A 144,179-nucleotide genomic window follows, 5' to 3' on the forward strand; every position below is an offset into this window, starting at 1 on the left:
TCATACACAGTATGGTAGCCCATAGCACCCCATGCACAGTATGGAAGCCCATATCTCCCCATGCACAGTATGGTAGCCCATATCTCCCCATGCACAGTATGGAAGCCCAAATCTGCACTTGCGCAGTATGGTAGCCCATATCTCCTCATACACAGGATGGTAGCCCATAGCTCCCCATGCACAGTATGGAAGCCCATTGCTCCTCATACACAGTATGGTAGCCCATAGCTCCCCATGCACAGTATGGAAGCCCATTGCTCCCCATACACAGTATGGTAGCCCATATCTCCCCATACACAATATAGTAGCCTATATATCCATATACACAGTATGGTAGCCTATAAGTCCCCATACACGGTATGGCAGCCCACAGCTCCACATACACAGTATGGTAGCCTATTTAAAAAAAAAAAAAAAAAAAAATCCGGCCTCCTCCACCCCTAAATAGCCGGCCATCACTCACCTATTTCCCCAAAACTATGATGCATTTTCATAGTGTTGGGGAAATTCAATTACCGGTATTTCTTATGTTTTATATACAGAGTGTAAATCTATATATAGTACCGTAAAGATGGAATTATTGTAGACATGTGCTAATGTAAAAAAAAAAAATCCAGCCTCCTCCACCCCTTAATAGCTGGCCATCACTCACCTATTTATTTCCCTCTTACCCAACACAGCACTGGGTGTTAGTGCTGTCATGGATGAGATGAAATGTAATCACCGGTAAAAAAATGTGAAGATTATCACACATGTCTATAACTGAGAAGCAGAGCCCTGATACCCCATATCTCCCCATACACAGTATGGTAGCCCACATCTCCCCATACACAGTTCGGTAGCCCATAGCTTCCCATTCACAGTATGGTAGCCCATATCTCCCCATACACAGTATAGTAGCCCATAACTCCGCATGCACAGTATGGTAGCCCATATCTCCCCATACACAGTATGGTAGCCTATAGCTCCCCATGCACAGTATGGAAACCCAATGCTCCTCATATACAGTATGGTAGACCATAACTCCCCATACACAATATGGTAGCCCATATCTCCCCATACACAGTATGGCAGACCAGATCTCCCCATACACAGTATGGTAGCCTATATCTCCCCATACACAGTATGGTAGCCCATATCTCCCCATACACAGTATGGTAGCCCATGTATCCCTAATCGTAGTATTATAGCCCATATCTCCCCATACACAGTATGGTAGCCTATATCTCCCCATACACAGTATGGTAGCCCATATCTCCCCATACACAGTATGGTAGCCCATGTATCCCTATTCGCAGTATTATAGCCCATATCTCCCCATACACAGTATGGTAGCCCATATCTCCCCATACACAGTATGGTAGCCTATATCTCCCCATACACAGTATGGTAGCCCATATCTCCCCATGCACAGTATGGTAGCCCACATCTCCCCATACACAGTTCGGTATCCCATAGCTTCCCATACACAGTATGGTAGACCATATCTCCCCATACACAGTATAGTAGCCTATACCTCCACATACACAGTATGGCAGCCCATATATCCCCATACACAGTATGGTAGCCCATATCTCCCAATACACAATATGGTAGGCCATAGCTCCTCATATACAGTATGGTAGCCCATATCTCCCCATACACAGTATGGTAGCCTATATCTCCCCATACACAGTATGGTAGCCCATATCTCCCCATACACAGTATGGTAGCCCATGTATCCCTATTCACAGTACTATAGCCCATATCTCCCCATACACAGTATGGTAGCCCATATCTCCCCATACACAGTATGGTAGCCCATGGCTCCCCATACACAGTATGGTAGCCCATATCTCCCTATACACAGTATGGTAGCCCATATCTCCCCATACACAGTATGGTAGCCTATGTCTCCACATGCACATTATGGTAGCCCATATCTCCCCATATACAGTATGGTATCCTATGTCTCCACCTGCACATTATGGTAGCCCATATCTCCCCATACACAGGATGGTAGCCCATAGCTCCCCATGCACAGTATGGAAGCCCATTGCTCCCCATACACAGTATGGTAGCCCATAGCTCCCCATACACAGTATGGTAGCCCATGTCTCCATACACAGTATGGTAGCCCATAGCTCCCCATGCACAGTATGGAAACCCAATGCTCCTCAAATACAGTATGGTAGACCATATCTCCCCATACACAGTATGGTAGCCCATATCTCCCCATACACAGTATGGTAGCCTATATCTCCCCATACACAGTATGGTAGCCCATATCTCCCCATACACAGTATGGTAGCCCATGTATCCCTATTCGCAGTATTATAGCCCATATCTCCCCATACACAGTATGGTAGCCCATATCTCCCCATACACAGTATGGTAGCCTATATCTCCCCATACACAGTATGGTAGCCCATATCTCCCCATGCACAGTATGGTAGCCCACATCTCCCCATACACAGTTCGGTAGCCCATAGCTTCCCATACACAGTATGGTAGACCATATCTCCCCATACACAGTATAGTAGCCTATACCTCCACATACACAGTATGGCAGCCCATATCTCCCCATACACAGTATGGTAGCCCATATCTCCCCATACACAATATGGTAGGCCATAGCTCCTCATATACAGTATGGTAGCCCATATCTCCCCATACACAGTATGGTAGCCTATATCTCCCCATACACAGTATGGTAGCCTATATCTCCCCATACACAGTATGGTAGCCCATATCTCCCCATACACAGTATGGTAGCCCATGGCTCCCCATACACAGTATGGTAGCCCATATCTCCCCATACACAGTATGGTAGCCCATATCTCCCCATACACAGTATGGTAGCCTATGTCTCCACATGCACATTATGGCAGCCCATATCTCCCCATACACAGTATGGTAGCCCATATCTCCCCATACACAGTATGGTAGCCCATATCTCCCCATACACAGTATGGTAGCCCATATCTCCCCATATACAGTATGGTAGCCTATGTCTCCATACACAGTATGGTAGCCCATAGCTCCCCATGCACAGTATGGAAACCCAATGCTACCCATACACAGTATGGAAGCTCATATCTCCCCATACACAGTATGGTAGCCCATATCTCCCCATACACAGTATGGTAGCCCATATCTCCCCATACACAGTATGGTAGCCCATAGCTCCCCATACACAGTATGGTAGCCCATGTCTCCATACACAGTATGGTAGCCCATAGCTCCCCATACACAGTATGGAAACCCAATGCTACCCATACACAGTATGGAAGCTCATATCTCCCCATACACAGTATGGTAGCCCATATCTCCCCATACATAGTATGGTAGCCTATAGCTCCCCATGCGCAGTATGGAAACCCAATGCTCCTCAAATACAGTATGGTAGACCATATCTCCCCATACACAGTGTGGTAGCCCATATCTCCGCATACTCAGTATGGTAGCATATATGTCTCCTTACACAGTATGGTAGCCCATACCTCCCCATACACAGTATGGTAGCCCATACCTCCCCATACACAGTTCGGTAGCCCATAGCTTCCCATACACAGTATGGAAGCCCATATCTCCCCATACTCTGTATGGTAGCCCATATCTCCCCATACACAGTATAGTAGCCTATATCTCCACAGGCACAGTATGGTAGCCCATAACTCCGCATACACAGTGTGGTAGCCTATATCTCCCCATGCGCGGTATGATAGCCCATAGCTCCCCATGCACAGGATGAAATCCCATTGCTCCTCATACACAGTATGGTAGCCCATAGCACCCCATGCACAGTATGGAAGCCCATATCTCCCCATGCACAGTATGGTAGCCCATATCTCCCCATGCACAGTATGGAAGCCCAAATCTGCACTTGCGCAGTATGGTAGCCCATATCTCCTCATACACAGGATGGTAGCCCATAGCTCCCCATGCACAGTATGGAAGCCCATTGCTCCTCATACACAGTATGGTAGCCCATAGCTCCCCATGCACAGTATGGAAGCCCATTGCTCCCCATACACAGTATGGTAGCCCATATCTCCCCATACACAATATAGTAGCCTATATATCCATATACACAGTATGGTAGCCTATAAGTCCCCATACACGGTATGGCAGCCCACAGCTCCACATACACAGTATGGTAGCCTATTTAAAAAAAAAAAAAAAAAAAAAATCCGGCCTCCTCCACCCCTAAATAGCCGGCCATCACTCACCTATTTCCCCAAAACTATGATGCATTTTCATAGTGTTGGGGAAATTCAATTACCGGTATTTCTTATGTTTTATATACAGAGTGTAAATCTATATATAGTACCGTAAAGATGGAATTATTGTAGACATGTGCTAATGTAAAAAAAAAAAATCCAGCCTCCTCCACCCCTTAATAGCTGGCCATCACTCACCTATTTATTTCCCTCTTACCCAACACAGCACTGGGTGTTAGTGCTGTCATGGATGAGATGAAATGTAATCACCGGTAAAAAAATGTGAAGATTATCACACATGTCTATAACTGAGAAGCAGAGCCCTGATACCCCATATCTCCCCATACACAGTATGGTAGCCCACATCTCCCCATACACAGTTCGGTAGCCCATAGCTTCCCATTCACAGTATGGTAGCCCATATCTCCCCATACACAGTATAGTAGCCCATAACTCCGCATGCACAGTATGGTAGCCCATATCTCCCCATACACAGTATGGTAGCCTATAGCTCCCCATGCACAGTATGGAAACCCAATGCTCCTCATATACAGTATGGTAGACCATAACTCCCCATACACAATATGGTAGCCCATGTCTCCCCATACACAGTATGGTAGCCCATATCTCCCCATACACAGTATGGAAACCCAATGCTCCTCATATACAGTATGGCAGACCAGATCTCCCCATACACAGTATGGTAGCCTATATCTCCCCATACACAGTATGGTAGCCCATATCTCCCCATACACAGTATGGTAGCCCATGTATCCCTATTCGCAGTATTATAGCCCATATCTCCCCATACACAGTATGGTAGCCTATATCTCCCCATACACAGTATGGTAGCCCATATCTCCCCATACACAGTATGGTAGCCCATGTATCCCTATTCGCAGTATTATAGCCCATATCTCCCCATACACAGTATGGTAGCCCATATCTCCCCATACACAGTATGGTAGCCTATATCTCCCCATACACAGTATGGTAGCCCATATCTCCCCATGCACAGTATGGTAGCCCACATCTCCCCATACACAGTTCGGTAGCCCATAGCTTCCCATACACAGTATGGTAGACCATATCTCCCCATACACAGTATAGTAGCCTATACCTCCACATACACAGTATGGCAGCCCATATCTCCCCATACACAGTATGGTAGCCCATATCTCCCAATACACAATATGGTAGGCCATAGCTCCTCATATACAGTATGGTAGCCCATATCTCCCCATACACAGTATGGTAGCCTATATCTCCCCATACACAGTATGGTAGCCCATATCTCCCCATACACAGTATGGTAGCCCATGTATCCCTATTCACAGTACTATAGCCCATATCTCCCCATACACAGTATGGTAGCCCATATCTCCCCATACACAGTATGGTAGCCCATGGCTCCCCATACACAGTATGGTAGCCCATATCTCCCCATACACAGTATGGTAGCCCATATCTCCCCATACACAGTATGGTAGCCTATGTCTCCACATGCACATTATGGTAGCCCATATCTCCCCATATACAGTATGGTAGCCTATGTCTCCACCTGCACATTATGGTAGCCCATATCTCCCCATACACAGGATGGTAGCCCATAGCTCCCCATGCACAGTATGGAAGCCCATTGCTCCCCATACACAGTATGGTAGCCCATAGCTCCCCATACACAGTATGGTAGCCCATGTCTCCATACACAGTATGGTAGCCCATAGCTCCCCATGCACAGTATGGAAACCCAATGCTACCCATACACAGTATGGAAGATCATATCTCCCCATACACAGTATGGTAGCCTATAGCTCCCCATGCACAGTATGGAAACACAATGCTCCTCAAATACAGTATGGTAGACCATATCTCCCCATACACAGTATGGTAGCCCATATCTCCCCATACACAGTATGGTAGCCTATATCTCCCCATACACAGTATGGTAGCCCATATCTCCCCATACACAGTATGGTAGCCCATGTATCCCTATTCGCAGTATTATAGCCCATATCTCCCCATACACAGTATGGTAGCCCATATCTCCCCATACACAGTATGGTAGCCTATATCTCCCCATACACAGTATGGTAGCCCATATCTCCCCATGCACAGTATGGTAGCCCACATCTCCCCATACACAGTTCGGTAGCCCATAGCTTCCCATACACAGTATGGTAGACCATATCTCCCCATACACAGTATAGTAGCCTATACCTCCACATATACAGTATGGCAGCCCATATCTCCCCATACACAGTATGGTAGCCCATATCTCCCCATACACAATATGGTAGGCCATAGCTCCTCATATACAGTATGGTAGCCCATATCTCCCCATACACAGTATGGTAGCCTATATCTCCCCATACACAGTATGGTAGCCTATATCTCCCCATACACAGTATGGTAGCCCATATCTCCCCATACACAGTATGGTAGCCCATGGCTCCCCATACACAGTATGGTAGCCCATATCTCCCCATACACAGTATGGTAGCCCATATCTCCCCATACACAGTATGGTAGCCTATGTCTCCACATGCACATTATGGTAGCCTATATCTCCCCATATACAGTATGGTAGCCTATGTCTCCACCTGCACATTATGGCAGCCCATATCTCCCCATACACAGTATGGTAGCCCATATCTCCCCATACACAGTATGGTAGCCCATATCTCCCCATACACAGTATGGTAGCCCATATCTCCCCATACACAGTACGTTAACCCATAACTCCCCATACACAGTGTGGTAGCCCATATCTCCGCATACTCAGTATGGAAGCATATATCTCTCCTTACACAGTATGGTAGCCCATAGCTCCCCATACACAGTATGGTAGCCCATGTCTCCATACACAGTATGGTAGCCCATAGCTCCCCATGCACAGTATGGAAACCCAATGCTACCCATACACAGTATGGAAGCTCATATCTCCCCATACACAGTATGGTAGCCCATATCTCCCCATACATAGTATGGTAGCCTATAGCTCCCCATGCACAGTATGGAAACCCAATGCTCCTCAAATACAGTATGGTGGACCATATCTCCCCATACACAGTGTGGTAGCCCATATCTCCGCATACTCAGTATGGTAGCATATATGTCTCCTTACACAGTATGGTAGCCCATACCTCCCCATACACAGTATGGTAGCCCATACCTCCCCATACACAGTTCGGTAGCCCATAGCTTCCCATACACAGTATGGAAGCCCATATCTCCCCATACTCTGTATGGTAGCCCATATCTCCCCATACACAGTATAGTAGCCTATATCTCCACAGGCACAGTATGGTAGCCCATAACTCCGCATACACAGTGTGGTAGCCTATATCTCCCCATGCGCGGTATGGTAGCCCATAGCTCCCCATGCACAGGATGAAATCCCATTGCTCCTCATACACAGTATGGTAGCCCATAGCACCCCATGCACAGTATGGAAGCCCATATCTCCCCATGCACAGTATGGTAGCCCATATCTCCCCATGCACAGTATGGAAGCCCATATCTCCTCTTGCGCAGTATGGTAGCCCATATCTCCTCATACACAGGATGGTAGCCCATAGCTCCCCATGCACAGTATGGAAGCCCATTGCTCCTCATACACAGTATGGTAGCCCATAGCTCCCCATGCACAGTATGGAAGCCCATTGCTCCCCATACACAGTATGGTAGCCCATATTTCCCCATACACAATATAGTAGCCTATATATCCATATACACAGTATGGTAGCCTATAAGTCCCCATACACGGTATGGCAGCCCACAGCTCCACATACACAGTATGGTAGCCTATTTAAAAAAAAAAAAAAAATCCGGCCTCCTCCACCCCTAAATAGCCGGCCATCACTCACCTATTTCCCCAAAACTATGATGCATTTTCATAGTGTTGGGGAAATTCAATTACCGGTATTTCTTATGTTTTATATACAGAGTGTAAATCTATATATAGTACCGTAAAGATGGAATTATTGTAGACATGTGCTAATGTAAAAAAAAAAAATCCAGCCTCCTCCACCCCTTAATAGCTGGCCATCACTCACCTATTTATTTCCCTCTTACCCAACACAGCACTGGGTGTTAGTGCTGTCATGGATGAGATGAAATGTAATCACCGGTAAAAAAATGTGAAGATTATCACACATGTCTATAACTGAGAAGCAGAGCCCTGATACCCCATATCTCCCCATACACAGTATGGTAGCCCACATCTCCCCATACACAGTTCGGTAGCCCATAGCTTCCCATTCACAGTATGGTAGCCCATATCTCCCCATACACAGTATAGTAGCCCATAACTCCGCATGCACAGTATGGTAGCCCATATCTCCCCATACACAGTATGGTAGCCTATAGCTCCCCATGCACAGTATGGAAACCCAATGCTCCTCATATACAGTATGGTAGACCATAACTCCCCATACACAATATGGTAGCCCATATCTCCCCATACACAGTATGGCAGACCAGATCTCCCCATACACAGTATGGTAGCCCATATCTCCCCATACACAGTATGGTAGCCCATGTATCCCTATTCGCAGTATTATAGCCCATATCTCCCCATACACAGTATGGTAGCCTATATCTCCCCATACACAGTATGGTAGCCCATATCTCCCCATACACAGTATGGTAGCCCATGTATCCCTATTCGCAGTATTATAGCCCATATCTCCCCATACACAGTATGGTAGCCCATATCTCCCCATACACAGTATGGTAGCCTATATCTCCCCATACACAGTATGGTAGCCCATATCTCCCCATGCACAGTATGGTAGCCCACATCTCCCCATACACAGTTCGGTAGCCCATAGCTTCCCATACACAGTATGGTAGACCATATCTCCCCATACACAGTATAGTAGCCTATACCTCCACATACACAGTATGGCAGCCCATATCTCCCCATACACAGTATGGTAGCCCATATCTCCCAATACACAATATGGTAGGCCATAGCTCCTCATATACAGTATGGTAGCCCATATCTCCCCATACACAGTATGGTAGCCTATATCTCCCCATACACAGTATGGTAGCCCATATCTCCCCATACACAGTATGGTAGCCCATGTATCCCTATTCACAGTACTATAGCCCATATCTCCCCATACACAGTATGGTAGCCCATATCTCCCCATACACAGTATGGTAGCCCATGGCTCCCCATACACAGTATGGTAGCCCATATCTCCCCATACACAGTATGGTAGCCCTTATCTCCCCATACACAGTATGGTAGCCTATGTCTCCACATGCACATTATGGTAGCCCATATCTCCCCATATACAGTATGGTAGCCTATGTCTCCACCTGCACATTATGGTAGCCCATATCTCCCCATACACAGGATGGTAGCCCATAGCTCCCCATGCACAGTATGGAAGCCCATTGCTCCCCATACACAGTATGGTAGCCCATAGCTCCCCATACACAGTATGGTAGCCCATGTCTCCATACACAGTATGGTAGCCCATAGCTCCCCATGCACAGTATGGAAACCCAATGCTACCCATACACAGTATGGAAGATCATATCTCCCCATACACAGTATGGTAGCCCATATCTCCCCATACATAGTATGGTAGCCTATAGCTCCCCATGCACAGTATGGAAACCCAATGCTCCTCAAATACAGTATGGTAGACCATATCTCCCCATACACAGTATGGTAGCCCATATCTCCCCATACACATTATGGTAGCCTATATCTCCCCATACACAGTATGGTAGCCCATATCTCCCCATGCACAATATGGTAGCCCATGTATCCCTATTCGCAGTATTATAGCCCATATCTCCCCATACACAGTATGGTAGCCCATATCTCCCCATACACAGTATGGTAGCCTATATCTCCCCATACACAGTATGGTAGCCCATATCTCCCCATGCACAGTATGGTAGCCCACATCTCCCCATACACAGTTCGGTAGCCCATAGCTTCCCATACACAGTATGGTAGACCATATCTCCCCATACACAGTATAGTAGCCTATACCTCCACATACACAGTATGGCAGCCCATATCTCCCCATACACAGTATGGTAGCCCATATCTCCCCATACACAATATGGTAGGCCATAGCTCCTCATATACAGTATGGTAGCCCATATCTCCCCATACACAGTATGGTAGCCTATATCTCCCCATACACAGTATGGTAGCCTATATCTCCCCATACACAGTATGGTAGCCCATATCTCCCCATACACAGTATGGTAGCCCATGGCTCCCCATACACAGTATGGTAGCCCATATCTCCCCATACACAGTATGGTAGCCCATATCTCCCCATACACAGTATGGTAGCCTATGTCTCCACATGCACATTATGGTAGCCCATATCTCCCCATATACAGTATGGTAGCCTATGTCTCCACCTGCACATTATGGCAGCCCATATCTCCCCATACACAATATAGTAGCCTATATATCCATATACACAGTATGGTAGCCTATAAGTCCCCATACACGGTATGACAGCCCACAGCTCCACATACACAGTATGGTAGCCTATTTAAAAAAAAAAAAAAAAAAAAAATCCGGCCTCCTCCACCCCTAAGTAGCCGGCCATCACTCACCTACTTCCCCAAAACTATGATGCATTTTCATAGTGTTGGGGAAATTCAATTACCGGTATTTCTTATGTTTTATATACAGAGTGTAAATCTATATATAGTACCGTAAAGATGGAATTATTGTAGACATGTGCTAATGTAAAAAAAAAAAATCCAGCCTCCTCCACCCCTTAATAGCTGGCCATCACTCACCTATTTATTTCCCTCTTACCCAACACAGCACTGGGTGTTAGTGCTGTCATGGATGAGATGAAATGTAATCACCGGTAAAAAAATGTGAAGATTATCACACATGTCTATAACTGAGAAGCAGAGCCCTGATACCCCATATCTCCCCATACACAGTATGGTAGCCCACATCTCCCCATACACAGTTCGGTAGCCCATAGCTTCCCATTCACAGTATGGTAGCCCATATCTCCCCATACACAGTATAGTAGCCCATAACTCCGCATGCACAGTATGGTAGCCCATATCTCCCCATACACAATATGGTAGCCTATAGCTCCCCATGCACAGTATGGAAACCCAATGCTCCTCATATATAGTATGGTAGACCATAACTCCCCATACACAATATGGTAGCCCATATCTCCCCATACACAGTATGGTAGCCTATATCTCCCCATACACAGTATGGTAGCCCATATCTCCCCATACACAGTATGGTAGCCCATGTATCCCTATTCGCAGTATTATAGCCCATATCTCCCCATACACAGTATGGTAGCCCATATCTCCCCATACACAGTATGGTAGCCTATATCTCCCCATACACAGTATGGTAGCCCATATCTCCCCATGCACAGTATGGTAGCCCACATCTCCCCATACACAGTTCGGTAGCCCATAGCTTCCCATACACAGTATGGTAGACCATATCTCCCCATACACAGTATAGTAGCCTATACCTCCACATACACAGTATGGCAGCCCATATCTCCCCATACACAGTATGGTAGCCCATATCTCCCCATACACAATATGGTAGGCCATAGCTCCTCATATACAGTATGGTAGCCCATATCTCCCCATACACAGTATGGTAGCCTATATCTCCCCATACACAGTATGGTAGCCTATATCTCCCCATACACAGTATGGTAGCCCATATCTCCCCATACACAGTATGGTAGCCCATGGCTCCCCATACACAGTATGGTAGCCCATATCTCCCCATACACAGTATGGTAGCCCATATCTCCCCATACACAGTATGGTAGCCTATGTCTCCACATGCACATTATGGTAGCCCATATCTCCCCATATACAGTATGGTAGCCTATGTCTCCACCTGCACATTATGGCAGCCCATATCTCCCCATACACAGTATGGTAGCCCATATCTCCCCATACACAGTATGGTAGCCCATATCTCCCCATACACAGTATGGTAGCCCATATCTCCCCATACACAGTACGTTAACCCATAACTCCCCATACACAGTGTGGTAGCCCATATCTCCGCATATTCAGTATGGAAGCATATATCTCTCCTTACACAGTATGGTAGCCCATAGCTCCCCATACACAGTATGGTAGCCCATGTCTCCATACACAGTATGGTAGCCCATAGCTCCCCATGCACAGTATGGAAACCCAATGCTACCCATACACAGTATGGAAGCTCATATCTCCCCATACACAGTATGGTAGCCCATATCTCCCCATACATAGTATGGTAGCCTATAGCTCCCCATGCACAGTATGGAAACCCAATGCTCCTCAAATACAGTATGGTAGACTATATCTCCCCATACACAGTGTGGTAGCCCATATCTCCGCATACTCAGTATGGTAGCATATATGTCTCCTTACACAGTATGGTAGCCCATACCTCCCCATACACAGTATGGTAGCCCATACCTCCCCATACACAGTTCGGTAGCCCATAGCTTCCCATACACAGTATGGAAGCCCATATCTCCCCATACTCTGTATGGTAGCCCATATCTCCCCATACACAGTATAGTAGCCTATATCTCCACAGGCACAGTATGGTAGCCCATAACTCCGCATACACAGTGTGGTAGCCTATATCTCCCCATGCGCGGAATGGTAGCCCATAGCTCCCCATGCACAGGATGAAATCCCATTGCTCCTCATACACAGTATGGTAGCCCATAGCACCCCATGCACAGTATGGAAGCCCATATCTCCCCATGCACAGTATGGTAGCCCATATCTCCCCATGCACAGTATGGAAGCCCATATCTCCTCTTGCGCAGTATGGTAGCCCATATCTCCTCATACACAGGATGGTAGCCCATAGCTCCCCATGCACAGTATGGAAGCCCATTGCTCCTCATACACAGTATGGTAGCCCATAGCTCCCCATGCACAGTATGGAAGCCCATTGCTCCCCATACACAGTATGGTAGCCCATATCTCCCCATACACAATATAGTAGCCTATATATCCATATACACAGTATGGTAGCCTATAAGTCCCCATACACGGTATGGCAGCCCACAGCTCCACATACACAGTATGGTAGCCTATTTAAAAAAAAAATAAAAAAATCCGGCCTCCTCCACCCCTAAATAGCCGGCCATCACTCACCTATTTCCCCAAAACTATGATGCATTTTCATAGTGTTGGGGAAATTCAATTACCGGTATTTCTTATGTTTTATATACAGAGTGTAAATCTATATATAGTACCGTAAAGATGGAATTATTGTAGACATGTGCTAATGTAAAAAAAAAAAATCCAGCCTCCTCCACCCCTTAATAGCTGGCCATCACTCACCTATTTATTTCCCTCTTACCCAACACAGCACTGGGTGTTAGTGCTGTCATGGATGAGATGAAATGTAATCACCGGTAAAAAAATGTGAAGATTATCACACATGTCTATAACTGAGAAGCAGAGCCCTGATACCCCATATCTCCCCATACACAGTATGGTAGCCCACATCTCCCCATACACAGTTCGGTAGCCCATAGCTTCCCATTCACAGTATGGTAGCCCATATCTCCCCATACACAGTATAGTAGCCCATAACTCCGCATGCACAGTATGGTAGCCCATATCTCCCCATACACAGTATGGTAGCCTATAGCTCCCCATGCACAGTATGGAAATCCAATGCTCCTCATATACAGTATGGTAGACCATAACTCCCCATACACAATATGGTAGCCCATATCTCCCCATACACAGTATGGCAGACCAGATCTCCCCATACACAGTATGGTAGCCTATATCTCCCCATACACAGTATGGTAGCCCATATCTCCCCATACACAGTATGGTAGCCCATGTATCCCTATTCGCAGTATTATAGCCCATATCTCCCCATACACAGTATGGTAGCCCATATCTCCCCATACACAGTATGGTAGCCCATATCTCCCCATGCACAGTATGGTAGCCCACATCTCCCCATACACAGTTCGGTAGCCCATAGCTTCCCATACACAGTGTGGAAGCCCATATCTCCCCATACACAGTATAGTAGCCTATACCTCCACATACACAGTATGGTAGCCCATATCTCCCCATGCACAGTATGGTAGCCCACATCTCCCCATACACAGTTCGGTAGCCCATAGCTTCCCATACACAGTATGGTAGACCATATCTCCCCATACACAGTATAGTAGCCTATACCTCCACATACACAGTATGGCAGCCCATATCTCCCCATACACAGTATGGTAGCCCATATCTCCCCATACACAATATGGTAGGCCATAGCTCCTCATATACAGTATGGTAGCCCATATCTCCCCATACACAGTATGGTAGCCTATATCTCCCCATACACAGTATGGTAGCCTATATCTCCCCATACACAGTATGGTAGCCCATATCTCCCCATACACAGTATGGTAGCCCATGGCTCCCCATACACAGTATGGTAGCCCATATCTCCCCATACACAGTATGGTAGCCTATGTCTCCACATGCACATTATGGTAGCCCATATCTCCCCATATACAGTATGGTAGCCTATGTCTCCACCTGCACATTATGGCAGCCCATATCTCCCCATACACAGTATGGTAGCCCATATCTCCCCATACACAGTATGGTAGCCCATATCTCCCCATACACAGTATGGTAGCCCATATCTCCCCATACACAGTACGTTAACCCATAACTCCCCATACACAGTGTGGTAGCCCATATCTCCGCATACTCAGTATGGAAGCATATATCTCTCCTTACACAGTATGGTAGCCCATAGCTCCCCATACACAGTATGAGCCCATGTCTCCATACACAGTATGGTAGCCCATAGCTCCCCTTGCACAGTATGGAAACCCAATGCTACCCATACACAGTATGGAAGCTCATATCTCCCCATACACAGTATGGTAGCCCATATCTCCCCATACATAGTATGGTAGCCTATAGCTCCCCATGCACAGTATGGAAACCCAATGCTCCTCAAATACAGTATGGTAGACTATATCTCCCCATACACAGTGTGGTAGCCCATATCTCCGCATACTCAGTATGGTAGCATATATGTCTCCTTACACAGTATGGTAGCCCATACCTCCCCATACACAGTATGGTAGCCCATACCTCCCCATACACAGTTCGGTAGCCCATAGCTTCCCATACACAGTATGGAAGCCCATATCTCCCCATACTCTGTATGGTAGCCCATATCTCCCCATACACAGTATAGTAGCCTATATCTCCACAGGCACAGTATGGTAGCCCATAACTCCGCATACACAGTGTGGTAGCCTATATCTCCCCATGCGCGGTATGGTAGCCCATAGCTCCCCATGCACAGGATGAAATCCCATTGCTCCTCATACACAGTATGGTAGCCCATAGCACCCCATGCACAGTATGGAAGCCCATATCTCCCCATGCACAGTATGGTAGCCCATATCTCCCCATGCACAGTATGGAAGCCCATATCTCCTCTTGCGCAGTATGGTAGCCCATATCTCCTCATACACAGGATGGTAGCCCATAGCTCCCCATGCACAGTATGGAAGCCCATTGCTCCTCATACACAGTATGGTAGCCCATAGCTCCCCATGCACAGTATGGAAGCCCATTGCTCCCCATACACAGTATGGTAGCCCATATCTCCCCATACACAATATAGTAGCCTATATATCCATACACACAGTATGGTAGCCTATAAGTCCCCATACACGGTATGGCAGCCCACAGCTCCACATACACAGTATGGTAGCCTATTTAAAAAAAAAAAAAAAATCCGGCCTCCTCCACCCCTAAATAGCCGGCCATCACTCACCTATTTCCCCAAAACTATGATGCATTTTCATAGTGTTGGGGAAATTCAATTACCGGTATTTCTTATGTTTTATATACAGAGTGTAAATCTATATATAGTACCGTAAAGATGGAATTATTGTAGACATGTGCTAATGTAAAAAAAAAAAATCCAGCCTCCTCCACCCCTTAATAGCTGGCCATCACTCACCTATTTATTTCCCTCTTACCCAACACAGCACTGGGTGTTAGTGCTGTCATGGATGAGATGAAATGTAATCACCGGTAAAAAAATGTGAAGATTATCACACATGTCTATAACTGAGAAGCAGAGCCCTGATACCCCATATCTCCCCATACACAGTATGGTAGCCCACATCTCCCCATACACAGTTCGGTAGCCCATAGCTTCCCATTCACAGTATGGTAGCCCATATCTCCCCATACACAGTATAGTAGCCCATAACTCCGCATGCACAGTATGGTAGCCCATATCTCCCCATACACAGTATGGTAGCCTATAGCTCCCCATGCACAGTATGGAAACCCAATGCTCCTCATATACAGTATGGTAGACCATAACTCCCCATACACAATATGGTAGCCCATATCTCCCCATACACAGTATGGCAGACCAGATCTCCCCATACACAGTATGGCAGCCTATATCTCCCCATACACAGTATGGTAGCCCATATCTCCCCATACACAGTATGGTAGCCCATGTATCCCTATTCGCAGTATTATAGCCCATATCTCCCCATACACAGTATGGTAGCCTATATCTCCCCATACACAGTATGGTAGCCCATATCTCCCCATACACAGTATGGTAGCCCATGTATCCCTATTTGCAGTATTATAGCCCATATCTCCCCACACACAGTATGGTAGCCCATATCTCCCCATACACAGTATGGTAGCCTATATCTCCCCATACACAGTATGGTAGCCCATATCTCCCCATGCACAGTATGTTAGCCCACATCTCCCCATACACAGTTCGGTAGCCCATAGCTTCCCATACACAGTATGGTAGACCATATCTCCCCATACACAGTATAGTAGCCTATACCTCCACATACACAGTATGGCAGCCCATATCTCCCCATACACAGTATGGTAGCCCATATCTCCCAATACACAATATGGTAGGCCATAGCTCCTCATATACAGTATGGTAGCCCATATCTCCCCATACACAGTATGGTAGCCTATATCTCCCCATACACAGTATGGTAGCCCATATCTCCCCATACACAGTATGGTAGCCCATGTATCCCTATTCACAGTACTATAGCCCATATCTCCCCATACACAGTATGGTAGCCCATATCTCCCCATACACAGTATGGTAGCCCATGGCTCCCCATACACAGTATGGTAGCCCATATCTCCCCATACACAGTATGGTAGCCCATATCTCCCCATACACAGTATGGTAGCCTATGTCTCCACATGCACATTATGGTAGCCCATATCTCCCCATATACAGTATGGTAGCCTATGTCTCCACCTGCACATTATGGTAGCCCATATCTCCCCATACACAGGATGGTAGCCCATAGCTCCCCATGCACAGTATGGAAGCCCATTGCTCCCCATACACAGTATGGTAGCCCATAGCTCCCCATACACAGTATGGTAGCCCATGTCTCCATACACAGTATGGTAGCCCATAGCTTCCCATGCACATTATGGAAACCCAATGCTACCCATACACAGTATGGAAGATCATATCTCCCCATACACAGTATGGTAGCCCATATCTCCCCATACATAGTATGGTAGCCTATAGCTCCCCATGCACAGTATGGAAACCCAATGCTCCTCAAATACAGTATGGTAGACCATATCTCCCCATACACAGTATGGTAGCCCATATCTCCCCATACACAGTATGGTAGCCTATATCTCCCCATACACAGTATGGTAGCCCATATCTCCCCATACACAGTATGGTAGCCCATGTATCCCTATTCGCAGTATTATAGCCCATATCTCCCCATACACAGTATGGTAGCCCATATCTCCCCATACACAGTATGGTAGCCTATATCTCCCCATACACAGTATGGTAGCCCATATCTCCCCATGCACAGTATGGTAGCCCACATCTCCCCATACACAGTTCGGTAGCCCATAGCTTCCCATACACAGTATGGTAGACCATATCTCCCCATACACAGTATAGTAGCCTATACCTCCACATACACAGTATGGCAGCCCATATCTCCCCATACACAGTATGGTAGCCCATATCTCCCCATACACAATATGGTAGGCCATAGCTCCTCATATACAGTATGGTAGCCCATATCTCCCCATACACAGTATGGTAGCCTATATCTCCCCATACACAGTATGGTAGCCTATATCTCCCCATACACCGTATGGTAGCCCATATCTCCCCATACACAGTATGGTAGCCCATGGCTCCCCATACACAGTATGGTAGCCCATATCTCCCCATACACAGTATGGTAGCCCATATCTCCCCATACACAGTATGGTAGCCTATGTCTCCACATGCACATTATGGTAGCCCATATCTCCCCATATACAGTATGGTAGCCTATGTCTCCACCTGCACATTATGGCAGCCCATATCTCCCCATACACAGTATGGTAGCCCATATCTCCCCATACACAGTATGGTAGCCCATATCTCCCCATACACAGTATGGTAGCCCATATCTCCCCATACACAGTACGTTAACCCATAACTCCCCATACACAGTGTGGTAGCCCATATCTCCGCATACTCAGTATGGAAGCATATATCTCTCCTTACACAGTATGGTAGCCCATAGCTCCCCATACACAGTATGGTAGCCCATGTCTCCATACACAGTATGGTAGCCCATAGCTCCCCATGCACAGTATGGAAACCCAATGCTACCCATACACAGTATGGAAGCTCATATCTCCCCATACACAGTATGGTAGCCCATATCTCCCCATACATAGTATGGTAGCCTATAGCTCCCCATGCACAGTATGGAAACCCAATGCTCCTCAAATACAGTATGGTAGACCATATCTCCCCATACACAGTGTGGTAGCCCATATCTCCGCATACTCAGTATGGTAGCATATATGTCTCCTTACACAGTATGGTAGCCCATACCTGCCCATACACTGTATGGTAGCCCATACCTCCCCATACACAGTTCGGTAGCCCATAGCTTCCCATACACAGTATGGAAGCCCATATCTCCCCATACTCTGTATGGTAGCCCATATCTCCCCATACACAGTATAGTAGCCTATATCTCCACAGGCACAGTATGGTAGCCCATAACTCCGCATACACAGTGTGGTAGCCTATATCTCCCCATGCGCGGTATGGTAGCCCATAGCTCCCCATGCACAGGATGAAATCCCATTGCTCCTCATACACAGTATGGTAGCCCATAGCACCCCATGCACAGTATGGAAGCCCATATCTCCCCATGCACAGTATGGTAGCCCATATCTCCCCATGCACAGTATGGAAGCCCATATCTCCTCTTGCGCAGTATGGTAGCCCATATCTCCTCATACACAGGATGGTAGCCCATAGCTCCCCATGCACAGTATGGAAGCCCATTGCTCCTCATACACAGTATGGTAGCCCATAGCTCCCCATGCACAGTATGGAAGCCCATTGCTCCCCATACACAGTATGGTAGCCCATATCTCCCCATACACAATATAGTAGCCTATATATCCATATACACAGTATGGTAGCCTATAAGTCCCCATACACGGTATGGCAGCCCACAGCTCCACATACACAGTATGGTAGCCTATTTAAAAAAAAAAAAAAAAATCCGGCCTCCTCCACCCCTAAATAGCCGGCCATCACTCACCTATTTCCCCAAAACTATGATGCATTTCATAGTGTTGGGGAAATTCAATTACCGGTATTTCTTATGTTTTATATACAGAGTGTAAATCTATATATAGTACCGTAAAGATGGAATTATTGTAGACATGTGCTAATGTAAAAAAAAAAAATCCAGCCTCCTCCACCCCTTAATAGCTGGCCATCACTCACCTATTTATTTCCCTCTTACCCAACACAGCACTGGGTGTTAGTGCTGTCATGGATGAGATGAAATGTAATCACCGGTAAAAAAATGTGAAGATTATCACACATGTCTATAACTGAGAAGCAGAGCCCTGATACCCCATATCTCCCCATACACAGTATGGTAGCCCACATCTCCCCATACACAGTTCGGTAGCCCATAGCTTCCCATTCACAGTATGGTAGCCCATATCTCCCCATACACAGTATAGTAGCCCATAACTCCGCATGCACAGTATGGTAGCCCATATCTCCCCATACACAGTATGGTAGCCTATAGCTCCCCATGCACAGTATGGAAATCCAATGCTCCTCATATACAGTATGGTAGACCATAACTCCCCATACACAATATGGTAGCCCATATCTCCCCATACACAGTATGGCAGACCAGATCTCCCCATACACAGTATGGTAGCCTATATCTCCCCATACACAGTATGGTAGCCCATATCTCCCCATACACAGTATGGTAGCCCATATCTCCCCATACACAGTATGGTAGCCCATATCTCCCCATGCACAGTATGGTAGCCCACATCTCCCCATACACAGTTCGGTAGCCCATAGCTTCCCATACACAGTGTGGAAGCCCATATCTCCCCATACACAGTATGGTAGCCCATATCTCCCCATACACAGTATAGTAGCCTATACCTCCACATACACAGTATGGTAGCCCATATCTCCCCATGCACAGTATGGTAGCCCACATCTCCCCATACACAGTTCGGTAGCCCATAGCTTCCCATACACAGTATGGTAGACCATATCTCCCCATACACAGTATAGTAGCCTATACCTCCACATACACAGTATGGCAGCCCATATCTCCCCATACACAGTATGGTAGCCCATATCTCCCCATACACAATATGGTAGGCCATAGCTCCTCATATACAGTATGGTAGCCCATATCTCCCCATACACAGTATGGTAGCCTATATCTCCCCATACACAGTATGGTAGCCTATATCTCCCCATACACAGTATGGTAGCCCATATCTCCCCATACACAGTATGGTAGCCCATGGCTCCCCATACACAGTATGGTAGCCCATATCTCCCCATACACAGTATGGTAGCCTATGTCTCCACATGCACATTATGGTAGCCCATATCTCCCCATATACAGTATGGTAGCCTATGTCTCCACCTGCACATTATGGCAGCCCATATCTCCCCATACACAGTATGGTAGCCCATATCTCCCCATACACAGTATGGTAGCCCATATCTCCCCATACACAGTATGGTAGCCCATATCTCCCCATACACAGTACGTTAACCCATAACTCCCCATACACAGTGTGGTAGCCCATATCTCCGCATACTCAGTATGGAAGCATATATCTCTCCTTACACAGTATGGTAGCCCATAGCTCCCCATACACAGTATGAGCCCATGTCTCCATACACAGTATGGTAGCCCATAGCTCCCCTTGCACAGTATGGAAACCCAATGCTACCCATACACAGTATGGAAGCTCATATCTCCCCATACACAGTATGGTAGCCCATATCTCCCCATACATAGTATGGTAGCCTATAGCTCCCCATGCACAGTATGGAAACCCAATGCTCCTCAAATACAGTATGGTAGACTATATCTCCCCATACACAGTGTGGTAGCCCATATCTCCGCATACTCAGTATGGTAGCATATATGTCTCCTTACACAGTATGGTAGCCCATACCTCCCCATACACAGTATGGTAGCCCATACCTCCCCATACACAGTTCGGTAGCCCATAGCTTCCCATACACAGTATGGAAGCCCATATCTCCCCATACTCTGTATGGTAGCCCATATCTCCCCATACACAGTATAGTAGCCTATATCTCCACAGGCACAGTATGGTAGCCCATAACTCCGCATACACAGTGTGGTAGCCTATATCTCCCCATGCGCGGTATGGTAGCCCATAGCTCCCCATGCACAGGATGAAATCCCATTGCTCCTCATACACAGTATGGTAGCCCATAGCACCCCATGCACAGTATGGAAGCCCATATCTCCCCATGCACAGTATGGTAGCCCATATCTCCCCATGCACAGTATGGAAGCCCATATCTCCTCTTGCGCAGTATGGTAGCCCATATCTCCTCATACACAGGATGGTAGCCCATAGCTCCCCATGCACAGTATGGAAGCCCATTGCTCCTCATACACAGTATGGTAGCCCATAGCTCCCCATGCACAGTATGGAAGCCCATTGCTCCCCATACACAGTATGGTAGCCCATATCTCCCCATACACAATATAGTAGCCTATATATCCATACACACAGTATGGTAGCCTATAAGTCCCCATACACGGTATGGCAGCCCACAGCTCCACATACACAGTATGGTAGCCTATTTAAAAAAAAAAAAAAAAAATCCGGCCTCCTCCACCCCTAAATAGCCGGCCATCACTCACCTATTTCCCCAAAACTATGATGCATTTTCATAGTGTTGGGGAAATTCAATTACCGGTATTTCTTATGTTTTATATACAGAGTGTAAATCTATATATAGTACCGTAAAGATGGAATTATTGTAGACATGTGCTAATGTAAAAAAAAAAAATCCAGCCTCCTCCACCCCTTAATAGCTGGCCATCACTCACCTATTTATTTCCCTCTTACCCAACACAGCACTGGGTGTTAGTGCTGTCATGGATGAGATGAAATGTAATCACCGGTAAAAAAATGTGAAGATTATCACACATGTCTATAACTGAGAAGCAGAGCCCTGATACCCCATATCTCCCCATACACAGTATGGTAGCCCACATCTCCCCATACACAGTTCGGTAGCCCATAGCTTCCCATTCACAGTATGGTAGCCCATATCTCCCCATACACAGTATAGTAGCCCATAACTCCGCATGCACAGTATGGTAGCCCATATCTCCCCATACACAGTATGGTAGCCTATAGCTCCCCATGCACAGTATGGAAACCCAATGCTCCTCATATACAGTATGGTAGACCATAACTCCCCATACACAATATGGTAGCCCATATCTCCCCATACACAGTATGGCAGACCAGATCTCCCCATACACAGTATGGCAGCCTATATCTCCCCATACACAGTATGGTAGCCCATATCTCCCCATACACAGTATGGTAGCCCATGTATCCCTATTCGCAGTATTATAGCCCATATCTCCCCATACACAGTATGGTAGCCTATATCTCCCCATACACAGTATGGTAGCCCATATCTCCCCATACACAGTATGGTAGCCCATGTATCCCTATTCGCAGTATTATAGCCCATATCTCCCCACACACAGTATGGTAGCCCATATCTCCCCATACACAGTATGGTAGCCTATATCTCCCCATACACAGTATGGTAGCCCATATCTCCCCATGCACAGTATGGTAGCCCACATCTCCCCATACACAGTTCGGTAGCCCATAGCTTCCCATACACAGTATGGTAGACCATATCTCCCCATACACAGTATAGTAGCCTATACCTCCACATACACAGTATGGCAGCCCATATCTCCCCATACACAGTATGGTAGCCCATATCTCCCAATACACAATATGGTAGGCCATAGCTCCTCATATACAGTATGGTAGCCCATATCTCCCCATACACAGTATGGTAGCCTATATCTCCCCATACACAGTATGGTAGCCCATATCTCCCCATACACAGTATGGTAGCCCATGTATCCCTATTCACAGTACTATAGCCCATATCTCCCCATACACAGTATGGTAGCCCATATCTCCCCATACACAGTATGGTAGCCCATGGCTCCCCATACACAGTATGGTAGCCCATATCTCCCCATACACAGTATGGTAGCCCATATCTCCCCATACACAGTATGGTAGCCTATGTCTCCACATGCACATTATGGTAGCCCATATCTCCCCATATACAGTATGGTAGCCTATGTCTCCACCTGCACATTATGGTAGCCCATATCTCCCCATACACAGGATGGTAGCCCATAGCTCCCCATGCACAGTATGGAAGCCCATTGCTCCCCATACACAGTATGGTAGCCCATAGCTCCCCATACACAGTATGGTAGCCCATGTCTCCATACACAGTATGGTAGCCCATAGCTTCCCATGCACAATATGGAAACCCAATGCTACCCATACACAGTATGGAAGATCATATCTCCCCATACACAGTATGGTAGCCCATATCTCCCCATACATAGTATGGTAGCCTATAGCTCCCCATGCACAGTATGGAAACCCAATGCTCCTCAAATACAGTATGGTAGACCATATCTCCCCATACACAGTATGGTAGCCCATATCTCCCCATACACAGTATGGTAGCCTATATCTCCCCATACACAGTATGGTAGCCCATATCTCCCCATACACAGTATGGTAGCCCATGTATCCCTATTCGCAGTATTATAGCCCATATCTCCCCATACACAGTATGGTAGCCCATATCTCCCCATACACAGTATGGTAGCCTATATCTTCCCATACACAGTATGGTAGCCCATATCTCCCCATGCACAGTATGGTAGCCCACATCTCCCCATACACAGTTCGGTAGCCCATAGCTTCCCATACACAGTATGGTAGACCATATCTCCCCATACACAGTATAGTAGCCTATACCTCCACATACACAGTATGGCAGCCCATATCTCCCCATACACAGTATGGTAGCCCATATCTCCCCATACACAATATGGTAGGCCATAGCTCCTCATATACAGTATGGTAGCCCATATCTCCCCATACACAGTATGGTAGCCTATATCTCCCCATACACAGTATGGTAGCCTATATCTCCCCATACACCGTATGGTAGCCCATATCTCCCCATACACAGTATGGTAGCCCATGGCTCCCCATACACAGTATGGTAGCCCATATCTCCCCATACACAGTATGGTAGCCCATATCTCCCCATACACAGTATGGTAGCCTATGTCTCCACATGCACATTATGGTAGCCCATATCTCCCCATATACAGTATGGTAGCCTATGTCTCCACCTGCACATTATGGCAGCCCATATCTCCCCATACACAGTATGGTAGCCCATATCTCCCCATACACAGTATGGTAGCCCATATCTCCCCATACACAGTATGGTAGCCCATATCTCCCCATACACAGTTCGTTAACCCATAACTCCCCATACACAGTGTGGTAGCCCATATCTCCGCATACTCAGTATGGAAGCATATATCTCTCCTTACACAGTATGGTAGCCCATAGCTCCCCATACACAGTATGGTAGCCCATGTCTCCATACACAGTATGGTAGCCCATAGCTCCCCATGCACAGTATGGAAACCCAATGCTACCCATACACAGTATGGAAGCTCATATCTCTCCATACACAGTATGGTAGCCCATATCTCCCCATACATAGTATGGTAGCCTATAGCTCCCCATGCACAGTATGGAAACCCAATGCTCCTCAAATACAGTATGGTAGACCATATCTCCCCATACACAGTGTGGTAGCCCATATCTCCGCATACTCAGTATGGTAGCATATATGTCTCCTTACACAGTATGGTAGCCCATACCTGCCCATACACAGTTCGGTAGCCCATAGCTTCCCATACACAGTATGGAAGCCCATATCTCCCCATACTCTGTATGGTAGCCCATATCTCCCCATACACAGTATAGTAGCCTATATCTCCACAGGCACAGTATGGTAGCCCATAACTCCGCATACACAGTGTGGTAGCCTATATCTCCCCATGCGCGGTATGGTAGCCCATAGCTCCCCATGCACAGGATGAAATCCCATTGCTCCTCATACACAGTATGGTAGCCCATAGCACCCCATGCACAGTATGGAAGCCCATATCTCCCCATGCACAGTATGGTAGCCCATATCTCCCCATGCACAGTATGGAAGCCCATATCTCCTCTTGCGCAGTATGGTAGCCCATATCTCCTCATACACAGGATGGTAGCCCATAGCTCCCCATGCACAGTATGGAAGCCCATTGCTCCTCATACACAGTATGGTAGCCCATAGCTCCCCATGCACAGTATGGAAGCCCATTGCTCCCCATACACAGTATGGTAGCCCATATCTCCCCATACACAATATAGTAGCCTATATATCCATATACACAGTATGGTAGCCTATAAGTCCCCATACACGGTATGGCAGCCCACAGCTCCACATACACAGTATGGTAGCCTATTTAAAAAAAAAAAAAAAAAATCCGGCCTCCTCCACCCCTAAATAGCCGGCCATCACTCACCTATTTCCCCAAAACTATGATGCATTTCATAGTGTTGGGGAAATTCAATTACCGGTATTTCTTATGTTTTATATACAGAGTGTAAATCTATATATAGTACCGTAAAGATGGAATTATTGTAGACATGTGCTAATGTAAAAAAAAAAAATCCAGCCTCCTCCACCCCTTAATAGCTGGCCATCACTCACCTATTTATTTCCCTCTTACCCAACACAGCACTGGGTGTTAGTGCTGTCATGGATGAGATGAAATGTAATCACCGGTAAAAAAATGTGAAGATTATCACACATGTCTATAACTGAGAAGCAGAGCCCTGATACCCCATATCTCCCCATACACAGTATGGTAGCCCACATCTCCCCATACACAGTTCGGTAGCCCATAGCTTCCCATTCACAGTATGGTAGCCCATATCTCCCCATACACAGTATAGTAGCCCATAACTCCGCATGCACAGTATGGTAGCCCATATCTCCCCATACACAGTATGGTAGCCTATAGCTCACCATGCACAGTATGGAAATCCAATGCTCCTCATATACAGTATGGTAGACCATAACTCCCCATACACAATATGGTAGCCCATATCTCCCCATACACAGTATGGCAGACCAGATCTCCCCATACACAGTATGGTAGCCTATATCTCCCCATACACAGTATGGTAGCCCATATCTCCCCATACACAGTATGGTAGCCCATGTATCCCTATTCGCAGTATTATAGCCCATATCTCCCCATACACAGTATGGTAGCCCATATCTCCCCATACACAGTATGGTAGCCCATATCTCCCCATGCACAGTATGGTAGCCCACATCTCCCCATACACAGTTCGGTAGCCCATAGCTTCCCATACACAGTGTGGAAGCCCATATCTCCCCATACACAGTATGGTAGCCCATATCTCCCCATACACAGTATAGTAGCCTATACCTCCACATACACAGTATGGTAGCCCATATCTCCCCATGCACAGTATGGTAGCCCACATCTCCCCATACACAGTTCGGTAGCCCATAGCTTCCCATACACAGTATGGTAGACCATATCTCCCCATACACAGTATAGTAGCCTATACCTCCACATACACAGTATGGCAGCCCATATCTCCCCATACACAGTATGGTAGCCCATATCTCCCCATACACAATATGGTAGGCCATAGCTCCTCATATACAGTATGGTAGCCCATATCTCCCCATACACAGTATGGTAGCCTATATCTCCCCATACACAGTATGGTAGCCTATATCTCCCCATACACAGTATGGTAGCCCATTTCTCCCCATACACAGTATGGTAGCCCATGGCTCCCCATACACAGTATGGTAGCCCATATCTCCCCATACACAGTATGGTAGCCTATGTCTCCACATGCACATTATGGTAGCCCATATCTCCCCATATACAGTATGGTAGCCTATGTCTCCACCTGCACATTATGGCAGCCCATATCTCCCCATACACAGTATGGTAGCCCATATCTCCCCATACACAGTATGGTAGCCCATATCTCCCCATACACAGTATGGTAGCCCATATCTCCCCATACACAGTACGTTAACCCATAACTCCCCATACACAGTGTGGTAGCCCATATCTCCGCATACTCAGTATGGAAGCATATATCTCTCCTTACACAGTATGGTAGCCCATAGCTCCCCATACACAGTATGAGCCCATGTCTCCATACACAGTATGGTAGCCCATAGCTCCCCTTGCACAGTATGGAAACCCAATGCTACCCATACACAGTATGGAAGCTCATATCTCCCCATACACAGTATGGTAGCCCATATCTCCCCATACATAGTATGGTAGCCTATAGCTCCCCATGCACAGTATGGAAACCCAATGCTCCTCAAATACAGTATGGTAGACTATATCTCCCCATACACAGTGTGGTAGCCCATATCTCCGCATACTCAGTATGGTAGCATATATGTCTCCTTACACAGTATGGTAGCCCATACCTCCCCATACACAGTATGGTAGCCCATACCTCCCCATACACAGTTCGGTAGCCCATAGCTTCCCATACACAGTATGGAAGCCCATATCTCCCCATACTCTGTATGGTAGCCCATATCTCCCCATACACAGTATAGTAGCCTATATCTCCACAGGCACAGTATGGTAGCCCATAACTCCGCATACACAGTGTGGTAGCCTATATCTCCCCATGCGCGGTATGGTAGCCCATAGCTCCCCATGCACAGGATGAAATCCCATTGCTCCTCATACACAGTATGGTAGCCCATAGCACCCCATGCACAGTATGGAAGCCCATATCTCCCCATGCACAGTATGGTAGCCCATATCTCCCCATGCACAGTATGGAAGCCCATATCTCCTCTTGCGCAGTATGGTAGCCCATATCTCCTCATACACAGGATGGTAGCCCATAGCTCCCCATGCACAGTATGGAAGCCCATTGCTCCTCATACACAGTATGGTAGCCCATAGCTCCCCATGCACAGTATGGAAGCCCATTGCTCCCCATACACAGTATGGTAGCCCATATCTCCCCATACACAATATAGTAGCCTATATATCCATATACACAGTATGGTAGCCTATAAGTCCCCATACACGGTATGGCAGCCCACAGCTCCACATACACAGTATGGTAGCCTATTTAAAAAAAAAAAAAAATCCGGCCTCCTCCACCCCTAAATAGCCGGCCATCACTCACCTATTTCCCCAAAACTATGATGCATTTTCATAGTGTTGGGGAAATTCAATTACCGGTATTTCTTATGTTTTATATACAGAGTGTAAATCTATATATAGTACCGTAAAGATGGAATTATTGTAGACATGTGCTAATGTAAAAAAAAAAAATCCAGCCTCCTCCACCCCTTAATAGCTGGCCATCACTCACCTATTTATTTCCCTCTTACCCAACACAGCACTGGGTGTTAGTGCTGTCATGGATGAGATGAAATGTAATCACCGGTAAAAAAATGTGAAGATTATCACACATGTCTATAACTGAGAAGCAGAGCCCTGATACCCCATATCTCCCCATACACAGTATGGTAGCCCACATCTCCCCATACACAGTTCGGTAGCCCATAGCTTCCCATTCACAGTATGGTAGCCCATATCTCCCCATACACAGTATAGTAGCCCATAACTCCGCATGCACAGTATGGTAGCCCATATCTCCCCATACACAGTATGGTAGCCTATAGCTCCCCATGCACAGTATGGAAACCCAATGCTCCTCATATACAGTATGGTAGACCATAACTCCCCATACACAATATGGTAGCCCATATCTCCCCATACACAGTATGGCAGACCAGATCTCCCCATACACAGTATGGTAGCCTATATCTCCCCATACACAGTATGGTAGCCCATATCTCCCCATACACAGTATGGTAGCCCATGTATCCCTATTCGCAGTATTATAGCCCATATCTCCCCATACACAGTATGGTAGCCTATATCTCCCCATACACAGTATGGTAGCCCATATCTCCCCATACACAGTATGGTAGCCCATGTATCCCTATTCGCAGTATTATAGCCCATATCTCCCCACACACAGTATGGTAGCCCATATCTCCCCATACACAGTATGGTAGCCTATATCTCCCCATACACAGTATGGTAGCCCATATCTCCCCATGCACAGTATGGTAGCCCACATCTCCCCATACACAGTTCGGTAGCCCATAGCTTCCCATACACAGTATGGTAGACCATATCTCCCCATACACAGTATAGTAGCCTATACCTCCACATACACAGTATGGCAGCCCATATCTCCCCATACACAGTATGGTAGCCCATATCTCCCAATACACAATATGGTAGGCCATAGCTCCTCATATACAGTATGGTAGCCCATATCTCCCCATACACAGTATGGTAGCCTATATCTCCCCATACACAGTATGGTAGCCCATATCTCCCCATACACAGTATGGTAGCCCATGTATCCCTATTCACAGTACTATAGCCCATATCTCCCCATACACAGTATGGTAGCCCATATCTCCCCATACACAGTATGGTAGCCCATGGCTCCCCATACACAGTATGGTAGCCCATATCTCCCCATACACAGTATGGTAGCCCATATCTCCCCATACACAGTATGGTAGCCTATGTCTCCACATGCACATTATGGTAGCCCATATCTCCCCATATACAGTATGGTAGCCTATGTCTCCACCTGCACATTATGGTAGCCCATATCTCCCCATACACAGGATGGTAGCCCATAGCTCCCCATGCACAGTATGGAAGCCCATTGCTCCCCATACACAGTATGGTAGCCCATAGCTCCCCATACACAGTATGGTAGCCCATGTCTCCATACACAGTATGGTAGCCCATAGCTTCCCATGCACAGTATGGAAACCCAATGCTACCCATACACAGTATGGAAGATCATATCTCCCCATACACAGTATGGTAGCCCATATCTCCCCATACATAGTATGGTAGCCTATAGCTCCCCATGCACAGTATGGAAACCCAATGCTCCTCAAATACAGTATGGTAGACCATATCTCCCCATACACAGTATGGTAGCCCATATCTCCCCATACACAGTATGGTAGCCTATATCTCCCCTTACACAGTATGGTAGCCCATATCTCCCCATACACAGTATGGTAGCCCATGTATCCCTATTCGCAGTATTATAGCCCATATCTCCCCATACACAGTATGGTAGCCCATATCTCCCCATACACAGTATGGTAGCCTATATCTCCCCATACACAGTATGGTAGCCCATATCTCCCCATGCACAGTATGGTAGCCCACATCTCCCCATACACAGTTCGGTAGCCCATAGCTTCCCATACACAGTATGGTAGACCATATCTCCCCATACACAGTATAGTAGCCTATACCTCCACATACACAGTATGGCAGCCCATATCTCCCCATACACAGTATGGTAGCCCATATCTCCCCATACACAATATGGTAGGCCATAGCTCCTCATATACAGTATGGTAGCCCATATCTCCCCATACACAGTATGGTAGCCTATATCTCCCCATACACAGTATGGTAGCCTATATCTCCCCATACACCGTATGGTAGCCCATATCTCCCCATACACAGTATGGTAGCCCATGGCTCCCCATACACAGTATGGTAGCCCATATCTCCCCATACACAGTATGGTAGCCCATATCTCCCCATACACAGTATGGTAGCCTATGTCTCCACATGCACATTATGGTAGCCCATATCTCCCCATATACAGTATGGTAGCCTATGTCTCCACCTGCACATTATGGCAGCCCATATCTCCCCATACACAGTATGGTAGCCCATATCTCCCCATACACAGTATGGTAGCCCATATCTCCCCATACACAGTATGGTAGCCCATATCTCCCCATACACAGTACGTTAACCCATAACTCCCCATACACAGTGTGGTAGCCCATATCTCCGCATACTCAGTATGGAAGCATATATCTCTCCTTACACAGTATGGTAGCCCATAGCTCCCCATACACAGCATGGTAGCCCATGTCTCCATACACAGTATGGTAGCCCATAGCTCCCCATGCACAGTATGGAAACCCAATGCTACCCATACACAGTATGGAAGCTCATATCTCCCCATACACAGTATGGTAGCCCATATCTCCCCATACATAGTATGGTAGCCTATAGCTCCCCATGCACAGTATGGAAACCCAATGCTCCTCAAATACAGTATGGTAGACCATATCTCCCCATACACAGTGTGGTAGCCCATATCTCCGCATACTCAGTATGGTAGCATATATGTCTCCTTACACAGTATGGTAGCCCATACCTCCCCATACACAGTATGGTAGCCCATACCTCCCCATACACAGTTCGGTAGCCCATAGCTTCCCATACACAGTATGGAAGCCCATATCTCCCCATACTCTGTATGGTAGCCCATATCTCCCCATACACAGTATAGTAGCCTATATCTCCACAGGCACAGTATGGTAGCCCATAACTCCGCATACACAGTGTGGTAGCCTATATCTCCTCATGCGCGGTATGGTAGCCCATAGCTCCCCATGCACAGGATGAAATCCCATTGCTCCTCATACACAGTATGGTAGCCCATAGCACCCCATGCACAGTATGGAAGCCCATATCTCCCCATGCACAGTATGGTAGCCCATATCTCCCCATGCACAGTATGGAAGCCCATATCTCCTCTTGCGCAGTATGGTAGCCCATATCTCCTCATACACAGGATGGTAGCCCATAGCTCCCCATGCACAGTATGGAAGCCCATTGCTCCTCATACACAGTATGGTAGCCCATAGCTCCCCATGCACAGTATGGAAGCCCATTGCTCCCCATACACAGTATGGTAGCCCATATCTCCCCATACACAATATAGTAGCCTATATATCCATATACACAGTATGGTAGCCTATAAGTCCCCATACACGGTATGGCAGCCCACAGCTCCACATACACAGTATGGTAGCCTATTTTAAAAAAAAAAAAAAAAATCCGGCCTCCTCCACCCCTAAATAGCCGGCCATCACTCACCTATTTCCCCAAAACTATGATGCATTTTCATAGTGTTGGGGAAATTCAATTACCGGTATTTCTTATGTTTTATATACAGAGTGTAAATCTATATATAGTACCGTAAAGATGGAATTATTGTAGACATGTGCTAATGTAAAAAAAAAAAATCCAGCCTCCTCCACCCCTTAATAGCTGGCCATCACTCACCTATTTATTTCCCTCTTACCCAACACAGCACTGGGTGTTAGTGCTGTCATGGATGAGATGAAATGTAATCACCGGTAAAAAAATGTGAAGATTATCACACATGTCTATAACTGAGAAGCAGAGCCCTGATACCCCATATCTCCCCATACACAGTATGGTAGCCCACATCTCCCCATACACAGTTCGGTAGCCCATAGCTTCCCATTCACAGTATGGTAGCCCATATCTCCCCATACACAGTATAGTAGCCCATAACTCCGCATGCACAGTATGGTAGCCCATATCTCCCCATACACAGTATGGTAGCCTATAGCTCCCCATGCACAGTATGGAAACCCAATGCTCCTCATATACAGTATGGTAGACCATAACTCCCCATACACAATATGGTAGCCCATATCTCCCCATACACAGTATGGCAGACCAGATCTCCCCATACACAGTATGGTAGCCTATATCTCCCCATACACAGTATGGTAGCCCATATCTCCCCATACACAGTATGGTAGCCCATGTATCCCTATTTGCAGTATTATAGCCCATATCTCCCCATACACAGTATGGTAGCCCATATCTCCCCATACACAGTATGGTAGCCCATATCTCCCCATGCACAGTATGGTAGCCCACATCTCCCCATACACAGTTCGGTAGCCCATAGCTTCCCATACACAGTGTGGAAGCCCATATCTCCCCATACACAGTATGGTAGCCCATATCTCCCCATACACAGTATAGTAGCCTATACCTCCACATACACAGTATGGCAGCCCATATCTCCCCATACACAGGATGGTAGCCCATAGCTCCCCATGGACAGTATGGAAGCCCATTGCTCCTCATACTCAGTATGGTAGCTCATACCTCCCCATATCACCCACCAGGCGGATGCGCTTCCACACAACTCCACCAGAGCTGCCCTATGGGAACTCGGCTCTTTCTCCTTTCCTCTACCTCTTCGGCATAAGTGAGGTTTTGATAAAGACCCGCTGGGGTCGAAACGTTACCCGAATTGAATAAGTCCGCCACCCAGTTACCTCCTAAAAAAGCACCTGGTGATGTTTATTTTATATGTTATTAAAGAAACTACACAGTTTGCTGAACTTTCAACCATTTGAGTGCGGCTGATTCTTTCCTATACATACCTCCCCATACACAGTATGGTAGCCTATACCTCCACATACACAGTATGGTAGCCCATATGTCCCCATACACAATATGGTAGCCCATAGCTCCTCATATACAGTATGGTAGCCCATATCTCCCCATTCACAGTATGGTAGCCCATATCTTCCCATACACAATATGGAAGCCCATATCTCCCCATATACAATATGGTGGCCCATAGCTCCTCATATTCAGTATGGTAGCCCATAGCTCCCCATGCACAGTATGGTAGCCCATATCTCCCCGTACATAGTATGGTAGTCTATATCTCCACATACACAGTATGGTAGCCCATATCTCCCCATACACAGTATGGTAGCCCATAGCTCCCCATACACAGTATGGTAGCCTATATCTCCCCATACACAGTATGGTAGCCTATATCTCAACATACACAGTATGGTAGCCCATATCTCCACATACACAGTATGGTAGCACATAACTCCCCATACATAGTTTGGTAGCCCATAGCTCCCCATACACAGTATGGTAGCCCATTTCTCCCCATACACAGTATGGTAGCCCATAGCTCCCCATACACAGTATGGTAGCCCATAGCTCCCCATACACAGTATGGTAGCCCATATCTCCCCATACACAGTATGGTAGCCCATATCTCCCCATACACAGTATGATAGCCCATACCTGCCCATACACAGTTCGGTAGCCCATAGCTTCCCATACACAGTATGGAAGCCCATATCTCCCCATACTCTGTATGGTAGCCCTTATCTCCCCATACACAGTATAGTAGCCTATATCTCCACAGGCACAGTATGGTAGCCCATAACTCCGCATACACAGTGTGGTAGCCTATATCTCCCCATGCGCGGTATGGTAGCCCATAGCTCCCCATGCACAGGATGGAAGCCCATTGCTCCTCATACACAGTATGGTAGCCCATAGCACCCCATGCACAGTATGGAAGCCCATATCTCCCCATGCACAGTATGGTAGCCCATATCTCCCCATGCACAGTATGGAAGCCCATATCTCCTCTTGCGCAGTATGGTAGCCCATATCTCCCCATGCACAGTATGGAAGCCCATTGCTCCTCATACACAGTATGGTAGCCCATAGCTCCCCATGCACAGTATGGAAGCCCATTGCTCCCCATACACAGTATGGTAGCCCATAGCTCCCCATGCACAGTATGGAAGCCCATTGCTCCTCATACACAGTATGGTAGCCCATAGCGACCTAGCACAGTATGGAAGCCCATTGCTCCCCATACACAGTATGGTAGCCCATGTCTCCATACACAGTATGGTAGCCCATAGCTCCCCATGCACAGTATGGAAACCCAATGCTACCCATACACAGTATGGAAGCTCATATCTCCCCATACACAGTATGGTAGCCCATATCTCCCCATACATAGTATGGTAGCCTATAGCTCCCCATGCACAGTATGGAAACCCAATGCTCCTCAAATACAGTATGGTAGACCATATCTCCCCATACACAGTATGGTAGCCCATATCTCCCCATACACAGTATGGTAGCCTATATCTCCCCATACACAGTATGGTAGCCCATATCTCCCCATACACAGTATGGTAGCCCATGTATCCCTATTCGCAGTATTATAGCCCATATCTCCCCATACACAGTATGGTAGCCCATATCTCCCCATACACAGTATGGTAGCCTATATCTCCCCATACACAGTATGGTAGCCCATATCTCCCCATGCACAGTATGGTAGCCCACATCTCCCCATACACAGTTCGGTAGCCCATAGCTTCCCATACACAGTATGGTAGCCCATATCTCCCCATACACAGTATAGTAGCCTATACCTCCACATACACAGTATGGCAGCCCATATCTCCCCATACACAGTATGGTAGCCCATATCTCCCCATACACAAAATGGTAGGCCATAGCTCCTCATATACAGTATGGTTGCCCATATCTCCCCATACACAGTGTGGTAGCCTATATCTCCCCATACACAGTATGGTAGCCCATATCTCCCCATACACAGTATGGTAGCCCATGTATCCCTATTCACAGTACTATAGCCCATATCTCCCCATACACAGTATGGTAGCCCATATCTCCCCATACACAGTATGGTAGCCCATGGCTCCCCATACACAGTATGGTAGCCTATGTCTCCACATGCACATTATGGTAGCCCATATCTCCCCATATACAGTATGGTAGCCTATGTCTCCACCTGCACATTATGGTAGCCCATATCTCCCCATGCACAGTATGGTACCCCACATCTCCCCATACACAGTATGGTAGCCCATATTTCCACATACACAGTATGGTAGCCCATATCTCCCCATACACAGTATGGTAGCCCATATCTCCCCATACACAGTATGGTAGCCCATATCTCCCCTTACACAGTATGGTAGCCCATATCTCCCCATACACAGTATGGTAGCCCATATCTCCCCATACACAGTATGGTAGCCCATATCTCCCCATACACAGTAAGTTAACCCATAACTCCCCATACACAGTGTGGTAGCCCATATCTCTGCATACTCAGTATGGTAGCATATATCTCTCCTTACACAGTATGGTAGCCCATACCTCCCCATACACAGTATGGTAGCCCATACCTCCCCATACACAGTTCGGTAGCCCATATCTCCCCATGCACAGTATGGAAGCCCATATCTCCTCTTGCGCAGTATGGCAGCCCATATCTCCCCATACACAGGATGGTAGCCCATAGCTCCCCATGCACAGTATGGAAGCCCATTGCTCCTCATACACAGTATGGTAGCCCATAGCTCCCCATGCACAGTATGGAAGCCCATTGCTCCCCATACACAGTATGGTAGCCCATATCTCCCCATACACAGGATGGTAGCCCATAGCTCCCCATGCACAGTATGGAAGCCCATTGCTCCTCATACACAGTATGGTAGCCCATAGCGACCTAGCACAGTAAGGAAGCCCATTGCTCCCCATACACAGTATGGTAGCCCATATCTCCCCATACACAGGATGGTAGCCCATAGCTCCCCATGCACAGTATGGAAGCCCATTGCTCCCCATACACAGTATGGTAGCCCATAGCTCCCCATACACAGTATGGTAGCTCATGTCTCCATACACAGTATGGTAGCCCATAGCTCCCCATGCACAGTATGGAAACCCAATGCTACCCATACACAGTATGGAAGCTCATATCTCCCCATACACAGTATGGTAGCCCATATCTCCCCATACATAGTATGGTAGCCTATAGCTCCCCATGCACAGTATGGAAACCCAATGCTCCTCAAATACAGTATGGTAGACCATATGTCCGCATACACAGTGTGGTAGCCAATATCTCCGCATACTCAGTATGGTAGCATATATGTCTCCTTACACAGTATGGTAGCCCATACCTCCCCATACACAGTATGGTAGCCCATACCTCCCTATACACAGTTCGGTAGCCCATAGCTTCCCATACACAGTATGGAAGCCCATATCTCCCCATACTCTGTATGGTAGCCCATATCTCCCCATACACAGTATAGTAGCCTATATCTCCACAGGCACAGTATGGTAGCCCATGTATCCCTATTCGCAGTATTATAGCCCATATCTCCCCATACACAGTATGGTAGCCCATATCTCCCCATACACAGTATTGTAGCCTATATCTCCCCATACACAGTATGGTAGCCCATATCTCCCCATGCACAGTATGGTAGCCCACATCTCCCCATACACAGTTCGGTAGCCCATAGCTTCCCATACACAGTATGGTAGCTCATATCTCTCCATACACAGTATGGCAGCCCATATCTCCCCATACACAATATGGTAGGCCATAGCTCCTCATATACAGTATGGTAGCCCATGTATCCCTATTCACAGTATTATAGCCCATATCTCCCCATACACAGTATGGTAGCCCATATCTCCCCATATACAGTATGGTAGCCTATATCTCAACATACACAGTATGGTAGCACATAACTCCCCATACATAGTTTTGTAGCCCATATCTTACCATACACAATATAGTAGCCTATATATCCATATACACAGTATGGTAGCCTATAAGTCCCCATGCACAGTATGGAAGCCCACAGTTCCACATACACAGTATGGTAGCCTATTTAAAAAAAAAAAAAAAATCCGGCCTCCTCCACCCCTATATAGCCGGCCATCACTCACCTATTTCCCCAAAACTATGATGCATTTTCATAGTGTTGGGGAAATTCAATTACCGGTATTTCTTATGTTTTATATACAGAGTGTAAATCTATATATAGAACCATAAAGATGGAATTATTGTAGACATGTGCTAATGTAAAAAAAAAAAATCCAGCCTCCTCCACCCCTTAATAGCTGGCCATCACTCACCTATTTATTTCCCTCTTACCCAACACAGCACTGGGTGTTAGTGCTGTCATGGATGAGATGAAATGTAACCACCGGTATAAAAATGTGAAGATTATCACACATGTCTATAACTGAGAAGCAGAGCCCTGATACCCCATATCGCCCCATACACAGTATGGTAGCCCATATCTCCCCATACACAGTTTGGTAGCCCACATCTCCTCATACACAGTTCGGTAGCCCATAGCTTCCCATTCACAGTATGGTAGCCCATATCTCCCCATACACAGTATAGTAGCCCATAACTCCGCATGCACAGTATGGTGGACCATAACTCCCCATACACAATATGGTAGCCCATATCTCCCCATACACAGTATGGCAGACCAGATCTCCCCATACACATTATGGTAGCCTATATCTCCCCATACACAGTATGGTAGCCCATATCTCCCCATATACAGTATGGTAGCCCATGTATCCCTATTCACAGTATTATAGCCCATATCTCCCCATACACAGTATGGTAGCCCATATCTCCCCATGCACAGTATGGTAGCCCACATCTCCCCATACACAGTTCGGTAGCCCATAGCTTCCCATACACAGTGTGGAAGCCCATATCTCCCCATACACAGTATGGTAGCCCATATCTCCCCATACACAGTATAGTAGCCTATACCTCCACATACACAGTATGGCAGCGCATATTTCCCCATACACAGGATGGTAGCCCATAGCTCCCCATGCACAGTATGGAAGCCCATTGCTCCTCATACTCAGTATGGTAGCTCATACCTCCCCATACACAGTATGGTAGCCTATACCTCCCCATACACAGTATGGTAGCATATATCTCTCCATACACAGTTTGGTAGCCCACATCTCAACATACACAGTTCGGTAGCCCATATCTCCCCATACACAGTATAGTAGCCCATAACTCCGCATGCACAGTATGGTAGACCATAACTCCCCATACACAATATGGTAGCCCATATCTCCCCATACACAGTATGGCAGACCAGATCTCCCCATACACATTATGGTAGCCTATATCTCCCCATACACAGTATGGTAGCCCATATCTCCCCATACACAGTATGGTAGCCCATGTATCCCTATTCACAGTATTATAGCCCATATCTCCCCATACACAGTATGGTAGCCCATATCTCCCCATACACAGTATGGTAGCCCATATCTCCCCATACACAGTATGGTAGCCCATGGCTCCCCATACACAGTATGGTAGCCTATGTCTCCACATGCACATTATGGTAGCCCATATCTCCCCATACACAGTATGGTAGCCTATGTCTCCACATGCACATTATGGTAGCCCATATCTCCCTATATACAGTATGGTAGCCTATGTCTCCACCTGCACATTATGGCAGCCCATATCTCCCCATACACAGTATGGTAGCCCATATCTCCCCATACACAGTATGGTAGCCCATATCTCCCCATACACAGTATGGTAGCCCATATCTCCCCATACACAGTACGTTAACCCATAACTCCCCATACACAGTGTGGTAGCCCATATCTCCGCATACTCAGTATGGAAGCATATATCTCTCCTTACACAGTATGGTAGCCCATAGCTCCCCATGCACAGTATGGAAACCCAATGCTACCCATACACAGTATGGAAGCTCATATCTCCCCATACACAGTATGGTAGCCCATGTCTCCCCATACATAGTATGGTAGCCTATAGCTCCCCATGCACAGTATGGAAACCCAATGCTCCTCAAATACAGTATGGTAGACCATATCTCCCCATACACAGTGTGGTAGCCCATATCTCCGCATACTCAGTATGGTAGCATATATGTCTCCTTACACAGTATGGTAGCCCATACCTCCCCATACACAGTATGGTAGCCCATACCTCCCCATACACAGTTCGGTAGCCCATAGCTTCCCATACACAGTATGGAAGCCCATATCTCCCTATACTCTGTATGGTAGCCCATATCTCCCCATACACAGTATAGTAGCCTATATCTCCACAGGCACAGTATGGTAGCCCATAACTCCGCATACACAGTGTGGTAGCCTATATCTCCCCATGCGCGGTATGGTAGCCCATAGCTCCCCATGCACAGGATGAAATCCCATTGCTCCTCATACACAGTATGGTAGCCCATAGCACCCCATGCACAGTATGGAAGCCCATATCTCCCCATGCACAGTATGGTAGCCCATATCTCCCCATGCACAGTATGGAAGCCCATATCTCCTCTTGCGCAGTATGGTAGCCCATATCTCCTCATACACAGGATGGTAGCCCATAGCTCCCCATGCACAGTATGGAAGCCCATTGCTCCTCATACACAGTATGGTAGCCCATAGCTCCCCATGCACAGTATGGAAGCCCATTGCTCCCCATACACAGTATGGTAGCCCATATCTCCCCATACACAATATAGTAGCCTATATATCCATATACACAGTATGGTAGCCTATAAGTCCCCATACACGGTATGGCAGCCCACAGCTCCACATACACAGTATGGTAGCCTATTTAAAAAAATAAATAAAAAATCCGGCCTCCTCCACCCCTAAATAGCCGGCCATCACTCACCTATTTCCCCAAAACTATGATGCATTTTCATAGTGTTGGGGAAATTCAATTACCGGTATTTCTTATGTTTTATATACAGAGTGTAAATCTATATATAGTACCGTAAAGATGGAATTATTGTAGACATGTGCTAATGTAAAAAAAAAAAATCCAGCCTCCTCCACCCCTTAATAGCTGGCCATCACTCACCTATTTATTTCCCTCTTACCCAACACAGCACTGGGTGTTAGTGCTGTCATGGATGAGATGAAATGTAATCACCGGTAAAAAAATGTGAAGATTATCACACATGTCTATAACTGAGAAGCAGAGCCCTGATACCCCATATCTCCCCATACACAGTATGGTAGCCCACATCTCCCCATACACAGTTCGGTAGCCCATAGCTTCCCATTCACAGTATGGTAGCCCATATCTCCCCATACACAGTATAGTAGCCCATAACTCCGCATGCACAGTATGGTAGCCCATATCTCCCCATACACAGTATGGTAGCCTATAGCTCCCCATGCACAGTATGGAAACCCAATGCTCCTCATATACAGTATGGTAGACCATAACTCCCCATACACAATATGGTAGCCCATATCTCCCCATACACAGTATGGCAGACCAGATCTCCCCATACACAGTATGGTAGCCTATATCTCCCCATACACAGTATGGTAGCCCATATCTCCCCATACACAGTATGGTAGCCCATGTATCCCTATTCGCAGTATTATAGCCCATATCTCCCCATACACAGTATGGTAGCCCATATCTCCCCATACACAGTATGGTAGCCCATATCTCCCCATGCACAGTATGGCAGCCCATATCTCCCCATACATAATATGGTAGGCCATAGCTCCTCATATACAGTATGGTAGCCCATATCTCCCCATACACAGTATGGTAGCCTATATCTCCCCATACACAGTATGGTAGCCCATATCTCCCCATACACAGTATGGTAGCCCATGTATCCCTATTCACAGTATTATAGCCCATATCTCCCCATACACAGTATGGTAGCCCATATCTCCCCATACACAGTATGGTAGCCCATATCTCCCCATATACAGTATGGTAGCCTATATCTCAACATACACAGTATGGTAGCACATAACTCCCCATACATAGTTTTGTAGCCCATATCTTACCATACACAATATAGTAGCCTATATATCCATATACACAGTATGGTAGCCTATAAGTCCCCATGCACAGTATGGAAGCCCACAGTTCCACATACACAGTATGGTAGCCTATTTAAAAAAAAAAAAAAAAATCCGGCCTCCTCCACCCCTACATAGCCGGCCATCACTCACCTATTTCCCCAAAACTATGATGCATTTTCATAGTGTTGGGGAAATTCAATTACCGGTATTTCTTATGTTTTATATACAGAGTGTAAATCTATATATAGAACCATAAAGATGGAATTATTGTAGACATGTGCTAATGTAAAAAAAAAAAATCCAGCCTCCTCCACCACTTAATAGCTGGCCATCACTCACCTATTTATTTCCCTCTTACCCAACACAGCACTGGGTGTTAGTGCTGTCATGGATGAGATGAAATGTAACCACCGGTATAAAAATGTGAAGATTATCACACATGTCTATAACTGAGAAGCAGAGCCCTGATACCCCATATCTCCCCATACACAGTATGGTAGCCCATATCTCCCCATACACAGTATGGCAGACCAGATCTCCCCATACACATTATGGTAGCCTATATCTTCCCATACACAGTATGGTAGCCCATATCTCCCCATATACAGTATGGTAGCCCATGTATCCCTATTCACAGTATTATAGCCCATATCTCCCCATACACAGTATGGTAGCCCATATCTCCCCATACACAGTATGGTAGCCCATATCTCCCCATGCACAGTATGGTAGCCCACATCTCCCCATACACAGTTCTGTAGCCCATAGCTTCCCATACACAGTGTGGAAGCCCATATCTCCCCATACACAGTATGGTAGCCCATATCTCCCCATACACAGTATAGTAGCCTATACCTCCACATACACAGTATGGCAGCGCATATTTCCCCATACACAGGATGGTAGCCCATAGCTCCCCATGCACAGTATGGAAGCCCATTGCTCCTCATACTCAGTATGGTAGCTCATACCTCCCCATACACAGTATGGTAGCCTATACCTCCCCATACACAGTATGGTAGCATATATCTCTCCATACACAGTTTGGTAGCCCACATCTCCCCATACACAGTTCGGTAGCCCATAGTTTCCCATTCACAGTATGGTAGCCCATATCTCCCCATACACAGTATAGTAGCCCATAACTCCGCATGCACAGTATGGTAGACCATAACTCCCCATACACAATATGGTAGCCCATATCTCCCCATACACAGTATGGCAGACCAGATCTCCCCATACACATTATGGTAGCCTATATCTCCCCATACACAGTATGGTAGCCCATATCTCCCCATACACAGTATGGTAGCCCATGTATCCCTATTCACAGTATTATAGCCCATATCTCCCCATACACAGTATGGTAGCCCATATCTCCCCATGCACAGTATGGTAGCCCACATCTCCCCATACACAGTTCGGTAGCCCATAGCTTCCCATACACAGTGTGGAAGCCCATATCTCCCCATACACAGTATGGCAGCGCATATTTCCCCATACACAGGATGGTAGCCCATAGCTCCCCATGCACAGTATGGAAGCCCATTGCTCCTCATACTCAGTATGGTAGCTCATACCTCCCCATACACAGTATGGTAGCCTATACCTCCACATACACAGTATGGTAGCCCATATCTCCCCATACACAATATGTGTAGCCCATAGCTCCTCATATACAATATGGTAGCCTATACCTCCACATACACAGTATGGTAGCCCATCTCTCCCCATACACAATATGGTAGCCCATAGCTCCTCATATACAATATGGTAGCCCATATCTCCCCATTCACAGTATGGTAGCCCATATCTTCCCATACACAATATGGAAGCCCATATCTCCCCATATACAATATGGTGGCCCATAGCTCCTCATATACAGTATGGTAGCCCATAGCTCCCCATGCACAGTATGGTAGCCCATATCTCCCCGTACATAGTATGGTAGTCTATATCTCCACATACACAGTATGGTACCCCTTATCTCCCCATACACAGTATGGTAGCCCATAGCTCCCCATACACAGTATGGTAGCCTATATCTCCCCATACACAGTATGGTAGCCTATATCTCAACATACACAGTATGGTAGCCCATATCTCCACATACACAGTATGGTAGCACATAACTCCCCATACATAGTTTGGTAGCCCATAGCTCCCCATACACAGTTCGGTAGCCCATTTCTCCCCATACACAGTATGGTAGCCCATATCTCCCCATACACAGTATGGTAGCCTATAGCTCCCCATACACAGTATGGTAGCCCATATCTCCCCATACACAGTATGGTAGCCCATATCTCCCCATACACAGTAAGTTAACCCATAACTCCCCATACACAGTGTGGTAGCCCATATCTCTGCATACTCAGTATGGTAGCATATATCTCTCCTTACACAGTATGGTAGCCCATACCTCCCCATACACAGTATGGTAGCCCATACCTCCCCATACACAGTTCGGTAGCCCATAGCTTCCCATACACAGTATGGAAGCCCATATCTCCCCATACTCTGTATGGTAGCCCATATCTACCCATACACAGTATAGTAGCCTATATCTCCACAGGCACAGTATGGTAGCCCATAATTCCGCATACACAGTGTGGTAGCCTATATCTCTCCATGCGCGGTATGGAAGCCCATAGCTCCCCATGCACAGGAGGAATCCCATTGCTCCTCATACACAGTATGGTAGCCCATAGCACCCCATGCACAGTATGGAAGCCCATATCTCCCCATGCACAGTATGGTAGCCCATATCTCCCCATGCATAGTATGGAAGCCCATATCTCCTCTTGCGCAGTATGGTAGCCCATATCTCCCAATACACAGGATGGTAGCCCATAGCTCCCCATGCACAGTATGGAAGCCCATTGCTCCCCATACACAGTATGGTAGCCCATATCTCCCCATACACAGGATGGTAGCCTATAGCTCCCCATGCACAGTATGGAAGCCCATTGCTCCTCATACACAGTATGGTAGCCCATAGCGACCTAGCACAGTATGGAAGCCCATTGCTCCCCATACACAGTATGGTAGCCCATATCTCCCCATACACAGGATGGTAGCCCATAGCTCCCCATGCACAGTATGGAAGCCCATTGCTCCCCATACACAGTATGGTAGCCCATAGCTCCCCATACACAGTATGGAGCCCATGTCTCCATACACAGTATGGTAGCCCATAGCTCCCCATGCACAGTATGGAAACCCAATGCTACCCATACACAGTATGGTAGCCCATATCTCCCCATACACAGTATGGTAGCCCATAGCTCCCCATACACAGTATGGTAGCCCATAGCTCCCCATACACAGTATGGTAGCCCATAGCTCCCCATACACAGTATGGGAGCCCATAGCTCCCCATACACAGTATGGGAGCCCATAGCTCCCCATACACAGTATGGTAGCCCATATCTCCCCATACACAGTATGGTAGCCCATAGCTCCCCATACACAGTATGGTAGCCCATAGCTCCCCATACACAGTATGGTAGCCCATAGCTCCCCATACACAGTATGGTAGCCCATAGCTCCCCATACGCAGTATGGTAGCCTATATATCCACATGCACAGTATGGTAGCCCATATCTCCCCATACTCAGTATGGTAGCCCATATCTCCCCATACACAGTATGTTAGCCCATATCTCCCCATACACAGTATGGTAGCTCATATCTCCACATACGCAGTGTGGTAGCCCATATCTCCCCATACACAGTATGGCAGCTCATGGCTCCCCATACACAGTACAGTAGCCCATATCTCCACGTACATAGTACGGTAGCCTATATCTCCATATACACAGTATGGTAGCCCATAGCTCCGCATGCACAGTATGGTAACCCATAAGTGCCCATACACAGTATGGTAGCCCATAGCTCCCCATACACTGTATGTTAGCCCATAGCCCCCTATACACATTATGATGCCCCATAGTCCCACATATACAAAATGATCTTCAATAGCCTCCTAAACACAGTTTGATGCCCCTTTGTCCCCTACACGCAGTATGATGTCTCATAGCCCCTTATGCAGATTGTCATGCCCCACAGACTTCTATAAATGGTCTGATGTCCCATCGCCTCCTATACATGAGTCTCCCACATGTCTACAATTGAGATGCAAAGCCCTGATAGCCCAAAGCTCCCCATAAACAGTATTGTAGCCCATATCTCCCCTTACACAGTATGGTAGCCCATATCTCCCCTTACACAGTATGGTAGCCTATATCTCCCCATACACAGTATGATAGCGCATATCTCCACGTACATAGTACGGTAGCCTATATCTCCATATACACAGTATGGTAGCCCATAGTTCCGCATGCACAGTATGGTAGCCCATAGCTCCCCATACACTGTATGGTAGCCCATAGCCCCCTATACACATTATGATGCTCCATAGTCTCCTATTTACAACATGATGCCACATAGTGTGATGCCCCATAGTCTCATATTTACAAAATGATCTTCAATAGCCTCCTAAACCCAGCTTGATGCCCCTTTGTCCCCTACACACAGTATGATGTCTCATAGCCCCTTATGCAGTTTGTCATGCCCCACAGACTTCTATAAATGGTTTGATGTTCCATCGCCTCCTATACATTGTGTGTTTGCCACATCCCCTGTACATTACGATGTTCCATAGTCCACTATAAACAACATGATGTCCCTTAGCCTCCTATGCACAGTATGATTCTGTATAACCCCCGATACACAGTATGATGCCTCGTGGCATCATATACTAAGTATGATGCTCCATAGTCTCCTATTTACAACATGATGCCACACAGCCTCCATTATATGGTGTGTAGCCTCCATTATATGATGTGATGCCCCATAGTCCCATATATACCACTTGATCTTCAATAGCCTCCTAAACACAGTTTGATGCCGCTTCGTCCCCTACACACAGTATGATGTCTCATAGCCCCTTATGCAGATTGTCATGCCCCACAGACTTCTATAAATGGTCTGATGTCCCATCGCCTCCTATACATTGTATGTTGCCCTGTACATTATGACATTCCATAGTCCACTATAAACAATATGATGTTCCTTAGCCTCCTATGCACTGTATGATGCTTTATAACCCCCTATACACAGTATGATGCCTCGTTGCTTCCTATACTCAGTATGATGCTCCATAGTCCTCTATATACAATACGATCTTCCATTGCGCCCTATATACGGTATGATACTTCATAGCCTCCTATCCACAGTATGATGCTGCATAGCCCCCTATACACATTTTGATGCCAAGCAACATCCTATATTCTCTATGATGCCCCATAGTTCTCTGTAATTGGTATGATGCCTCACAGTGTATTATAAACTGTATAATCGCCCATAGACCCCTAGACACAGTATGATTCCACATAGCCTCCTATACATTGTATGATGTATCGTTAACTCCTATACACAGTATAATGCTCCATAGCTTCCTATACATAGTGTGATGCACCATAGCCCTGTATATACACACAATATGATGTCTTATAGCCCACTATACACAGAATGATGGCCCATAGCCCCCTATTCTCGGTATGATGCCTCATAGCCTCTTAAACACAGTATGATAGCCCATAAACCCTATACATAGTATGATGCCCTTAGCACTATATACACATTATGATGCCCATAGCCCTCTATATAGTCCTATACACAGTATGATGCCCCATAGCCCCCTACCTATACACAATATGATGGCCCATAAACCTTATACACAGGATGATGCCCATAGCACTATATACACATTATGATGCCCATAGCCCTCTATACATCCCTATACACATTATGATGCCCCATAGCCCCTTACACACAGTATGATGCCCCATAGCCCTCTACCTATACACAATATGATTGCCCATATTTCCCTATATACAGTATGATGCCCATAGCACTATATACACATTATGATACCCATAGCCCTCTGTACTTCCCTATACATGTTATGATGCCCCATAGCCCCTTATACAAAGTTTGATGCTCCATAGCCCCCAACCTATACACAATATGATGGTCCATATTCCCCTATATACAGTATGTAGCCCATAGCACTATATTCACATTATGATGCCCATAGCCCTCTATACATCCCTATACACATTATGATGCCCCATAGCCCCTTACACACAGTATGATGCCCCATAGCCCTCTACCTATACACAATATGATTGCCCATATTTCCCTATATACAGTATGATGCCCATAGCACTATATACACATTATGATGTCTATAGCCCTCTGTACATCCCTATACATGTTATGATGCCCCATAGCCCCTTATACACATTATGATGCCCCATAGCCCCCTACCTATACACAATATGATGGCCCATATTCCCCTATATACAGTATGATGCACATATACACAGTATGATGGTAAATAGCTAATCCCATAACAGTCTGCATTCTGCTGAAGTAAATGGTGGAGCTGGGAGCCGGTGACCGGTGTAAGTGCTGTCACATATAAGATGAAATGTGCTCACCAGTAATAAAGATCCAGCGCAGATGTTTTGGCTCTTCCACTTACCACCTAGCTACCAGCTTCTCTGTTGTGTGGCGGTCCTTCCAGGTTGGTCTTCTCCACGTGGCATGTCTTCGAGTTGATGAATGAAAACCCTCTGAATATGGCCTGGCCTTTAGATGACAAATGGCACTTACTGGCCTCTTCTTCTTCCATCATTTCCAGATCAAATTTTCTGGGTTTGTGAAGAGTCTTAGTTGGCTATAAAGAAAAGACAGAGAAGAACATTATAATAACAATCATGTCCCATCATTACCATCCTAACTCAAACTATCTGGATAACACGATCATCTAAAGTTTTCACATTAACAAGGATCAGTGACAGATAGATAAAAAGTTCTCCTTCCTACACATCCTCGTAATATGTTCTACAAAGATTGGCCGAAACTTACCAACAAATTCCTATTAACCCCTTTGCACCGCAGCCCATTTTCGTTTTTGCTTTTCTGTTTTTCGCTCCCCTTCTTCCAAAGGCCATAAGATTTTTTTTTTCCGTCAATATGGCCATATGAGGGCTTGTTTTTTGCAGAACAAGTTGTACTTTTGTGAAACAAATCCCATGTGCAGTGAAATTCTAAAAAAAAGTGCAATTCCACAACATTGTTTTGTATTTTTTTACCATGTTCACCAAATGCTAAAACTGACCTGCCATTATGATTCTCCAGGCCATTACGAGTTCCTACACACCAAAAATCCAAACTTTGTTAAAAACAAATTGCACCATTTTCCGAGTCCCGTAGCATCTCCATTTTTTGTAATCTCGGGTAGTGTTAGGGCTTATTTCTTGCTTGCCGAGCTGAAGTTTTTATTGATGCCATTTTGGTGCAGATACGATCTTTTGATCACCCATTATTGCATTTTAATGCAATATCGTGGCGACCAAAAAAAATGTAATTCTGGCGTATTTACTTTTTTTCTCGCTATGCCGTTCAGCGATTAGATTAATCCTTTTTTATTGATAGATCGGGCAATTCTGAATGCGGTGATACCAAATATGTGTATATTTGACTTTTTTTATTGTTTTATTTTGAATGCAGCGAAAGGTCAGTGATTTGAACTTTTATATATTTTTTTAATTTTTTTTTAACTTTTTTTTTTTTACTTTTGGCATGCTTCAATAGTCTCCATGGGAGGCTAGAAGCTGCCATAACCCTATCTGCTACATATAGGCGATGATCACATCGCCTCTATGTAGCAGAATACCTAACTTGCTATGAGCACCAACCACTGGGCGGCGCTCACAGCAAGCCGGAAGTGACAACCATAGAGATCTCCAGGAGACCTCTGGTTGTCATGCCAACCCAACGGTGACCCGCGATCACGTGACGGGTCACCGGTGGGCTGATTTCTGGCTCGATGGCTGGAAGAGTTTTACAGCGACAATTAACGGGTAAATAGCCACGGGTGGATCGCGATTCCACCCGAGGCTGTTCAGGGCACATGTCAGCTGTTCAAAACAGCTGACATGCCTCGGGAAAGATGTGGGCTCACCACTGAAGACCACAATCAAAGGGAGAGAAGTGACATATGCAGTTCTAGTACGGCGCATGTCGCAAAGGTGTTAATATGTATAATCACTATTCCACCACCAGCCAACATAATGCCTGTGGCATTAATGCTAAGATAAAACATCATATCCGTTAGATGAAAATATTAGGACTCTGTGCATATAAATGCTTATATGTTTATAATTAACTCCTTTGTGCACCCTGCCATACATGTGTGGGGTGCGCCTATATGGAGTGAGCACAGGAGGCGCCCAACAGGGCAGATGACAGCTGTAATTCATAGCCTACAGCTGCCGTTAATAACCTATCTTGGCGACACAGCTAATTGCTGCTATTTAACTATTTAAATATCATTGTCAATCACTCACTGTAGCATTTAAGTAGTGCGATTATTGTCGCCAACCAGCCACCCGCAACACGATCACGTGGGGCCGATGAGCTGCATGGCTGAATGTATAGGCCAAGCTTCATAGTAGATGTCCATTTATGCTGTATGCTACAATACTGTGGTAAGTATGCAGGAGAAGTGCGCAAGCGATCTTAAATTAAACTACACTACGAGGATTAAAAATAAGGTAAAACTTTTTTCTTTTTTTTTTTAAATATATGGCTAATTACATTTTTGATTGGATCAATACCAGCAGCGCAGGATACCCGTTTTCCAGGCAGCACAGTGGCTCAGAGGTTAGCACTGCTGTCTTGCAGCGCTGGGGTCCTGACTTCAAATCCCATCAAGGACAACATCTGCAAGGAGTTTGTATGTTCTCCCCATGTTGGCGTGGGTTTCCTCCCACACTTCAAAGACATACTGATAGGGAATTTAGATTGTGAGCCCCATCATGGACAGCGATGATAATGTGTGCAACCTGTAAAGCGCTATATAAAAATAAAGATTATTATTATTATTCCACTATTACCATATATACTCGTGTATAAACCGAGTTTTTCAGTACTTTTTTTGTGCTAAAAAAGCCCCCATCAGCTTATACATGAGTCATTGTCCCAGAAAACGGTGGGGGAGGGGGAGCGGTGGAGCAGCGGGTCACAGAGGCAAGAGACAGCGGCTGCGGCTAAAGGCTTTGCCCACTGCTAAAGAGAAATGAATATTCACTGCACTGGCAATGAATATCCATTTCTCTTATAGCGTCCACAGTTACAGCCGCAGCCGCCTGGCTATCACGGGTGCCCGCTCATTAAGGTAATGATTATTCACCTCTTTCCACTCCCATAGGGGTGGAGAGAGGAGAATATTCATTCCCTTAATGATCGGGGACCCATGATTGCTCGGCCGCAGGAGCTGCTGGCACCGGAACAAGATGCTTCAAGGGCACGCAGGGAAGGCAAGTAGGATGTTTTTGTTTGTTTATGCTTTTCTCATGGGGACCACACATGCGAGGATAAGGATGAGGAACCATGTATATAAGAATGGGGATAAGGAGCCATGCAGACAAAGATTGGAATAAGGAGTCATGCAGACAAGGATAGGAATAAGGAGCCATGCAGACAAGGATGGGAATAAGTAGCAATGCAGACAAGGATGGGAATAAGTAGCCATGCAGACAAGGATGGGAATGAGCAGCTATGCAGAGAAGGATGGGGATGAGGGGACAATGCATACCAGGATGGGGATGAGGGGACAATGCATACCCTGCTTATACTGGAGTTTTCACTGTTTTTTGTTTCAAAATTAGGTGCCTCAGCTTATTCTCGGGTCAGCTTATACACGAGTATATACGGTAGTCTAATATTAAGCTTGATTCGCCAAACCGGAGGTGCTGCAGCAGCTGGGATTCCCAATATCCATGACAATTTAGTGTTCTGTTTCATACCACCACACCAGTTGAGCATAAATGTTTATATGGACAATATTGTTGTCCGGATAAAACCCTATTGCGCTATCTTTCCCCCTAGCTACCTCTTTAACCCTTTCTGCCATTGGACGGAATATTACGTCCGATGGCAGTATCCCCCGCTTTGATGTGGGCTCCGGCGGTGAACCCGCATCAACGCCGGGACATGTCAGCTCTTTTGAACATGTTGCGGGTGGAATCGCGATCCACTCACGCCTATTAACTAGTTAAATACCGCTGTCAAACTCTGACAGCGGCATTTAACAATCGCTTCCAGCCATCCGGCCGGAAAAGTATACACCGATGACCCTGTCACATGATTGGGGGTAATCGGTGTGTCGACATGACAACCAGAGGTCTCCTTGAGAACTCTGTAGTTGTTGATGACGGATTGCTATGAGAGCCACCCTGTGGTCAGCACTCATCAAGTCTGTAATTCTGCTACATAGAGGCGATCTGAGCATCGCCTCTATGTAGCAGACTCGATCAAGTTGTGGCAGCTTCTAGCCTCCCATGGAGGCTATTGAAGCATGGCAAAAGTAAAAACAAAATGTTTTTTAAAAAATAAAAAAAATATAAAAGTTCAAATCACCCCCCTTTCACCCTATTCAAAATAAAACAATCAAACCTACACATATTTGGTATTGCCGCATTCAGAATCACCCGATCTATCAATAGCAAAAAGGGTTAACCTGAAAGCTATAGGTCGTAGAGAGAAAAAAAGTCAAAACGCCAGAATTAAATTTTTTTGGTTGCCGCGACATTGTATTAAAATGCTATAGCAGGCGATCAAAAGAATGTATCTGCACCAAAATAGTATCATTAAAAATGTCAGCTCAGCACGCAAAAAATAAACCCTCACCTAACCCCAGATGACGAAAAGTGGAGACGCTACGGGTCTCGGAAAATTGCGCATTTTTTTATTTTTAGCAACGTTTGGAATTTTTTTCACCTCTTACATAAAAAAGAACCTAAACATTAGTGATGAGTGAATATACTCGTTAATCGAGATTTCTCGAGCACGCTTGAGTGTCCTCCTGAGTATTTTTTTGTGCTCAGAGATTGTTTTCATCGCCGCAGCTGAATGATTTACATCTGTTAGCCAGCATACATGTGGGGGTTGCCTCGTTGCTAGGGAATCCCCACATGTACTTATGCTGGCTAACAGATGTAAATCAATCAGCTGAGGTGAGGAAAACTGAATCTCCGAGCACTAAAAAATACTCGGAGGACACCCGGGCGTGCTTGGGAAATCTCGAGTAACGAGTATATTAGCTCATCACTACTAAACATGTTTGGTTTCTATGAACTCGAAATGAATTGGAGAATCATAATGGCAGGTCAGTTTTAGAATTTAGTGAACCTAGCAAAAACGCCAAATAAAAAAACAAGTGTTGGATTGCACTTTTTTTGCAATTTCAACGCACTTGGAATTTTTTTCCCATTTTTTAGTACACGACATGATGGTGTTGTTCAAAAGTACAACTTGTCTCGCAAAAAAAAAGCCCTCACATGGCCATATTGAGAGAAAAATAAAAAAGTTATGGCTCGGGAAGGAGGGGAGCGAAAAACGAAAACGCCAACCGAAAAAAGCTCCAGGGTTAAGGGGTTAAATTCTTTACATGTACTTACTACAGGGACGTGTGGTGGGGGCATCCTAAGGCTTTCCACGGAGACCCAGTCAATACTCTGGAAGAAGTGGTGTTTCCTGATGTCCCCGTTGACTCCTAACCGCTTGGCTGGATCTTCCAGGAGTAGTTGTTTTATGATGTCATTTGCGCTGGAGCTTGTCTCATTAAAGAGTGTTGGATCGTATTCACGCTGACCGGTAATCATTTTATTCAGGATGACACCAAATGAATACCAGTCCACTCCGCTGTTATATTCCTCCTTGGCCAGCATCTGCCATAAAAGAAACAACAGATTAAATTGCTGAAAAAGCTTTACATTCCTTATGTCCCTGCAATTCTCTACTCTGAAGAACATCTGGGTTCCTATTTTTACCAATGTCTTCCAAAAATCAATAATGTAATTACATTAGAAAACAATCTGTAAATTCCATTCCCCTCACCTCAGGAGCCATATAGCCTACAGTCCCAGCGTATTGGGTGGCTGTCCGATCTTGCATGTTCTCAAGTGAGAGATCAAAGTCCGTGATTTTTACATGGCCCGTGTCAGCCACCAGGACGTTCCCGGGCTTGAGATCTCTGTGGATGATGCCTTTGGAGTGGAGATATTGGATGCCACACACCAGTTCAGCTGCATAGAATCTCAACAAAGAAAACAATAATGTCTGTAATATCTCGAAGTACACACAAGACACCTTATTATGTTTTGTCAATATTTCAGATTAACATCAAGTAATTGGGCAATGTCATATATGTGTTATGGCAGTTACAGGGTTTCCTTATTCACTTCACAAATATATAATTATTAAATCTATTCAAGAGGTGAAACACGTTGTGGGGAACTCTCATTGGGTGTCTTGGGCTCCTGGTTTTCAGATCCTGACTGGTTTTCAATTCTTGGTATAATTATGCCATAAAGAGGACCTTTCACCAAAATGTTCATGTCAATCTAGACACATGATGTAATAGTATCTGCAGAGCAGAATGAAAAGTTTTGCTTTTTGCCACTGATGTGAAGATATTAACAAGTAAAATCTTTGTACCAGAGTTAATTTTTTTTAAGTTCGGGTGGGTGTTTTCAGATTTTTACTGGAGGTGTGTACTTCTTCCTGTATGAAGCTGACCAATCATAAGCAAGCAGCAATACAGTAGAAAGAGAACACGCCCCTCCATAGCTGAGAGCAGACTTCTCAGTGTGTGAGCTGCATGACATAAAGCACCGATCTTCTGGACTAACCTCCTGGACAATTAGAAGGTTCTGGGAGTAGAGAACAGATGACAACTTCCAGGTAAGGTCCTGGAAGTATGGAGGGAGGATAGCTATGCCACATTACAAACCCTTCTATCAGCTCTCTTCCTCAACACAACAGACATTTGAGCTCTTGCAGACAGTGGGTTTGGAAGGCCAGTACAGCAGAGGAGCCCATGACAGCAGGGACCTTATGTGGAAGGTTAGTCATATATGCTCTACTACCAACACGTTCTAGTTATGTGCCAGGTTAGACCAGGAGTCCAAGGGTGTGATATTACATCTCACACACTGAGATACCTGCTCTACACTATTCTTTCTGAGGGCATGTTTTTGTTTCCCCTCAGTTTTGCTGCCTGATTGATTGGTCAGCATTATACATTGAGACGAAGTACCCAACCTAAGGGTAAACTATCTGATAACTCCCATATGGAAATCATGACAAATAACTCATGAGGTGCTACATTTTCTAATATCTCTGCAATGGAGAAGCAAAATAAGAAAACAAACAGAAAAAACAAGAAATATTTTATTCCGCTCAGCAGCCACTGTTACATTGTGTGTCCAGTTCAACATGAATAATTAGGTAAAAGTTCCTCTTTAATACTTTAATTATACAGTATGTTGGTTCATTATGCTTGACTAGATTCAGTGACTGGATCTCTTTCTACTGAGCTGTGAATATCTGCTAAAGTCCATGTTTCATGTTGTATACATTTATGATTTATGTAATGTTTTGTGATATGCTGTGCACAGGGAACTAATATTATACTACTATAATATTTGCGCAGCTTCTCTGCATCTCAATAAGATTTCAACTTTCATCCTGTATTTTAGATGGCTTTTAATGTAACAAATTGTAGTATTGTTTGGTATGCATTGTCAGGCGTCGTTTGTCATTATATAATTTGCTTCACAATGACATGATGCAAAAATTGTGAGGCTTTCATGTAAGGAGATAGAGAAGTGAGAAGAAGCACATGGTTGATTCCTGAGAGAGTGGCTGTAAGTGAGCACCACCATCTGCTTGTCAAAGTTGATAGACAAACTGAAAACAGAAAGGATTGCATTAGTAGGAACCCAAGAATAAATTACATGTTTCCCCAGGGAAGAGAATGGAGAATGCACCAGGTCAGGTGACACCAGTGGCACAGTAAGTAATTATAAAAGGCCCAGGAGGGCAGTGAAGGGGAAGAGTCGGTGCCTGAACCTGTAGCAGGATGGGTGGGCAAGTGCAGTAAGCCGGATTATAGCCTCCATCACAAGTTACCAGTGGCTGAATCTGAGAGAGATGGGAGATGGAACTGAGTGAACTGAGCCAGAGATGGGAGATCCGAGCTGAGTGAACTAAGCCGGGTTTGAGAGAGAGTCGACCAGGCCACAGAGAGAGATGTGTCACAAAGAGAAAGTTGTCCAATTTGCCTTTGTTTCTCTGTTTTTTTTGTGTTGTTCTAACACACAAAGTAAATACACAAGTGTGCAACCAAATATGTGTAACTGCAATAATTTTTGGGGAGAAATTCTATTTTTTGGAACAGTTTCAAGGGTGCCAACACTTTCAACCATGACTGTATATAACATTGACTAGATACTATGTTTAGCTGCATTACTGTGTTACGATTGTGCCATAATTTTGTGTATTGTCATTGTTCACTGTTACCCTCAGCTCTGTGCCTAGACAGATAGATATTCGTGTTAGCCAAATTAATAGTTTTGTTGAGTACCATTGTCTCCTCATTGTCTGCGCTGTTGCAGCTGTGTACTTGTTAACATTCATGTGAACTATTGTGTATATAAAGGAAACGCTTCACACTTTTGTTGGCAGCACATCACCTACAAAGGTTAGATGTACTACCAAACAATAATGAACATGTTTACACTGGATTTGGAAGGTTCAGAAATAAATATTTTGGCAATTATTTCCCATGTATACCGTATTTTTCGGACTATAAGACGCACCGGACCATAAGACTAGCAGAAAATTAGATTTTTATAAGATGGGGGTCCATCTTATTGTTCAAATTTAAGGTATATTACTTGAGGGCTGGCGGTGGTACAGCAGGGTCACAGGATGCATGGTCCTCAGGATAAGTCCGGTCCGGTGTCAGCGGTGCTTATGTTCGGTGTGGGCTGTAGGGAGTGCACCTTAGCAGGGTCCCTTCTTGCTAGGGTGGGCGACGCCGTGGCCTGGTGTCCGCGGGGGGGTTGTGGCAGTAGTGTGGCGGCGGCAGAGGTGCGGTGATGCTGAGGTGCGGTGGGCGGTACTGCGTGCACCTGAGCAGGGTCCCTTCCTCAGGTGTGGTGACGCCGCGGTCCGGTGTCCAAGGCGAGCAGCAGAGCCGGGTTAATCACGGGTTTCTCGGAGCCGGCGGCCATCTTCCTGAGGCCGTGCGTGCGTAGATTGAGTACTCTGTTTCCCGGGGCTTCAGGAAAATGGCCGCGGGAGGCCGCGCGTTCACAGATTGAGACCATTTTCCTGAAGCTGAGTTTGCTGCCGTGATCTCAATCTGCGCACGCGTGGATGTAGTTTATTGAAAACTGAACCCATATTTATAAGTAACCTAAATATTTACCTTGCGCTGGAGATGTCAAGCTGACCCTTCGACCTCAAGAATTTGTCAAAGTCCCCGCCGCGCATATATTCCAGACCAAGGAGAACAAGCATCTGTAACACAAAGCAGACATATCATCTTTAGGCTAGGTAGTTTATTCCTCCGCAGCAATCCGTGGTGGATTTTGCTATGAATTCAGCTTACATTTTACTCAACTCGTTGAAAGAGATAAAGGGAACCTGTCAGCAGGATTGTGCACAGTAACCTACACACAGTGTCAGATCAGCGTGGATGGATTTAGATCCGAATGTGCTACTAAATCAGGCCCTTTGTTTGTCTCCCTGATGAGGCAGGACATAAAGGTCTTCAAGGGGAAGTGAAATGCACAATACGGGGGTTGGATCACATGTTCTTGGTAGAGCAGACCTGATTATAAATTGTATTTATTCTTTGCCTTTCTTAGCATTATACTTCCTAACACAAATAATTTATGTTGTTGACATTGCGGATGTTTGTGAATAATTATGCTAATGTAAAGCACACTGTGGATTACCTATATGTCTCTTTTGTACTACCCCACCCTTATCTTTGTCCTGTCTCCCCCAATGTAAAAATTAGTTGTTATTCTTTTTTCATTATTATTGAAATTCATATCTCCACTGAGGGAGACTATTCTCGAACCCTTGTACACTATTAATACCATATTTCAAAATAAAACTTATTGAAACTAAAATGATACCTTGGTTGATGAAATCTGCAGCGCCCCAGAGTCCTGGTCGTTGCAGTAATGTCGCTCTGCCACTAAGGGGAGTGATGTTACGTCTGATTGCACTAAAGGAGTTTCTCTGACCAGGTAACACTCACACTACACTTCACACTCCGGCCACCAGGGGGGGTGGTTCTATCTAGTAGGCCACTCCTCACCCTCTGGTAAAACTGGGGGTTGGACAGGAAGACACAGAGAGAGAAGTAACTGGGAAGAGCTAGTGAGAGGACCTGTCAGGGATGGGATCCTGGCAGACTCCTAAGAGCAGAACTAACCAGTGAACAACGGGAATACAGTAAAGAGGAATTAGGACCAGAAGGAGTCGTGCTGTTAGACCGAGGCAACATCCTTCTGAGGCGCAAACAGTCGGTGGCCGGAACACCGAGCAAGTAAGAGACTCTAAGTACTACTGCAAACCACGGCCAGACAGCCAATTATAGGTTGGCTGTCTCACACAAATCACCTAAGCAGACAACGGAGGCAGCTGTGGGAGAGGGGTGACTCTAGGGTCCCGGAAGAACTCCAGGCCTACCCCGTCATACGGGTGCGTCCTACCATATCACCTGGGGGACGGAGAGAACGAACATCAGAGACAGGCAGAATCAGTTGTGAGGACTATCCCGGGAGCTCAGCAGGGAAGAACTACAACACCCAGCGCTAGAAGGTAGACACTGATTCCCACCTGTAAAGGGAACTCCTGATGTGCCTTTGGACCGGCCGGTCTCTGACAGCCCTGTTGACAGCACTCTGGACTGAGGACTCTAAAACCTTCAGTAAAGAGGTAAAGAGACTGCAACCTGGTGTCCTCGTTATTTACTACGACCTACACTGCACCGCAACATCACCACCACCTTTCATTGGATGCCCCTCAGCAGGGTCACGGACCGGGTCTAGCCACCGTGACAACCCCAGAGCAGAGACTCAGAGGCCCGGTACCGGGTACCCCTCGGCCCTGCGGCAGTGGGGGCGCTCCATTTTGGCATCACGAACAGGATCTACTTAAGCCTGAAGAATCAGGTCATGTGTGCCTTGGAACTGTGATTTATTGTGCTTGGACTGTAACTTATTGCAAAGACTGTGCGTCGACAATTGCCGCCAAGAGTTCCCGCCACAATTCGCCATCGCAGTGTGCGGAGGGAGGAGCCACAGCTTCGTGGGCGGAACCGGCCAAAAGAAGCGCGGAACGAGAAAGCGCGGTAACGTGCCAATCCCGGAAGAGGAACCCCGATCTCCAGCAGGTTAGTGGAGGAAGGGCCAGCCATGTCCGAGTCGGGAGGAGCGGAGGAGGAGGCCGCAACCGGGGATGCAGGGGCACCTCCGGGCCCCGCAGCGGGCGAAGCCGCGGCCCTAATACCACCACCGGCTGCCGCAGAACCCGCTGCCCCCAGCAGTCAGTCGGACACTGCCGCTACCACAAAGGCCATAATGCCCTTCTCTATGCCGTACCTGCCCGGAGCGGCCTGGCTCCCGCGATACTCCGGGGAGTCGCATACATTCACTGACTTTAAGGAAGGGCTCTGCAGCCTGCTCGAGTTCTATCCCCTGACAGAGCCTCAGAAGGTTCATATGATAACCGGCCAACTCTTTGGGGCGGCTCTGAGAGAATTGAAGTCCTGGCCCGCCGAGGATAAGGGAACTGCACAGCAGATTTTCGCAAAGCTTAACCCCTTCCCGACATTTGACGTACTATCCCGTCGAGGTGGGGTGGGCCCCCATGACCGCCGACGGGATAGTACGTCATACGCGATCGGCCGCGCTCACGGGGGGAGCGCGGCCGATCGCGGCCGGGTGTCGGCTGCATATCGCAGCTGACATCCGGCACTATGTGCCAGGAGCGGTCACGGACCGCCCCCGGCACATTAACCCCCGGCACACCGCGATCAAACATGATCGCGGTGTACCGGCGGTACAGGGAAGCATCGCGCAGGGAGGGGGCTCCCTGCGGGCTTCCCTGAGACGATCGGTACAAGGTGATGTACTCACCTCGTACCGAACGTCTTCTCCCTGCAGGCCCCGGATCCAAAATGGCCGAGGGGCTGTATCCGGGTCCTGCAGGGAGCACTTCCGGGTCGGAGCAGGCTGCAGATGAAAGCTGCAGCCTGCTCCGATGAAAGTATGATCGCGGATCTGATAGAGTGCTGTGCACACTATCAGATCTGCGATCTGTGATGTCCCCCCCTGGGACAAAGTAAAAAAGTAAAAAAAAAAATTTCCACATGTGTAAAAAAAAATAAAAAAAATTCCTAAATAAATAATAATAAAAAAAAAATATTATTCCCATAAATACATTTCTTTATCTAAAAAAAACAAACAAAAACAATAAAAGTACACATATTTAGTATCGCCGCGTCCGTAACGACCCAACCTATAAAACTGGCCCACTAGTTAACCCCTTCAGTAAACACCGTAAGAAAAAAAAAAAAAAAACGAGGCAAAAAACAACGCTTTATTACCATACCGCCGAACAAAAAGTGGAATAACACGCGATCAAAAAGACGGATATAAATATCCATGTTACCGCTGAAAGCGTCATCTTGTCCCGCAAAAAACGAGCCGCCATACAGCATCATCAGCAAAAAAATAAAAAAGTTATAGTCCTCAGAATAAAGCGATGCCAAAATAATTATTTTTTCTATAAAATAGTTTTTATCGTATAAAAGCGTCAAAACATAAAAAAATGATATAAATGAGGTATCGCTGTAATCGTACTGACCCGACGAATAAAACTGCTTTATCAATTTTACCAAGCGCAGAACGGTATAAACGCCTCACCCAAAAGAAATTCATGAATAGCTGGTTTTTGGTTATTCTGCCTCACAAAAATCGGAATAAAAAGTGATAAAAAATGGTCACGTGTCCGAAAATGTTACCAATAAAAACGTCAACTCGTCCCGCAAAAAACAAGACCTGACATGACTCTGTGGACCAAAATGTGGAAAAATTATAGGTCTCAAAATGTGGAGACGCAAAAACTTTTTTGCTATAAAAAGCGTCTTTTAGTCTGGTTTCACACTTGCGTTTTTATCTGCATGCGTTTTTTAAAAAAACCACATGTGTGAAAAAATGCATGTAAACGCGGTAAAACGCATGCGTTTTTATAGAAAAACACAAGAAAACAAGAAAAAAACAAAAAACCCTAACCCTACCCCTAACCCTACCCCTAACCTGAAATACGTGGCACTGAAATACGTGGCACTGAAATATACGTTTATATACGTATATACGTATATAAGTGCCACGATATTTCAGTGGCCACGTATATAAGTGCCACGTATTTAAGTGCCACGTATTTAAGTGCCACGTATTTAAGTGCCACGTATTTCAGTGCCACGTATTTCAGTGCCACGTATTTCAGTGCCACGTATTTCAGTGCCACGTATTTTTCAGTGCCTGAAATACGTGGCACTGAAATACGTGGCACTGAAATACGTGGCACTGAAATATCGTGGCACTGAAATATCGTGGCACTGAAATATCGTGGCACTGAAGTATTTACGTGCCACGTATTTTTCAGTGCCTGAAATACGTGGCACTGAAATACGTGGCACTGAAATACGTGGCACTAAAATACGTGGCACTGAAATATCGTGGCACTGAAATACGTGGCACTGAAATACGTGGCACTTAAATACGTGGCACTTAAATACGTGGCACTTAAATACGTGGCTCTTAAATACGTGGCACTTATATACGTGGCACTTATATACGTGGCACTTATGACTGTCAGAAAATGTTCAGTAAACTGTTAGGGGTGAGGTTAGGGGTAGGGTTTCAGGTAGAATCGGGGAGTTTCCACTGTTCAGGCACATCAGGGGCTCTCCAAACGCGACATGGCGTCCAATCTCAATTCCAGCCAATTCTGCGTTGAAAAAGTAAAACAGTGCTCCTTCCCTTCCGAGCTCTCCCGTGCGTCCAAAAAGGGGTTTACCCCAACATATGGGGTATCAGCGTACTAGGGACAAATTGAACAACAACTTCTGGGGTCCAAGTTCTCTTGTTATCCTTGGGAAAATAAAAATTTGGGGGGCTAAAAATCATTTTTGTGGGAAAAAAATGTTTTATTTTCACGGCTCTGCGTTGTAAACTGTAGTGAAACACTTGGGGGTTCAAAGTTCTCACAACACATCTAGATAAGTTCCTTGGGAGGTCTAGTTTCCAATATGGGGTCACTTGTGGGGGGTTTGTACTATTTGTGTACATCAGGGGCTCTGCAAATGCAACGTGACGCCTGCAGACCAATCCATTTAAGTCTGCATTCCAAATGGCGCTCCTTCCCTTCCGAGCTCTGTCATGCGCCCAAACAGTGGTTCCCCCCCACATAGGGGGTATCAGCATACTCAGGACAAATTGGACAACAACTTTTAGGGTCCAATTTATCCTGATACCCTTGTGAAAATACAAAACTGGGGGCTAAAAAAATCATTTTTGTGAAAAAAAAAATAATTTTTATTTTCACGGCTCTGCGTTATAAACTGTAGTGAAACACTTGGGGGTTCAAAGTTCTCACATCACATCTAGATAAGTTCCTTGGGGGGTCTAGTTTCCAATATGGGGTCACTTGTGGGGGGTTTGTACTGTTTGGGTACATCAGGGGCTCTGCAAATGCAACGTGACGCCTGCAGACCAATCCATTTAAGTCTGCATTCCAAATGGCGCTCCTTCCCTTCCGAGCTCTGTCATGCGCCCAAACAGTGGTTCCCCCCCACATAGGGGGTATCAGCATACTCAGGACAAATTGGACAACAACTTTTAGGGTCCAATTTATCCTGATACCCTTGTGAAAATACAAAACTGGGGGCTAAAAAATCATTTTTGTGAAAAAAAAAATAATTTTTATTTTCACGGCTCTGCGTTATAAACTGTAGTGAAACACTTGGGGGTTCAAAGTTCTCACAACACATCTAGATAAGTTCCTTGGGGGGTCTAGTTTCCAATATGGGGTCACTTGTGGGGGGTTTGTACTGTTTGGGTACATCAGGGGCTCTGCAAATGCAACGTGACGCCTGCAGACCAATCCATTTAAGTCTGCATTCCAAATGGCGCTCCTTCCCTTCCGAGCTCTGTCATGCGCCCAAACAGTGGTTCCCCCCCACATAGGGGGTATCAGCATACTCAAGACAAATTGGACAACAACTTTTAGGGTCCAATTTATCCTGATACCCTTGTGAAAATACAAAACTGGGGGCTAAAAAATCATTTTTGTGAAAAAAAAAAATTATTTTTATTTTCACGGCTCTGCGTTATAAACTGTAGTGAAACACTTGGGGGTTCAAAGTTCTCACAACACATCTAGATAAGTTCCTTGGGGGGTCTAGTTTCCAATATGGGGTCACTTGTGGGGGGTTTGTACTGTTTGGGTACATCAGGGGCTCTGCAAATGCAATGTGATGCCTGCAGACCAATCCATTTAAGTCTGCATTCCAAATGGCGCTCCTTCCCTTCCGAGCTCTGTCATGCGCCCAAACAGTGGTCCCCCCCCACAAATGGGGTATCAGCGTACTCCAGACAAATTGGACAACAACTTTTGGGGTCCAATTTATCCTGATACCCTTGTGAAAATACAAAACTGGGGGCTAAAAAAATCATTTTTGTGAAAAAAAAAATAATTTTTATTTTCACGGCTCTGCGTTATAAACTGTAGTGAAACACTTGGGGGTTCAAAGCTCTCAAAACACATCTAGATAAGTTCCTTAGGGGGTCTACTTTCCAAAATGGTGTCACTTGTGGGGGGGTTTAATGTTTAGGCACATCAGGGGCTCTCCAAACGCAACATGGCATCCCATCTTAATTCCAGTCAATTTTGCATTGAAAAGTAAAATAGCGCTTCTTCCCTTCTGAGCTCTGCTATGCGCCCAAACAATGGTTTACACCCACATATGGGGTATCGTCGTACTCAGGACAAATTGCACAACAACTTTTGTGGTCTAATTTCTTCTCTTACCCTTGGGGAAATAAAAAAATGGGGGTGAAAAGATCATTTTTGTGAAAAAATATGATTTTTTATTTTTACGGCTCTGCATTATAAACTTCTGTAAAGCACTTGTTGGGTCAAAGTGCTCACCACACATCTAGATAAGTTCCTTAGGGGGTCTACTTTCCAAAATGGTGTCACTTGTTAGGGGTTTCAATGTTTAGGCACATCAAGGGCTCTCTAAATGCAACATGGCGTCCCATCTCAATTCCAGTCAATTTTGCATTGAAAAGTCAAATGGCGCTCCTTCCCTTCCGAGCTCTGCCCTGCGCCCAAACAATGGTTTACACCCACATATGGGGTATCAGCGTACTCAGGACAAATTGCACAACAATTTTTGGGGTCCAATTTCTTCTCTCACCCTTGGGAAAATAAAAAATTGGTGGTGAAAAGATCATTTTTGTGAAAAAATATGATTTTTTATTTTTACGGCTCTGCATTATAAACTTCTGTAAAGCACTTGTTGGGTCAAAGTGCTCACCACACATCTAGATAAGTTCCTTAGGGGGTCTACTTTCCAAAATGGTGTCACTTGTGGTGGGTTTCAATGTTTAGGCACATCAGGGGCTCTCCAAATGCAACATGGCGTCCCATCTCAATTCCAGTCAATTTTGCATTGAAAAGTCAAATGGCGCTCCTTTGCTTCCAAGCTCTGCCATGCGCCCAAACTGTGGTTTACCCCCACATATGGGGTATCAGCGTACTCAGGACAAATTGCACAACAACTTTTGGGGTCTATTTTCTCCTGTTACCCTTGGTAAAATAAAACAAATTGGAGCTGAAATAAATTTTGTGTGAAAAAAAGTTAAATGTTCATTTTTATTTAAACATTCCAAAAATTCCTGTGAAACACCTGAAGGGTTAATAAACTTCTTGAAAGTGGTTTTGAGTACCTTGAGGGGTGCAGTTTTTAGAATGGTGTCACACTTGGGTATTTTCTATCATATAGACCCGTCAAAATGACTTCAAATGAGATGTGGTCCCTAAAAAAAAATGGTGTTGTAAAAATGAGAAATTGCTGGTCAAATTTTAACCCTTATAACTCCGTCACAAAAAAAAATTTTGGTTCCAAAATTGTGCTGATGTAAAGTAGACATGTGGGAAATGTTATTTATTAAGTATTTTGTGTGACATATGTCTGTGATTTAAGGGCATAAAAATTCAAAGTTGGAAAATTGCGAAATTTTCAAAATTTTCGCCAAATATTCGTTTTTTTCACAAATAAACGCAAGTTATATCGAAGAAATTTTACCACTAACATGAAGTACAATATGTCACGAGAAAACAATGTCAGAATCGCCAAGATCCGTTGAAGCGTTCCAGAGTTATAACCTCATAAAGGGACAGTGGTCAGAATTGTAAAAATTGGCCCGGTCATTAACGTGCAAACCACCCTTGGTGGTGAAGGGGTTAAAGCCACCTTCGATACTCGCACTGCTACAGAAATTAAACTGACTTTCTATGGATGCAAACAGAGACCGCAGGATAGCTTACGGGACTATGCCCTTAATCTCCAGGAGGCGATGCAGGCCATTAAGCAGAGTGACCCCGGCAGCATGAAGGATGAGGATAAACTCCTGAAGGAGCGGTTCATTGAGGGGCTCCTGTGCAGTCACCAGCGGGGCCAATTGCACTTCTTGGCCATGCAAAATCCAGACTTGACTTTTGTGCAATTCAAAGATAAAGCTATCCAGGCATTGCAGGAGCGACAGCCCAGCCGTGCAGCACCTCCCCGGCGCCCCGCGCTCACATACCACCAGGAGGTGGCATCGGATGCCCCAGTCGTCGCCGAGACCGATGCCCAGAGCCTAGAGGATGACTCCCCTGCAGGACTTCGCCTCCAGATGCAGGAGCTAACCAAGAGCGTTGCTGCCCTGGCCCGGACGGTGCAGTCCCTACAGGAGGCCCCCCAAGGAGAAGATCCAGTTGGCCTCCAGACCAGAGGATGTCCCTTGGATGCGACAGAGGAGGACTCCGCCGACCAGAGGCCGGAACGACGATCGCTTCCACCAGGACGAACGACCCATCTGCCGCCGCTGTCACCAGGTGGGCCACCTTGCAAGGTACTGTCCTTTAAACGAGCAACCCCTGGGGCAAAAGGCCAACCCCCAGGAGTAGGACGGTCAGGCCCGCAGCATTGGAGAACCAAGTACATTGGAGGACGACCAGTTCTCCCTGTAGTGGTTGATGGAATCCCCTTGAACGCTTTGCTGGACACCGGTTCTCAGGTGACGACTATACCTTACGTGCTTTATAGACGGTATTGGGAGGACACCGATATTACTCGTGGCCCTGACGATGATTTCACCATAATAGCCAGTAATGGTCAGCCGTTGCCACAAGTGGGGTATAAGGAGGTCACCATCAAGGTGGGGCGGGTGGAATTGAAAGCCCAAGGGATTGTGATTGTTGATATTGACCGTCGAGAATGTAATCCCATGATGACTCTTGGTACTAATGTTATAGAAAATTGTCTTGCAGAAGTTATTGTTTTATTGCAGCAGGTGGCAGAAACCGCTGGCCACAGTGAGCAACGTGCCCTGCAGAAGGAAATCAGAGCTCTGATGCAGAGACAGCAGGTAGAGCTGACTGGTGGTGAGATTGGTCGTGTCACTGTGAGTGATTCAAACCCCATCGCGATACCCCCCAGGAGTGAAATGTTAATATGGTGTCGGGCAGCCATAGGCCTCAGGGGAAAGGACTACCAGGCCTTGGTAGAACCCGTATATTCAGACAATAGGCCTACTATTCTGACAGCCCGGGGGGTGGTCGACGTTCGCCAGGGGAGAGTGCCCGTACGTGTCCTCAATTGTGGGGAGGAAGAGGTTCACCTCACCAAGTATGCCACGCTTGCCAAATTGTACACTGTTAATAATAGTGTGATACAGACACCTGAACCCTTGGTCCCGTCAAACGTGGCGGAGGACAACGGTTCTGCAGAACACTCGAAAGACTGGTGTCGGGAATTGCATGTGGGCACTGACTCTACCCCATCCCATCAAAAACAGGGGGCCTACAGGGTGGTACACGAGTACGAGCAGGTATTCAGCAAACACCCCTTAGATTTTGGGCAGGTGAAAGGGATCCAACACCATATCCCCACGGGAGATCACCGACCCATAAAAGAGAGATATCGCCCTGTAACCCCAGCTCATTACCAGTGTGCCAAGGACATGTTGCGGGAAATGAAGGAGGCTGGGGTGGTGAGAGACAGCTGTAGCCCCTGGGCAGCTCCGTTAGTCCTTGTTAAAAAGAAAGATGGTACAATGAGAATGTGTGTTGATTACAGGCAGTTGAATCGCATTACACATAAGGACGCATACCCACTGCCCAGGATAGAGGAGTCTCTGGCTGCCTTAAAATCTGCTAACTACTTCTCTACCTTAGATCTCACCAGTGGGTACTGGCAGGTTCCTGTAGCGGAGGCGGACAAAGAGAAGACGGCCTTCACGACACCAATGGGTCTCTGCGAATTCAATTACATACCCTTCAGATTGTGCAATGCTCTCGGGACGTTCCAGAGGATGATGGAGTGCTGCCTGGGACACATGAACTTCAAAACCGTGCTGCTGTATTTGGATGATGTCATTGTCTTCTCTAAGACCTACGAAGACCATCTGAAGCACCTGGCCCAGGTGTTTGAAGCCCTGTCCAACTTTGGCTTAAAGGTGAATCCGTCCAAGTGTCACCTGCTGAAACCTAAAGTGCAGTACCTGGGCCATGTGGTGAGTGCTGAAGGAGTGGCCCCAGACCCCGACAAGGTCACGGTGATCAAGGACTGGCCAAAGCCCAGTGACCTTCACGAAGTCCGGCAGTTCCTCGGGCTGGTAGGCTATTACCGGAGGTTCATTAAGGACTTTACCAAGAAGGCCGCACCCTTGCAAAACCTGTTGGTGGGCCAACCAAAGAGGACCAAGGGGAGGAACACCCCCTTTGATTGGAACGAGGAGCTGGAGGGATCCTTCACTTGTTTGAAGTCGGCACTGACGGGAGAAGAGGTACTGGCTTACCCCGAATACGACCAACCGTTTGTGCTGTACACAGATGCCAGCAATGTGGGATTAGGAGCCGTACTGTCCCAGGTCCAGAAAGGCAAAGAAAGGGTGATCGCTTACGCCAGCAGGAAACTCCGTCCCACTGAAAGAAACCCTGATAACTACAGTTCCTTTAAGCTGGAATTCCTTGCCATCGTCTGGGCAGTGACAGAGAGGTTCAAACACTACCTGGCCTCCGCGAAATTCACCGTCTTCACGGATAACAATCCGCTAACGCATCTGGATACTGCCAAACTCGGGGCCTTGGAACAGCGGTGGATGGCCCGGCTGTCCAACTACGATTTCACCATCAAGTACCGGGCAGGACACAAGAATGCCAATGCCGATGCCTTGTCCCGAATGCCCAATTTGCCAGAAACGGGAGAAGACCCGGAGGCACTCGAAGAGGTGGAGCTGCCTGCATTCCATCGCCCCAAAGCCACTCAGAACTCTCATCATGTGAAGAACAGGCACAGGAACCAACCGGATGCCACGCTGAATCCCCTGCCCCATCACGGATGGGCGGAAACTCAGGATGGTGACCCCGCGGTCCGTCGGGTGAAAGAGCTCTTGACGCAGGCAGGGTTGCATCCCGGCCCAGATGATCCACAAGAAACCCAACAGCTGTGGAAGGGGAGAAGCAAACTGTTTATCCATGATGGCAAGCTGTGCAGGAGGAGCATCGACCCATGTACTCATGAATTGGTGTGGCAGATAGTGGTGCCAAGGTGAGATGCGCCCATGGTTCTGGGAGCCTACCACGATGGAGCCGGACACTTCGGATGGAGGAAGCTAGAGAGGCTACTCCGAGGGAGGTTCTATTGGATTGGTATGAAGAGAGCCATTGAGAAGTGGTGTCGGGAGTGCGGTCCATGTAGCCTGCGCAGGAAGGACCGTGGCAGCCAACGGGCTCCCCTGCAGCCTATCATCACCAAACGGCCGCTCGAACTGGTCGCGCTGGATCATGTGAAGTTGACACCTAGCCGGTCCGGCTATATCTACGCTCTTACCATCGTAGATCACTACTCCAGATTTTTGGTGGTTGTACCTGTCAAGGATCTAACGGCCAGGACTGCCGCCAAGGCCTTCCAGCAGTACTTTTGTAGGCCCCATGGCTACCCGGAGAAGGTACTAACTGATCAGGGACCAGCATTCGAAGCAGAAGTGTTCCAAGAGTTCTGCCAACTGTACGGGTGTAAGAAGATCTGAACCACGCCGTACCATCCTCAAACCAATGGGATGTGCGAAAAGATGAACCAGGTGGTGATCGACTTATTGAAGACCTTGCCCGTAGAGGAACGGAACCTGTGGCCGACAAAGTTGCCTGACTTGGTGGATATCTACAATCACATCCCAGTAAATTCCACCAACTGTACTCCAACGTACGTAATGAGGGGAAGGCCTAGCCAGCTACCCGTTGATCTGGACATGGGGGTCCTAGTCCCCGAAGATACCTCGCCGGATGCAGATTGGGATGCAGAAAGGCAGCGAAGGTACCGCAAAGTACAGGAGTGCGTGGAAAGAAGTCTCGCCCAGGCTAGGCAAAAACAAGAAAGGGACTACAACCAGCACGCTCCTGCGATTCCCCTGTCACCTGGTGAGCAAGTACAAAAGTACAAAAGAGGAGACTGCACAAGCTCGATGACCAATGGGAAGCAGAACCGTATACCATCCTGCCATCCTATTTCGACAACACGAAGGTCTGTCTCATCAGCAAGGACAGAGGGGAGACCTCGACAGCGGTATCCAGGGATCACCTTAAGGTCTGCCCCGATAAGTTGAGAGAGAGGGACACGGCCCCAGGAATCTCCCCACCGCTGGAAAAGGAGAAGATGATCCATACCGTCCTTGGTGACTTTCCCCAGTCCTGGACTCAGATAAATCAGGCCATCGTGGTACCTGTTCTAACGTTTCAACAGCCGGACCCACCAGAAACAATGGTGGTACCAGATCATCCGGCCCCGCAACCTCAACAAGCCCTACCTGAGGATGCCATGCCAACCGTTGAACCGGCAAATCCTCCCTCTGCTATCGGTGAGCCTGCCGTACCTACTGTTGCCAGCAGCAGCAGCCCTGAGAACTTCAGCCTGCCAGTGCTACCCAGACTCACTGAAAGTGTAGCTAGAAGGCAGTACACTACACCAGGGGTAGCAAGTATAGTGGGCCCTGTTAGGCCAGTAGCAACCCCTGTGCTGCGAAGGTCCACACGCAGCACTCAGAATCAAATTCCCCTCCGCTACAAAACTTAGAGATACTAATAAGGGCTGTTATTTAGTTGAAAATGTTTGTGTATATATCTTTTGTTACAGGTTTTAAAATGGACAATAGAGTAATGGACGGTGAATTGCTCCAAAAACTTCTAAAAGGGGACCCCTTTGTTTACCCGGGGTCCCCGCTGTTTCAACCACTGAACTGAGAGTCATAAACTGTGCATGACCTAACTTTCGCAACGTTCAAGAGTCCTCACCTCCCATAAAGGGAAGCACTGCTATGTTTAATTGTTTAAGATATTTCAAAAATTTTGTGTGTTTTCTGTTAACATGTAATGTTGTTCTTGTTTTCCCAGTCCGGGAGTACTGGATTTAACCGGGGGGGAGTGCAGCGCCCCAGAGTCCTGGTCGTTGCAGTAATGTCGCTCTGCCACTAAGGGGAGTGATGTTACGTCTGATTGCACTAAAGGAGTTTCTCTGACCAGGTAACACTCACACTACACTTCACACTCCGGCCACCAGGGGGGGTGGTTCTATCTAGTAGGCCACTCCTCACACTCTGGTAAAACTGGGGGTTGGACAGGAAGACAGAGAGAGAAGTAACTGGGAAGAGCTAGTGAGAGGACCTGTCAGGGATGGGATCCTGGCAGACTCCTAAGAGCAGAACTAACCAGTGAACAACGGGAATACAGTAAAGAGGAATTAGGACCAGAAGGAGTCGTGCTGTTAGACCGAGGCAACATCCTTCTGAGGCGCAAACAGTCGGTGGCCGGAATGCCGAGCAAGTAAGAGACTCTAAGTACTACTGCAAACCACGGCTGGACAGCCAATTATAGGTTGGCTGTCTCACACAAATCACCTAAGCAGACAACGGAGGCAGCTGTGGGAGAGGGGCGACTCTAGGGTCCCGGAAGAACTCCAGGCCTACTGTTATGATTCTCCCAATGGCAGGGAAATCAAAAATAACGAACGGACTAGCTCTCGGGTGATGGGAACTAAAGTGACCGTGACCTGAACCTGACACAACACTGGAAGTAGCCGGGGAGTGTTTCCTACGATGCCCTAGACACCACGCGCCAGACAGAGATCTAACTACCCCTATCAGAGGAATATACAGGCCTGCCTTACCTCCAGAGATGAACCCCAAAAGGAGATAGCAGCCCCCCACAAATATTGACGGTGAGTCAAGAGGAAAAGACATACGTAGGATGAACAGCAGATTTAGCACAGTGAGGTCCGCTTTCTAGATAGCAGAAGTACAGGGAAGAGATACTTCACGGTCAACTTCAAAACACTACTCAAAAACACCATACTGAAATTACTTTAAAACTCCAGTGACAACTCATGCCACTGGAGTGGCAATTTCAGTCCACGAGAGCTTCCAGCTACAGAGAGTCACATTGCAGATAGCTGGACAAAAATAGCATAAACAAGAAACAAAATTCAACTTAGCTGAACAGGAGCTTGAGGCAGGAGAATGCAACAGAATGCTACTGATACATTGTTGGCCGGCATAGGACCAGCAGCCAAGCAGCCTTAAATAGGAAACTCCCCTAATGGGTGGCAACAGGTGATCAAGGATAAAAGAAGGCAAATAAGTGGCACTACCATAAAACACCACCGGGGGAGCCCACAAACAGAATTCACAACAGCCTACCCCGTCATACGGGTGCGTCCTACCATATCACCTGGGGGATGGAGAGAACGAACATCAGAGACAGGCAGAATCAGTTGTGAGGACTATCCCAGGAGCTCAGCAGGGAAGAACTACAACACCCAGCGCTAGAAGGTAGACACTGATTCCCACCTGTAAAGGGAACTCCTGATGTGCCTTTGGACCGGCCGGTCTCTGACAGCCCTGTTGACAGCACTCTGGACTGAGGACTCTAAAACCTTCAGTAAAGAGGTAAATAGACTGCAACCTGGTGTCCTCGTTATTTACTACGACCTACACTGCACCGCAACATCACCACCACCTTTCATTGGATGCCCCTCAGCAGGGTCACGGACCGGGTCTAGCCACCGTGACAACCCCAGAGCAGAGACTAAGAGGCCCGGTACCGGGTACCCCTCGGCCCTGCTGCAGTGGGGGTGCTCCAAATCCATCTTGTGGGGCTGAGGGGGGGGTCTTCATGCGGTGCTCTGATTAGGTATTCATCTGTATGGCTTCTCATAGGCCACTGATCCCTCAGGGACCTGCCCCCTAGTCAACATAATGATTATTATATATACATTCTGAAAAAAATCCCTCCTGCAGACAGATGCCAACATAATCGTACGTGTAATGTGCATATGATTATTATGGTTGAGGTTGTCCTGATATCCTGGAAAAAAAATCCATTTGAAAATGAAGTCCGCCGCGTCTGCGCAGTTGTAGCTATCTTGTTAGAGAAATAAAAAATGTCCTCCTCCAAGATGGCACTGCCGGCGCATGCGCAGTAGCTGCTATCGGATCATCTCTATATAAATTGATAGCTGCAACTGCACAGACGTGGCGTGCTTCATTTTCAAATGGATTTTTTTTCAGGATATCAGAACAACCTCAACCATAATAATTATATGCACATTACACATGTGATTATGCTGCAGCGCAGGTGACATGGCTGGCGCCTGCCTGCAGAAGGTTTTTTTTTCAGTACGTATATAATAATCATTATGTAAAATAGGGGGCAGGTTACTGAAGGTGTCAGTGACATGTAAGAAGCCATACAGATGAACAGCTAATCAGAGCACCAAATGAAGACCCCCCACAGGCCGCCCTGGAGCAGGAGCATATCATTAACTGAAAACTGAAAATAAAGCTTAAACAACAACCACAAGACGGATTTCATCAACCCAGGTATCATTGTAATCAGTATAATGGTGCCGACCTGACCCTGTCTGTAGGTTACTGGGCACAATCCTGCTGACAGGGTCACTTTAAATTCAAGCCAAAAGTCTGAGTCACAAATTGACATTCAGAAAATTGTAAAATCCTCACTGCAGGTCAATTTGCATGCAGAAAATTCCACATCATTTGAGACTTGTTAGTATCTTACCCAGCTGCTGGCTAACTGCACGCTTCTGAAAATCTTATCGACAAGTAAAATCTGCAGCTTTTCCCTGTCGTTTTGACCTAGTCAGAATTATCACCAAATCATCTCTAGGTTTAGGCCATGTTCCCTTGTAGTGTAAACGCAGCAATTTTTCTGCTGTGTTTTTTAAGGCAGAAAATCTACTGCATTTAACAGTTCAAGCAAAGTGGATATGATTTTATGAAAACTCGTAACCACTAATTGTTTTAAGAAATCGTTGAACTTTGAGTTCTATGGAGGTTTTTTCCCCTTAGGCTACTTTCACACTAGCGTCGTGCACTGCACGTCGCTATGCGTCGTTTGGTTGAAAAAACGCATCCTGCAAAAGTGCTTGCAGGATGCGTTTTTTCACCATTGATTAGCATTAGCGTCGCATTGCGATGCTTTGCCACACGTCGCAACCGTCGTGCGACGGTTGCGCCGTGTTGTGGCGGACCGTCGGCAGCAAAAAACGTTACATGTAACATTTTTTGCTGCCGACGGACCGCCATTTCCGACCGCGCATGCGCGGCCGGAACTCCGCCCCGCACCTCCCCGCACCTCACAATGGGGCAGCGGATGCGTGGAAAAAACAGCATCCGCTGCCCCCGTTGTGCGGCGCATTCACTGCTAGCGTCGGTACGTCGGCCCGACGCTCTGCGACCGGCCGAGTACGACGCTAGTGTGAAAGTAGCCTTAGATTTTAAGGGGGTCCTGAAAAACCACATCTAGTTCGGCAGTTGTGCTTTCAAGTGCAGAAAAAAATCGTATGCCGTGCAGACCATTAATATGGCATTAATATGGCATCAGTGTGGCATCATTGTGGCATTAATATGGCATCATTGTGGCATTAATATGGCATCAGTGTGGCATCAGAGCGGCATCAGTGTGGCATTAATATGGCATCAGAGCGGCATTAATATGCCATCAGTGTGGCATTAATATGGCATCAGAGTGGCATTAATATGGCATCATTGTGGCATTAATATGGAATCAGTATGGCATCAGAGTGGCATTCATATGGCATCAGTGTGGCATCAGAGCGGCATTAATATGGCATCAATGTGGCATTAATATGGCATCAGTGTGGCAGAGCAGTATTAATATGGCATCAGTGTGGCATTAATATGGCATCAGAGCGGCATTCTTATGGCATCACTATAGCATTAAGGCCTCTTTCACACGTCAGTGTCTCCAGTACGTGTAGTGACAGTTTTCTCACGTACCGGAGACACTGACACACGTAGACCCATTCAAATGAGTGGGTCTATGCACATGTCTCTGTGTTTTCACGGACCGTGTGTCCGTGTGCAAAACACGGAGACATGTCCATTTTTCTCTGGCATCACGGTCCACAAAGTGTCGTGCACACGGAGAACAGTGTGTACTCTCCTCCGTGTGCACGTACCGCCCGCAGGAGAGAGAGCACTACAGTAAGCGCTGTCCCCCCTGTGTGGTGCTGAAGGCAGCATTCATCTCTTCTCCCCCACGGGAGAGAAGAGATGAATGATCTTTTTTTTTTTGTTAAAAATAAAGTTGCTGGGACCTCCCGGCCCCCATCCCCAGTGCGCCGCCCGGCCCCTTGCAGAAGAAATACTCACCCGGCTCCCGTGATGTCTCCTCTCTCCTCTCAGCGCTGGCCCCTTCTCCTGTGTGAGCGGTCACGTGGGACCGCTCATTACAGTGAGGAATATGCGCATATTCCTCACTCTAATGAGCGGTCCCACGTAACCGCTCACACAGGAGAAGGGGCCAGCGCTGAGAGGAGAGAGGAGACATCACGGGAGCCGGGTGAGCATTTCTTCTGCGAGGGGCCGGGCGGCGCACTGGGGATGGGGGCCAGGAGGTCCCAGCAACTTTATTTTTAACAAAAAAAAAAAAGATCATTCATCTCTTCTCTCCCGCGGGGGAGAAGAGATGAATGCCGCCTTCAGCACCACAGCGGGGGGGACAGCGCATAGTGTAGCGCTGTCTCTCCTGCACGGTCCGTGTGGTCCTCAGGCGGCACACGGATGCCGCACTGATGTGCCACGTGAGCACACGGACACGGATAACTCCGGTACCGATTTCTCCGGTACCGGAATTATCTGGACGTGTGAAAGAGGCCTAATATGGCATCAGTATGGCATACGATTTCCAATTATGTAAATTGCGAATTGTTTTGTCAAACATAAATAGCTGCTGAGTAATAAAACAGATTCTTACAGACTGCACATGGATGAAGAGAAAACCTGATCCCACTTTCCTGGATGAGAATGGGACCGATTTTCTATCCGCTCAGGTGATTCCAGCCTATTGACTCACTGACTCTCCTCATTAGTTTGCCTGTGCTCCGGCCCCCATTACGCTGTCATTCAGTGCACTACAGTGGGGATAAATCGTGACAATGCCACCATACTGATAATGATTTTTTTTACAAATTGTGCCTCCTCCCAAGGGTGATTTGAGGGTGCGCCCTACGCAGTTGACTTCCTCGTGACTAACCAAATCACCCATGTGTATCACAGAGAAAGGAGAGGTAAAAACAAAATAACGTACTATTAAAATTCAATAATTTATTTCACATGTATATTTAAAAATAAAACAAGGGAATTTCACATAATTCCTGAGGGTGAAACAAAGACCAGGGACTATGAACAATGGGACATATATAATTAATGCCGTAAACATCTAATCAATTTTAGTAACCAACCAACAACACTTTATAAAAATCGGGAGTTAAAAATCAGAACCAGGGAACACATAAGGGACATCGAGAAGGCGGTAGGTATTGTAGACATAAATGGACTAAAAACTTTGCCAAGGCACTTTAAGCTTTCTCTGTGATACACATGGGGGATTTGGTTAGTCATAAGTATTTGGAGGTTACAACTATATTATTGGACTTTTGAGATGTATAAGAGAGTTGCCTTCCTCGGCCTACTATGTGGTGACCCACGCTAACAATTGTACCTCGGTCTGGATTGCAAAAGCTGCCTGGACAATGAAGGGGCTTCCAGATGCCTGCTGTAAAACTCGGTGCTCCACCAACACGTCAGCCTCATCGTTTCCAGCTAGCAGGGCTCTCTTGCTGATGATCTTAACAGCATATTGCCGCCTGGTGATGGAGTTTTCTGCCAGCACGACCTTCCCAATTCCTCCCTGTCCAAGCACATGATGGAACTCTAATCTCTGTATGATGGTATCAGAGATGGTGCTTTGGGATCCGGATGGCAGAACTTGACTGGGTTCTCCTATCAAGGTGGAAAAATGGGCAAGATTATACTAATTGCAATATTCTTAACATTGTTCACACTGATATGAAAAACAGTATTTGAAACTAATCACTGAATGTCTAGTGAACGCAGTACCTGGGTCACTGCAGCAGATTTCAATGCAAGACACCCTACGCAAGAAAACTGTCACCATTGCCATGCTATATAGGTGTATCCATATAAATGGCCCACCCAAAAAAGTTTGCCTCATCACTGAACATAATGTTCTGTGTAAACTGAGGGTCCTGTTCCAATTTTTGCTTTGCCCATTCTGCAAATTCAGCGCCCCGATCTGGCATCAGTCGAACATCCCTTCTGCGGATATTGGCTAATCACAAATGGCACCCTTACAAAATCCAGCTGCTGCAGCATCTCAACGAGGATGACCCAGATCGGCGCCCTGAATTTGCAGAATAGGCAAAACAAAAATTGGAACGGACCCTCAGTTTACACACAACATTCTGTTCAGTGATGAGGCAAACGTTTTTGGGTGGGCCATTTATATGGATACACCTAAATAACATGGGAATGGTGACAGTTTTCTTGCGTAGGGTGTCTTGCATTGAAATCTGCTGCAGTGACCCAGGTACTGCGTTCACCAGACATCAACACAATTTCTATCCATTACTCACATGTTAACCTCTGCAACATGTCAATGCCTGTAAACAAAGAGAAACTTGTAAATAACTCATGAAAGAATAAAGTTACGTTAAAACCAAGCACACCATTGTTTTTCTTGTGAAATTCTCAATAAGTTTGATGTGTCACATGACCCGCTTCCCATTAAAAAAAATAAGGTTGGATCCAAAATGGCCGCCGTGGTCACTACCCATCTTGAACAGTTTTCCCCCTCCCATTTACTAATGGGCCACAAATAGGAAGTTGATATTACAACCATTCCCATTTTATTTAGGTGATTCCATATACATGGCCCACCCTGTACTTAGCCATATGGAGAAACTCGGGAGGAACGGAGCGCTTTGCCTCCTAGACTGCAGATTTTCCTAGAACAGTTTGTGGACTCCATATACAAAGTCCTTTTTTGCTAGAATGCCCCTCAAGTGACTCCATTTTGGAAATTTTACCCCTTGGGGAATTTATCTACAGGTGTAGTGACCATTTTAACTCCATGGGTATATTCCAGAAACAACATTGCAAACTGCTGCTGTTGTGACCAGTACGCTGTAGTGACCAGTATGTTGCTGTCACCAGTACATTGCAGTCACCAGTACCTTATTCCCAACCTGTGCTTCTGGAGGCATGCACCCGTATGTTAGGCAGGCTCTCATTGCTTCAGAAATGGCAAACATGGATGCAATATGTGGTTTATGTACACCTTGGTGCTCAGAAGGGAGGGGGCATTTGGATTAGAGAGCGCAGAATTTTTGTGCTACCAGTAACGTGGAAGCCCCCTATATTTCCATTAAAGTGAACCTGTCACTGGGTTTGGCCAATAAGAGATACGGCCATCACCTTTCAGGGCTGATATACAGCATTCTATAATGACTGATTACAGCGATACCAGATTTATATCGGATTTTTATGTTTGCACTCAATTTTATTGTGCTAAGGCAAGGAAATGTGCAATACATGAAATGTGAACAGCATAATGGCTTGTGAAATTTATGAAAAAACACATGAGATTCTTAGCACAAGATTTGGCCAAAAGTTGTGAGCCCATCCACCAATCGTCAAGGTATGCTGTTCACATTTCATGTATTGCACATTTCCTTGCCTTAGCACAATAAAATTGAGTGCAGCCATTATCTATTTGCTATGTAAGACTTTTTGGTTATGCACCAGTTCAGACTAGATGGCTGTTCAGTCAGTTTTTCTATATTTACTATGTATTGCTTTTTCTGACTTGAACACCCCGCCCTTCACCATGCTGTGATTTTAATTACATCCAAACACAGTTTGTTCTAACCTCCCTATAAATGCAGGCTTTACCATGTTATTAGCCATAGGTAAGTGTTCACACTAGGCAAACAGGTTAGTTACCCATCCGTTTTGAGATTACCTTGACGATTGGTGGATGGGCTCACAACTTTTGGCCAAATCTTGTGCTAAGAATCTCATGTGTTTTTTCATAAATTTCACAAGCCATTATGTTGTTCACATTTCATGTATTGCACATTTCCTTGCCTTAGCACAATAAAATTGAGTGCAGCCATTATCTATTTGCTATGTAAGACTTTTTGGTTATGCACCAGTTCAGACTAGATGGCTGTTCAGTCAGTTTTTCTATATTTACTATGTATGGATTTTTATGTTTGGCAGCTGTCACACACTATATGGGCTGTCCCACACGTCCAGATATTTCCGGTACCGGAGTTATCCGTGTCCGTGTGCCTGGGAACTCACTTAGGCCATACGTGCGGCACACGTGTGCCGCCCATATGGTGAGTGGGTACCACACGGAGCATGTGGTACCCACGCGTGTGGTACCCTGCATCGTGCTGAAGCCGCGATTCATATGTTCCCTGCAGCAGCGTTTGCTGCAGAGAAAATATGAATAATAGTGTTTAAAATAAAGATCTATGTGTCCGCCGTCCTCCCACCCCCTGTGCGCCCCCCCCCCCCGCTGTTCTGAAAATACTCACCCGCTCCCACGTTGGCTGTCGCGGCTTCCTGGTCTGGCCCCATCTTCTCCTGTATGCGGTCACGTGGGGCCGATCATTTACAGTCATGAATATGTGGCTCCACCTCCCATAGGGGCGGAGCCGACTATTCATGATTGTAAATGAGAAGCCCCACGTGACCGCATACAGTAGAAGGTGCGGGGCAGAGAGGAAGGAGTGACAGCCAACGTGGGAGCGGGTGAGTATTTTCAGAACAGCGGGGGGGCGCACAGGGGGTGGGAGGGTGGCGGACACATAGATCTTTATTTTAAACACTATTATTCATATTTTCTCTGCAGCAAACGCTGCTGCAGGGAACATATGAATCGCGGCTTCAGCACCATGTGGGGGGGGGACAGCGCTTACCGTAGCGCTGTCTCCTGCACGCACACGGACCCCAGATGGAGAACGTCCGTGTGAGGTCCGTGTTTTACACGGACCCATTGACTCTATTGGGTCCGTGTAATCCGTGCGCTCCCACGAACACTGACATGTCTCCGTGTTTGGCACACGGAGACACGGTCCGCAAAAAATCAATGACATCTGAACAGATGCATTGATTTTTATGGGTCTACGTGTGTCAGTGTCTCCGGTACGTGAGGAAACTGTCACCTCACGTACCGGAGCCACTGATGTGTGAAACCGGCCTAAGACACTTTTTATTGCAAAAAATAGTTTTTGCATCACCACATTTTGAGAGCTATAATTTTTGCATATTTTGGCCCGCAGAGTGTGGTGAGGTCTTGTTTTTTGCAGGATGAGTTGACTTTTTTATTGGTACCATTTTCCGGCACATGACATTTTTTTATCACTTTCCATTCTGATTTTTAGGAAGCAGAATGAATAAAAACCAGAAATTCAGGAGTTTCTTTTATTGGGGGGGGGGTTATGCCGTTCTGTGTGTGGTACAATTGTTTTTTTTTGCTTTGGCGCTTTTATACAATAAAAACAATTTTAAAGAAAAAATGATTATTTTTGCATCTATTTGTTCTGAGAGCTAAAACTTTTTTATTTTTCTGCTATGGAGCTGTATGGCATCTTGCTTTTGTTTTTGCGAGACAAGATGACTTTTTCAGCGGTACCATGTTTATTTATTTCCATCTTTTTGATCGCGTTTTATTCCAAGTTTTGTTTTGCAGTTTGATGATAAAGCATTCTTTGTTTTTTTATGGTGTTCACTAAAGGGGTTAACTAGTGCTACAGTTTTATAGGTCGGGTTGTTGCGGATGCGGTGATACCAAATATGTGTAATTTTATTGTTTATATTTTTTCATTCAAATACTTATTTAGAGATACAATATCCTTTTGATTTTTTAATTATTATTATTATTCACGCCGTGGGGTCTCCGATTCAAAAGGCAGAGGGGCTGTCATCCCTCTGCCTGCTCCCATTCGCAGCATTTCGGGGATTAAAGTGCCAGGAGCTGTCTGTGACCACTCCTGGCACTTAGTGCCGGGTGTCAGCTGACAACCGGTGGCGATCGCCCGCACAGCGCCTGTGTGAGCAGGTGATTGCACAGACGTAATAATCCGTCCCTGGTCAAATAGGCCCAGGACACATGGACGGATTATTACATCTAATGTCAGAAAGGGGTTATAATAACCTGCAGGTTAAAAACACTTTTAAAACGTTATTAAACTGACCCAGGCCTTCTTTAGCTTATAAAACAGATTTTTCTCTCCTTCAAGATTATTGATCCTTTATCACGTTTTTGACTCTGTATAGGTAAATAGTGTTATGGTGGGACAATATCTGGGCTAGCTAGGGTGATGGAAGACCCAGTGTTTCGATATCCCTAAGCCTTGCTATCACTGACCTTGACCGGCTGGAGGCGGCTGTAGGGGTTGGCTGGTGTAGGGTGGTCAATCTGCCATATAGTGTGAACAGGGTATATCACTTCATCCTTTGCTGGTTTATCCCAGGAGTAGTGTCCCTCAGACCCTGATGGCTTGTTTTGGCAGACGTTGACAGGATGGGCCGGCAGACGAGCAGTAGGTATGAGGCCCCCGACCATCATGGCCAAATCATGGGTCCTGTCTGTAAACCTTTGTCCTGGTGAGGTTTCTGCTGGGTAGGGGGATAGTCCTGCTGGAATGGCTGGTGGCTGCTTGAGTCTTTGGTTGAGGGGTCTTCTGGGATTGATGGGCATACCGGGTCTCCAATAGCGTTGATTGGCTATAAATTCTTTGGCCAATCGGACTGCTTGTTCTGGGGTTTCGAGCTTCTGGTCGGTTACCCACTCTTGTATTTTTGGGGCCATTTTCTCCATAAGTTGCTTGAGCACAATCAGTGGAGTGGGCAGCTCTACTATCGAGCCAGCGGTTGCAGTGTCGTCGTAGTTGACTGCCAAATTCTACATGGGCGACCCCCTGGGGAGACGATGTCCGGAACTTGGTGCAATATCTTTTGGGGGTGATAGTAAAAAGGGACAGCAGGGTGTCCTTAATAGTCCAGACAGTCCTGAGGCCCAAGGGACCGAATAGCATCCTGTGCCCGGCCAGTCAAACTAGTTCACAAGTATTTGGCCCAATCAGATGTGGGCACCTGGTACATCATCTCAAAGGGTCTCAAAGCTTTGCAGATGTTTATCAACCTCTGTGTTGGACTAATTAATCACTGGCACGTCTCTGTAGCAAAGATGATTTCCTTCGTGGTGGGCCATCTTGGAGGTACCATTCGGCGTTGGTGGTATGGGTACTGGAACTCCCAAAACTGATTCAATAACATAAATTCTTTCCTCACTCTGGGTCCCAATGCAATCAACAATTCCTGAATTCGGGCTGCTGGTGACTGAGTGTTTGATTCCTGACTACCACTGGATCCTGGATTTGGCAAGTAGCTTAACTCTACCTCATGCCCCTGGGCCTACTGAAATAATACATCTCGATAATTCAGATTAAATGCTGTGTCGCCACATAAGGTCTTGATTAATAATAGAGCATAAAGCAGAAGATGGAAAAAAATGCTTTATTTATAATTTATATAATTGGCAACAATATGGGACAAACAGCAGCGAGTGCACCACATAAGTAAAATACATGATTTAGAAAAAATGTTATCAGGAGGATTATATCCGAAACGCGCGTCGGGGTGTGCGCCACCCTTGGGTTATGGACCTTCCGGCTAATGTAACCTCCTGCTTCCAACATAAGACCTTTTGTCTCATTGATGAGGTACGGTATTTATTTATACCGTTATGTCTCTATCATTGTGCTGATTTATTTATGTGCATCATCTAATTACCATCCACATTAATGTGCAATACCCTGTTCCTGTGCCATTCTTAACCTTATACTTTCCTCTTGGACTTACATCTTTTACTGTTTCCACATGGCAATATATGATTATGCACACTTTGTCCGATAAATGACAATAGGCTATGGTCCCTACGTGCTTTATCACTTTTCTATACCCCATCTTGGTCCAAATTATTCTCTTTTTTAACAAAATTTTCTAATTCATGTATTTTACTTGTGTGGTGCCCTCACTGTTGTTTTTCCCATGTTGTCGCCAATTATAAAAATAAAACATATTTATATATTATATTTTGCTTTACGCTCTGCTTACATATTCATCTGTATGGCTTATGACAGGTCACTAATCCCTCAGTGACCTGCCCCCTATTTTACATACTGAATATAATATGCATTAAAAAAGTCATATTCAGCAGGCATGCGGCGGTGGTGCCTGCGCTGCAGCATGGTCACATCTATAATGTGCATTAAATTATTTTATTTAGTGATATACATTTATTCAGGGAAAAAAAATCTTTCTCTTTATATAGCACCGACCGTGCCTGTGCAGTAGCATCTATCGGATCGCTGATAGATGCTACTGCGCAGGCCATCTTGGTAGCATCTATTGGATCACCATTTTTTTAGAATAAATGTATATCACTACACTAAATAAAATAATTTTGTGCATATTATAGATGTGATTATTCTGCAGCGCAGGCAGCGGTGAAATTTTTTTTTTCAATACACATTATATTCAGTAAGTAAACTAGGCGGCAGATCACTGAGGGATCATTGACCTGTCATAAGCCATACAGATGAATAGCTAAGCAGAGCACCACGTGAAGACCCCCCTCCAAGCAAACACCGGATGACGAGAATCTCATTAACTGAAAACTGAAAATAAAGATTAAACAGCAACCACAAGACGGATTTCATCAACCAAAGAATCATTGTAATCAGTGTAACGGCGCCGACCTGACACTGTCTGTAAGTTACTGTGCACAATCCTACTGAAAGGTTCCCTTTAAGGCAGACAATGTGGAGCTCATATACTATAGGAGGCTTATTTAGGGCCTAGTATGGACATATAGTTTTTATGTAAAGGGCATTTTAATTACACTGTTTTGTTACACAGGTGTCGGGATGTGCTGCAGAAGAACGGAGGAGAATCTGGAGAGAAGAGCTGAAAAGTCATCATAGCTTCTTGATATGATGGAGAGGAAAAGAAAGATAAGACTTAGCCCCTTAGTGACAGAGCCAATTTGCAGCTTAATGACCAAGCCAATTTTTACAATTCTGATCAATGTTACTTTATGTGGTTATAACTCTGAAACGCTTCAACGGATCCTGCTGAATCTGAGACTGTGTTTTCGTGACATATTGTACTTCATGTTAGTGGTAAAATGTCTTCAATATGACTTGCGCTTATTTATGAAAAAAAAACAGAAATATGGCTAAAATGTCACACAAAATACTTAAGTAGTAACATTTCCCATATGTCTACTCTACATCAGCACAATTTTGGAACAAATTTTTTTTTGTTAGGACGTTATAAAGGTTAAAAGTTGACCAACGATTTTGTCATGCTCGCGCCCAGACTGGTTGGCGCGGGCGTGCGGGGGAGTGGCCCCACTGGACCACAGACCAAACCTCCCTGGAAGGGGCGTAACCAAGTAGCTTCCTAGGTGTTCGCTGGAGCCTCTGATGGTGAGGTCAGACTTGTGCAATAGGAAGCTACCAGGTACCACTCCAGGGTGGAGTCTGGTTGTGGCTGCTGATCCCACCGGGGAACGGAACATAGACAAGCAAGCGGGCACGGCTGGCACATAGGCAGGCAGACGGGTACAACGGGAACACTGTCAGGCAGGCGGGCACGGCTGGCTCTCTGGCAGGACTGGTGGACAAGACTGGTACACTGGAAGAACTGGTAGGGACCGGTCTGCAGGCAGGTATGTAGAACGGGTAAGAAAACGGGTAAGAACCTGTTCAGACACGAGGACCTAGGAATAAGTAGATAAAGACCGCAAGAGCGGATGCAGAGCGAAAGCACAGGAGCTAGAGCCAAGAACAGAAATGCAGGAGGCGGAGCCAAGGGCTGGAGGCGGAGCCAAGGGCTGGAGAGGTAGAACCGCAAGGGGCGGAGCCAGCTAGAACCGCAAGGGGCGGAGCCAGCTAGAACCGCAAGGGGCGGAGCCAGCTAGAACCGCAAGGGGCGGAGCCAGCTAGAACCGCAAGGGGCGGAGCCAGCTAGAACCGCAAGGGGCGGAGAGGTGCTGCGGGAGGGGTCTCTGCAGCAAAGCTGAGCAGAGCCACAAAGAATGTGGAGAGAAGCTGCAGCAAGGGATAACTGCAACAGCAGAAGATAAGCTGAGTAGAAAGGAGCAGAAACGCTGAAGTGAGGAGCAGAGGTAAAGTCACAAAGGTGCAGAGCTGCAAGAATGCGGAGTGAAAGCAGACTGAGAATACAAGGAAAGACAACAGGGAAGGAAGCCAAAGACTAGGAGACAGAGATAAGACTAAGTACAGACAAGGCAATGGAACAAGACACAAGGACAAAGACACTGGGACCAGGATATACTGCCTCCTGGTGGGCGGACAACAAGACCAAGGAAATAACACAGAGAATCCTCCAGAGAGGGAGTAACTCAGAGAAAGGCCAGGCAAACTCAGAAGCAAGACACTAACTGAGCTAACACATTGCACAGGCCCAGAACACTGGGTGGAGCTGCACTATATACTGGAGGCCTCCTGGCAATTGGTCAGGAACAGATTGGACAGATGCACCTGATTCCTATAAGAACCAGAGAGTTCAGGCGCCGCCCCTCTATACACAGAACCAAAAAGCATGCAGAGAGCAGAGACATAGAACATGGAGCTGGCATAAAACAGAAACCACATCATGGCCTGGAGCAGTGGGTAAGATAGTGTGAGAGATGTGAGGCCATGCCGTGATGCCAGCAGAGTTGTTACAGTTTTCTAATTTTTCCAACAAAATTTACAAAACCATTTTTTTTTAGAGACCACCTCACATTTGAAGTGACTTTCGGGGGTCAATATAACAGAAAATACCCTAAAGTGACACCATTCCAAAAACCTAAAGGTGTGCAAATCCACATTCAAGAAGTTTATTAACTCTTCAGGTGCTTCATGAGAACTAAAGCAATATGGAAGGAAAAAAATGAACATTTTACTTTTTTCACAAAAAAATTTACTTTGGAACTTATTTTGTTTTATTTTCACAAGGGTACCCGGAGAAAATGGACCAAAAAATTTGTTGAGCAATTTCTTCTTAGTACGCCGATACCCCATATGTGGGGGAAAGCGAGTGTTTGAGTGCATGGCAGGGCTCAGAAGGGAGGGAGCACCATTTGACTTTTTGAATGCAAAATTGGATGGAATCAATTATGGCGCCATGTCGTGTCTGGAGACCCCCTGATGCACCTAAACAGTGGAAACCCCACAATTCTAACTCCAACCCTAACCCAACGCACCCCTAATCCCATCCCTAACCACAACCCGAACCACAACGTACCCCTAATCCTAACCACAACACACCACTAATCCCAACCCTAACCACAACCCAAACCACAACACACCCCTAATCCTAACCACAGCACACCCCTAACCCTACCTACAACACACCACTAACCCTAATCACAACCCTAACTCCAAGACACCTAACCACAAACCTAACCTTAATCCCAACTCTAAACCTAGCCCTAACCCCAACTTTAGCCCAAGTCACTATAGCCCAACTCTAACCCTAATGGAAATACATTTTTTTTTTTCATTTCATTATTTTTCCCTATCCAAGGGGGTGATAAAAGGGTTTTTTTATTTTGTAAACTGTGAGACCCCGGAGAAATTCTGGGGGGCCCTATACACTTTTTCCACAGCGCTGTTAATTAACGGCGCTGTGGTTTAAGTACCCTTAATTGCCAACATGAAAAGGCGTATCGGCGGTTGTTAAGGGGTTAAGAAGAGAAGAGGTCACCCATAAGGATCCTGGATGTAAATGTTTACTATTGATGCTGACCGCGTCTCATCAGTACTGTGGTTCCTGTATGGTCCGCAGTCTGATAAAGACTAATAATGTCTCCCAACATCTCCTTACCATTGGTAAGGGCATAGTGGGAGTTGTATACAAATGTATATGATCCTAACTTAGGATTCAGCTCGTCAGTTATTAATAATGTAATGTCATAGACCTAATGGAAATGGGAAGAATTAGCTGGGTAGAAAAGCAAAAATTGTAAGTTCACAGTGCTATATCATATGATGACTGCGATACATTAAAGGTAACCGGTCAGCAGGATTGTGCACAGTAACCTACAGTGCCAGGTTGGCAGCGTAATACTGATTAAAAATGATACATTGGTTGGTGAAATCCTGTATAACAGTATGACAGCCCCTGAAGAAGCCCTGGCGACACGCGTTGGGCAATTTCCTGCCCTGTCCTCCTCCTTCGTCTACCCCTCCAGCACAGGTCTACTTCTTATACCATAGAGGTTGTGCGGTAAACAATAGACGGGGTCGCAGGGTGCAGGTAGTACTGTACTATTCCATGGTCATGCATCTTTTGCTGGTTCATGTGACCTGCTTATTTTGCACTCTAGCCTGTACCCTGTAGTGAGGGTTTGATTCGCTCTTTTCCTTTTCTTTTACTTCCATCTATCTCTCTGGTCCGGCCTTGTGCAATATTTTATTGTATATTGTAAGCACAACGGCATTTTATGTTCCCAGGCCACATTATTTGATGTGCATCCATTTATCTTGCTACCGACTGTATCATCATAGACCCTGGGAGTACATACCTATGGTGTTGGTTACAATAATGTTCATTTATCTAAGCCCATTGGAGGGTATATAGTTGAAAATCATATTAAACCCCATAAAACAGATTTTATTCATTAATATTAAAATGCCACCAACCTGTGGCCATACCACACAAGCTCACAAACACCATGAACAAAAACTGGTACAGGGGATAAATTGGGATATTATTCTCTAGAATGGTGCCTATGCTGATGCCTTCCTGACTGCGGGGGTTGGCACCCTAGGGGGAGCGTTGTGGCGCCCTTGCTCAAAGATGGCTAGCCCTAGGGTCCCTGAATATGCCCTGCAGATCCAATTGGGTCCCTCTGCCCAGATACCAAACTAAAGGACCCCAAATATCTAAACAAAGGTCACACCTATATATAGGGAAAACCTACTCCCCACACCATGTTTAAAAACAATGGAGAACATGTATAATAGCATCGGACGGCAAGAAATATATATTTGGCATGATGTCCATCTATGATTAATTATATATGGGTAATTAAATTATATCCTTTCATAAATCCCTGTACCTAGTATTTTACAGCACCTACTTTGTTTATGTGCTCAATACACACCACTATACAATAGATAATCCTTTATGCCATGCTTTTAAGGTGCTGCAGTTAGATGAAATGGTACAGTTAGAACAAGCATGGTACTCCTCCTAAAGCCAAATGCTGTCCTCCATCCATGCACACTGCCTCCACGTGTTTCACCCCTCTGGCTCATCAGGAGGCCCGATCTCACCACATGTATCTCGATCGAATGTGATATAGTTGCCAGAGAATACATGTATTCCTCATGTTGATACTTGCATTGCCATTGTTTGTGTGTTCATGGTGCTGGTTATAATAGTTTACCTATATCTAATTCCAGTGGAGGATATATAATCTTGGGGATATTTATTCATTTATCGATAGGTGGGAGACAGGGCTTGTATCCCTACTATGGGTGTTTATGTTTTCCTTGTTTTGGTTTTTATGTTTGCAATGTAGAGTATGTTAATAAAGATTTGTTATTTTTGTATGTTTGAGTGATCCCTGAGTTGTATATGCTAGTGATGGGAAATCTAGTTCATTTTGGTGATTAGTTCACCATGAACTAGTTCACTGAAAAGATTAGTTCAAAAGATTAGTTCATTTAGTTCATTTAGTTCAGTATTTCTCTGGATTCTGCTGAGAAGAGATGGATCAGTTCTAGTTCGTTACACAGAAGCTGTGGCTCCTAGGATGAGTTATAGTTTTGTTAAAATTATCAGAAATAGTTAATACATCTGATCATTACATAACAAACTCTTGTTAAAGGGGTACTACCCAGTCTGGAGAAAAAAAAATTCAAGTTATTTATTCAAGTTAGGCTACGTTCACATTTGCGTTGTTCGGTGCTGCGTCGGCGACGCAACGCACGAACAACGCATGCACAACGCTGCGTTTTGTGACGCTTGCGTTCATTTTTTCAACGCAAAAAAAATGCAACTTGTTGCGTCCTCTGCGCCCTGACGCGTGCACCAAAAAAGATGCAAGCGTCACAAAACGCAAAACAACGCATGTCCATGTGCCCCCATGTTAAACATAGGGGCGCATGACGCATGCGTCGCCGAACCTGCGGCCGACGCAACACAAATGTGAACGTAGCCTTAGTAATTTCTTTTCTTTCTTTCTTTGTGAAATATTCAAGCCTCCCAGTGCTGCTCAGCTGCTGTGTGTCCCAGAGCACTGGAAATGCATCATGTGACCTGTGAACTAAATGAACTATATGAACTGCTGAACTAGATGTTCTGTTGAGAATGACTCAGGACAGCCTAGTTCAACGTGATGCCTCTCACTGAGCCCAGCAGCAGTTCCCCCTGTGTTAGTGTAGAGTACTGACTCCTAATGATTGCGTATGAGGGAGCTGAGAAGCCGTTCAGCATCCTGAGAACAGAACAGGAGCCAGTGGTAAAGATTTTAGCAAGACTGATCTTCTACAGGAGGCTGATCCTCTACAGGAGGCTGATCCTCTACAGGAGGCTGATCTTATCACAAAGACTGGTGAGGGGCATGAACCCCACCACAGAATCACTCTCTCATACACACATGAGCTGTGTCTGTCTACTGTACAATTTCAGTTTTTATTATTACTATTATATTTGTATTTGATGTGTGGTATAGTGTTTTACTACCTTCTTTTCCAGCATCAGGAGCTATAAAGAGCAAGTGTGAGACCAGGGATCTTCAGTGTGAGGAGCTGTACGAGGGATCACTCTCTGTCTCCTCCCACTTCCTGTTTAGTTCATAATGAACTAATCTCTGTCAGGATGGTGAACTAGATGAACTAGTTCACTCTGAAGATTAGTTCATTTTGAACTACTCACTCCCGAACTACCCATCACTAGTATATGCCTCTTTTTCTCCTTTGGTATTTGAAATCCAGTATAACAGCGCCAACCTTTAAAGGAGATATCTGGGACTTTCTGAAAAACAAAAAAAGTGTCTAAGCACTAACAGGCACAGATAGTTAGTGGGGCGAGACTTCTGATGTCATTCTGATTGACAGCCAGATTCTCGCTGCCTAACTTGTTAGCGGAGCTGAAAATAATCCACCGCTTTGTTGACGTGACATCAGCAGAGGCAGCTGAATCGCCGGCAGGAGTGGTCACCACTCGGTGATGGGGAAGAATGGCGCTGTGCACAACAGGCAGGTAAGTAGAAGCCACCTGCCTGTTAGTGATTAAGCACATTTTTCAGAAAGTCCCAGAAATACCCTTTCGGCCATGTGCACATATTCAGTATTTGGTCAGTATTTTACCTCAGAATTTTACCTCAGTATTTTACCTCAGTATTTGTAAGTCAAAACCAGGAGAGAACAATCAGAGGCAAAGTAATAGAAGCACGTCACCACTCCTGTATTTATCACTCACTCCTGGTTTTGGATTTCAAATACTGATGTAAAATACTGAACGTGTGAACATGGCCTTAGGTGATTAAACATTATGAAAGGAGTTCTTTAAAAACAATCATATATATTGCTATAGCTATATCTATCTGGGTCTGTTTGGTTTCCATTAGGTCATCTGCCAAATGATGCACACTTTAATTGAAACCAAACAGCCCCCATTATAGTTAAGTTATATTAGCTTCCATGACCGTGCTTGTGTCTGACATGTAAAATATAGGACGTCAGAGAGGAATATCGTGATTTATCCCCTGTATTGTGTATATGGTCTGCAAACAATCAGTAATTCTATATATAACTTTGAAAACACACTGCCTGTTGAGTCTCACCCCTAAAGTACATCACTTTTGTTTTACCTTTGCCTTTATTTTTTTGGATGAAAATGCGGGGGATACTTTAAGGGTCCTTTTACCTTAGTCTCTTACTCATTCCTTTACTTGAGCGCTAAGGGTTCATCAGGGTGGTGGTGCGGGGGCCTCATCAGCTTCGTCTGCCTAGGGCACCAAAATACCTGTGTGGACGACTTTCTCACTTGTATTGTGAAATTCTAGACATCTGAGCTGTTTTTAGATACAGTCACCCATAATTAATGTCTAAAATGAATCCGCGGCATAAGTGATACAGAGGAAACAGTGGGACCCCACAGATTATTATGGGGTGCATCTGGATTCTATTATGTTCGGTTTTACGACGCAAAATAAAAGTTCTGCCTGATGCCCTTTTTTCTTCCATTCTAAATATGGAAATATAGAGGAACCAGATGCCCCTCACAAATGGGGTCCCTTTACTTCCATTTGTATTAGTTATGCCACGGATTCATCTCCAACATTAATTTCATTGGTCTATTTCTAACAAAGGAAAAGGTAAATGTAATGTCAGAATGCAGGTGTGAAGCAGCCTGAGGCCAAGATCAGGCGGCCATATTCCATGGTCCTTGTATGGATCACAATGCTCAGACCGATTGCTGGACTCCTGACATGGCCTAAACTTCATAGGCATATATGAAGGTCAGGAGATCTGTGGGTGGTCGGAGCATTGTGCTCTGTACAGCGACTGTGAAATTAATAAGTCTGATTACGGCAATATCAAATATGTCCAGTTATTGTTACTATTTTAGTGGTGAAAAAAATCTAAAGTTTGATAAAAAAAAAAATTGGGGGTTGTTGCCATAATTTGAGACCAGTAACGTTTTCATTTTTCGGTCGATGTAGCCATGTGATGGCTTAGTTTTTGTGGGGCGAGACGATGTTTTTATTGATACTATACTGGATAGATGTGACATTTTTGACATTCTTAATTTACTGATCATGTTAATTGTTTTTTTGATAGATCGGACTCTTCTGAACACTGCAATATCACATGTGTAGTTTTTCTATTATCTTTATTTTTTATGTGGGAAATGAAGGGGATTTGAACATTAATATTTTAAATTATATTTTTTTTAAACTTTTTTTTTTACTGTATTTGTTAGCTCCCTTAATGAAACCCATCCTGTGACCTCCATGATCGTCATTATGGAGCTCCCCTGAAACCCATCCTGTGGCCGAGCTTCACAGGAGACCGTGATTCTCACTATACACAGCAATGCTGTGGCATCACTGCATGTAGTACAAGCGATCAGATGAGCGACGGGTCAACTCCACTAAGGGAACTAAGGCCGGTTTCACATGTCCATTTATTTCCAGCACCGGTAAAACTGGTACCGGAGATATCTGTGTCGTGTGTGTAATACTTGCGGCACACGTGTGGCATGCCTGTGCCGCATCAGTACCACACGGCCGGCAGGGAAGAAGCATTACAGTAAGCGCTGTTCCCCGGCGCCGGGTGCTGGACACAGCTCTCATCATTCTCCCCTGCTCTGCCAGCGATCGGCGTGAGCAGAGGAGAATGATGAGAGTTATATTCAAGTTAGAGCAAAGACAGCAGGTGGCGGCTTTTCGGACTAGCACCACCATGGGGCGGCGATTTCCGCTGGTGTCAGCTGTATGTGACAGCTGACACCTTGCTGTATCGGCCCTGGACGATTTTGCGACGATTAAAGCCAATTAGCTCCTTAAATTCTGCTGTGAATCGGGACAGTGGTACTTAATTTGTCACAAGATCCCTTTAGTAACCATCGGTCCCCCGCTATGAGAATCACGGGTCCCAATGTTCACCATGGTACCCTGAGGTCATGTGATAACCCCAGGGTACAGTGGCCTGTGAGATCCAGCAATAAGCTGGTTCCCCCAGGTAGGGTTAGTGAGACACTGCTTTCATGCTGTACAGCAGTGTATGAGAGCAGAGATCAAAGTAAAAATTACACATGTCCCACAGTGAAAAAGTGTAAAAAAAAGAAAAAAAATATGTAAAAAAAAGCACACAAAAAGTGCACACAAATCACCAAAATCAGTTTTGCCCCTCAAACCGCAGCGTTTGTGATAAAACTCATACACATAATTTGTATTGCCGTGTCCCTAACGACCCTTTCTATAAATCTGTCCTGTTATTCATTCCGTTTGGTTAACACCGTAAAAAAAGTAAGAAAAAACACTTAAAATTATCGCTTTTTTCATCATACTGACTCACAAACATAAAAACACGATCAAAAAGTCATATGTAAAATAGAATGGTATAAATGAAAACATCATACTGTGCTGCAAAAAAAAGCCCTAATACGGCACGTTCATCAAAAAAATAAAAAAAAGTTACAGCTCCCCGAATATGATTATGCAAAAGCAAATTCATTTTGTTTAAATATTGTTTTTAGTGTTTAAAAATAGGAAAGCCTAAAAAAAAAAAAAAAAATTGGTATCAATGTAATTGTAATGACCCGGTAACAAACCGATTTTAGCACTTTTGCTGCATGGTGAACGACGCCAAAAAAAAAAAAAAAAACTATAACTGAATTGCTAAGTTTTGTTCATTCTGTGTCTGAAAAATGTGTAATAAAAAGCGATAAAAAAATACTATTCCCCAAAATGGTACCAAAAAATCTGCAACTCGTCCTGCAAATAATAAGCCCTCATACAGCTCTGTTCGGCAAAAACAAAAAAAAGTTACAGCTCTCAGAATATGGCGACAAAAAAGCCTACGTTTTCTAGAAAAGCATTTTTACTGTGTGATAGCAGGAAAACCTAAAAAAAAATTATAAATCTGGTATTGCTGTAATCGCACCGACCAGAAGAATAAATCCACCTTATCACTTATGCCGCACGATAAACCTCGCAAAAATAATAAGAACTATTCTTGTACTGCTTTCTATTTGTTCATTCTTCCTCCCAAAACTTGGAATAAGGCTCCACTCACATTTATCCTGTGCTCTCTACAAATTTGGGGGCAAAACAACATTTTAGTGAAAAAAATGAAAACTTTCAATATGACGATCTAATGTTATCAAATTCTGTGTAGTACCTGTGGGTTAAAAATGCTCAATATACCCCGTGATAAAATCCTTGAGGGGCTTAGTTTCCAAAATGGGGTCACTTGTGGGGGCAGTCACTGTTTATGAATTACGGATTGCCAAAAGGCAAATAATCCCTAACTTAAGACCTAAAAATTCACTTTTATTGAACTACTAAATGATAATCATAAAATCTGCTCAGGTCAGTTTAGTATGAAGGGGACACTAACATATCATCAGATGAACTCACGTCCAGATACATCTGGTGATGGGATTGCAAATCCTCCAAAGTTTGAGTAGCCTCCATCTCTCTCCTATTCAAATCCGTACCGTCCTTATCTGTACTTAGATGGGACTTATGCAATGCCAGTTTTCTCAGGGTAGTTATTGGGATGGCAATAGATATGGTTTATAGGTAGCGGCTGCGCCTTGATCCATGCGCCCAAAATAGAAAATAATATTCATACTAAACTGACCTGAGTGGATTTTACGATTATCCTTTAGTAGTTCAATAAAAGGTCTTAAAGTTAGGGATTATTTGCCTTTTGGCAATCTGTAATTCATATTTTGTTACCCTACGCTGGCTTTGGACAGCGGTTTTGTGTGTTTATGAATTCACTGTTTAGGCACATCAGGGGCTCCCCAAACACGACATTATGCCTGCAGACTATTCCATCAACGTCTACGTTCAAAAACGTCACTCTTTCCTTTCCGTGCCCTGTCGTGCGCCCAAACAGTAATTTTTCTCCATGTAAAGGGGTATCGGCGAACTCAGGAGATATTGCTCAACACATTTTTCGGTCCATTTTCTCCTATTACACTTGTGAAAATAAAAAAAAATTTGGCTAAAAGTACATTTTTGTGGGTAAACTGTGATTTTGTATTTTCACAGCTCTGTTATAAACTGTGAAGCACCTGGGGGTTCAAGGTGCTCATCTACACAAGTTCCCTAAGGGGTCTAGTTTCTAACACAGGGTCACTTGTGGGGGGTTTCCACTGTTTATGCCCATCAGGGGCTCTCCAAGTGAGACATGGCGTCCGCTCTCGACGGCACATGTCAGCTGTTTTGAAGAGCTGAGATGTGACCCTAACAGCCGCAGTTGGAATCGCAATCCACCCGCTGCTTGTAACCCGTTAAATGCCGCTGTCAATCTCTGACAGCAGCATTTAATGTGATCACTCCGGAAGCGCGCAATAAGGGACAAAAAGAAAGCATTTAGAGAATTAAAGGAAGTAGGTAGTGAGGAGGCATTAAATAAATACAAAAAATTAAATAAATTCTGTAAAAAGCAAATCAAGGCAGCAAAGATTGAGACAGAGAGACTCATTGCCAGAGAGAGTAAAAATAATCCCAAAATATTCTTTAACTACATAAATAGTAAGAAACTAAAAAATGATAGTGTTGGCCCCCTTAAAAATAGTCTGTGTGAAATGGCGGATAGGGAAAAAGCCAATATGCTAAATGACTTTTTTTCATCAGTATTTACAATAGAAAATCCCATGGCAGACAATATGATCAGTGATAACAAAAATTCCCCATTAAGTGTCACCTGCTTAACCCAGCAGGAAGTACGGCGGCATCTAAAAATCACTAAAATTGACAAATCTCCGGGCCCGGATGGGATACACCCCCGAGTACTGCAGGAATTAAGTACAGTCATTGATAGACCATTATTTTTAATCTTTAAAGACTCCATAATAACAGGGTCTGTACCACAGGACTGGCGTATAGCAAATGTGGTGCCAATATTTAAAAAGGGGACAAAAACTGAACTCGGTAATTATAGGCCAGTAAGCTTAACCTCTACTGTGGGTAAAATCCTGGAGGGCATTCTAAGGGATGCTATACTGGAGTATCTGAAGAGGAATAACCTCATGACCCAGTATCAACACGGGTTTACTAGGGACCGTTCATGTCAGACTAATTTGATCAGCTTCTATGAAGAGGTAAGTTCCGGACTGGACCAAGGGAGCCCAGTGGATGTAGTGTATATGGACTTTTCAAAAGCTTTTGATACGGTGCCACACAAAAGGTTGTTACATAAAATGAGAATAATGGGGATAGGGGAAAATATGTGTAAGTGGATTGAGAGCTGGCTCAGGGATAGCAAACAAAGGGTGGTTATTAATGGAGCACACACGGACTGGGTCGCGGTTAGCAGTGGGGTACCACAGGGGTCAGTATTGGGCCCTCTTCTTTTTAACATATTTATTAATGACCTTGTAGGTGGCATTCAGAGTAGAATTTCAATATTTGCAGATGACACTAAACTCTGCAGGGTGATCAATACAGGAGAGGACAATTTTATATTACAGGATGATTTATGTAAACTAGAAGCTTGGGCTGATAAATGGCAAATGAGCTTTAATGGGGATAAATGTAAGGTCATGCACTTGGGTAGAAGTAATAAGATGTATAACTATGTGCTTAATTCTAAAACTCTGGGTAAAACCGTCAATGAAAAGGACCTGGGTTTATGGGTGGATGACAAACTCATATTCAGTGGCCAGTGTCAGGCAGCTGCTACAAAGGCAAATAAAATAATGGGATGCATTAAAAGAGGCATAGATGCTCATGGGGAGAACATAATTTTACCTCTATACAAGTCACTAGTTCGACCACACTTAGAATACTGTGCACAGTTCTGGTCTCTGGTGTATAAGAAAGACATAGCTGAACTAGAGCGGGTGCAGAGAAGAGCGACCAAGGTTATTAGAGGACTGGGGGGTCTGCAATACCAAGACAGGTTATTACACTTGGGGCTATTTAGTTTGGAAAAACGAAGACTAAGGGGTGATCTTATTTTAATGTATAAATATATGAGGGGACAGTACAAAGACCTTTCTGATGATCTTTTTAATCGTAGACCTGAGACAGGGAAAAGGGGGCATCCTCTACGCCTGGAGGAAAAAAGGTTTAAGCATAATAACAGGTGCGGATTCTTTACTGTAAGAGCAGTGAGACTATGGAACTCTCTGCCGTATGATGTTGTAATGAGTGATTCATTACTTAAATTTATGAGGGGACTGGATACCTTTCTGGAAAAGTACAATGTTACAGGGTATATACACTAGATTCCTTGATAGGGCGTTAATCCAGGGAACTAGTCTGATTGCCGTATGTGGAGTCGGGAAGGAATTTTTTTCCCCAAGGTGGAGCTTACTCTTTGCCACATGGTTTTTTTTTTGCCTTCCTCTGGATCAACATGTTAGGGCATGTTAGGTTAGGCTATGGGTTGAACTAGATGGACTTAAAGGGAGGGTGCCGTGATTTTAGTTTTTGTATTAATAATTATTGATTATACAATCAATTATTTTTAATACAAAAGTAAATGTACCTCTTTCATACTTTTTTATTTATTCACTTTTACATTCACCACTGGAGGCCGCCATTTTCATTAGTGTGGGTGTAAGTGTCTGGGCACGACACTTGCACACCTCACTTACGGCAGCCATGTACATAGGAGCCAACGGTCGGGCTCCGACTCCATCTCCTGCCTCTCAGCTGTGACTTGGCCACGCCCACTGAGCTGCACGTCACAGCTGTGAGAGGAGATCGCGGCCATTTTGTTTATTTCCCTCTGCCATCGCACACACAGGTCAGTGCGTGCGATGGCAGAAGCTGCTGCTGGGAGAAGCTGCTGCCGAGGGTCCAGGGTAAATATCTGCAGCGAGGAGCTGTGATTGCAGCCTGTACTTAGTATTACATTACAGGCTGCAATCACTGCCGACCTGTTCAGAGCAGAGCAGGGAGATCGTCACACTGCTCTGCCCTGAACATGACTCGGCACTTCCTGGTAGAGGAAAGAAGGTAAGTACAGCGTTTTTATTTTCTTATGCATCTACCACTGCTACCAGCCCCTATATACCACCTAGCACTGCCTGCCTGCCTCTGTATACCACTGCCTGCCTGCCTCTGTATACCACTGCCTGCCTGCCTCTGTATACCACTGCCTGCCTCTGTATACCACTGCCTGCCTGCCTCTGTATACCACTGCTACCTGCCTGCCTGCCTCTGTATACCACTGCCTGCCTGCCTCTGTATACCACTGCCTGCCTGCCTCTGTATACCACTGCCTGCCTCTGTATACCACTGCCTGCCTCTGTATACCACTGCCTGCCTGCCTCTGTATACCACGGCTACCTGCCTGCCTGCCTCTGTATACCACTGCCTGCCTCTGTATACCACTGCCTGCCTCTGTATACCACTGTCTGCCTGCCTCTGTATACCACTGCTACCTGCCTGCCTGCCTCTGTATACCACTGTCTGCCTGCCTCTGTATACCACTGTCTGCCTGCCTCTGTATACCACTGTCTGCCTGCCTCTGTATACCACTGCCTGCCTCTGTATACCACTGTCTGCCTGCCTCTGTATACCGCTGCCTGCCTGCCTCTGTATACCACTATCTGCCTCTATATACCACTGCTACCTGCCTCTATATACACCTACCACTGCTACCTCTGTCCTGGGTAGCTAATCCTGTCCCGTGTACTGTGTCCTCAGCAGTCAGTATCACACAGGACAGGATTAGATACACGGCTCAGCAGTCGGTATCACAGGACAGGATTAGATACATGGCTCAGTAGTCGGTATCACCCAGGACATGATTAGATACACGGCTCAGCAGTCGGTATCACAGGACAGGATTAGATACACGGTTCAGCTGTCGGTATCACACAGGACAGGATTAGATACACGGCTCAGCAGTCAGTATCTAATCCTCTCCTATGCACTCCTCTCCCCCCCCGCGTGTCTTTCCTCAATGTGGTTTATTATTTTTGTTGTGGGAGATGAGGGAGTCGAGGATTATGCGTTCGGTATGGTTTAGAAAAGATTAATAAAGGACTTTATTCTGGCCGAGTCTTTATTTACAATACAACTATAGGATTAGTAATGGATGGGTGCCTTATAGACGCCTCTCCATTACTAAGCCGTGGGCTTGATGTCACCGGACAATATGGAGGTGACATTAACCCCACAAATATGAACCCCACTTACTACCGCTACAGGGTAAGTGGAAATTGCCAGGCAAAGCGCCAGAAAAGGCGCATGTAAAAGGCGGCTGAGAGCTGATGTTTTTAGCCTGGGGGGGGACAGTATCCATGGCCCCTTCCTAGGCTATTAATGTCAGCCCGCAGCTGTCTGCATAATATTTGATGGTTATTAATTATAAGGGGGCCCCACGTCTTTTTTTGGGGGGTGTCCCCCATTTTAATAGCCAGTAAAAGCTATAAGTATACAGTTGCGAGCGTGTGAGTGTGAGCACACCCTCCCACCCACAGACCAGTACACTGCTGTCCTGAAATACTGTGCTCCTGTCACCCTGCTCCTTCCACCATACGTCTCTCACCTCCCTAGAGCAGCACAATACCATATGGATCACGTATAATGCCGATACATATATATATATATATATATATATATATATATATATATATATATATATATATATATATATCACATATACTCCCATAAAGACCACACATTATGCCGGGATATTATAATATATATATAATATCACACATTATGCCGCCAAGTATTGTGTGATCTATGTGACGGTATTATATGTGATCTACTGTATATGGCAATATTATGTTTGCTCAGTGTTGTGGAATGATGTAAAAACTATATGACGGTGGTATATGAGAACTATATTGTGGGATTATGTGTGATCTATGTGGAAGTACTAGGTGAGAATTATATAGCGGTATTATTTGTGATCTATATGGTGGTATGTGAGAACTGTATGACAGTATTGTGTGATCTATTTGATAGTATTGTGTGTGATGTATATGGCGGTATTATGTGTGATCTATATGGTGGCATTATGTGAGAACACTATGGCAGTATTATCTTCAGAAAGCGGGCCCATTCTATGGTGGTTCTGGCTGAGCACCTGCACGTGGGTCTGGGGTAATAGAGGGGGCAGCATGACCTTCAGTTAGGTGCAGTCAGGGCTAGTGAGGCAGCTGAAGAGAGGGGTCTCATTTTTATCGTTACTATATGGCTACATTTCCTTCCCAGCGTCACCCCAGACTGCGCCTGTCGTCTCACTTTCACACATCGCCAGGACAGGATGGAGAAGACAGGATCTGAGGAGGGGAATGGGGTCTGCATGCAAAGTCTGGATCAGAACAGGACATCAATCAGCAGAAATGTTTCCTGGATTTCTGTGGAGCAGACGGTCCATCCATGTGTATAAAAGACAGCGCTCTATGTACAATCCCTGGCTGAACATGGTGCCCCCCTATCGGCCAGCACACTGCTCTCCTGAAATACTCTGTGCTGCTGTCACCCTGCTCCCTCCACCACATATCTCCCAGAATCCTTGCTGCCTGCCATCCTCGGTGACTGTCTACTTGTCAGTACAAGGCTGCCGTCACACATTCAGTATTTGGTCAGTATTTTACCTCAGTATTTGTAAGCAAAAACCAGGAGTGGGTGATAACTGCAGAAGTGGAGCATATGTTTCTATTATACTTTTCCTCTATTTGTTCCACTCCTGGTTTTGGCTACAAATACTGAGGTAAAATACTGACCAAATACTGCTAGTGTGACGGCAGCCTTACTCTGCAGTCACCAACAAAATGGCTGCTCACTGGGTTCCTGAATATCATCCTCTTATCCCTTAGCAAACACTTAGAAGGGGAGGAGAGGAGACATCACACACGTCAGCAGACTCCGCCCATAATTACTGTAGTGCAGTAATGTGAGCTAGTTGTACACGAGGTTTTTCTAAAATTTCAGCAGCTGCTCCCCCTAGTGTTTAAAAGTGGAAATTCCAAAACTTTTCAAATTATTTTTCATATTTTACTAAATTATAAACAAATGAAAATATTTTTTAAGAAAATTTAAACATTAATTCTTTACATTTTTACAATTGCTGTAATTTTTTTTTTTTTTATGGCACCTTCCCTTTAAAGTCTTCCTTCAACCTTAATAACTATGTAACTATGTAACTAATCCCGCCCATCGCGGGTCTCTGATGGGTTGACATGGCAACCCGGGGTCTGCAGCAGAGCCCTGTGGTTTCATTGCTGGATTGGTATGAGCGCCGCCCAGCATTTCTGCTACACACAGGCGATCTGATCATCCCCTGTGTGTAGCAGAGGCGATAGGATGATCGCACCTTCTATTCTCCCATGGAGACTATTGAAGGAAGTGGAAAGTAAAAAAAAAAAAAGTTTTTAAAAATAAATGTAAAAAAAAAATATATGAAAGAATTATTTCAAAGAAAAAATGTACCATATCCGACAGGAAATTATCTTTTTATATTTGAAGTAACTGTTACCGCTGCGTCTCTTGTTGTCATGAGACACCTTTTTTAACCCCTTCACGACCTCCGTCGTACTATTACTGCGAAGGTCAGATCCCCTGCTTTGATGTGGGCTCCGGTGCTGAGCCCACCTCAAAGCCGGGACATGTCAGCTGTTTTGAACAGCTGACATGTGCCCGCAATAGCGGCGGGTGAAATCGCGATTCACCCACCACTATTAACTAGTTAAATGCCGCTGTCAAATGCTGACAGCGGCATTTAGCCGGTGCTTCCGGCCATCGGGCCGGAAATGAGCGCATCACCGACCTCCGTCACATGATCGGGGGTCAGCGATGCGTCTGCATAGTAACCATACAGGTCCTTGAGACCTCTATGGTTGCTGATGCCGGATTGCTATGAGCGCCACCCTGTGGTCGGCGCTCATAGCAATGCAGGAATTCAGCTACATAGGAGTGATCTGATGATCGCTCCCATGTAGCTGAGCCGATCGAGTTGTGCCAGCTTCTAGCCTCCCATGGAGGCTATTAAAGCATGGCAAAAGTAAAAAAAAAAAAAAAAAGTTTAAAAAAATATGAAAAAAATAAAAAATATATAAAAGTTTAAATCACCCCCTTTCGCCCCATCCAAAATAAAACAATAAAAAAAAAAAAATCAAACCTACACATATTTGGTATCTCCGTGTTCAGAATCGCCCGATCTATCAGTAAAAAAAAGGATTAACCTGATCGCTAAACAGCAGAGCGAGAAAAAAAATTGAAACGCCAGAATTACGTTTTTTTGGTCGCCGGCAACATTGCATTAAAATGCAATAACGGGCGATCAAAAGAACGTATCTGTCCCGCAATGGTATCATTAAAAACGCCACCTCGGCACGCAAAAAATAAGCCCTCACCTGACCCCAGATCATGAAAAATGGAGACGCTACGGGTATTGGAAAATTGCGCATTTTTTTTTTAGCAAAGTTTGGAATTTTTTTTACCACTTAGATAAAACGTAACCTAGACATGTTTGGAGTCTATGAACTCGTACTGACCTGGAGAATCACAATGGCCGGTCAGTTTTAGCATTTAGTGAACCTAGCAAAAAAGCCAAACAAAAAACAAGTGTGGCAACGCACTTTGTTTGCAATTTCACTGCACTTGGAATTGTTTTTTCCGTTTTCTAGTACACGACATGCTAAAACCAATGATGTCGTTCAAAAGTGCAACTTGTCCCGCAAAAAACAAGCCCTCACATGGCTATATTAACAGAAAAATTAAAAAGTTATGGCTCTGGGAAGGAGGGGAGTGAAAAACGAGAACGCAAAAACAGAAAAGGGCAAGGTCGTGAAGGGTAATACTTTTTCACGTGTTTTGGTAATTTTTGAATAAAATATTTGTTTAATTTTCAAGTAAAATGTATCACTCCTTTTTTTCCGGATTCTGTTCAATGTGGATTATGTGTTATATATGCTGATACGAGTTTGACTGTGAGGTTAAACAGTCATGGACTAATATGTATGTCAATATACAGTATATACTTGTGTATAGTAAAGTTTAAGAGATTACATAAAAAGATAGAAGAAGCAAATCAGATAATATTAAGTGTAATACTTTATTGAAATATTAGCAAATATAAAAATGTAATTAATACATACATAAAATCTGCAAAGAGACACTTAGAGACAGCAGGGCTGTATTGAAACCCCCACAAACCTAGAATTACAGTTTGTGCATAGGAGACCTAGAGTGACAATACAGGTAAATATAGGTATAAGGTCTTGACCTGCAGCAGCTGTAAACCTTTGTACATTAGTGCCACTATATTTACAGATCAAATATAGGTATAAAACTGATTATATCTTAAGGCTAGTGTATATCTAATAGAGGGACAGTAATATGAGATATCTAGAGAAGGCTCATAGCAGCACTAGTGGTTTACATAGTGATATGTGGTAGTATATGAGAAATTTACCATGGGCCTGATCTCTTTGGTATATAGCTAAATAGCAAGATCCCTATAATCAGAATACATAGAAAGCAAATTCATACAGGTATAGCTAACATAAAATATGAAAAGGAAATTAATAATCAATGTATACCTGAAGTCATATTTCTTATGTAAATAGGGCTAGCAAACAATGCAAAACCGTGTTCAACTGCACCTTGACACGTGTTTTACGCTCTGTGCTTCGTCAGGAGAACTTTGTCATAGTCATTGAGGACTATAGGAAGTGTATTATACTATATGCACTATTTGGGAGCTGAATTATGCTATCAAGGACTATGGGAAGTGCATTATACTATATGCATTATATGGGAGCCGCATTACACTATCGAGGACTACGGGAAGTGCATAATACTATGAGTAGTGCATTGTAGTATATGGATGACTATGAGGGGTGCATTATACAATATGGAGGACTATGGGATACATTATACTATATGGAGTTCTATTAAATACATTTTAATATATTTAGGACTATTGGGAGTGCGTTATACTATATGTATTTATTTAGATTGTGAGCCCCATTGGGGACAGCGATGATAATGTATGCAAACTGTAAAGTGCTGTGGAATATGTTAGTGATATATAAGCAATGCATAATCTATATATATATATATATATATATATATATATATATATATATATATATATATATATATGAGGCATCATGATTACTCGCTAATCCCGCCCCTGCACAGTAGCTCCGCCCCCACCACATCACCACATATAAACCCGCCCCCCACCTCATCACCACACACAATCCCGTCCCCACCACACACAATGCCGCCCCCCCACCACATCACCACACAAAATCCGGCCCCCCACCCCATTACCACACACAATCCTGCCCCCCCACCCCATTACCACACACAATCCTGCCCCCCACCCCATTACTACACACAATCCCGCCCCCACCCCATTACCACACACAATCCCGCCCCCCCACCCCATTACCACACACAATCCCGCCCCCCCACCCCATTACCACACACAATCCCGCCCCCCACCCCATTACCACACACAATCCTGCCCCCCCACCCCATTACCACACACAATCCTGCCCCCCACCCCATTACCACACACAATCCCGCCCCCCACCACATTACCACACACAATCTCGCCCCCCACCACATTACCACACACAATCCCGCCCCCACCACACTACCACACACAATCCCGCCCCCCGCCACATTACCACACACAATCCCGCCCCCCGCCACATTACCACACACAGTCCCGCCCCCCACCACATTACCACACACAATAACGCCCCCACCATATTACCACACACAATCTGCACCACATGACCACACACAATCCCGCCCCCCCACCAAATCACCACACAATCCCGCCCCCACGATATTACCACACACAATCTGCACCACATGACCACAAATAATCTCGCCCCCTACCACATTACCACACATAATACCGCCCCCCACCACATTACCACACATAATCCCGCCCCCCACCACATTACCACAGATAATTACGCCACCCACCACATTACCACATATAATCCCACCCCCACCACATTACCACAGATAATCCCGCCCCCCACCACGTTACCACACATAATCCGGCCCCCCCACATCATCACCACACTTAAGATCGCCCCCCCGCCACATCACCTCACATAATCCTGCCCTCCACCACATTACCACAGATAATCTCGGCCCCCACCACATTACCACACATAATCCTGCCCCCCATCACATTACCACACATAATCCCGCCCCCCACCCCATTACCACACACAATCCCGCCCCCACATTACCACACAATCCCGCCCCGACCACATTATCACACATAATCCTGCCCCCCACCACATTGCCACAGATAATCCAGCTCCCCATCACATTACCAAACATAATCCCGCCCCCCACCACATCACCACATATAATCCCATCCCCTACCACATTACAAGATAATCCCACCCCCACACCACATTACCACACATAATCCCGCCCCCCACCACATTACCACACATAATCCCGCCCCCCACCACATTACCACACATTATCCCTCCCCCCACCACATTACCACACATAATCCCGCCCCCACCACATCACCACAGATAATCCTGCTCCTGCAGAATTAGGCATTCAGGACCTGAAATTACGTCACGGCTTGCTGTGATTGGTCGCGTCGCGGTCACATGGGCGGCACGCAACCAATCACAAGTCGTGACGTAATTTTAAAATGCGCGAGTTTCCTGCCTCCCGTGACGTCACGGCTTGTGATTGGTCGCGTCGCCCATGTGACCGCGACGCGACCAATCACAAGCCGTAACGTAATTTTCAAATCCTGAATGCCCAGAATTAGGCATTCAGGACCTGAAATTACGTCACGGCTTGCTGTGATTGGTCGCGTCGCGGTCACATGGGCGGCACGCAACCAATCACAAGCCGTGACGTAATTTTAAAATGCGTGCGTTTCCTGCCTCCCGTGATGTCACGGCTTGTGATTGGTCGCGTCGCCCATGTGACCGCGACGCGACCAATCACAAGCCGTAAAGTAATTTTCAAATCCTGAATGCCTAGAATTAGGCATTCAGGACCTGAAAATTACGTCACGGCTTGCTGTGATTGGTCGCGTCGCGGCCACATGGGCGGCACGCGACCAATCACAAGCCGTGACATCACGGAAGGCAGTAAACGCGCGCATTTTAAGCAAAGAAGGCTGCCGGTTCCCTCGGTAAGGTGCAGGCTGCGTCGGAGAGGTGAGTATATCCCTATTTTTTATTTTAATTCTTTATTTTACACATTAATGTTGTTTCGATACCGATACCCGATACCACAAAAGTATCGGATCTCGGTATCGGAATTCCGATACCCGCAAGTATCGGCCGATACCCGATACTTGCGGTATCGGAATGTTCAACACTACTTACCTTGCCTCAGAGAAATTCCCCAAAGGTAAAGGCAGCCCCCCACATATATTGACTGTGAGTTAAGAGGAAAGTCACAAACACAGGAATGAAACAGGTTTTAGCAAAGGAGGCCAGACTTAACTAAATAGTCAGAGGAAAGAAAAGGGAACTATGCGGTCAGCACAAAAAACTACAAAAAAAGCCACGCAGAGTAAGCAAAAAGACTCCCCACACCGACTCATGGTGTGGAGGTGCCACTCTGCACCCCCAGAGCTTCCAGCTAGCAAGGGAATATCATGATAGCAAGCTGGACTAGAATTTAGCATTACTAAGAAATATATTCAGGAAGCAGTAACAACAAATGAACTAGCAAAGACTTAGCTTCTGCTGGAGTAGACAGGTCCTCAGAGAAGTCCAAGAGAGATCTGAACCAATACTGAGACATTGACAGCTGGCATGAAGTAACGATCTGAGTGGAGATAAATAGGGAAGCCAGCATAGCAATAAACGAGGGCAGCTGATAAAGCCAACCTCAGTGACCAGCAGTTCCGCTCGAAGCCACCAGAGGGAGTCCAAGAGCAGAACTAACCAAAGTACCATTCATGACCACAGGAGGGAGTCCGAAAACGGAATTCACAACAGCTCCCCCCACCACATTACCACAGATAATCCCGACCCATCACATTACCACAGATAATACTGCCCCCACCACATTACCACACATAATCCCACCCCCCCACCACATTACCACACATAATCCCACCCCCTCATCACATCACCACACATAATCCCGTCCCCCACCACATTACCACAGATAACCCCACCCCCCCACCACATTACCACACATAATCCCGCCCCCCACCACATCACCACACATACCGCCCCCACCACATCACCACACATAATCCTGCCCCCACCACATTACCGCACATAATCCCACCCCCATCACATTACCACAGATAATACTGCCCCCTCACCACATTACCACATATAATCATGCCCCCCCCACATTACCACACAATCCCGCCTCCCACCACATTACCACACATAATCACGCCCCCCACCACATTACCACAGATAATCCTGCCCCCACCACATTACCACACATAATCCCGTCCCCCCACGACATTACCACATAATCCCACCCCCTCACCACATCACCACAGATAATCCCCTTCACCACATTACCACACATAATCATACCCCGCACCACATAACCACAGATAATCCCACCCCCCACCACATTACCACACATAATCCCGCACCCCCACCACATCACCACACATAATCCTGCCCCCCACCACACTACAACACATAATCCTGTACCCCCACCACATTACCACACATAAACCCACCCCCCACCACATTACCACACATAATCCCGCCCCCCACATCACCACAGATAATCCCCCACCACAATACCAGACATAATCCCGCCCCCACCACATCATCACACATAATCCCGACCCCCCACCACATTGCCACACACAATCCCGCTCCCCCACCACATTACCACACATAATCCCGCCCCCCACCACATTACCACATATAATCCCACCCCCACCACATCACCACAGATAATCCCCCCACCACAATACCACACATAATCCCGCCCCCCCACCACATTACCACAGATAATCCCACCCCCCACAACATTACCACACCTAATCCCACCCCCCACCACATTGCCACACATAACCCCGCCCCCACCACATTACCCCACATAATCCCGCCCCCACCACATCACCACACATAATCCCGCCCCCCCACCACATCACCACAGATAATCCCGCCCCCCACCACATTACCACACATAATCCTGCCCCCCCACCATATTACTACAGATAATCCCGCCCCCCCACCACATTAGCACAAATATTGTTATTAACTTCATTTTAAGCTAATTTACCACCTGCGTAAGCGCTATTGAATGTTGTCATTATTTACTTTAGTTTAATCACCAGCAGCGTTAATTAGATAGCATTGAGCATGCCGAGCGTTAGCTGGCTGGAAACGGCTAGTAATATTTAATATATGGGGCTATTATACTATATGGGGACTGCGTTATACTCTATCAAGGTCTTTAGGCTGTGTATTATACTGTTTGTACTATGTGGGGGCTGAATTATACTCAAGGACTATCAAGGACTATGGTTAGTGCATTATACTATGTAATATGAGGGGGCTGCATTATATTGTATGGAGGACTATGAGGGGTGCATTATACTATATGTACTAAATGGGGGCTGCATTTTTCTATATGTGGGCTGCAGTATACTATATGTGAGCTGCATTACACTCTTTCAAGGACTATGGGCTGTGTATTATACTGTATGTACTATTTGGGGGCTGCATTATACTCTATTAAGGACTATATGTAGTGCATTATACTATGAGTACTATATGGGGGCTGCATTATACTGTATCGAGTACTATGGTGTGCATTATACTGCATGGAGGACTATGGGGTGTCCTTTGTACTGTATGGAGCACTATGGGGAGTGCATAATACTGTATGGAGGACTATGGGGAATGTACTGTATTATACTATGGGGAATGCATTGTACTACATGGAAGACTATGGAAGATGCATTATACAATATGGAGGACTAAGATGCATTATACAATATTGATGACTATGGGGAGTATATTATAGTATGTGAAGGACTATGGAGTGCATTATACTGTATGGAGGACTATGGAATCTGCATTGTGCTATATGTAGGACTAAAGGGTGTGAATGATACTATATGGAGGACTATAGGGTGCATTATACTAAATGAGCCAAATGCTGCCTATTAATCTAGTGATTGGATTGTTTATGATTTAACAAAAATGATTGTTTTCAGCAGCACATCGCCCAGTGAAAACTGCAGATGTGCTGCTGATAACATGATACTGTATGGGGACAGATTTATCTATTAGTGGTCATTCTGTGCCCATCATTGTTCCTCAGCTGGTGTAAAGAGGCCGGGAAAAGCGTTGACTGACTTCAATATTGTCGATCACTCTTGCTTAACCCCTTCCTGACATCGGACGTACTATCCCGTCGAGGTGGGGTGGGCCCGTATGACCACCGACGGGATAGTACGTCCAGCGCGATCGGCGGCACTCACGGGGGGAGCGCGGCCGATCGCGGCCGGGTGTCAGCTGCCTGTCGCAGCTGACATCCGGCACTATGTGCCAGGAGCGGTCACGGACCGCTCCCGGCACATTAACCCCCGGCACACCGCGATCAAACATGATCGCGATGTGCCGGCGGTGCAGGGAAGCATCGCGCAGGGAGGGGGCTCCCTGCGGGCTTCCCTGAGCCCCCCGCAGCAACGCGATGTGATCGCGTTGCTGCGAGGGTCTTACCTCCCTCCCTGCCTGCTCCAGACCCGGATCCAAGATGGCCGCGGATCCGGGTCCTGCAGGGAGGGAGGTGGCTTCACAGAAGCCTGCTCAGAGCAGGCACTGTGAAGCAGCCTGCACTTCTCTCAGATCGGTGATCTGTCAGAGTGCTATGCAAACTGGCAGATCACCGATCTGTATTGTCCCCCCCTGGGGCAAAGTAAAAAAGTAAAAAAAAAATTTCCAAATGTGTAAAAAAAAAAAAAAAAAAAAAAAAAATATATTCCAAAATAATGAAAAAAAAAATAAAAATACTATTCCCATAAATACATTTCTTTATCTAAATAAAAAAACAAACAATAAAAGTACACATATTTAGTATTGCCGCGTCCGTAACGACCCGACCTATAAAACTCGCCCACTAGTTAACCCCTTCAGTAAACACCGTAAGAAAAAAAAAAAAAAAACGAGGCAAAAAACAACGCTTTATTATCATACCGCCGAACAAAAAGTGGAATAACACGCGATCAAAAAGACAGATATAAATAACCATGGTACCGCTGAAAGCATCATCTTGTCCCGCAAATAACGAGCCGCCATACAGCATGATCAGCAAAAAAACAAAAAAGTTATAGTCCTGAGAATAAAGCGATGCAAAAATAATTATTTTTTCCATAAAATAGTTTTTATCGTATAAAAGCGCCAAAACATAAAATAATAATATAAATGAGGTATCGCTGTAATCGTACTGACCCGAAGAAAAAAAAACTGCTTTATCAATTTTACCAAATGCGGAACAGTATAAACGCCTCTCCCAAAAGAAATTCATGAATAGCTGGTTTTTGGTCATTCTGCCTCACAAAAATCGGAATAAAAAGCAATCAAAAAATGTGACGTGCCCAAAAAGTTACCAATAAAAACGTCAACTTGTCCCGCAAAAAACAAGACCTCACATGACTCTGTGGACCAAAATATGGAAAATTTATAGCTCTCAAAATGTGGTAACGCAAAAAATATTTTTTGCAATAAAAAGCGTCTTTCAGTGTGTGACGGCTGCCAATCATAAAAATCCGCTAAAAAACTCGCTATAAAAGTAAATCAAACCCCCCTTCATCACCCCCTTAGTTAGGGAAAAATAAAAAAAATGTATTTATTTCCATTTTCCCATTAGGGTTAGGGTTAGGGCTAGGGTTGGGGCTAGGGTTAAGGCTACAGTTAGGGTTGGGGCTAAAGTTAGGGTTAGGGTTGGGGCTAAAGTTACGGTTAGGGTTTAGATTACATTTACGGTTGGGAATATTGTTGGGATTAGGGTTAGGGGTGTGTCAGGGTTAGAGGTGTGGTTAGGGTTACTGTTGGGATTAGGGTTAGGGGTGTGTTTGGATTAGGGTTTCAGTTATAATTGGGGGGTTTCCACTGTTTCGGCACATCAGGGGCTCTCCAAACGCGACATGGCGTCCGATCTCAATTCCAGCCAATTCTGCGTTGAAAAAGTAAAACAGTGCTCCTTCCCTTCCGAGCTCTCCCGTGTGCCCAAACAGGGGTTTACCCCAACATATGGGGTATCAGCGTACTCAGGACCAATAGGACAACAACCTTTGGGGTCCAATTTCTCCTGTTACCCCTGGGAAAATACAAAACTGGGGCTAAAAAATAATTTTTGTGGGAAAAAAAAGGATTTTTTATTTTCACGGCTCTGCGTTATAAACTGTAGTGAAACACTTGGGGGTTCAAAGTTCTTACAACACATCTAGATAAGTTCCTTGGGGGGTCTAGTTTCCAAAATGGGGTCACTTGTGCGGGGCTTCTACTGTTTAGGTACATTAGGGGCTCTGCAAACGCAATGTGACGCCTGCAGACCATTCCATCTAAGTCTGCATTCCAAATGGCGCTCCTTCCCTTCCGAGCCCTCCCATGCATCCAAACGGTGGTTCTCCCCACATATGGGGTATCAGCGCACTCAGAACAAATTGGACAACAACTTTTGGGGTCCAATTTCTCCTGTTACCCTCGGGAAAATACAAAACTGGGGGCTGAAAAATAATTTTTGTGGGAAAAAATTTTTGTTTTATTTTTACGGCTCTGCATTATAAACTTCTGTGAAGCCCTTGGTGGGTCAAAGCACTCACCACACATCTAGATAAGTTCCTTAGGGGGTCTACTTTCCAACATGGTGTCACTTGTGGGGGGTTTCTACTGTTTAGGTACATTAGGGGCTCTGCAAACGCAATGTGACGCCTGCAGACCATTCCATCTAAGTCTGCATTCCAAATGGCGCTCCTTTATTTCCGAGCCCTTCCATGCGTCCAAACGGTGGTTCCCCCCCACATATGGGGTATCAGCGCACTCAGGACAAATTGGACAACAAATTTTGGGGTCCAATTTCTCCTGCTACCCTCGGGAAAATACAAAACTGGGGGCTGAAAAATAATTTTTGTGGGAAAAATTTTTTGTTTTATTTTTACGGCTCTGCATTATAAACTTCTGTGAAGCCCTTGGTGGGTCAAAGCACTCACCACACATCTAGATAAGTTCCTTAGGGGGTCTACTTTCCAACATGGTGTCACTTGTGGGGGGTTTCTACTGTTTAGGTACATTAGGGGCTCTGCAAACGCAATGTGACGCCTGCAGACCATTCCATCTAAGTCTGCATTCCAAATGGCGCTCCTTCACTTCCGAGTCCTTCCATGCATCCAAACGGTGGTTCCCCCCCACATATGGGGTATCAGCGCACTCAGGACAAATTGGACAACAAATTTTGGGGTCCAATTTCTCCTGCTACCCTCGGGAAAATACAAAACTGGGGGCTAAAAAAATAATTTTTGTGGGAAAAAATTTTTGTTTTATTTTTACAGCTCTGCATTATTGACTTCTGTGAAGCCCTTGGTGGGTCAAAGTGCTCAAAACACATCTAGATAAGTTCCTTAGGGGGTCTACTTTCCAAAATGGTGTCACTTGTGGGGGGTTTCAATGTTTAGGCACATCAGTGGCTCTCCAAACGCAACATGGCGTCCCATCTCAATTCCTGTCAATTTTGCATTGAAAAGTCAAACGGTGCTACTTCCCTTCCGAGCTCTCCCATGCGCCCAAACAGTGGTTTACCCCCACATATGGGGTATCAGCGTACTCAGGACAAATTGTACAACAAATTTTGGGGTCCAATTTCTTCTCTTACCCTTGGGAAAATATAAAATGGGGGGTGAAAAGATAATTTTTGTGAAAAAATATGATTTTTTATTTTTACGGTTCTGCATTATAAACTTCTGTGAAGCACTTGGTGGGTCAAAGTGCTCACCACACCTCTAGATAAGTTCCTTAGGGGGTCTACTTTCCAAAATGGTGTCACTTGTGGGGGGTTTCAATGATTAGGCACATCAGGGGCTCCCCAAACGCAACATGGGGTCCCATCTCAATTCCAGTCAATTTTGCATTGAAAAGTCAAATGGCGCTCCTTTCCTTCCGAGCTCTGTCATGCGCCCAAACAGTGGTTTACCCCCACATATGGGTTATCGGCGTACTCAGGACAAATTGTACAACAACTTTTGGGGTCCATTTTCTCCTGTTACCCTTGGTAAAATAAAACAAATTGGAGCTGAAGTAAATTTTGTGTGAAAAAAAGTTAAATGTTCATTTTTATTTAAACATTCCAAAAATTCCTGTGAAGCACCAGAAGGGTTAATAAACTTATTGAATATGGTTTTGAGCACCTTGAGGGGTGCAGTTTTTAGAATGGTGTCACACTTGGGTATTTTCTATCATATAGACCCCTCAAAATGACTTCAAATGAGATGTGGTCCCTAAAAAAAAATGGTGTTGTAAAAATGAGAAATTGCTGGTCAAATTTTAACCCTTATAACTCCCTAACAAAAAAAAATGTTGGTTCCAAAATTGTGCTGATGTAAAGTAGACATGTGGGAAATGTTACTTATTAAGTATTTTGCGTGACATATCTCTGTGATTTAAGGGCATAAAAATTAAAAGTTGGAAAATTGCAAAATTTTCAAAATTTTCGCCAAATTTCCATTTTTTTTGCAAATAAACGCAGGTAATATCAAAGAAATTTTACCACTATCATGAAGTACAATATGTCACGAGAAAACAATGTCAGAATCGCCAAGATCCGTTGAAGCGTTCCAGAGTTATAACCTCATAAAGGGACAGTGGTCAGAATTGTAAAAATTGGCCCGGTCATTAACGTGCAAACCACCCTTGGGGGTGAAGGGGTTAACGGTCTGAGCGCATGTAAATACAACATTTTTCTGTATGATGGTGCAATATGTGAGCATTTGGGGCCCCATTGTAAACTTTTACTCGGGGCCGCATTTTGTCTAAAACTGGCATGGTTCCTAGTGACGCCCCTGACTGCTATACTGAAATATTGCAGTGCGTAATACAAGTGATCAAGTGAAAGCAGTTTCTAGCCCCTTCACCCCCAAGGGTGGTTTGCAAGTTAATGACCGGGCCAATTTTTGTAATTCTGACTACTGTCTCTTTATGAGGTTATAACTCTGGAACGCTTCAACGGATCTTGGCGATTCTGACATTGTTTTCTCGTGACATATTGTACTTCATGATAGTGGTAAAATTTCTTCGATATAACTTGCGTTTATTTGTGAAAAAAACGAATATTTGGCGAAAATTTTGAAAATTTCGCAATTTTCCAACTTTGAATTTTTATGCCCTTAAATCACAGACATATGTCATGCAAAATACTTAATAAGTAACATTTCCCACATGTCTACTTTAGATCAGCACAATTTTGGAACCCAAATTTTTTTTTGTGACGGAGTTATAAGGGTTAAAAGTTGACCAGCAATTTCTCATTTTTACAACACCATTTTTTTTTTAGGGACCACATCTCATTTGAAGTCATTTTGAGGGGTCTATATGATAGAAAATACCCAAGTGTGACACCATTCTAAAAACTGCACCTCTCAAGGTACTCAAAACCACTTTCAGGAAGTTTATTAACCCTTCAGGTGTTTCACAGGAATTTTTGGAATGTTTAAATAAAAATGAACATTTAACTTTTTTTCACACAAAATTTATTTCAGCTCCAATTTGTTTTATTTTACCAAGGGTAACAGGAGAAAATGGACACCAAAAGTTGTTGTACACTTTGTCCTGAGTACGCTGATACCCCATATGTGGGGGTAAACCACTGTTTGGGCGCATGGCAGAGCTCGGAAGGGAAGGAGCGCCATTTGACTTTTCAATGCAAAATTGACTGGAATTGAGATGGGACACCATGTCGCGTTTGGAGAGCCCCTGATGTGCCTAAACATTAAAACCCCCCACAAGTGACACCATTTTGGAAAGTAGACCCCCTAAGGAACTTATCTAGATGTGTGGTGAGCACTTTGACCCAACAAGTGCTTCACAGAAGTTTATAATGCAGAGCCGTAAAAATAAAAAATCATATTTTTTCACAAAAATGATCTTTTCGCCCCCAATTTTTTATTTTCCCAAGGGTAAGAGAAGAAATTGGACCCCTACAATTGTTGTGCAATTTGTCCTGAGTACGCTGATACCCCATATGTGGGTGTAAACCATTGTTTGGGCGCAGGGCAGAGCTCGGAAGGGAAGGAGCGCCATTTGACTTTTCAATGCAAAATTTACTGGAATTGAGATGGGACGCCATGTTGCATTTGGAGAACCCCTGATGTGCCTAAACATTGAAACCCCCCACAAGTGACACCATTTTGGAAAGTAGACCCCTTAAGGAACTTATCTAGATGTGTGTTGAGCACTTTGACCCAACAAGTGCTTCACAGAAGTTTATAATGCAGAGCCGTAAAAATAAAAAATCATATTTTTTCACAAAAATGATCTTTTCGCCCCCATTTTTTTATTTCCTCAAGGGTAAGAGAAGAAATTAGACCACAAAAGTTGTTGTGCAATTTGTCCTGAGTACGACGATACCCCATATGTGGGGGTAAACCACTGTTTGGGCGCATAGCAGAGCTTGGAAGGGAAGGAGCGCTATTTTACTTTTCAATGCAAAATTGACTGGAATTAAGATGGGATGCCATGTTGCATTTGCAGAGCCCCTGATGTACCCAAACAGTACAAACCCCCCACAAGTGACCCCATATTGGAAACTAGACCCCCCAAGGAACTTATCTAGATGTGTTGTGAGAACTTTGAACCCCCAAGTGTTTCACTACAGTTTATAACGCAGAGCCGTGAAAATAAAAATTAATTTTTTTTTCACAAAAATGATTTTTTAGCCCCCAGTTTTGTATTTTCACAAGGGTATCAGGATAAATTGGACCCCAAAAGTTGTTGTCCAATTTGTCCTGAGTACGCTGATACCCCATATGTGGGGGGGAACCACTGTTTGGGCGCATGACAGAGCTCGGAAGGGAAGGAGCGCCATTTGGAATGCAGACTTAGATGGAATGGTCTTCAGGCGTCACATTGCGTTTGCAGAGCCCCTGATGTACCCAAACAGTACAAACCCCCCACAAGTGACCCCATATTGGAAACTAGACCCCCCAAGGAACTTATCTAGATGTGTTGTGAGAACTTTGAACCCCCAAGTGTTTCACTACAGTTTATAACGCAGAGCCGTGAAAATAAAAATTCTTTTTTTTTTCACAAAAATGATTTTCTAGCCCCCAGTTTTGTATTTTCCCAAGGGTAGCAGGAGAAATTGGACCCCAACTGATGATGTCCAATTTGTCCTGAGTACGCTGATACCCCATATGTTGGGGTAAACCCCTGTTTGGGCACACGGGAGAGCTCTGAAGGGAAGGAGCACTGTTTTCCTTTTTCAACGCAGAATTGGCTGGAATTCAGATCGGATGCCATGTCCCGTTTGGAGAGCCCCTGATGTGCCTAAACAGTGGACACCCCCCAATTATAACTGAAACCCTAATCCAAACACACCCCTTACCCTAATCCCAACAGTAACCCTAACCACTCCTCTAACCCAGACACACCCAACCTTATTCCCAACTGTAAATGTAATCCAAACCCTAACCCTATCTTTAGCCCCAACCCTAACTGTAGCCCCAACCTAGCCCCAACCCTAGCCCTAACCTTAGCAATAACCCTAGCCCTATCACTAGCCCTATCACTAGCCCTAACACTAGCCGTAACACTAGCCCTAACCCTAGCCCTAACCCTAGCCCCAACCCTAGCCCTAACCCTAGCCCTAACCCTAACCCTAGCCCCAACCCTAGCCCTAGCCCTAACCCTAACCCTAGCCCTAACCCTAGCCCCAACCCTAGCCCTAACCCTAGCCCTAACCCTAACCCTAACCCTAGCCCTAACCCTTGCCCTAACCCTAGCCCTAACTCTAGTCCTACCTCTAGCCCTAACCCTAACCCTAACCCTAACCCTAATGGGAAAATGGAAATAAATACATTTTTTAATTTTTTTATTTTTCCCTAACTAAGGGGGTGATGAAGGGGGGTTTGATTTACTTTTATAGCGGGTTTTTTAGCGGATTTTTATGATTGGCAGCCATCACACACTGAAAGACGCTTTTCATTGCAAAAAATATTTTTTGCGTTACCACATTTTGAGAGCTGTAATTTTTCCATATTTGAGTCCACAGAGTCATGTGAGATCTTGTTTTTTGCGGGACGAGTTGACGTTTTTATTGGTAACATTTTCGGACATGTGACTTTTTTGATCGCTTTTTATTCCGATTTTTGTGAGGCAGAGTGATCAAAAACCAGCTATTCATGAATTTCTTTTGGGGGAGGCGTTTATACCGTTCCGCGTTTGGTAAAATTGATAAAGCAGTTTTATTCGTCGGGTCAGTACGATTACAGCGATATCTCATTTATATAATTTTTTTAATGTTTTGGCGCTTTTATACGATAAAAACTATTTTATAGAAAATATAATTATTTTGGTATCGCTTTATTCTCAGGACTATAACTTTTTTATTTTTTTGCTGATAATGCTGTATGGTGGCTCGTTTTTTGCGGGACAAGATGACGTTTTCAGCGGTACCATGGTTATTTATATCAGTCTTTTTGATCGCGTGTTATTCCACTTTTTGTTCGGCGGTATGATAATAAAGCGTTGTTTTTTGCCTCGTTTTTTTTTTTTTTTCTTACGGTGTTTACTGAAGGGGTTAACTAGTGGAGCAGTTTTATAGGTTGGGTCGTTATGGACGCGGCGATACTAAATATGTGTACTTTTATTGTTTTTTTTATTTTATTTAGCTAAAGAAATGTATTTATGGGAATAATATATATATATTTTTTCTTTATTTAGGATATTTTTTTTATTTTTTTTTTTTACACACATGTGGGGATTTTTTTTTTAACTTTTTTACTTTGTCCCAGGGGGGGACATTACAGATCATTGATCTGACAGTGTGCACAGCACTCCGTCAGATCGACGATCTGCTGTGCAGGGCTGCAGGCTTACCAGCGCCTGCTCTGAGCAGGCACTCGGTAAGCCACCTCCCTCCCTGCAAGACCCGGATGCCGTGGCCATCTTGGATCCGGGACCTGCGGCGAGGAGGGAGGTAGGAGACCCTCGGAGCAACGTGATCACATCGCGTTGCTCCGGGGGTCTCAGGGAAGCCCGCAGGGAGCCCCCTCCCTGCGCGATGCTTCCCTATACCGCCGGTACACCGCGATCATGTTTGATCGCGGTGTGCCGGGGGTTAATGTGCCGGGGGCGGTCCGTGACCGCTCCTGGCACATAGTGCCGGATGTCAGCTGCGATATGCAGCTGACACCCGGCCGTGATCCGCCGCGCTCCCCCCGTGAGCGCGGCCGATCGTGTATGACGTACTATCCCGTCGGTGGTCATACGGGCCCACCCCACCTCGACGGGATAGTACGTCAGATGTCAGAAAGGGGCTAGAGCTGTAAGGTGGGGGGAATTATAGTTTAACCCCTTCACGACCTTGTGATTTTCCGTCTTTGTGTTTTCGTTTTATGCTTCTCTTCTTCCCTGAGCCATAGCTTTTTATTTTTCTGTCAATATAGCCATACTGTATGAGAGCTTTTTTTTGCAGGACGAGTTGTACTTTTGAATAAAACCATTGATTTTACCATATAGTATGCTGGTGAATGAGGAAAAAAATTCCAAGGATGGTGAAATTGCAAAAAAAGGGCAATTCCACAATTTTTTTTTAAATTTACCATGTTCACTACAGTTTAGTACGAGCACGCAGATTCCAAACATGCATAGGTTCTTTTTTTTATTTTAGTGGTGAAAAGAAATTCCCCAATTTGTAAGAATAAAAAATTCACCATTTTCCCGGACCCATAGGTCTCCATTGTTTGGGATTTGGGACTGAGTGAGAGTTTATTTTTTGCGCCCTGAGTGGGTTCCCCGACACACGTTTTGCGTGAGCTTCTTCGGGGCGGGGAATACCCTCACGTGAAGAAGCTCATTCGAAACGAGCGTTGAAGTACCCGTCCCCCTCCTACTAAGGTTGTACAGATGTGTACTGTTACTTGTGTGTTTGTTTGCTCTTAGAAACTATGTCTATGCACTGATAGCCTGCCTACTCTATAATCAGGTTGTAAGGGGTGCAGATGGACACCTGTGTATCCCATATGTCTATACCCCATTATGAAATGTATACTATAAATAATAAATGTGATGTATATGGGTGTAGACAGGAGATTCATACATTTATGCACTACATGCACCTTGTATTTTAGGCAGAATTAGGATACTCCTTTGGTGCTATACCTACAAAGCTTTTTCCTTCTCTAACCAATTTGCCTCTATTTCTATAAGGGTTAACATCCGCTTTCTGTTACTAATGTATGCTAGTATTTTATGCCTAACATGTTGCATGTTTGTTTAGAACCTAATTTTGGTTTGAAATGGATATCCCACATGGTAATCTGACCTCCTTTTTCTAAACAAACTACTAATCATGTATTATATTATATTACAGTCATATGAAAAAGTTTGGGCACCCCTATTAATCTTAAGCTTAATGTTTTATAAACATTGTTTTTTTTTGCAACAACTATTTCAGTTTCATATATCTAATAACTGTTGGACACAGTAATGTTTCTGCCTTGAAATGAGGTTTATTGTACTAACACAAAATGTGCAATCTGCATTCAAACAAAATTTGACAGGTGCATAAGTATGGGCACCCTTATCATTTTCTTGTTTTAAATACTCCTATCTACTTTTTACTGACTTACTAATGCACTTTTTTTTGGTTTTGTAGCCTCATTGAGCTTTGAACTTCATAGCTAGGTGTATACAATCATGAGAAAAGCTACTTAAAGTGGACACTTGCAAGTTGTTCTCCTGTTTGAATCTCCTCCAAAGAGTGGCATCATGGGCTCCTCAAAACAACTGTCAAATGATCTGAAAACAAAGATTATTCAACATAGTTGTTCAGAGGAAGGATACAAAAAGCTGTCTAAGAGATTTAACCTGTCAATTTCCACTGTGAGGAACATAGTAAGGAAATGGAAGAACACAGGTACAGTTCTTGTTAAGGCCAGAAGTGGCAGGCCAAGAAACACATCAGAAAGGCAGAGAAGAAGAATGGTGAGATCAGTCAAGGACAATCCTCAGGCCACCTCCAGAGATCTGCAGCATCAACTTGCTGCAGATGATGTCACTGTGCATCGGTCAACTATACAACGCACTTTGCACAAGGAGAAGCTGTATGGGAGAGTGATGCGAAAGAAGCCGTTTCTGCAAGCACGCAAAAACAGAGTCGGCTGAGGTATGCAAAAGCACATTTGGAGAAGCCAATTTCTTTTTGAAAGAAGGTCCTGTGGACTCATGAAACCAAGATTGAGTTGTTTGGTAATACAAAAAGGCGTTATGCATTGCGGCAAAAAAACACAGCGCGTTGTATAGTTGACTGATGCACAGTGGACCATCTGCAGCAAGTTGATGCTGCAGCTCTCTGGAGATGGTCTGAGGATTGTCCTTGACTGATCTCACCATTCTTCTTCTCTGCCTTTCTGATGTTTTTCTTGGCCTGCCACTTCTGGCCTTAACAAGAACTGTACCTGTGTTCTTCCATTTCCTTACTATGTTCCTCACGGTGGAAATTGACAGGTTAAATCTCTGAGACAGCTTTTTGTATCCTTCCCCTGAACAACTATGTTGAATAATCTTTGTTTTCAGATCATTTGACAGTTTTTTTGAGGAGCCCATGATGCCACTCTTCAGAGGAGATTCAAACAGGAGAACAACTTGCAAGTGGCCACTTTAAGTAGCTTTTCTCATGATTGCATACACCTGGCTATGAAGTTCAAAGCTCAATGAGGTTACAAAACCAAAAAAAGAGCTTTAGTAAGTCAGTAAAAAGTAAGTAGGAGTATTTAAAACAAGAAAATAATAAGGGTGCCCATACTTATGCACCTGTCAAATTTTGCTTGAATGCAGATTGCACATTTTCTGTTAGTACAATAAACCTCATTTCAAGGCACAAACATTACTGTGTCCAACAGTTATTAGATATATGAAACTGAAATAGCTGTTGCAAAAAAAATAATTTTTATAAAACATTAAGCTTAAGATTAATAGGGGTGCCCAAACGTTTTCATATGACTGTATATATTTGCATATATACTGAAATCTTATTTTCCCTTCCAACCTGGAGGTGTGGGATCTCCCAGCCACTTTTCCCTTGTATGTTTATGCATAATTAAAATAAATGTTTGAATTTATGTAACGAAGCTGTTTTTTACATTTATAGCTGTTTCATCTTCCCTCTTTTTTTTTGGATTTCCATTTTGGGGTAGATCCGATGTTTCTGATCACCTGTTATTGCATTTTATTGCAATGGTGCTGCAGCAAAAAAAGCATAATTCTGGAGTTTCAGATCAGATCAGCTGTCATGTGCCAGGAAAGATGGGGGCTTATCGCTGGGGGCTTAGCGCTAGGGCCTGCATCAAATGCAGGGACGCGACCTTTGACGTACATATAAGTCCAAGGTCATTAAGGGGATAAAAAAAAAAAAAAAAATACATAAACCTAATAGACTAAGTCAACCTCCTTCCACCATTCTCACACAGCTACTCGACGGAAAAAAAAAAGGTACAGGTCTGAGAAAGTGGCAACACAAGCCAATTAAAAAAGTCCTAATTTTTAAAAGTTGTAAAATAAATAAAACTAAAAATTTGAGGTTCTCAAAATCTTACTGACCTGTAGAATCAATTACCGTCAGTTATTATTACAGCACGCTGTAAAAGCTAAACCAAAAAATTACATGGTGCAAATGCAAATTATTTCCACTTAGATTTTTTCCTGTTCAAAGCAATGAAAAATTACAACTTGTCCAGAAAAAAAAATATAGGGCTATGCTAAGGGGAACGTAAAGGTTCTGTCTCTGGGAGGGAAGAGAGGAGAAATGACGTCCAGATATGAATTAGATGAAAAGAAAGAAGAAAACTGTTCATGTCATGATTTCAGCAACCCATGCTCTATCTAGGAATCACATACGAAAAACATTTTTTATTTTTTATTGCTTGTATAAAACATATTAACACAACATTCTTAGAGACAATAAGAACCACATATATGTATAATATTTATTAACGTTTTATGTAACATTTATCAAAACTGTATAAGCCCTTAGACAGTAGCTAAACAAGAAGGGAAGGGAAAGATGACCTCCAGTAATAATTATTGCATGTTATCAATATAAAAAAGTGATGTTCTTGATGAGATGTTGCTATCAATTTTGTATTTTTTATAATATTTTTTGGGGTATTTCACATTATACAGCACAATATAATATTTCTATTATTTTGCTCACCCACAAAAGTAATGAAAGTTAAGCTAGAGAACAGGTTTTGTGTGTGTGACCATGTAATTGCACATGTGCCATGGATATACATATATATACATATACACACACAGTATATCCACCTGAGCATTCCTGGTCTTCATTAGGGTCTTTCTTCTGGATCTTGACTGGTGGCTTCTTTTCTTCCTCCTCCGAATCCAGGTTTCTTTTTTTGGCTTGCTTCTTGCCGTTCACGTCCTCCTTCACATGATGACTAGATGGATTGATGGACTTCACTGAGCTTGATAATAATCTCCTCCTCTTCCTCTTTTGACTCTTGATTGAAGTGTTCTCATCATCCGATGAGTCCAAGATGTGTCTTGGTCGCTTCACTCTCTTGCTTCCCACAATAACCTCCTCGTCCTCCATAGAATCGCTCTGCCCTGGTCCAGCAGACATATCTCCTTCCTCTCCGCCAGTCTCCAACTGCCACTCTCAACTTCCAACTGCCGTCAGAATATGAATATTATAATTACCCTGGCCGCATGCATGGCACTGGTCATGTGACCCGTAACTGACCAATCACATGTCACTGTATGTCCTAGGCTGAACATAATGGAAACTTCCATCTATTTCTGAACATAAAATATTTTGCTCATTTTTCCGTAGATACAAACAACAACTTTTCACAATGTTATTTATAAAATGGAAGTTTGATTTCTAATGTTGAGAAGAATATTGCAGAAACATCTTATATAAATTCCATTAAATAAAATAATTTTACAGAGCATTACAAAGTTAAAATCTGAATATACTAGAAAATAATACATGCAGTTTTTACTTCTTTGTGATAACTAGCATGTTTTCCAAGGAAATGGTTCTATGAAATATGTTCATATACAGTGGAGATGACAATGCCATTTCATTCAAACGGTTTCTGAAATATGGGACTTTTTTAGTGCTTATTTTTCTGATTTTTGCTAAGGGGGCGTGCCTAACAGGACAGTAAGGCAGAAGAGCCTAAAAGTAAAATGTAAATTCTTCATTTATTCTATAAACTTCTGACAACATGTCTCCTAATTTCCAAGCAATAAATTTTGTATTTTTTTTTCTGAAAAGGAGAAATGGTCAAAATAAAAAAAAAAAACAGTGCTTTCAGACCTCAAGTAATGCAAAGAAAACAAGTTCATAATAATATAGAAACAACAATACTAATGTTTTAACCCAGGAAGAGTTCAGAAATCAATATTTTGTGGAATAACCATGATTTTTGATCACAGCTTTCATGTGTCTTGGCATGCTTTCCACTAGTCTTTCGCGCTGCTTGTGGTGCAAAAAGGTAAGCAGTTCTTCTTTGTTTGATGGCTTGTGACTATCCATCATCCTCTTGATTACATTCCAGAGGTTTTCAATCGGGTTCAGGTCTGGAGATTGGGCTGCCCATGACAGGGTTTTGTGGTGGTCTCTTAATTTTTGCCAGAGCTGTATAAATTGATACAAAAATCTTCATCTGTCAAATTCACCTTAACCGTATATGCAAACAGCATCTTTTGTAGGAGAGAGAACCCGCTGAGTTTTTCATGTGGAGGATGTTTCAGGAAATACCAGCATTTTTTTTCCCTAGAGTGTTTTTTTCTTGTTTTTTTGGGTCCATTTCCTCAGCGCTTTTTACACATTTTTGACCCAGGTTTATTTTTAGGAGCATTTTTGTTGTATCTTTTTTAAGTTGTTGTTTTTTTTGTTTTATTCCATTCAACAATAAAGATTGTTTTAAGAAAAAAAATGCTGGCAAATCGTTCACACCTGGTTGTTTTTCTGGATATCTTTCCATTGCCTCCTATTAAAAAGTATAGAGTGTCTTGAGAGCGGAAATCGCATAGCGAACTGATCACTCAGTTCTTTAAATTGGCATAATTGGAAATCAGCAAAGCTTTATTAGAAGCAGCAAGTCATTCACTAGAAATCCATATGTTCATTTTTTCTTCTGAGCCCTTTTTCAGGCAGTTTTCAGAGTGGACCCACCAGAAAAAGGCACTGTGTGCACATACCCTTATTGTCACAAGTTCAGCACAACTGCTCCATATTATTTGCCCTGTTCCAAGGTTCCAGGTGTTCCTTTTTCTTTAATTTATTCAGGACACGGACCTTGACGATTGTGCATGTATACACACACAATGGCATGTACTTTTTTTAATTTTATTTTTGTTTTTACATTACTTTTAGCATTCAATTTATGAAAGGAAGATTCATCCTTTGCCTCTCATTTTTTCTATGTTTATTGACACCATGTTAAATGATTTTTTATGCTTTCTTATTATATTTTACAGTCACAATCAAAATGATTGAACCTCATTTGCAAATTAGATTTATTAGAAAAATGTACAAATATTCTGCTGTTTGCAATAAATCATTCAAACAAGAACAATGTAAATAGCTCAACACAACTAGTATAACAAGTGGTTCCTCTAAATACATTGTAAAATGCCACTTTTACTGACTACTGCAGTCTCAGAATTATTCAGTTGCTTCCTGACAATCTTCTTTAGTACTTAGCAGAGCACCTTTTGGCTGTTATGACCTGCTAGAAACATAATGCATACAAAGACTTCAGCTTCTGGCAGCACTCCAGAGACAAACATACCTGACTGAAATCATACTGCCGGTGTCTCATAACTGCTGTCCGTGAATTGGACAGCATGTATGAGATATCAGGTTCCCTTGAAAGCGCAAAGACAAAATACTGCCCAATTTTTAAAGGAAACCTGTCATGTCCCCAAACATTATTCCGGGATGGAATGAATATTATTACTCTTGTCAGTCTCTGGCTTTCAGTCATAGAGGCAAGCCAGGCAGCTTCAGTCACCACTCAGTATATGCCCTGGCACATTGACTGACAGCCATTGCAGCACTGATATGCTGCCGAGATGACTGTCAGTCAATTTACCAGGGCGTGCTTACAGTCGCCTCACACTTAAGGGCTCTTTCACACGTCTATGTCTTTGGTATGTGGGGTGACCGTTTTCATACTTGCCGGAGACACTTATAAAAGTAGACCCCTTCAAGTGAATCTGTCTGTGCACATGTCAGTGTATTTCCAGGGACCGTGTCGATGTTCAAAACACGCTGACATGTCTGTTTTTACCGGCAGCACGGGCCTCAAAACATCCCGCACATGTGCACGCAGATGAAATACTGGGATGTCATCCATGTGACATGTATCGGTGCCTGACAAGCAGTGGTACAGTAAGTGGTCCCCGGCGCCGGGTGCTGAAGACAGCTCTCATCATTTTCCCTGCTCTGCTGGCGAGCAGGGAGAATGATGAGAACTATAAGTGATAACAATGAGAGCAGATGGCGACTGATGGAACTATTACTGCCATCAGCCTACACCTGCTGTCACTAATAACAGCGAGAGCAGGCACCGTTTGCTGGGAGTATTCATCACCCGCTGCCTGCGTCAGAAATAAATAAATCTGGTGTATGTTCCCCTGTATTTTCTATAACCAGCCAGGCAAAACTGACAGCTGGGGGCTGCAACTCTCAGCTGTCTGCTTCAGCAAGGCTGTATATCAAGAATAGTTTGGTCCCCAAGCTGTTTTTTTTTAAAATTATTAGAATAAATTAATTTAAAAAAACAGCGTGGGGGTCCCCCCCCCATTTTTGACAACCAGCCTTGCTAAAGCATACAGCTGGTGGCCGATATTCTCAGGCTTGTACCCCCAAGCGTAAAAATAACAGCCCACAGCTGCCCAGAAAAGGCACATCTATTAGATGCGCTAATTCTGGTGCTTTGCCTGGCACTTCCCACTTGCCCTGTAGCGGTGGCAAGTGGGGTTTGCATTTGTGGGGTTGATGTCACCTTTGTATTGTCAGGTGACATCAAGCCCACGGCAAAGTAATGGAGAGGTGTATACTAGACAACATTCAATAGTGACCAAAACATCAGCCAGAAAGCATTGGTACTGAGATGTGGTCTGTGGTCCCAACCTGCAGAACCACTCCTTTATTGAGGGTGTCTTGATAATTGCCAATAATTTCCATCTGTTTTCTATTCCATTTTATTCTATTTGCACAACAGCATGTGAAATTGATTGTCAATCAGTGTTGCTTCCTAAGTGGACAGTTTGATTTCACAGAAGTTTGATTTACTTGGAGTTATATTCTGTTGTTTAAGTGTTCCCTTTATTTTTTTGAGCAGTATCTATATATATATATATATATATATATAATTGACTAAAGGGCACTTCCGTCTGTTTGTCTGTCTGTCATGGAAATCCTGTGTCGCTGATTGGTCGCGGCCGGCAGGCCGGAACCAATCAGCGACGGGCGCAGTCCGGCCGCGAATTCGCCCCTTCCTACTCTCCGTCAGTGCCCCCTCCATACTCCCCTCCAGTCAGCGCTCACACAGGGTTAATGGCTGCGTTACACTGCGTTATGCCGCGGTGTAACGCAGTCCGTTAACGCTGCTATTAACCCTGTGTGACCAACTTTTTACTTTTGATGCAGCCTATGCAGCATCAATAGTAAAAAAGGTCTAATGTTAAAAATAAGAAAAAAAATTAAAAAATCATTATATACTCGCCTTCCGTCTCCTTTCCCGCTTATGGCGACGCTCCGGGCCTTGCATTGCGGTCTCGCGAGACCGCTAAGTCATCTGGGTAATTTCGCAATGCATCACTGGAAACGGAAGCTGGCGGCCGCATCGCGCGCATAGGGACAGCTTCGCTGGACGCCGGAGGGTGAGTATATAACTATTTTTTATTTTCATTCTTTTCTTTACAGGCATATGGTGCCCACAGTGCTATATAGTACTTGGGCTGTGTATTATACTGCGAGGCTGCTATATACTACGTGGGCAGTGTTATATACTGTGTGGCCTGTGTTATATACTGCATGGGCAATTTTATATACTACGTGGGCAATTTTATATATTACGTGGGCAATTTTATATACTACGTGGGCAATGTTAAATACTACGTGGGCTGTGTTATATACTGCGTGGATGCTATATATTACGTGGGCTGCATTATATACTACATGGGCAGTGCTATATACTACGTGGGCTGTGTTATATACTGCGTGGATGCTATAGATTACGTGGGCTGTGTTATATACTATATGGCAGTGTTATATACTACATGGACAGTGTTATATACTACGTGGGCTGTGTTATATACTACGTGGGCAGTGTTATATACTACGTGGGCTGTGTTATATACTATGTGGCAGTGTTATATACTACGTAGGCAGTGTTATATACTACGTGGGCAGTGTTATATACTACGTGGGCAGTGTTATATACTACGTGGCAGTGTTACATACTACGTAGGCAGTGTTATATACTACGTGGACAATGTTATATACTACGTGGCCTGTGTTATATACTACGTGGGCAGTGTTATATACTACGTGGGCAGTGTTATATACTACGTGGGCTGTGTTATATACTACGTGGGCAGTGTTATATACTGTCATGATTCCCCAATGGCATGGGAACATCAGAAGCACAAAATAACAGACTAGCTCTCGGGTGATGGAAACTCAAGCTGACCGTGACCTAAATCTACCACACAACTAACAGTAGCCAGGGAGCATTCCTACGGCTGCCTAAATGCCACGCGCCAGCCGGAGAACTAACTACGCCTGGAAGAGGAAGGAACAGACCTGGCTTACCTCTAGTGAAATTCCCCAAAGATGATAGTAGCCCCCACATATATTAACGGTGAGTTCAGAGGAAAAGACATACACAGTATGAAGGTAGATTTAGCAAAGAGAGGTCCACTTACTAGATAGAGGAAGGATACAAAAGAGGACTTCACGGTCAGCTGAAAAACCCTTTCAAAAACCCATCCTGAGATTACTTTAAGACTCCTGTGTCAACTCATGACACAGGAGTGGCAATTTCAGTCCACAAGAGCTTCCAGTAACAGGGAATGACAAAACTGTAAACTGGACAAAAAATACAAAACAAAAAGGACAAGAGTCCACTTAGCTGATCAGCAGACTAGTAGCAGGAACATGCAACTGAATGACTCAGGTTACAATGATGACCGGCAAGGAAGTGACTGGAGAGCAAGGCTAAATAGGGAACTCCCAAAACTGATGGAAACAGGTGAGCTGAGGGAGAAAAGCACACACAAGCCTCCAGTACCACCAGCCACCACCAGGGGAGCCCAAAAAGCGGATCACAACAGTACCCCCCCCTTAAGGAGGGGGCACCGAACCCTCACAAGAACCGCCAGGGCGACCTGGATGAGCCCTATGAAAGGCACGAACCAAATCCGAGGCATGAACATCAGAGGCAGTTACCCAAGAATTATCTTCCTGACCATAGCCCTCCCACTTAACCAGATACTGGAGTCTCCGCCTGGAAATACGGGAGTCCAAGATCTTCTCTATAACGTACTCCAATTCACCCTCAACCAGCACAGGAGCAGGAGGCTCAGCAGAAGGAACCACCGGCACCTCGTATCTCCGTAACAACGACCGATGGAACACATTATGGATAGCGAAAGATGCCGGGAGGTCCAAACGAAAGGAAACAGGGTTAATAATCTCCAAAATCCTATAGGGACCGATGAACCTAGGCTTAAATTTAGGAGAAGAAACCCTCATTGGGACAAAACGGGAAGACAACCACACCAAGTCCCCAACACGAAGGCGAGGACCAACCCGACGCTGGCGGTTAGCAAACCGCTGAGTCCTCTCCTGGGACAAATTCAAATTGTCCACCACTTGTCCCCAAATCCGATTCAACCGATCCACCACAGCATCTACTCCAGGACAATCCGAAGATTCCACCTGACCAGAAGAAAAACGGGGATGAAACCCCGAATTGCAAAAGAAAGGGGAAACCAAAGTGGCAGAACTAGCCCGATTATTAAGAGCAAACTCCGTCAACGGCAAAAAGGCAACCCAATCATCCTGATCCGCAGACACAAAACACCTCAAATACGTCTCCAAAGTTTGATTAGTTCGCTCCGTCTGGCCTTTAGTCTGAGGATGGAAGGCAGACGAAAAAGACAAATCAATGCCCAACCTGGCACAGAATGCCCGCCAAAATCTAGAAACGAACTGGGTACCCCTATCAGAAACGATATTTTCAGGAATACCATGCAAGCGAACCACATTTTGAAAAAACAAAGGAACCAACTCAGACGAGGAAGGCAACTTCGGTAATGGCACCAAATGAACCATCTTAGAAAAACGGTCACACACCACCCAGATAACAGACATCCTCTGAGAGACAGGAAGATCAGAAATAAAGTCCATAGAGATGTGCGTCCAAGGCCTCTTTGGAATAGGCAAGGGCAACAACAACCCACTAGCCCTAGAACAACAAGGCTTGGCCCGAGCACACACATCACAAGACTGCACAAAAACACGCACATCTCGAGACAGAGATGGCCACCAGAAGGATCTAGCCACCAAATCCCTGGTACCAAAAATTCCAGGATGACCCGCCAGCGTAGAAGAATGAACCTCCGAGATGACTCTACTGGTCCAATCATCAGGAACAAACAGTCTACCAGGTGGACAGCGATCAGGTCTATCCGCCTGAAACTCTTGCAAAGCACGTCGCAGATCTGGGGAAATAGCGGATAATATCACCCCATCCTTAAGGATACCTGTAGGTTCCGAATCACCAGGGGAATCAGGCTCAAAACTCCTAGAAAGGGCATCCGCCTTCACATTCTTAGAACCTGGTAGATATGAGACCACAAAATTAAACCGAGAGAAAAACAACGACCAGCGCGCCTGTCTAGGATTCAGGCGCCTGGCAGACTCAAGGTAAATCAGATTCTTGTGATCAGTCAAAACCACCACCTGATGTCTAGCACCCTCAAGCCAATGACGCCACTCCTCAAATGCCCACTTCATGGCCAAAAGCTCCCGATTACCGACATCATAATTTCTTTCGGCGGCAGAACATTTTCGAGAAAAGAACGCACAAGGTCTCATCACTGAGCAATCAGAACTTTTCTGCGACAAAACCGCCCCCGCTCCGATCTCGGAAGCATCGACCTCAACCTGAAAGGGGAGAGAGACATCGGGCTGGCGCAACACAGGGGCAGACGAAAAGCGGCGCTTAAGTTCCCGAAAGGCCTCCACAGCGACAGAGGACCAATTGGCAACATCAGCACCCTTCTTAGTCAAATCCGTAAGAGGCTTAGCAACACCAGAAAAACCAGTTATAAATCGACGATAAAAATTAGCAAAGCCCAAGAATTTCTGAAGACCCTTTAGAGAAGTAGGCTGCGTCCAGTCACAAATAGCCCGAACCTTGACAGGGTCCATCTCAACAGAAGAAGGGGAAAAAATATACCCCAAAAAAGAAATCTTTTGAACCCCAAAAACACACTTAGAACCCTTTACACACAGAGAATTCTCCCGCAAGACCTGAAAAACCCTCCTGACCTGCTGAACATGAGACTCCCAGTCCTCAGAAAAAATCAAAATATCGTCCAAATACACAATCATAAATTTATCCAGATATTCACGGAAAATATCATGCATAAAGGACTGAAAAACTGAAGGTGCATTAGAAAGGCCGAAAGGCATCACCAAATACTCAAAGTGGCCCTCAGGCGTATTAAATGCGGTTTTCCACTCATCCCCTTGCTTAATTCGCACCAAATTATACGCCCCCCGGAGATCAATCTTGGAGAACCACTTAGCCCCCCTTATACGAGCAAACAAATCAGTAAGCAGCGGCAACGGATACTGATATTTGACTGTAATTTTATTCAGGAGTCGATAATCAATACAAGGCCTCAGCGAGCCATCCTTTTTAGAGACAAAGAAAAACCCAGCTCCTAAAGGTGACGAAGAAGGACGAATATGTCCCTTTTCCAGGGACTCCTTAACATACTCTCGCATGGCAGCATGCTCAGGTACAGATAGGTTAAACAAACGACCCTTTGGAAATTTGCTGCCTGGAATCAGATCTATGGCGCAATCACACTCTCTGTGGGGAGGGAGAGAACCAATTTTAGGCTCCTCAAAAATATCCCCAAAATCCGACAAAAAAGCCGGAATCTCAGAGGGAATAGATGACGAGATAGAAACCAAAGGTATGTCCCCATGAGCCCCCCGACATCCCCAGCTTAACACAGACATAGTTTTCCAGTCCAGTACTGGGTTATGAGATTGTAACCATGGTAATCCAAGCACTAAAACATCATGTAGATTATGCAACACGAGGAAGCGAATCACCTCCTGATGGTCTGGAGTCATACGCATAGTCACTTGCGTCCAGAACTGTGGTCTATTACAAGCCAGAGGTGTAGAATCTATACCCTTTAGAGGTATAGGAACTTCCAGAGGCTCCAAATCAAACCCACAGCGCCTGGCGAAGGACCAATCCATGAGACTCAGAGCGGCGCCAGAGTCCACATAGGCATCCACGGTAATAACTGATAATGAACAAATCAGAGTTACAGACAGAAGAAATTTAGACTGTAAAGTGCCAATAGAAACAAACTTGTCAACCTTCCTAGTACGTTTAGAGCATGCTGATATAACATGCGCGGAATCACCACAGTAGAAGCACAAGCCATTTTTGCGCCTATAATTCTGCCGCTCGCTTCTTGACAGAATTCTGTCACATTGCATTTTCTCTGGCATCCCTTCAGAAGATACCGCCAAATGGTGCACGGGTTTGCGCTCCCGCAAACGCCGATCAATCTGAATCGCCATTGTCATGGACTCTGTTATGGTTACCCCAATGACCATGGGAAAAAAAAATACAAAACGGACTAGCTCTCGGGTGATGGAAACTAAGGTCGACCGTGACCTGAACCTGACCCAACACTTACAGTAGCCGGGGGATGTACCTACGATGCCCTAGACACCACGCGCCAGCCGGAGATCTAACTACCCCTATAAGAGGAATATACAGGCCTGCCTTACCTCCAGTGAGGAACCCCAAAAGATGATAGTAGGCCCCCACAGATATTGACGGTGAGTTCAGAGGAAATGACATACGTAGGATGAACAGCAGATTTAGCACAGTGAGGTCCGCTTACTAGATAGCAGAAGGACAGGAAAGAGTTACTTCACGGTCGACCTAAAAATCACTATTCAAAAACACCATCCAGAAATTACTTTAAACTCCAGTGACAACTCATGCCACTGGAGTAGTAATTTTCTGTCCACAAGAGCTTCCAGCACAGAAGAGTCACATTGCAGATAGCTGGACAAAAATAGCAAAACAAGAAACAAAATTCAACTTAGCTGAACTGGAACTTGAGGCAGGTGAATGCAACAGAATGCTACTAGCACATTGTTGGCCGGCATGTGACTAACAGCCAAGCAGCCTTAAATAGGAAACTCCCCAAGAGGGTGGCGACAGGTAATCAGAGATGGAGGAAGGCACATAAGAGACACTACCATAACAGACCACCGGGGGAGCCCAAAAACCGAATTCACAACAGTACCCCCCCCTTAAGGAGGGGGCACCGAACCCTCACCAGAACCACCAGGGCGACCTGGATGAGCACTATGAAATGCACGAACCAAATCGGGAGCATGAACATCGGATGCTGTCACCCAAGAATTATCCTCCTGGCCATAACCTTTCCACTTAACCAGATACTGAAGTTTCCGTCTGGAAACACGGGAGTCCAAGATCTTTTCCACCACATACTCCAATTCACCCTCAACCAACACAGGAGCAGGTGGATCAGCAGAAGGAACAACCGGTACCTCATACCTCCGCAATAATGACCGATGGAAAACATTATGGATATTAAAAGATGCTGGGAGGTCCAAACGAAAGGACACAGGATTAAGAACCTCCAGAATCCTATAAGGGCCGATAAACCGAGGCTTAAACTTAGGAGACGAGACCTTCATAGGAACAAATCGAGAAGACAGCCACACCAGGTCCCCAACACAAAGACGAGGACCAATACGCCGATGACGATTAGTGAACTGTTGAGTCTTCTCCTGGGACAACTTCAGATTGTCCACAACCTGTCCCCAAATCTGATGCATCCTATCAACCACAGCATCCACTCCAGGACAATCCGAAGACTCCAATTGACCGGACGAAAACCGAGGGTGAAACCCTGAATTACAAAAAAATGGAGAAACCAAAGTGGCAGAACTAGCCCGATTGTTAAGGGCAAACTCTGCCAATGGCAAAAAGTCAAGCCAATCATCCTGATCAGCGGACACAAAACACCTCAAGTAAGTCTCCAAGGTCTGATTAGTACGCTCAGTCTGGCCATTAGTCTGAGGATGGAATGCAGACGAAAAAGACAAATCGATACCCATCCTGGCACAGAACGTCCGCCAAAATCTAGACACAAACTGAGTACCCCTGTCAGACACTATATTCTCAGGAATACCATGCAAACGCACCACATTCTGAAAAAATAGAGGAACCAACTCAGAGGAGGAGGGCAATTTGGGTAAAGGTACCAAATGAACCATCTTGGAAAAACGGTCACAAATCACCCAGATGACAGACATCCTACGAGAAACCGGAAGGTCAGAAATAAAGTCCATAGAGATGTGCGTCCAAGGCCTCTTAGGAATAGGCAAGGGCAACAACAACCCACTGGCCCTAGAACAGCAGGGCTTGGCCCGAGCACAAACATCACAAGACTGCACAAACATGCGCACATCTCGAGACAAAGAAGGCCACCAGAAGGACCTAGACACCAAATCCCTGGTGCCAAAAATTCCAGGATGACCTGTCAACGCGGAAGAATGAACCTCCGAGATAACTCTACTGGTCCAATCATCAGGGACAAACAGTCTACCAGGCGGACAGCGATCAGGCCTATCCACCTGAAACTCCTGCAAAGAACGCCGCAGGTCTGGGGAGACAGCTGACAATATCACCCCATCCTTCAGGATGCCGGTAGGTTCGGAATCACCAGGCGAGTCAGGCTCAAAACTCCTAGAGAGGGCATCCGCCTTCACATTCTTGGACCCAGGCAGATATGACACCACAAAGTTAAATCGGGAGAAAAACAACGACCAGCGCGCCTGTCTAGGATTCAGACGCCTGGCCGACTCAAGATAAATTAGATTCTTGTGGTCAGTGAGGACCACCACCTGGTGTCTAGCACCCTCAAGCCAATGACGCCACTCCTCAAACGCCCACTTCATGGCCAGAAGTTCCCGATTTCCCACATCATAATTTCGCTCAGCGGGCGAAAACTTTCGGGAGAAAAACGCACATGGTCTCATTACTGAGCAGTCAGGATCTTTCTGCGACAAAACTGCACCTGCTCCGATCTCCGAAGCATCCACCTCAACCTGGAACGGAAGTAACACATCAGGTTGGCGCAACACAGGAGCGGAAGAAAAGCGGCGCTTAAGCTCTTGAAAGGCCTCCACAGCCGCAGAGGACCAATTAGCAACATCAGCACCCTTTTTGGTCAAATCAGTCAAAGGTTTAGCAATGGCAGAAAAACCCGCTATAAATCGGCGATAGAAATTAGCAAAACCCAAGAACTTTTGCAGACTCTTCAAAGAAGTAGGTTGCATCCAATCACAAATAGCCTGGACCTTGACAGGGTCCATCTCCATAGATGAAGGGGAAAAAATATATCCCAAAAAGGAAATTCTCTGAACTCCAAAACTACACTTTGAGCCCTTTACAAAAAGAGAATTAGCTCGCAAAACCTGAAAAACTCTCCTGACCTGTTGAACGTGAGATTCCCAGTCCTCCGAAAAAACAAGAATATCATCCAAATACACAATCATAAACTTATCCAGATATTCACGGAAAATATCGTGCATAAAGGACTGAAAAACGGAAGGGGCATTTGCGAGACCGAAAGGCATTACCAAATACTCAAAATGGCCTTCAGGCGTATTAAATGCGGTCTTCCACTCATCCCCCTGCTTAATCCGCACCAAATTATACGCACCACGTAGATCGATCTTAGTGAACCACTTAGCCCCCTTTATACGAGCAAACAGATCAGTCAGTAAAGGTAACGGGTACTGGTATTTAACTGTAATCTTATTCAAAAGTCGATAGTCGATACAAGGTCTCAATGAACCATCCTTTTTACCTACAAAGAAAAATCCTGCCCCTAGTGGAGACAACGAGGGGCGAATATGACCCTTTTCCAAGGATTCTCTGATATACTCCCGCATAGCAGTATGTTCAGGTACAGACAAATTAAACAAGCGACCCTTAGGAAACTTACTACCGGGGATCAATTCAATAGCGCAGTCACACTCTCTGTGGGGAGGGAGAGAATCAACTTTAGGCTCTTGAAAGACATCATAAAAATCTGACAGAAATGCTGGGATCTCAGAGGGAGTAGATGAAGAAATAGGAACCAAAGGTGCATCCCCATGAATACCCCGACATCCCCAGCTCAACACAGACATAGATTTCCAGTCCAAGACGGGATTATGAATCTGTAACCATGGTAATCCAAGCACTAAGACATCATGTAGGTTATATAATACAAGGAAACGAATAATCTCCTGATGGTCTGGGGTAAGACGCATAGTCACTTGTGTCCAATATTGTGGTTTATTGCTAGCCAAAGGTGTAGAATCAATACCCTTCAGGGGAATAGAAACTTCCAACGGCTCCAAATCAAACCCACAATGCTTGGCAAAGGACCAATCCATGAGACTCAGAGCGGCGCCAGAATCCACATAAGCATCCACGGTAACAGATGATAAAGTACAAATCAATGTCACGGACAAAAGAAATTTAGACTGCAAGGTACCCATAGAAAAAGATTTATCAACCTTTTTATCAACCTTATTTATACGTTTAGAGCATGCTGATATAACATGAGCTGGATCTCCACAGTAGAAGCACAATCCATTTTTGCGCCTGTAATTTTGACGTTCGCCTCTAGACAAAACACGATCGCATTGCATATGCTCTAATGCCTTTTCAGAGGTCACCGCCAAATGGTGCACAGGTCTTTGCTCAGAAGACACCGCCATATGGTGCACAGGTTTTTGCTCAGAAGATACCGCCATATGGTGCACAGATTCTTCCTCAGAAGACCCCGCCATATGGTGCACAGATTTGCGCTCCCGCAAACGCCGATCAATCTGGATAGCCAATTTCATGGCATCATTCAGACCTGTAGGCACAGGGAACCCCACCATGACATCCTTCACGGCATCAGAGAGACCTTCTCTGAAATTAGCTGCTAAAGCGCACTCATTCCATTTAGTAAGCACCGACCATTTACGGAATTTCTGGCAGTATATCTCAGCTTCATCTTGCCCTTGGGAAAGAGCTATCAAGGCTTTCTCAGCCAAACAAAATCTCCAAATTAGGTTCTTCATAAAGCAACCCCAAAGCCTGAAAAAACGCATCTACATTTAACAACGCAGGATCCCCTGGCGATAATGCAAATGCCCAACTTTGTGGGTCGCCGCGCAGTAGAGAGATAACAATTTTAACTTGTTGAGTCTGATCACCAGCAGAGTGAGATCTCAGAGACAAAAACAATTTGCAATTTTCTCTGAAACTCAAAAACCGGGATCTGTCTCCGGTAAAGTATTCAGGCAGAGGAATCTTAGGTTCAGACATTGGAGCACGTATAACAAAATCTTGTAGGTTCTGTACTTTTGTCGCAAGGTTATTCAAACCCGCAACTAAACTCTGTGGATCCATGTTTCAAATGGGTGTAACCCAAGCATTCAGAGGTTAAGAGGAGAGGAGAAAAAAAAAGGCTGAAGACTGCAGTTTAAGCAAGGAATACAAATGATCAAACTAAGGTGCACTTTCAAACACAGAAAAAAAAAAAAAAAAAAAAAAACCTTTTCTTCTCCTTCCTACTTTAGTGCATATTTTAACACATAGATTTTTTACTGGCCGGCCAAACTGTTATGGTTACCCCAATGACCATGGGAAAAAAAAATACAAAACGGACTAGCTCTCGGGTGATGGAAACTAAGGTCGACCGTGACCTGAACCTGACCCAACACTTACAGTAGCCGGGGGATGTACCTACGATGCCCTAGACACCACGCGCCAGCCGGAGATCTAACTACCCCTATAAGAGGAATATACAGGCCTGCCTTACCTCCAGTGAGGAACCCCAAAAGATGATAGTAGGCCCCCACAGATATTGACGGTGAGTTCAGAGGAAATGACATACGTAGGATGAACAGCAGATTTAGCACAGTGAGGTCCGCTTACTAGATAGCAGAAGGACAGGAAAGAGTTACTTCACGGTCGACCTAAAAATCACTATTCAAAAACACCATCCAGAAATTACTTTAAACTCCAGTGACAACTCATGCCACTGGAGTAGTAATTTTCTGTCCACAAGAGCTTCCAGCACAGAAGAGTCACATTGCAGATAGCTGGACAAAAATAGCAAAACAAGAAACAAAATTCAACTTAGCTGAACTGGAACTTGAGGCAGGTGAATGCAACAGAATGCTACTAGCACATTGTTGGCCGGCATGTGACTAACAGCCAAGCAGCCTTAAATAGGAAACTCCCCAAGAGGGTGGCGACAGGTAATCAGAGATGGAGGAAGGCACATAAGAGACACTACCATAACAGACCACCGGGGGAGCCCAAAAACCGAATTCACAACAGGACTCATTCAGACCTGTGGGCGTAGGAAACCCCACCATGACATCCTTAACGGCATCAGAAAGGCCCTCTCTGAAATTTGCCGCTAGGGCACACTCATTCCACTGAGTAAGCACAGACCATTTACGAAATTTTTGGCAGTATATCTCAGCTTCATCTTGCCCTTGAGACAGGGCTATTAAAGCTTTTTCAGCTTGAATCTCCAAATTAGGTTCCTCATACAGCAACCCTAAAGCCAGAAAAAACGCATCCACATTGAGCAACGCAGGATCCCCTGGTGTCAATGAAAATGCCCAATTTTGAGGGTCACCTCGCAGCAAAGAAATCACAATCTTAACCTGCTGAACAGGATCTCCAGAGGAGTGAGGTCTGAGAGAAAGGAATAATTTACAATTACATTTGAAATTCAGAAACCGAGATCTATCTCCGGAAAATACCTCTGGTGTAGGAATCTTAGGTTCAGAAATAGGAGTACGTATAACATAATCTTGTAAATCCTGAACCTTCGTAGCAAGATTATTAAAACCTGCAGCCAAACTCTGAGGGTCCATCCTTAAACCGGAGAGATCAGAGCCATTCAAGGGTTAGAAGGAGAGAAAGGCAAGGCTGTAAATAGAGCAGAAATACAACTGAGCCAACTAAGTAGCAAACATAAGAGGGAGAAAAAAAAAAAAAATCTACAGACTTCTTTTACTCTCCTTTCTTCTGCCAATTACTTTAACAGTGGCCGGTCATACTGTCATGATTCCCCAATGGCATGGGAACATCAGAAGCACAAAATAACAGACTAGCTCTCGGGTGATGGAAACTCAAGCTGACCGTGACCTAAATCTACCACACAACTAACAGTAGCCAGGGAGCATTCCTACGGCTGCCTAAATGCCACGCGCCAGCCGGAGAACTAACTACGCCTGGAAGAGGAAGGAACAGACCTGGCTTACCTCTAGTGAAATTCCCCAAAGATGATAGTAGCCCCCACATATATTAACGGTGAGTTCAGAGGAAAAGACATACACAGTATGAAGGTAGATTTAGCAAAGAGAGGTCCACTTACTAGATAGAGGAAGGATACAAAAGAGGACTTCACGGTCAGCTGAAAAACCCTTTCAAAAACCCATCCTGAGATTACTTTAAGACTCCTGTGTCAACTCATGACACAGGAGTGGCAATTTCAGTCCACAAGAGCTTCCAGTAACAGGGAATGACAAAACTGTAAACTGGACAAAAAATACAAAACAAAAAGGACAAGAGTCCACTTAGCTGATCAGCAGACTAGTAGCAGGAACATGCAACTGAATGACTCAGGTTACAATGATGACCGGCAAGGAAGTGACTGGAGAGCAAGGCTAAATAGGGAACTCCCAAAACTGATGGAAACAGGTGAGCTGAGGGAGAAAAGCACACACAAGCCTCCAGTACCACCAGCCACCACCAGGGGAGCCCAAAAAGCGGATCACAACAATATACTATGTGTGCAGTGTTATATACTACGTGGGCTGTGTTATATACTATGTGGCTGTGTTATATACTACGTGGGCTGTGTTATATACTCCAAGGCTGTGTTACATACTACGTGGCTCCTATTTACTACATGGCTGTGCTATATAATTTGTGGCTGTCTGTGTTACGTGGCCTCTGCTATATGCTATGTGGCTGCTATATATATATATATATATATATATATAGCTGCTTTTTCCTTGCCATAACACAAATTCTAACAGTCTATTCAGTAGGACTATTAGCTGTGTATCCACCAGACTTCTGCACAACACAACTGATGGTCCCAACCCCATTTATACGGCAATAAATCCCACTTATTACACCTGACAGGGCACACCTATGAAGTGAAAACCATTCCCAGCTCATCAAGAGAATGCCAAGAGTGTGCAAAGCAGTCATCAAAGCAAAAGGTGGCTACTTTGAAGAATTTAGAATATAAGTCATGATATATAGATGTCAGTAACAAATACAGTTAGTACAGTGTGTGTGCAAATTACTGTACATGTATTTAATTAATAAAAAATTATTTTATGGAAAAAATGGTGTGGGCTCCAGTGCAATTTTCAAAACTAGCAGAGGGAAAGCCAGCCACTGGGGGCAAATGTTTATAGCCTGGGAAGAGGGTAATACCCATGGAGCTTCCCAGGCTATTAATATCAGCCCACGGCTGTATACTTAGCCTTTACTGGCTATTAAAATGGTGGACCTCCCTGAAAAAATGACGTGGGGTTCCCCCATAATTACTAACCAGCAAAGGCTATACAGATAGCTGCAGGCTGATATTAATAGCCTAGGAAGGGGCCATGGATATTGCCCCCCAACCCCCCCCCCTGCCGGCTAAAAACATCAGCACTCAACAGCACCAGAAAAGGCGCATTTCTAAGATGTGCCAACTCCGGCACTTAGCCTCGCTATTCCCACTTGCCCTGTAGCGGTGGCAAGTGGAGTAATAGTTGTGGGGTTGATGATGGGGTGAAATAAGGACACAGCAAGAATAAAGTCTTTTAATGAAATAAACACAACACAGTTTTACCATTTTATTCTTACTCCTAATCCATGCGACGCCCTCAATCTCCTGCAATAAAAGTAAAATAGTGAACCAACAATATACCCATACCTGTCCGTAGTTGTGTCCCACGCCATAATCCATATCTGGGGTATTGTCATGATCCAGGTTGGGGTTTGCTTTCTGCTTTCAGACCTTGGCAGGCGGGAGGTTAATTTTCTCTGCTTGACTGACCTGTACATCCGTCTCCCGTTTCTGTTTTGGATAGTTCTGTCTGCCTTTGACCTTTGGTGTGTTTCTGGCTGTGTTTTCATCTTGTCCTCTAGTTACCGCGCTCTCGACCGGCTTTTTGACCTCTGGCTTCCTTCAGCCCTTGCTCCTGCCTTCCTCTCTGACACTGTGTTCCTGACTGTTGCTGACTTTGGCTTGTACGACCTCTCTACTGCCCTCTAGCCATGTTTGCTCAGCTCTACTGGTCTTCGGTTAAGGTGAGCTCCTGTTGCCTCCCTTCCTCGCCCTCTGGTGGTTGTTCCTGTATTGCACGTCAGGTATATACAGTTTTCAACCAGGACTGTGCCAAGATGCCACCGCCCCAGCTGAATACCACTGGTGAATGAGGAGATGCCGCAAGCGCAGCTTCAGTGACTAGCAGTGCTGTCACTAAAGCTGCGCTCCCTCACAGCCTGACCTGCGCTGAACTTGAGCGTGGGAAAATGCCAGTTCATTTTCCCACGCTCCAGAGTTCAATGCAGGTCAGGCTGTGAGGGAGTGCAGCCTAAGTGACTACACCACTAGTCACTGGAGCTGCGCTGGCAGCATCTCCTCATTAACCAGTGGTTTTCAGCCGGGGAGGTCACATCTTGGCATCGTCCTTGTGGAAAACTGTATATACCCAGATATGGATTATGGCATGGGACACAACTACGGACAGGTATGAGTTTATTGTTGGTTTGTTATAGTTATTAAGGTTGAAGGAAGACTTTAAGTCCATCTAGTTCAACCCATAGCCTAACCTAACATGCCCTAACATGTTGATCCAGAGGAAGGCAAAAAAAAACCCATGTGGCAAAGTGTAAGCTCCACATTGGGGAAAAATATTCCTTCCCGACTCCACATACGGCAGTCAGACTAGTTCCCCGGATCAACGCCCTATCAAGGAATCTAGTATATATACCCTGTAACATTATACTTTTCCAGAAAGGTATCCAGTCCCCTCTTAAATTTAAGTAATGAATCACTCATTACAACATCATACGGCAGAGAGTTCCATAGTCTCACTGCTCTTACAGTAAAGAATCCGCGTCTGTTATTATGCTTAAACCGTCTTTCCTCCAGACGTAGAGGATGCCCCCTTGTCCCTGTCTCAGGTCTATGATTAAAAAGATCATCAGAAAGGTCTTTGTACTGTCCCCTCATATGTTTATACATTAAAATAAGATCACCCCTTAGTCTTCGTTTTTCCAAACTAAATAGCCCCAAGTGTAATAACCTATCTTGGTATTGCAGACCCCCCAGTCCTCTAATAACCTTGGTAGCTCTTCTCTGCACCCGCTCTAGTTCAGCTATATCTTTCTTATACACCAGAGACCAGAACTGTGCACAGTATTCTAAGTGTGGTCAAACTAGTGACTTGTATAGAGGTAAAATTATGTTCTCCTCATGTGTATCTATGCCTCTTTTAATACATCCCATTATTTTATTTGCCTTTGTAGCAGCTGCCTGACACTGGCCACTAAATGTGAGTTTGTCATCCACCCATACTCCCAGGTCTTTTTCATTGACTGTTTTGCCCAGAGTTTTAGAATTAAGCACATAGTTATACATCTTATTACTTCTACCCAAGTGCATGACCTTACATTTATCCCCATTAAAGCTCATTTGCCATTTATCAGCCCAAGCTTCTAGTTTACATAAATCATCCTGCAATATAAAATTGTCCTCCCCTGTATTGATTACCCTGCAGAGTTTAGTGTCATCTGCAAATATTGAAATTCTACTCTGACTGCCCCCTACAAGGTCAATAATAAATAAGTTAAAAAGAAGAGGGCCCAATACTGACCCCTGTGGTACCCCACTACTAACTGCGACCCAGTCGGAATGTGCTCCATTAATAACCACCCTTTGTTTCCTATCCCTGAGCCAGCTCTCAACCCACTTACACATATTTTCCCCTATCCCCATTGTTCTCATTTTATGTATCAACCTTTTGTGTGGCACCGTATCAAAAGCTTTTGAAAAGTCCATATACACTACATCTACTGGGTTCCCTTGGTCCAGTCCGGAACTTACCTCTTCATAGAAGCTGATCAAATTAGTCTGACATGAACGGTCCCTAGTAAACCCGTGCTGATACTGGGTCATGAGGTTATTCCTCTTCAGATACTCCAGTATAGCATCCCTTAGAATGCCCTCCAGGATTTTACCCACAGTAGAGGTTAAGCTTACTGGCCTATAATTTCCAAGTTCAGTTTTTGTCCCCTTTTTAAATATTGGCACCACATTTGCTATACGCCAGTCCTGTGGTACAGACCCTGTTACTATGGAGTCTTTAAAGATTAAAAATAGTGGTCTATCAATGATTGTACTTAGTTCCTGCAGTACTCGGGGGTGTATCCCATCCGGGCCCGGAGATTTGTTAATTTTAGTGATTTTTAGACGCCGCCGTACTTCCTGCTGGGTTAAGCAAGTAACATTTAATTGGGAATTTTTATCACTAGTCATATTGTCTGCCATGGAATTTTCTTGTGTAAATGCTGATGAAAAAAAGTCATTTAGCATATTGGCTTTTTCCTCATCCTCATCCACCATTTCACCCAGACTATTTTTAAGGGGGCCAACACTATCATTTTTTAGTTTCTTACTATTTATGTAGTTAAACAATATTTTAGCATTATTTTAACTCTCTCTGGCAATGAGTCTCTCTGTCTCAATTTTTGCTGCCTTGATTTGCATTTTACAGAATTTATTTAATTTTTTGTATTTATTTAATGCCTCCTCACTACCTACTTCCTTTAATTCTCTAAATGCTTTCTTTTTGTCCCTTATTGCGCCCCTTACAGCTCTATTTAGCCATATTGGTTTCCTCCTATTTCTAGTATGTTTATTCCCATACGGTATATACTGTGCACAGGTCCTATCCAGGATGCTAATAAACGTCTCCCATTTTCTTTGTGTATTTTTATGTCTCAGGATATCTTCCCAGTTAATTGCACCAAGATCCTCTCTCATCCGTTGGAAATTTGCCCTCCTGAAGTTTAGAGTCCTTGTAACCCCCCTACTACCCATCTTATTAAAGGATACATGAAAACTTATTATTTTGTGATCACTATTCCCCAAGTGACCCCCAACCCTTATTATTTGCTATGTGGTCTGGCCTGTTGGTTAATATTAGGTCTAGCAGTGCCCCCATTCTTGTTGGGTCCTGAACCAGTTGTGAAAGGTAATTGTCTCTCATAGTTGTCAAAAACCGATTACCTGTGCTGGAACTGCAGGTTTCTGTTCCCCAATCTATTTCAGGGTAGTTGAAGTCCCCCATAATAATGACTTCTCCTTGAGTCGCAGCTTCATCTATTTGCTTTACGAGGATATTCTCCATTGCTTCCATTATTTTTGGAGATTTATAACAAACCCCTATCAGTAATATATAATTTTTTCCCCCTCCCCTTATCTCCACCCACAGGGACTCTACATTTTTATTTAATTCACCTATATTATCATGCCGGATGGGTTTTAAGGATGATTTTACATACAGACACACCCCACCCCCTCGCTTATCTGTACGGTCATTTCTGAACAGACTATAGCCCTGCAAGTTAACAGCCCAGTCATGGCTCTCATCCAGCCACGTCTCAGATATCCCCACCATGTCGTAATTATGTTCCAACAACATTAGTTCTAATTCGTCCATTTTGTTGGCAAGGCTTCTGGCATTAGTATACATGCACTTGATGTTCCTCTCTGTACCTCTATTCTTTCTTAAATTATTAACTGTTCTAACCCCACCCCCCATGCCACCGCTACCCCCAACCTCCTTATTTGTGCCCAGGTCTCTATCTGCACTATCTT

This window comes from Ranitomeya variabilis, chromosome 5 (assembly GCF_051348905.1).
Source record: "Ranitomeya variabilis isolate aRanVar5 chromosome 5, aRanVar5.hap1, whole genome shotgun sequence".
NCBI classification, from domain to species: Eukaryota; Metazoa; Chordata; class Amphibia; order Anura; family Dendrobatidae; genus Ranitomeya; species Ranitomeya variabilis.